Genomic DNA, 109,773 nt, shown 5'->3' on the forward strand with positions numbered 1-109,773 from the left:
TGGAGCTGTTTTGTTGTTTCTGGATCTACGCTTTATGCTTAATGTAAATATTGCATAGAAGGGCAACTTTACGACTTCACTGCAGATGAAGCAAAGAAATCATTCCGAGCAATCAAACTGCGCAGCTCGCACTCAAATCCCACCGCAAACACAACAACATAACTCCAATAGCGCCAAACGGCCCTATGACTAAATTTGCTGCTGCTGCTGCTCCTGTTACGCCGCGATGTCTGGATGATTAGGTTTCGGTCTTTGTTTTATGCCACAGCTGCTCAATCTCGGGCAGTTGGTTGTATTTCCTTGGGGTGATATAACTCTTGCACTCCATTAATAAGGTAGCCACCAGCGCTCACATCAATCTGGCTGCGGAGACAGAGGGCCGTTGCTCGCGAAGGCGTCACGCGCTCAACGGCCAATGAGCTGAATGAAATCAGCACCTTGTTGTAAATCACGGGTGACAGCGAGCTACTTGTGTTTCCTCTCAAGTAAGAAATTGGAAATCAGTCCGGGTTTTCTTAATAGGAGGTGCTGATGTGTTGTTGGGGGCAAAAGCTAAAATGCACCTGTGGGAGTGGCGGTGTCTCAGCAAAGCAGAGCTGCACTGATCAAGGGATGTTTCACAAATCAATAGAAATAATGAGAAATAAAAAACACACACACCTTGAGTAAGTTTTCCCTGTGTGTCTTTGTAAAGGTGTGACAGTGCAGGTGGGGGGAAGCAACAATTCACTCGCTTATATTGATGAGAATGAAACGAGGCTGGGCTTCAGTTCCTGTGGTTGCAACCTTTTCATGACGTCGAGACAGTTGTTTTGGTCCCCTCTGCCCAATCGGAGGCTCCTCTCACACATCTACCGGAGCCGAAATGGATCTATTCATGCAGCAGCTCTGTCCTCCCGTAAGGACCGTGACGCCCTTTGTCGGGGGCTCTGTGGCGCCTGGTCGCTGCTTTAAAAAGCAGCACTGACATGGAAACCCCATTACAGCTGCAGAACGATTTCTTCCCAGAGCAGCAGCTCCAGCACTGTAAGTACCAGCACTACTGCGGACGCGAGGATCGCCTCGGCAAGCAGCACGACCAATGCTGCACCTGCAATAATTGCACCTGTGATGCGAGAAAAAGCCTCGTCTTTCGCGGGACGTCGCCGGCCACTGTGGGAACTTTAAGGGCACCTTCGGAAACGTCTTCGAGGCAAGGCTGCCAGTACAGTGTCTGCGAGTTCACACCTTCTAGTCATGGTAGTTCATCCAGACATCATCATCATCATCATCCTCACCATCAGCAGCAGCAGCAGCATTGCCGCGATAGGCAGCGGGGCAGCCTGGGCAGCAGCCACAAAGACAGTAACTCCTACAATGAAATAGCCATGAGCAGCTGCAGATACAACGGCGGCGTAATGCGGCCGCTGAGCAACTTGAGCTCGTCCCGCAGAAACATACACGAGTTTGATTCCGAGTCCCAGCCTTTGCAGCCCATCTCCGCCGCAGATGCGTCGGACACTTTAGTATCCAAGCCGGAGAATAATTCAAGCACCCTGATGCCTTACGCATCGGGAGACGGAGGGGGAGGCTGCAGCCACAGCGGGGCCAAATCGGGTAAAAAGAAGAACCAGAACATTGGGGAGAAGCTGGGGCACAGGAGGGCCTTGTTTGAGAAAAGGAAACGGCTCAGCGACTATGCTTTAATCTTTGGGATGTTTGGGATCGTTGTTATGGTTATAGAGACTGAACTCTCATGGGGAGCGTATGGAAAGGTGCGTATAGCCCACTCAAAGTCCGTGCCTCGCAGTCCCATGTAGGCTAGAGTTGATTTAGGGGACATGTGACTCACGAAACAAGTGTTTTTAACGTTAAACAACTTGTGGTAGGATAAAGTGTTCTCAGGCAGGTCCCAGGCACGCAGGCCAAAAGGCCCACAGCTGTCCAGCCATGAAGGGGACCCCCCACCACCATCACCTCCAAAAAAATGAATGGGAGAAGAAGCTGCAATGTTAGAATTTGTTGCACTGTGTCCTAAAAAGCTAAATCGTGCCGTTTTTACTTACTTATTTATTTATTTTGGCACATTAGTAGGAGTTACTCCAGCATGTAAGACAAGATCTTCTGTCATGTTGTTGTGTCTTCTTTGACTTTACTGTCCTTGCTCTTTTGCAGGAATCCCTATATTCATTAGCTCTAAAATGCCTGATAAGCCTTTCTACAATCATTCTCCTGGGGCTGATTATCATCTACCATGCAAGGGAGATACAGGTAATGCTGATGCACTCTGTTGTTTTTTTTTGTTTTTTGTTTTAATCAAAGCATGTTTTATCAGTTTTATGTCTAATCTGCTGTATTTCTGCACACTTTCCCCCTTCTTTTACACTGTTACAGGTTGATTTTAAAGTCATTGCTGCTCATTTAGTGTCAGATTTAAGTATTTTGTGCATTTAATGCATGAACATTGTGAAACATGTGAAATGTGTGTTTGTTTCTTTGCCATCTTTTTTTTTTCTTTCAAAGAATCAAAGACTTTCTGCAGCCCTGTGAGTGTGTAAATGATGGAAGAGGTTGTTGCACTGGTGCTGTTGTAGGCCTAATCATCAGCTATTGAAGCCGCATTAACAGTTCATTATAGATATTGGGAAGATTAAGGAACTCCTCGCAGGGTTGAGTGGATGAATGATTATTAGCCTGAGATACTCCAACATGACAGTTTTATGACCATGCCTCGGAGCATTGTTGCATTACTGTGCTTCAGTACTCATGTCTTTGCCACAAATTTTCACTTCCTGCAGCATGGGCCTCCGTTGCATGCCAGACGGCTTCCATGTGCCTGATGTGTTTCTGTCTCTTTCTTTTTAAATTCACCTAAATGGGAAAAGCTTCACCTTAAAAGAAACACCACCCAAGCATTTTCTCAAATACTAAACAACGCCATGTTTAATCATGTTAATGGAGTTTCTTACCTTTGCACAAGAGGGTGATTTTAAAAATGCCTTCAGCTGAACTGTAAAAGCTGATCCAGCTGTTTTCATCTGACCTTATTTCTTCACTTTGTTGCCAGTCTATAGTCTCAAACTCAAGACGTAGCCTCATTTTGTTTATGAAATAGTGCATTACACTTTGATAAAACATCACTTCTTACCTCTTGCATCTGGCAAACAGAATCTTCATCAGCTTTGTTGGTATATTTAGCAGCTACAAACCCCAGGAGAGGATCAGTCATTAAAATAGCCCAACAGTAAAATGTGTCACTGCCTTGAGATCTCTCATTGTAAACCTTTCTTCATAAGAGATGGTAGAAAGGCATCATTATCATATTTCACCGTACAACAGAAGCTGTTTCATTTCCCCTGCAGATGGTTCCCAGGATCTGTGTATAAATTAGAAAGAAAATCATACGTTGGTATGAAAGTATCAAACCCATTTTTTTCTTCTTCTTCCTCTTTTTTTTGGCCATTGGATATTTCTGCTAAAATACAGAGCAAATAAATAAATCCATAAACAGAGCTTTTTTTCACCATTTGCTTATGCAGCTGCCGGCCGGTGTAACAATTTAGTTTTGATGTAAAGAGACATTCTTTGTACACAGCATGTTTCTATTTAGGTAGAGGTATCAAATTAGTCCTGCATCAGCCACGCGGTTATTGTTCCCATTCACAGGAAACCAGTTTGCTGAGACGCTGAGACTACTTTTATGTATATATATCCTTGCTGCAATGTTACAGCAACACATCTGTATATTATAAACATGGATTCAAGAAGTTGAAATCTCTTTTCTCTGCTTAAAATGACTCTGAGGAACCGCTGTTTCCTGAGCGCAAGTGATTATTTTAGCTCTAAAGCAAGGATTTCTTTCCATTCCTTTAATTGTCAGCAGATGCATATTTAACACACAGGCAGGCTGCTCAGACATCTTTGATCAAGTCCCCTCTGACAGTCACGTCAATATCCACAACATTTTTCACCCCACATAGCTCTCTTTTTGCTATAAAAGACATTTCCTCCTTTGTTGACCTAGAAAACTTTATTAAGGCAGTTGTTTCTTCACAGCTGATTATTGCAATTCGCCACATATTCACGCTGACTGAAGTAGAAGCTGGAACACTTTGATGAGTCAGAAAACATTATCAAGTCACCGCAGTCTTACTCACTAGACCTGCTCTGTAAATATACAAGTTGATTAGAAGGTCTGTCCTCTAATTCATCACATTCCCTTTGGGAGTAACCAGTCCCTGGAACTGACTTTGTCTCACTATTTAAATCCAGTTCACACTGTTATACTTCAACATCCACCACAACAGCTGCTCCCATCCCTCCTTGCCTGAGGCTCTTTTGTGTCAATTGTTGCTGTTTTTTGTGCCAGTTGTGGCTTTTTTGGTTCCTGCAGATTGACATATGTGCCTTCAAAAACGTACACATGCACATGTGTAGACGGCTGAATTAATTCTGAATCTGCCTTGCTGATGGTAAACGCAAGTACACACAAGCACACAGAACAGAGAGAGACCGGAGAGAGCTGATAAAATGTGTTTTTCTTTCTGATTTTCTCTGTCCGTGTGCTGCCTGCTACTCAATACACTTGTGAAAAAAACAAACTGATTGTTTTCTTTCGGTTTATTTTTTGTTTAAGGAAGATAAACTGAAACAGACTCCAGATTGAATCCTTAAACATTTAAATATCAGGACTAAATGAAGGTGTAATGCCCCAAATTGAAAATCCTGATTGAAGGTTGACTTTTTTATTAGCAGTGAGGTGCTACGTCGGGTGCATTAGGAACGACATAAACTTGTCCAATGCAAATTTTACCATTGCCAATATTTTGATAGATGATTAAATTGGGGTGATACAACAGTTAGCACATTCACTTCACTTCAAGAAGGTTTGAGATTGAACCTGGTCACCTGCAGGCACTGTGCTGAGTGCAAATGTCCAAAGGCATGCATGTTAGGTTAACTGGTGATTCTAAACTGGTTTGGGTGTAGATATTAGTCATGTGATGCACTGGTGATATGTTCAGTGTGTATGTCCAGTTTCACCTGGACTTTAGTGTCTTTGCAGTTAGGATTGATGGAGATGGATGGATTTAAATGCGCATTTTTCTACGTGACATCATGTTACTTCAGATTTTATATCATTAAGTCTTCACTATATCTCTAAATAATCTGGTGTCGTTTATTGGTGCTGAATTAGCCTTTTTTCCATTATTAAATGCAGAGATTTTGTACAATGCTTGCAAACACTGACAGTGATGTAATACAAACAAAAACCAGCAAATTGTCACACCAGACGAGCTGAAACAAGAGAATTTTTTGGGGGGGAGGGGGGTTCTTGATTTTTAATTTGGCATTTAATTTTTAACTTGATTATCTGCTTAACTGGCAGTTTTGGAAAGTCTTTTGAGAAAAGCTTCTCCAAAGTCAGAAACATTACTTTAACAGGTGGAAGAATACGACTACTGACTGGTAAATTTTCAGTGATTCGTAAATTCACACAGGGAAATCTGGCAGTGGCAAAGAGGTTATCAGATGCTATACAAGTATTAACAACAAAGTACAAAATCATATAAAGTCAATCATTTTAAAAGCTCAGCTGAAAGTAAAGCTACTGAAAGTGTTTCTTATGTATCTATAAATGTGATTAGGAAGTTTACCTAAAATATCAGAAGTAGAAGCTTTCGCTGCAAAGAAATGAACAACGTAACATCTAAAAACTCGTGTTTTATCAAATAGTCTAAACCTAAAGAGGAATCAGTTGCCAACTAACTTTCTGATAGTTGAATCATTCTGTCTTTGACCATGTTTTGTTTACCTCACATAAAGGCTGCCAAGTAGTAAGTGTAGCAAAGCAAAAAGTACAGTATTTTCCCATGAATGAAGTCAATGTAAATGTGCACTACAATGCAAAAGCCAACGACAATCGCTTCATATTTTCTTTCCAAGGAACAAGATGTGTAATTTTTTAAAGTGCTCTTGAACAATAGCTCTCCAGGATGGAGGTGTTTTAAAGATTTTCTTTGGACATTGCCCATTTTCAGAGGAATATTTTTACCTACTGCATGAATCATTCAAGTATTAAAAAACACCTAACTCAAGGATCAGCCGGTGTTGTGTCTACACATAACACACAACTTAGCAAAGAATGAATATTGAATTGAGTTGTTAGACACTTTGTTGCTAGCAGCCTGTCACAAAAGCTCATCCTTTGTTCCCGTTTCTTTAGCTGAACCAGTTTGGCAGACTTAAAATAGGATTTTTGTAACAAAAGGTGATTCCTAAAGAGCTATTAATCGAAAACTTGGCATAACTCAGCATGCTGTGGAGCGTGTCTTTAAAATTTTGAGGAAACAGGGCAGTGGAGGACAAAACAAGAAGTGGCAGGTCTAAAAAAAACTCTCTACAGCTCTGGAAGTTGTGTCCTTGACAAATTGGAAAAAAATCCAACAAAGACCTGACGCAGGACCTGAAAGATGCATCTGACACTCCAGTTTACTCGTGTACAGTTCACTGAAGACTCATCAGAAATAGTCTCAGTGGCAACAGGTCTGATGCAAAGAGTGTCTACAGCCTTTTGTAAACACAGTGGAGGCTCTGCCATGTCAGCATCCAAAGCAGCGCTTTAACAAGAAGCCTGGAAACTATTCTTGAAGACAAAAGTAATTATGAGAAAGCTTGTCTAAAAGAGTTCAAGCTCTATTTCTATATTTGTTTAGACAATTTCTGCATCTATTTCCCATTTTCCTAACAAAATGTAAAGAAATGAGGGGTGGCTACTCCAAATATTTGACATTAGAGCCTGAGTTCAGAAACTAATCGCTTTAAATGATAGATTTCCCATGTAGAGCTTCACCAACCCAAATATTTTTATTTTCTATCTGCAAATGACGTCCCCTGGAGAAAAAGTTTGAAAACCACCGCGCCCACCAAAACACAAACACACCCATCGACTGAATCCTTATTTAGCATTACTGCATCAGCACTCTGTCAGCTGTTGTGTTATTCGGTTTTATGCAATGTTCTTAGGTTTAACACGCCCTCCCCATCCACATCCCCGCGCTTCATTTTTACGCCTCTACGAGAGCCTAATGTGTTTGCAATGTTGCAATATGAATTGCTGTTTCTAAAGTGCACTTTGCCATGTGGGAAATGTTGTTCCTGCAGTGAAGTAGATTATGCATGCACATCCATGTGTACTCACAGATGCCTGTCAGATGTAGAGGCATAAGTCAGGGTGATGAAATGGTTTCCCCACCACTTCTAGCCCCTTAAAACTGATTTACTTGTCAAGCTCGGTAAAGTCTGCGCTCTCTGATTTCCACAACACAGAGTTTGTTCTGCACAGAGTGACTGAAAACTCAAAAAAAGGTCACTCTGAGCAGGCAGGAGAGAGGTCGGACACAGGCTGTCATTTGTTTAGGGATACAACTGCTGTGCTGCATTGGCAGTGAGGAGTGACCTACTGAGCTGAGTGTGCTTAAAAAAAAAGAAAAAGATTTGTCCTTAGTTTTTGTTTTGTTTTTAGTGTCCACAAGGAAAATTATATGTATTCCTCCCTCTACACACCAGCTTTGATAAAGAGCCGGAAGCATGAATCTCATTATACGTCTCCTTAATATTTCCAGATGAGTAATTTTTAGACTTCTTAGTTAGGCAATGCAGCTGTGTTGTGGAAGTTAACACAGCTGCATTGAGTGTGTAGCTCTTTCCTAACTTTGACTTGTCCTTGTCAGAGTCTGATATGAGCTGCAAGCTGCTGAGGTGGTTGATGAGTTCTCTCTGTTTTTCTAAGCGAACACAAACTGACATTTTGCAAGTTTCCCTCTTCTTCTCACATCAAAGTGTTGTGTTAAGGCCACTGCTGTGTCACTCTACCTTGTGATGACAGTTCTGCTGAGTTCTCTTAAACTAATGCAAAATGCTTTGGGGGCTGGGTTGGTTTTTTTTTTGTCTTTGATGTGTACTTTTGCGATAAGGGTCTGCGCTGATGTTTCACAGTCGCGCAATATTACATTTTTCGGTTCAGCGGAAAAGATAAAACAACAACGCGTCACCCAAACTGTGCCAGCAAAATTCTGCCAAAGCCAAACTTGGCTGTGCTCTGCAGATTGCCCCTGAGTGCTGCGTATGTGTCAGAGATATGGTGTAACTGCAGGAGACACTCTAAATTTCTCACAGTGAAATCTGTCCTCTACCTGAGACTCCAGACTGGAGTCAGATAACCACCACTGGCTGGTGACCTCAATGTTTTCACTGAACGTACCGCCTTTCAAGGGCACAGATACCAAACCACCCATAGAGTTGAGGATCCTGAAGATTATTTATGAAATTGCTCTTTTTGTGCGTGTGTGTGACTCCAAACATGCAGCTGAATGTAGATTATTAATGTGTGGCGACTTGGCTGCAGCCACAGCACTTTAAAGAAAGATTTATACGAGCTTTTACTTTGGCTCAGAAATGTTTCACTTTGCTCGAATGGAAAAATTGCACATGCAAATGTGAGACTTAATCTCGGAAGCGAAAGCAAACAGAATTTGCGAAAGCTTCAGATTTATTCTGCAAATTGGCCTCTTAGTGGCTCACTTTGATATCATAAATAAAGCATTGCATTAATGCCTAATTGGACTGAACCTCTCAACCTAATTCACTAATGAGATTGAGTGATTTCATTCTCAGTGACAAGATATATGTTCCCATCTCCACATTACACAGATTAAATATTGAGCTGCACTCCATTAGTTATATTGAGAGTAGTGAAACCAGTAACCAACCCAGCTAGCAGCGCAGGTGAGCTCCTCCGGGGCTGCACAGTGCAGACACAGGACATCGGCAGGCAGGGAATGAGCTCAAGACATATTCGGCTGTGCTGTCTCTCAGACTGACATGAAGAAGCCTTTTTGATGATGGGAAAGGGGCATGCACTCTGAGTGATTAGACTGTATTTTAAGTCCATCAGAAAACAAGATGAATGTCAAAGAGAAACCGCTGATGCTTTGATTTGGCCCGAGTTAGAAACAGGCTGGTGCCCTGTTCCCTGGGCTCTGTTGTACATTGCAGGGGATTAACGTCTGTGCTCTTGAACTGATTTTAGGTTTTTTTTTCCTAAGGTAAGGTGGGGATTTTGGAGAGAGCTGTTTTAGAATAAAGGCACACAGTTAAGGTTAGGACACATATATAGATACAAACAAACGTGTCTTTCAATATCCATGTGATGAATATAGATTGTAAGAATTTAAAGGCCTGTTTTTCATCTATTATTTTTGTGACTAAATTTTTAGCCATTTTATTATTAAAGGAACGACCATGAAACTTTATTATAGGCATTCATACTGAGCAGATAAGGATAAATCCTAATCTCTTGTGTGACCCCACACACAGTTCACATTCAAATAATATGTCTGGGCAACTATTGGATGGATTGCCACTGAATAAAGTGCACATGTTTGTCTTTCCCCCAGGATGTACTGAAATATATTTAGTGACTCCTTAGCTTTTAATCTAATGCCATTAAGGTCTTGTCTTCTTCTTTTTTTTTTTACCTGATCCTTTAGTTTATAACCTCACAGACTTAATGGCATTCCCGTCACTCTGAGCTGTACTGTGTGCTAATTAGAAATGTCACTGGCCACTATATTAGGTACCAGGTGCTAATGCCAGGTTAGATCCCCCTTTATATTTAGAACGTCTTTAATTCTTCATTGTACAGGTTCAACAAGGTGCTGGAATTATTCCTCAGAGATTTTAAAGCATAGTGACATGACAGCATCACACAGCTGCTGCTGATTTTTCAGCTCCACATTCCCATCTTTGTGCTTTATTAGATTGTGACTGTGTGGGTCATATGAGGCCACTGTCATATGCAAGAAACCATGATCAGGAGATGATTTGAGTTTTGTGATATGGAGCTTTATCCTGTAGGAAGCAGGCATCAGAAGATGGGTGCACGCACTATGGCCATTGAGGGATGGACATGGTCACCAAGATACTCAGGTAGACCGGCGCTGTTACTAAGGGGTCCAATGTGTGTCAAAAAAACATCCCTCAAGCCAGTACATGCTCGGCAACCTGAACTGCTGATACAAGGCAGCATGGATACACACTTTCAACTTGTTTATGCCAATTTCTGGCTCTACCATCACCAGACAACATTTTTTTAGGCTTCTGTTATCCATTTTTGGTGAGCCGAATTATAGCCTTAGTTTCCCAGCTGGAGTGGCACCCATTGTGATCTTCTGCTGCTGTAGCACATCTGCTTCAAGGTTTCACATGTTGTGCATTCAAAGATGCTCTTCTGCATCACTTGGTTGTAACAAGCAGTTGTTTGAGTTTTTGTTGCCTGTTCATCACCCATCTAGCACCGATAACAATGCCACATTCAGTGTCACATAGATCTTCTTGCAGTCCCATTCTGATGTTCGGTTTTGACTCTAGCAGGTCATCTTGACCCTGTCTATAAGCCTAAATGCACTGAGCTGCAGCCATGCAATTGGCTGATGAAATATTTGCATTAACGAGCATTTGAACAGATGTACCTAATAAAGTGGTTAACAAGTGTACGCTAAGTAACATACACGTGTAGCATTTGAGCAGATTAAACAAGTTGATTTTAGCAACTAGGTTGCTAATTGACACCTGATAAAGTTTCTGCCACTTTTACAAAAGATTAACCGTATTTAAATGTCATATTTCCACACAGTGAGCACGACAAAGAAAGTCTATGCACAAGATTTTTTTTGAAAAGAAAAATGATTTCTTCTATTCTAGCTGTGCCTCTGTTTCATCTTCAAATCTTAATGATCCACTGTGTACGAGGTTAAGATGCGGCGCTCTTACCGCTTGAAATAGATTCTTTTTACCTTCTTTATCTTAAAAATAAACTTTCAGGTATGTTTCTCAAGTCACAGGCCTTTATTTTATTCTCATGTTAGGTTGGACATATTTTTAATAATCATGTCTCTGTGGTTATAATTTTCATTTATGTAATTGTCTATATGTAAATAAAATAAAAAATGTAATAATAATTTAATGATCACCACAAGATTTACTTGTGGACTCATTTGTTTTTTTGAACCTCTATTAATTGTTTCATATTTTCATTCTTAACATTAAAAAATGTAACTATGATGTAACTGAAATTATTATATTTATAGCCTGTTTTTATAGTACTTAAACCATCTGTGCTGTAAATAATTAACCTTCTATTTCTCATCAGGGCTTTTGTTTTTCACACTGTTAACATAAGTTTTTTCTTTTTTTTAAAAAATAAACCTCACAGTTGAATATTTTTCATCCATAGATGCAGTTTCTTCCGCCTCTCTGTCATAACTGCTGGTTTTCCAGCGAGTATGAAATATTTCATGCTGTGCGGTTAAAGCCCCATGAGTATTGTATTTCAGGTCATCCATTACCATAATTGCTTTTACTCACCAAGTAGGCTTTCCTTATGCAAGCTCCTGCTAAATGTTTAATTACATTGTTTGGAGGTAACAAACTTTGTAACTGCTTTTGACACGACCGGTTTGTTGTTTAAAATGTAAAATAAAACGTCGCTTGTGCCGCGTACAAACAATAGATTTAGCCTCTTTCAGAGAGCTAATTCTGTAAGTAAGAGACCACAGTGTGAGTGGAGACACAGCTTGTGTTTCCATGTCTACATTACACTCAGCTGGAAAGCTGAACAGGACAAGCTGTGGTTAGAGTTACACACTTCTTTGTCAGATGTCAGTTTGTTAAAGGAGCTCAGTGTCGCTCATTTGATAGGAACAACCACAGCTGAAAATTTAATTCACGTGTTTTCTGTGTTTGGGGGAGGGCGGGGGACTTTGATTGTAGCTTCTGAATAAATACAAATGAGCTGCAGAGGCTACGTGGGGTTGTTGTACCATTTATTCACGGACTTGTTGCTGTTGTTGTTGGCTGGTGTTGTACTGTGCCGGCTTGTTGACAGCTGATATTTCCTGCACATTTCTTGGCTCAGAAGCTATAATAAGCGTGCAGTGTGCCGTTTCTGCATTAAAGCAGCTGAAGCTGTAGTCTCGGAGTCCCTTTGAAGCTGTCGAACTGTAGCATGTGGAGCACTCGTACACGTCTGTAGCGCAGTCTTATTGATTTCTGCGCGCTGGCTTTGTCCTTGAGATGAACGCTTTGAATGGGGAGCTTTATTTAAGATGTGAGAAACATGACTATTTCAGCGATTCCATTTTAGGTAACATGTCACAGCTAAAATTACAATCTAGGTCAGTGATCCCATTAGCCTTTCAGGAGTGGGACAGTTTTCTTTTTGCTTCTATAATGAGAAATTCCAAATTAAATGGAGAGTAGCTGGCAAACTGCCGAGTCATGATGTATGCCTCCAGAGTGTCCGGAAAATTATGACCATATGATTTGTCATAAAGTTTAAGACAGACTGATTTGCAAATCATATAAGCCCTATATAAATGATTAAAAGTGCGAGGGCAAGGTAATAGATGCTAAAAGAGAGGCATATAATTGTTTTTGAAAAATACACCCACATTTTTAATGCTAGCTACACATTTTAAAAAGGTTAGGATCAGGTTTTCCTCTGTTTCTAACAACACACTCTTTAAATGTTTGGGGATCGAGGAGACCAGCTGCTGCAGTTTTGTAAATCAAATGCTTCTTGCTGCTTCTTGTTGTCTTTTTTTTTTTGCCTATTAATCCAATGTTTTCAATAGGCGACAGGTCTGACAGACAGGCCAGTTTTTCACCCTGACTCTCTTGCAACAGAGCCGTGCTGTGTACTCTGCGCAGAATGGGCTCTGGCATTGTCTTACACAAATAAATAAGGCCTTTCCTGACAGCAAGACAACAAGTCGAACGGTCCCTCTCCTCTTTAGCCTGGTTAGAGCAGCGCGCGTGAATTCAAGCATGAATTTAAAATTTGATACATAAGAACACAGACAGCTTTCCACTTCACCTCAGTCCATCTTACACGAGCAGAGGATGCAGCAGCATTTCTGTAACCTGTTTTTTTCTTTGCCAGTCAGTTTTGTTTTTCAGTGTTGTCCTTTGTGTGTAGGGATTTCTTCAGATACAATGTTTACTAATATTATGTGCTGCAAATGATGAATTATTCTAAAAATGGTCATCTAATTTTCTTTAAAATCTTTTTACTCCTATTCAGTTCAATTCAGTTTTATTTATATATTGCCAAATCACAACAACGGTCACCTCAAGGCACTTTATAGGTAAAGACCCTACAATAATACAGAGAACCCCCCTATGAGCAAGCACTTGGCAACAGTGGGAAGGAAAAACTTCCTTTTTATAGCAAGAAACTTCCAGCAGAATCAGGCTCAGGGAGGGGCGGCCATCTGGCGTGACCAGTTCGGGGGATGGGGACAGGACAAAAGACATGCTGTGGAGCCAGGCATCAATAATAACTAATGATTAAATGCAGAGTGATGTATAAACACATTAACAGCACGTTAAAAGAGGTGAGTGATGAAGATACACTTAATGCATCATGGGAATCCACCAGCAGCCCAGACCTATTGTAGCATAACTAAGGTATCACTCAGGGTCACCTGATTCATCCCTAACTATATGCTTCATCAGTAATTAAAGTTATAAGGCTAATCTTAGAATAAGAGAGGGTTTCTGTCTCCTGAATCCAAACTGGGAGCTGGTTCCACAGAACCGGGCCCTCAAAGCTGAAAGCTCTGCCTCCCGTTCTACTTTTATCCTGTAAGTGAGCCAGTGGTCTGAGAGTAAGGAGCTTTATTGGGATGATACATTAATATGAGGTGTTTAAGATAAAATGGGGCCTGATTATTCAAGACCATGTATGGGAAGAGAAGGACTTTAAATTCAATTCCAGATTTAACTGGGAGCCAAGCCAAGCGAGAACTCAAAAGGGTTTTTTGATGGCTCCACCTCTCGAGTTATATCACTGACACGTTTAAGATGACCTGACTGCTTGTGAGATGTTGCCCCTGCAACATGTGCATTTATGAACAATAGAAACTCAACGACATAGTTGCAGACCACATAAAGTTACAGAGCGGCATCACCGAGTGCCTCTGAATGGCACAGAGAGAAAAACTCGCTAACGCTCTGCCGACTCAGTAACTGCAGTGTTTCAGCTGTTCTCTCGCATTAAGATCAGCACAAAACCTCTGCAGCGAGCATCATGACTTTTTTTTAACTATACATTTTCTGTGACTTACGACATAACCTGAAACTAATCCTTCCATTAAATATCTGGGTTATTTTTTGATTTTCATTTCTTACCATTGAGTAAGCAAACAAATACTTCAGTATTATATAACACATTAATAGGACAAATTGTGAAGATGTTCCTCTTACTTTAATAATTCTTGTACATTTCTGAGCTGAAAGATGAACAGAACTGTGCAGGATGTTGTTTCAGAGGGCTGTAAGCAAAATCATTGTACTGTATATCATAGTTAAGCCTGAGAAGTCAGTGGACACCCCATAATTTATTACCGAGTACATTAGGGAGGTTTCGGACGGCACGTAATAGTGCAGTTTTCCTTTTCTTTTTTCCCCCTTCATAAAGGCGTCTGCTCTCATGGCAAAAAAAAAGCTGCCAGGAAACCTCGATTGGATTTGCTGACAACAATGTTTTGTGAAAAATCTACTGCCACTTGTGACAGCTTGTACAGGCGCAGGACCTTGATGTGATTGAGTGGATAGAGCGGGCGCATTAGAGAAGGGATACCAGTGCGAGGTGTCAGAGAGAGGAATACAGTTTGGAGCGCTTTTTATCTACAAGCCTCACAATACAAAGCAACAGGTATAAAATTGAGATCGCCTGTTTACAACCTTTAGCGTGAGAAGTGGAGACCGTGAAGGAGCTGATATTGGTAGTTGTGTGAGGACACGAGTTGAAGATAGCTGTAGAAAGTGATAAAGAGGAGTGAAGGGACATCAGCAGGAATGACCATGTGAGAAAGCTCCTGCGTATATATGACAGAGGACGGGGTGGAGAAGAGCGATGGGAGGTGTTGAAATCCACTCACACTGAAGTCCCCAGTGAGACAGCCAGCCTTCTGGTCAGGGTGGCCAGGCGATCAGCACCTAATGCTATGTGGAGGTGGCAGATGTTCTCATTAGTATACTGCTTAGAAGTTGAAAATGCTTACTGCACACCGCTAATGTATTGCCTGATGTAATAATATTTTATTTTAATGCATTTTAATGAAGAAGTCAAAATTTTCAGTCATCTTCAGAACAATTTATTCTACAGGCACTAAGATGCTTTACACTAAGGATTGTCATTTATTCCAGAAATTTCAATAATTTATTGTATGCAGAAGCTGTTTTATACAGCATTGATGAGTCTGCCGTTTCCTGGCTTTCTTTTTCTTTTTACATTATTTAGTTTTCACGTCAAAGTAGCTTTAAAAAGTCCATACTGCCCTGACAATCTTTAAATGTCTCGGTTTTGTTGAAAAGGTAAAACTTTAAAGAAAACTGGTTTACAATCATAAGTGAACATCTGAAGTCTTTGGACTATTTTGTTTTTTAAATTTGATGCTGAAATAACCGTTTACTGTACCAACAGTTAAGTTGTCCGCTGCCACAGTGGATTTTAAATCAAGCAATTGAGATGTGGGTGAAGTGCAGACTTTCAGATTTAAATCGATGGCTGTAACAAAGGTATTGCATTAACTGTTTAAGAACTGCAGTCGTTTTTATAAGTAGTCCCATTTTCAGCTGCTTTCAGATCAAAGAAAATAAACACACAAATCCTCTCTGAACCCAAGCTCATTTAAGATGGACTGGGGTGGAAACTAACTCTGCTGTGGTCAGAACAACCAAAGGTTTCCACATTTTCAAAAGCGTCTTTAATGCTGAATGGCATACGCAGGTTTTAGAGGAACATATTGCCATCCAGAAGTCTTTCTCAGAGGTTTCCAGTGTTTTACACACATCGCAACAGTGAGTCTGTGTTGAAGTCAAACAGCTGAGCAGCTGCGACCCCACATCAAGCAAAAATGGGGAAACGTTTGACTTTCAAAGCTTTAGTTCTCAAATGCTTTAAGATTGTTGTTAAAAAGGGGGGGTGATGCAACACAGTGGTAAACATGACCCGGCCCCAGTCTTATTTTGTTACAAAGACCTTTGGCATTAAAGGAAATGGGAAAAATAGCAACAAACGTTCCTTAAGGCATTAAAACTTACACACCTGGTGTGGTGCGCTCACAAACACAGATATGACATTAAAGCCATGATGAGGTCATTAGATGTTGTATATATCTGTAAATATCTGAAAGCTTGTAACATCCTCCCCTTGTCATGAAATCTTTTCCGTTTTCTTTGGCTACACTTCCTTCAAATGTTCTGAGCACAGTTTCTTTTTAAAAAAAAATGTAATTTAATGGCTTGAGGCGATTTGCTGTTTACTCTTTAATGGGCTTAATGATTTCCTGTAGTGTGCTGTGTCAACATGATGAAAATTTCAGCTGTTTCCTTTTGTTTGATTGCTTTTTCTACCCTTCATCACTCTCATGGTGCCCTTTCCTTGCAGCTATTTATGGTGGACAATGCAGCTGATGACTGGAGGATAGCCATGACATACGAGCGCATCTTCTTCATCTGCCTGGAGATCCTGGTGTGCGCCATACACCCCATCCCAGGCAACTACACCTTCACCTGGACGGCACGCTTGGCCTACTCCTACGTGGCATCCAAGACGGATGCAGATGTGGACATCATCCTGTCCATCCCCATGTTCCTGCGCCTGTACCTCATCGCTCGCGTCATGCTGCTGCACAGCAAGCTCTTCACCGATGCCTCGTCCCGCAGCATCGGTGCACTCAACAAGATTAACTTTAACACGCGATTTGTGATGAAGACTCTCATGACCATCTGCCCCGGCACTGTGCTGCTGGTCTTCACCATCTCGCTATGGATAATCGCTGCATGGACAGTGAGAGCCTGCGAGAGGTGCCTGGATCAGTTTTCTCATGCTATGCCGCGCTGCTCAGCATGAAACATAGATAAGGCTTAAAAATAGATAGAATACTCACTCTCTGTCTGAGCATCAAGATAGAAGGATTAACACAAGCTGTAAGAAAAGATTATGAAACTGCAGAGTCCTGAAACGTTGGATTTTAGGCATTACAGTCGCTAAAACCTCTTTTTTTAAAAAAAGAAATAAGTAGCAGTTTGTTCAGGTGCATGAAGGTGTGTCAGTCTGATACATTTATTATTCATTACAGGTACCATGATAACCAGGACATAACCAGCAACTTTCTTGGAGCCATGTGGTTGATCTCAATCACGTTTCTTACCATTGGTTATGGGGATATGGTCCCACATACGTACTGTGGGAAAGGAGTCTGCCTCCTGACTGGCATTATGGTGAGATTATGATGCTTGTTTTGTTTTTTTATCAGCTTGTGAAACTATTGAAAGACTCTTATTAATTATGTAAAAGCAGCCGATCTGCTGCTAATTTATCGTGACTGAAAAATATTGACAAGTAAAGGAACGCTGTATATTTTCTCTGGCTCCCAGGGCGCTGGCTGCACTGCCTTGGTGGTGGCTGTGGTGGCAAAGAAACTGGAATTAACCAAAGCTGAAAAACATGTTCACAATTTTATGATGGACACCCAGCTAACAAAAAGAGTAAGTGAAAGCGCTGCAAGGTGTCATAGATGCTTTATTTCATTACAGTCTTAAGCAATTTTGTTTTTGCACCCTAAGGTGAAAAACACAGCTGCGAACGTTCTCAGGGAGACGTGGCTCATCTACAAGAACACTAAACTGGTGAGGAAGATGGACCACGCCAGAGTCAGGAAGCACCAGAGAAAATTTCTCCAAGCCATTCACCAGTAGGTGCCGTGCTCTTAACCCTGACCTCGCCACTTTTCTTCAGCAATTTCATTCACCAGAGCAACACAAACCTGAAATCTGAATTGTTTGACACCTGTAGCAAAGCTTTGTGCTCATAGATTTGGAGGATCTTGTATTTTTATAACCATGCTTTGACTTGACTGATTTCACAACTTCCTCTGCTGATGTTTGAATGTTATATATGTATATATACACAATGACTCATTGGAGATTCCTGTAAAGCATTTACCCGTTTTTTAAAAGGCATAAACTAGCATCATGAAAAAGAAACTCTGTGTAAAGTTCATTTTACCTCAAAATATGCAGGTTTTACAGAATTCACAGGAGTATGATATCGATTTCTCCACCTTTTGCTGTCAGGTTGACTCTTGTGTGTCTTCTTCGCTGTGAGTCAGATGTCAGGCTGACCTCAGGGCTGACACATTTCGGTTTCTACTCCTCTAGCGCTTGCTCAGACATTCACCTGTCAGCTAGTGTTTTAGTGGGTCCCCAAGGACCCCCAAAGTGCTATCTCACTCCAAAACAGTATTGATTTTAACCTCACCTCACTGTTGTTTTCCTTCAGCTTACAGTGCTTACCAGCACAGCCACACTGAGGCTTCTTTCATTAACTGGCAATCACCTCGGCGCTTTATTAGAATAAATAATAGCAAATACGCTGGTATATTGTTCATACTCAAGTAAAAATGTCCTCTGTTTGTATGTTTGTTTTGCTTTCTGTGGTTTTATTCACACACACATATATATATATATGGTGTACTGTGTGCAACTTTGCTTTGCTCGTGAATCTTTTGGACACACATTTAAGTTTTAACGGCATTCGGATGTTTATTGGGAAGGTAGGGAAACACAAATATACACAAACTGTCTGCTGCTGCTGCAACCCGCATCCAGACTTGCAGTTTAATAGCTTTCTCTCATTGTTGCTGCTTTTCGAGTCATTATGCCCTTGCTGTTGGGTTCAGGTGATTCGCGGCATTGATGACGGCTTCTCATGTCCACCTCCTGTTCTCTTGGACAGCCTAATAATGGAAATGGCTCAGAGCTAAAGTGCAATCTATAAAGAACCAGATTCAGTTGGGAAAAGTCACGTTGCTCTGTGTGCTTAGAACGACCACTCAGCGTGGTATCAACATCTCCTGGTCACATTCTTTGTGTTAGAGAGATTCGGTCTCGGTTATGAGGCAGAGTGTTCACGGGGTTCGTGTGGGAGAGTTTTAAGTAGGGCCTGTAGCCTAATCGCAGGGTGTGACAGACAAACTCTGGCGTGCAATTAATATAGAATAGGAAGTGGATTAACAAGTGGAGGCTTTTAATAGGCCTACAGCAATCTTTGACTTCCTCTACTGGTCAAAGTTGTAAGACAGTGAGAAAACTTTGCTCACACATCCTTATTAGTTGAGGGGGGTAAAAGCTGTTGTTAAACAGACACTTCTGGTTTGCCGGCATTAACAGGAAGATTGCTTTTATTCACTGTCTTTCTGATAGGACCAGAAAAGGCTAAATTAGATTCAGAGAACAAAAACAGCTGCAACCACCAGAAACGGTCCACGCAGGGTAAAATGACAAACTGGTTTCAAGATGAGGGAAGTCAGGAGAAGCGGTGGCTGCTCTTCACAGGTGACAGTGTAGCGATGAGGGTTTCAGCAGCCAGACGTGAGCAAACACAGTTTGCCATCTGACTATGTTTATCTGATATTGTAATAATTCATTTGTCTACTTCATGTTTCCTTTTTGTTCCTGTTTTGTTTTTGTTTTTCCTGTTTGTGTCGACACAATGCAATAGAGCTCGAAAGTAAGTCTTCGCCTCTCATGTAGATACAGACCTGTTGTGTGCATGCTAACGAGAGCTTGTCCTTGAACCCAATAACTACCAAAAAAAAAAAAAATTACACTCCCTCATTTGATAAGTGAAATTCATCCCTCAAAAATCTTTGCTTCACACAACCCAGTCACACCTGCTAAAAGTGTGTTTTTCTTAGTTGGCATGTCAGTTTGACGAAACACACAGCATCACATTTTTCTTTGTCTGATTTAAATCACCGGTACAGGCACCTTGTTAGTGAACAGATATGCGCTGCACATTGTATACACACCCACAGATGCAGTTTAAGTGAATTTCAATTATCAATGATGGAGGGTGTTTTTCTTTCCATTTCTGCATGGATGTGATGAGACTTTTGATCTTTAATCAGAAAGCAACTGATTAAACTCCAATCGACTGTGCTTTCACCTACCGAAGGATGACGACCAGAGTGGCATTAGCCTGCAGACGTGTACGTTCTGTGATACCCCAAAAAGTCATGCGATACGCCCAAGCGGCCACGCTCTCACAGATCAGGGCTCAGGGTCATCTTTCGGCAAGTGGAACCATTGTTACGCCTGTTACGACATTTGCAGCTACATTTCCTCCATTTCCCTGTTGGATGACACAGTAGCAGAGATGCCAGTCCATTGTTGTTGTCATGGCTGGTAAACAGCATAATAGCAACGACATGCAGCTGCCATGCAAGAAGAGTTTGGAGACACAACAACACTGAGGTCCTTTGGATGACTCGTGCTAGAGGCACGGTATGACACAAGTGCTAGCCAAATGTCTTGCAGAATGTTTTAGGCCATAACGGCTGTGAAATCAAATGTCTCCCTTTGGGGAGGAAGTCTTTTTCCATGCGCAAGGCTGAAGGAGGAACCATAGTGGGGACAAAAAAAAAAAAAAAAAAGCAGGACAGTGAGCGCTTGTTAGCTCAGAGATCAGCGAATTGAACAAAGAGGGAAGTGACCTAAGAGGAAGGTCAGGGTAAAGCCTTGAAGAAATCCCGTTTGTGCTCGAGAGGCTGCAACTGTGACCAACAGTGTGAATGGTCAGCAGGGACAAGGGCGACGGGGGGGGTAAAAAAAGAAGACGTCAGACCCATCCACCATTACTTTGAAGAATAATTTGCATTTCTTTTCACCATGAGTTTAATGGAGGTCATGACAAATAACGCAACTTGAGAGGGTAAAAAATGTGGAGCAGCACTAACTGAGATTGAAACGCTTAGCATAGCCGTTTTCCCCCGATGAACACCAACCGCATATAAAGTGCCCGTTCACAAAGGGAAGTGCCCATGAGCAGTGACTGATTGTGGAAAACATACTTTGAATATAAAATAGAAGGTCAGCAGGCTTTCTCGCCCTCACCTCAACCTGCCCTCTGACAGCTATTGGTCTTCCAATTGTGAAATGTATATTTCTAACAGGTCTCATGTCAACTACAAAACCATGTAACCCCGAACACCTATTATCTTCTGTAATTTAGAGCAGACCACTGCTCTTTTCTTTATTTGTTTCATTATAACTAGAAGAATATAAGAGTGATGTTTTGAAATTTGTTCTGCATTTGTCTGAGAGTCTTCTTTGTATGAAGCATAATGGGGCTAAGGTGGCAGGACATTTTTGCCCTATGCTTGAAGTTTTCTTTAGTGGCTTCTGTGGCACTCTCTGTTGGTCTTCGCTGCACATTTGGGAGTTTCTCGATGAAATATCAGTCTCCCTCGAAGACTCTTGAATTTCTTCGTCTTTAGCAATCTTAAAATTTGACCCTCAATCATCACCTAAGAATCAGACTGTATTAATGGTGTATTATTATTTTTAAGCGATTCAGGAGGAAGGAAAAAAACCCTCTTTAATATGTTGATGCCACGTGGCTAATACTCTACAATAGTGCACATTTTGCTGTTTTTAAGTCCCCTGAGAAGAAGAGTTTAAAATGGTGCTTCAGTAGCATAATTAAACAGGAGCTGTAAATTATTTAAGCACATTTTATAAAGTAGGCAATTTTCAGTCTTTGCAGGTAGGATTTTTGGGTGATAGAAAAATTAGCGTTTTGCATGGTTTTTTAGCCCACAAGAGAGTTTCTGGAAAAATCTTTTCATTTCCTGCCCGCAATTAACAATTAAAACGATTCTTTAAGTTGTCACTTAAAAAAAAAGAGAGAAGAAAAAATAAGAAAGAAAAAAAAAAGTTGTCACCATGACACGATTTTCTCTGTTCTAATGGGAATATTGGAAAGTCTCAAAAGGGAAGCAGGCTCATAGCTGCTGTTTAAAGGTTAAACTTTACCCTCTGTGTTAATACAAAACAGTGTGTGATGTTTTTGGCTCTCTGAGTGACTAAATGGGAATAGTAAAGAGAAAAAAGTTAACCAGAAGGGAACTTTACAGGAACAACAGCTGACCTTTTTACCCTTGCTGTTGATGTTTTCTAATCTCATATGTCAAGAAGACATACAGTAGGACTTGATAAATGCTGTTTACACTGTACCCAGATATGACCCCCCACCCCCATTCCCTTGTGGTGTGTATTGGTTGAGTAGGACGCAGAGCTGATTTCATTCACCCCCCGTGGCAGCTCCCTCTCCTCCCCCCCACCCTTTCTTTCTCTGTGGTCTCCTTTCCACTTGCATGCAGCTCAACCAAGCAGACTGCCCCTCCAAACCCTGCATTCTCTACACATATCCCATGCATGTCCTGGGAGTGTTCTTCATGTGTATGCCTTGTGTGTGCACAAATTTACAACAAGAACAAAAAAGAAAAGAAAAAGAAAAAACATATCGACACTAATAGCGTTAATTTATTGGGTTCTGAATGGTCTTGTGTTCAGATTGAGAAGTGTTAAAATGGAGCAACGCAAGCTGAATGACCAAGCAAACTCACTAGTGGACCTTGCTAAGGTAAGCTAGACTAACAGTACACTGCTGCCTTTGTAGGTTTCCTCCCTCTGTGTGGCTGAATCCGATGCATGCTAGCTGACTGGCTGAATTAGTTGTGTTTTCTAATATAAATCAAAGTCTACAGGTGTCAAATAAACAGACAGGCTTTACAATCTGTGTGTTGATTGCGGTTGACTGCGCTCACCTGGAATTCAATTTGCTTGGGGTATGAAATAATAACGCATCTTCATTTTGCAGTGTAAATCACTGTCCCCGGGACAAAAAAATTACTGAATGGGAGTAATGAGAAACCCGGCACAGTTTTTCCCTCTATGTATTCTCTGATGTTTGTCTCCAGATGCACTAAACAGAAGTCGACAAACCTTAGGGAAAGACCAGGCAGTGCGCCAGCCTGACACAGCAGAAACAGTAACCTGGAAAGGGAGACACACTGTGATCTGATGATTCAGCCAGAAATAAAGGCAGAGAAAAAGAGGAGAGAAAAGCAGAGCACTCTGACATTCAAAAGTACACCACAGTCAAACTGGATTCAGGCCAGCATGTCATGAAAGGTATTAGTTAATATTGCCTAATCACCTCATGCTGTAAAACAGCACGGAAACCTGCGACGTGACATTGAGTAAGGTGGCTTATGGCCAGTGTTGTATGAGTCTGCAACCATAGGAGGGCAGTGTGGCTTCAGTCTTTTCACGCTCTCGGTGGAAAGACGGAGCTAAATAGAGCTGAACATATCTTTTTGGAAGATGCATTGCCACTGCAGTGCACAGTGAAATTCCTCAGATCATAACGTATCCCCTTATTTCATTATCTCCTCCAGAGTCACTTATACAGACCCTGTTTATTCATCCAGCGTGACATAAACGATGTGACATTGGCTGAATGCAGTTTCCTTCCACAGGATTTTTTTTTCTTTTTCATTTTTTCCAGTACATATCCTTAAATTACAAAAGTGCTCACTCAAGTGGCTTTAACAACCATCTCTGCCACTCTGCTCGCGCTTCTTCCCTCGTCTTGTACAGAAATTGGTTTATAATGTCAATTTGCGGTTTTACATTACAGCCCAAGTGGATGTCTATTAACCACCTGTATTCTTGCTCCATCACATATATTCCTCAATGATCTACTAATGGTTTTCTTGCTCTCTATCATCCATTCCACCTTATTTGAGCATGTTCTCCTTTCATTTCACGGTTTGAAACTTGGAGGCCTGTGCCTGGATGCAATCATTTCTTAATTACACTAAGAGGAAAAAGACCTTTATTGGATTGATTTGATATTAATAGCACAACCCTAACAACAGTTGTCAGGTTAAGTAGTGTCATGGCTTCCTTAGTCCTCACTGATTCATATAAACAAGCTATCCCATCATCCCCGCCTCAAATCAGAAGAGGACAAGGTAAGTGATGGATGACATCGCCTCTAAGCTGCCAGGGGTTATTAGTCCTGCACTGAATAGTACCTCAGAGACCACCTTCCAGCAGCCTCACCACCACTTCTCATCTGGAATGTGACATGAATTTCTTAGGCTGTTGCTGACTATTTTGGAAGCCCAAACCGTTTTAGAGAAGAGTAGTTATACGGTAGTTATATAATTTTCATGGAGGTTTTTTTGTTTGTTTGTTTGTTTGTGTGTTTGTTTGTTTTTCTTTTCTTGTTGTTGTTTTTTAATAGCCTGTTATGAGATGGCTGATGCATCAGAAGAGCATTATGTGAAGTCAGCAGGCACCTTTCCTGTCTCCTCAAGGTCACAAACTAATGTACTCTGGTCTGCATGAAAACATAAAGCTCCTGTAAACTGTCCAAATAAAATTCACCCTTCTAGATCAGTTTACGGTAGATACTGTGCTCCCAATAATGTTCCTCTGACCTTATTTTGAAGGATGGTGAAGGTTTCTCTGGGTGAGACACAAGCCATTGCAGACAAGATGGATAAAATGGCAGTATCATAAAGCAGTTTGTAAAATCTGAACTGTTGATTCAGCTCAAGAAGCCTGCGCAGGAACATCTTACCGTGCAGTATTACGACAGCGTGCAGCCTGACACATAAACTGAAGCATTGGTGCAATCACCATCCTGTCATATAATGCAGGTTCTGTACAGGCTGATCTCGTGTGTGGCGTAAGGTGTATACACTCACTGGACACTTTATTAGATGCACCTTGCTAATACCAGGGTGGACCCTTTTTTGCCTTCATAACTGCATTAAGTCTTCGGGATACAGATTCAGCAAGAAGTTGGAAACATTCTCCTGAGAGATTTTGATCCATATTGACATGACAGCATCACACAGTTGCAAATGTGTTGGCTGCACATAATGGAAATCTCACATCCCACTACATCCCAAAGGTGCTCTATTGGATTAGGTTGTGATGACTGTGGAGGGCGTTTGAGTACAATTTTGATGATTTGAGGAGCATGACATGGTGCACTATCCTGCTGAAAGCAGCCATTAGCAGATGGGCACACTGTGGCCATAAAGGGCATAAAGAGATGGACAAGATCCGCAGCAATATTCAGTTAGGCTGTGGCATTTAAATATTCATTTGGTACTAAGTGGCCAAAGTGTATCAAGAAAATATCCTCCACACCATTACAAGTAAATTGTAGCTCCGTTTCCTGTTCTTAGCTGACAGAAGTGGCACCCAGTGTGGTCTTCTGCTGTAGCTCATCAATATGTTGTTCATTCAGAGATGCTCTTCTGCATACCTTAGCTGTAACGAGGAGTTGTTTGACTTCCTGTTGCCATCCTATCAACTCAAAGCAGTCTGGCTGATTAGAAGTTTGCATTAACAAGCAGTGGAGCAGGTGTACCTAACAAAGTGGCTGTTGAGTGTATCCGAGTCATTACTGCACTCAGTCATGAACATTTTTTGTTGTCATTTAAGAGAAACATGAAATCCTAAAATACTTTGAATGTGATGGTGAGTTTTTTCTTCCTTCTATCTTGGTTTAGCAAGCAAATATTGTGCAATACAGTGAAAAAAGCCTGTAACATCTGAAACTGTGAGCTTTATAGATCTGACTCAGACTGTGGAAGCATCATATTAGCTGAACTTTTATTGCACTTTTACACAGCATAGCGCCATTGATGTTTATTCACGATTTCTGACATTGAAATTGCAGGCAGAATGTGAGTATTGTTTTCAGACAGACGTACAAATAGATATACATCAGTTTATTATTTTAAAGTCATTCTTTACTTTGACTTTGATGTGTTTGAACAGTGAATCTTTAGCACTCGTAGCCTCTTGTAACCAGTTTTCTTTCTTCTCTTTTCAGAACTATCAGTGCATCTTGATGTGATGAAAATGCATTTTCCCTATTTTTTTTAATGTATAATAAATTTTCTGGTGGTCCATCAAAAGTAACGTCGGTTTGAAAATGTTAACAATAAGCTTGTTTTATCTCTCCTATTCCAGACTCAGAACATCATGTATGACATGGTATCAGACCTGAATGAGAGAGGGGAGGACATGGAGAAAAGGATTGCCCTGCTGGAGACGAAGCTGGAGACTCTACTGAGTAACTTGCAAGCTTTGCCCGGACTCATCAGCCAGGTCATCAGCCAGCAGCACAGGGACTTCCTGGAGGTGCAGCTCCAGCCTTATGACAAACACAGCCCTGAGCGCTCACAGTCAGTGTCCCGGCGGAGGTCGTCCTCCACGGCACCGCCCACCTCCTCCGAGAGCAGCTAGAGTCCAGGGGGAACGCCTCCACTGGAGACTTTTGCCATCATATGGCCAAGTTGCATTTATCGTAAAGCCTTATGGTTTCAATAAGTATTATCCAAATTCTGATGACAGAATCCAAGATACTGGGGACAATACATTTTAATGGATAACTTCATGCTGTTATTTATTTTTTTATTACCTCAAAAGATGTTGTTATCCTTGCTCTGGTGACATAAAAATAATGGCGCTTCCCTCAGTAACAACTAAAAGGCCTATCGATGGGGCTGTGATAAGAACTCTTCTCCATCTCTATGCAGAGGTAGCCAGTTTTAGGTAGCAGAGTTACCAAGTGTGAAACTATTGCACTAAAATAGTGCTTCTCACAGACTTTGTGCTTCTGCTGGCTTGATTCAGTCTCTGTGTTCCTCAAAGGAAACCGAGAAACCACTGAGAAATCAGTCAGGGAGCATGGCAGTGATATTGAGGAAAAATGCTGCGGTTTACGGACTGGAGTGAGCTGACAGCAGAAGCCAGATGAAAATCGCTCCTACACACTGTCACTCAGAGATAACTTTAAAAGCTTGAAATGAGGAAAACAACATATATCTTTTAGGTTAGAAACAGCATCAACTATAATGGTTTTCCTTTGCAGAGTGCCCCTGTAGAATGACTATTTTTTGGGGCCACGTTGCAAATAATTTAATCCTCTAGTAAAAATGAATGCATCAGAACCTGTACTTGCACTTACTTTTTAATCAATGCACTTCAATGCTGACTAAGATATGATATAAAGATACGTTGCTCATTAAAAGAAGAACATTTTAAATGTTTGGGCATGGGTTTATTATTGTCAATTATCGAGTTGTGGCTAGTGTTAATGATTCAAATCGAAGCCCTATTTCTGTTTCTCACAAAGAAGCATCATCTTAGACCTGCAAAAGTCTTTAGAAACTTACTGAGTGATCATACATTTACTAATTAACCCCCAGTCTCGCTGTGTCTCACCTCCTGTCCTTTTTTTTTCTTTTACCTGTGCTCTTTATGCTTGCTGCCATCAAATGCTGAACAACAAAACCATAACCATATCTACCTTTTAAAAAGTAAATGCCTATTTTTATATACTTTAATGAGGAGAAGCACACCTCTTAAAACTAAACAAACAACAACGTGGGATCGATTAAGAGGCAGATTCAGCATAACTAGCACACGGTAAGGATATCTCGGACTGGAGTTAAGATACATAAAACTGTCTGTGAGACTTTTTCCTGAACATAATTAACAAACAGTGTGATTTAAAAACTGTGGTATTCTTCACACTTCATCTATCGTTTACAGCATACGCTTTGGATGATACTGCGGGATGAGCTGGAAGAGCAGGGCTGGTAAATGTGATTGGCATTTACTACACTTGGAAATGTTACGGTCCACAATTGATTTAACATATATTCTGATTTTATTCATATATCCACTTTGGTCATTAATGCACAGTAGCTACATATGAACTGTGAGATCTCCTGATGTGTCCAACATACCCTTTTATGCATTATTACTCAGTATACGACCATAATGGTTGTGTATTTTTAAAACAGCCGTTCCAAGGTTCACAGAGCATTGCATGGGTCAGAGGAGATCCATCACAGGTCTTGTTCAACCAGCTCACTCATTAACCAATAAATCAATCAGAGAGTTGACAAAACACAGATGTTCCGTCCACAAACTTTAGCAGCATAGAAACCAATGACAGACTATACTGTATGCGACTTAAACGATAAAGAATTAAACAATAAAAATATACAATTTCACCGGTCTCCATCCTTTTTGTGTGCATTTAAATGTGGGTTTGTATCTTATGTGCTTTTGTAGAAAGATGTTACACAGTTCAGTGCAATAACCAGTGTTGTAGACAATGTGCTCATCAGTATGTACGCTCCAGGTAAAGTGCACCACAGACTTTGTAGATCTTCTAAAGAAATAGGCTCGCTATGACATACATTAGGTTATTTGATATAGCCAGAGTTGCCATTGTGTTGGCAAAAGTAAAGGCATAGTCCTTAAGTATATAACAAAGTTATAAGATTTTTCTTATTTAGAAGCAGAAAGGTAGAATTGATTATTTCTTAAAAGTTAGCATGCAACAATTTTACAATTATACACCAGAAATCCAGTTACAGTATTTAAACGTCTACCTGAATAAATGTAATTATTATTAAACAAATGTGATATTATATTAATCTTACCGAAGCATCAGTTTGCAATACTTTGACTTTATATGCAGTTATACACTCACTGGATGCTTTTTTGGTACACCTTTTCAACAGCTCATAAATAAGACAAAAACCCATGTGTTAAATATGATACACATCACATGGCAGGTAGATACGGTCAAGACAACCTGCTGAAGTTCACACGGAGGATCAGAATTGGGAAGAAAGGTGATTCAAGTGACTTTGAACATGGCGTGGTTATTGGTGCTAGACGGGCTGATGGGTGACATGAAATACGATACATGAAATATAAACAAATTTCCATAATATCTGTTGTTATTTATGAGTCCTTCCAATTCAGTTTAAAAATAATCATATTTTATTGTCAAAGCAAGTCCTGGATTACTCGTTCATGCTCTGCCTGACTCTACTTAGATCTGCCGTGTTTGTGCCAACCAATGACAGTCATTGGTGCCAGCAGAGACGTTAAAGAGTGCCCTCTGGTGGACAAACTATGCAACATGAAAACTGATAACATTACCACTCATAACATAACTCATAATATCAGCAGTGCCGATATATCGGTCGGTCTTCAGTATGATCACAGTGTGTCCATCTTCTGATGGCTGTTTTCAGGAGGATTACACATGATGTCTGAAGGAAATTGCCGTCCCGGGTTTCCTCCGTGGCGTGAGCGATAAGCAGAGTTCTGTCCTTTCCTTCTAAGATTCCTAATTATTTAAAGTAACACTCAGGTATGCCATTCAGCTGGGTTAGTTACAGCGCCGGGAGCAGCTTGGGAGAACAAGGAAACACAGACTGCTTCAGGTTGTCTTCCCAAATCGACTCAAAGGTTTATTTAGTACATAACAGCTTATATAGAGGAAAAAAAGGTTCGTGTGTCAGCTTTCCCAGTTCAAACCGGTACAGACTAAATAAGGAAACGTCTTCCTGCCTTCTGAGCAAAGTATCCCTTGTGTAGTTTATCAGTTCAGCTATAATTTATGATCATCCCAGCAAAATACACTCCTAGACATAAAATACAGAGTTCTTTCATTAGTGAATTCTGAAACAAACCACCTAGCCTTTAACGAGCCTTTTTCTAAGAGATAAGGAAGGGAGGATGGGAGTAAGGAAGTGGTCTCGTCTCTGTGGTGTTTTCGACCTTGGGGTACCAGCCTGTGAGTCTTACACATTAATTCTTGGGTCACAGAGAAAGAGAAAAACAACTATTAGATGGGCCTTATTGAGTAACAGTTTTCACTACAAAGCAATATCCTGTAAATGCTACCATGGTATCAAAATATCACAACAATGTCACAAAGTCCAGATCATCTCATACTGACTGATAATGAGTTGACTGTACTCAAATGGTCTGATCTCAATCCAATAGAGCACCTTTGGGATGTGGCAATGGGGGATTCTCATAAAGGGTTGTGCAGCTGCAAAATCTGCAGCAATTGTGTGATCATTTCAACATAGACCAAAATCTCTGAGGAATGTTTCCGGCGTTTCGTTGAATCTGTGTCACGAAGAATTAAGGCTATTCAAAAGGCAAAGGGTATTCTAACCTCATATCACTAAGGTGTACTCAGTGAAGTGGCCCACGAGCTTATTTTTTCATCAAAATTTTCTTCTATAGAGGTGTTTTTTATTCATAACCTAATTTAGGAGACGATAATTTAGTTCATGTGTAGTTAAATAGTTTTGTTTTATACTGAAAAGCACTTCTAATATTTAACTTGTGGATTATTTCAATAAAAGAGCAAAATAAATAAAAGCGCACTATCCAACCTGAGTAAATGTACTCATGCAGTATTTTAGGTACAACTTTTGTATGACGATATAAGACAACAGTGGTACATTCTCAGCTAGACACTGATTAAATCTGATGTTTTACAGCGTAAAACAGTTATTTAAATCAATTTAGAGCGACGATGTCTCCTCACAACTCAGAAACATCCGAAACTTGAGAAAAGTACAAGCCAATGCTCATCTGCACAGGCACACAGGCCTCATTAATTCTTAATAAAATATTGTGTTTAATAGCTTTGTTGTACGTTTTGACGTAAAGATTTTTTTTTCCTCGAAGAGCTAACTGGGATTTATCAAGCAAGTTAACTAAACGTTTTTTTTCCTGATATCCAGTGAAGTAGAACAACCTTTCCAAATGAATAATGGAATTTTCCATTATCCATAGCCGTACTATAGCAGTACTTGTGTTTATACATTTTATTTGAAATTTTAGTTGTACTAAATTCCACCTTCCTGATTCGCAAATGAAGCATTTGCACTTATGGAAGCTCATGCTGTGTTGGCGTTTCTCTTTTTTGTTCAGTGAGCAACCTGTGAGTGAACGCGGGCTGTCATTGGTCAACGCACCGGGTATCACGCCCCGCCTCTGTCCGGGTTCTCGCGAGATTTCCCTGGAAACACCGCGTTCGTGTGGTGTGCATGCTAAAGTACCCCAATAACTTTGCCAACTTCCATGTAAAACCTTTTCAGTTTCAATCGGTAACGTGAATTTTACACGGGGAACACCGTCACCATGAGTATACTCGCCAAAATAGCAGAAATTGAAAATGAGGTAAGATGGAAACAGCGGGCGGGCTAACCCGCTGACTGTCACGTTTAAGCTAGCCACAAGCTGTTAGCGTTAGCAAAAATATTACAGCCGGGCTTTGTTTTGCTCTTAATATTTCTAACTCACATTTTTTCTTTTGGCCACAAAGTGCATATAAAGTTGCTTTACCCAGTCAGTGAACTTGTGAATCCATTACTAATCATATAAGACAGTGTAACGGACGTGCTAGTGCAGGTTGATGGTGGTAACAAGTAACAAGTTCGCCTTTAAATAATGTGTACACGTTAACTGTTCAATACAAGTTAACTTAAAACGACAGTGTTGTCTTTTAATTCACACGTATCCATATATTATGATCTTTGTATGGTGTGCCGTCTGTTGTTGTATTGAGAAAGCCTCAAATTTGAACATAAGAGTTCGTACCAGCAGGGGTACTTGCTTTAAATTACACTGAATGTTTTTGTTTAAGTTTTTAGTTTAGTTTAAACTTAACTTTAGCTTAACATTCAGCAATTGTTTCATTTCAGCTCAAAACATTCAGCTATCGGCATTCACGCTGCAGTTTCTTCAGAAAATGCCTTTTCTAGTTTTTAATGGAAACCTTACTGTATTATCAGAGGCAGTAAAAGGAAACTCTCCAGGTTGCAGTGCAAAGACTACTTGTTTCACTGTCTTCTTTAAGGGTTGCCACAGCAGATCATTGCTTTCATCGGTCTTCTCTGTGGTCGTCCTCTTATCTCCCTGCCTGGCAGATCCATCTTGAACATCCTTTCCTTTGTTAGCCATTTCTCTCACTTTACCAGCCATAATTCCTACATTTAAAATCTTGCCTTCTATTTTACTGCCTCCAAACATGCCTTCCCCTACTATTCTTTCTCAGTCTTTGGCCATTAGCAGCCACCCTGCTGGTCAGTTGTACCGGTAGCAGTTCTTGTAAGTCACTAGTAACATTTCTAGCTAACGTGTTTGATTTGGCAAAGACTTTACACCGGACGCCCTCCCTGTCACAACCTACCCATTTATCTTTAACTTGAGACCAGCACTAGGTGTACATTTTAATGTGCAGAGAAACACAGTTGTGTTGATCTTGGCCAGGACTTTTCTGCCTATTAAAAATGCTTCCTCCCACATTAAATGCTTTAAACTGTATTATTTATCAAATGGACAGAAAAACTAGGATTATTAAATAAAATGAATGAGTATCTGTTAATTTAGGGTTAAAAAAAACTCTTTGCCTTAACTATGATCATTCAAGTATGTAAGTTTGAGTTAAAGTTGCATGTCAAATGTAAGAAACTCTTGCATTTAAGTTGGCATAAAGTAAAAACTGTACAACATGAGAGAATGGGACCAGGTTTACAGTGTTGTTACTGTGTTGTTACTGCACTGACATTACAGTAAATCCAGATGGGCAAAATTAAACTTTGAATTGTAAAGGATAAGTCTATTCTGTTTTAAGTTTCACCATGACTGTACCTGAGTGCAGTCAGTAAAAACTGCTTACTTAATGTTTTTTAGAAAGTTCTCATGCAGACTGGTATTATTGTTCACTGTAGATGGCCAGGACGCAGAAGAACAAGGCCACAGCTCACCACTTGGGTCTGCTCAAAGCACGTCTTGCCAAACTCAGAAGGGAACTCATCACACCTAAAGGAGGCAGCGGTGGTGGGACAGGAGAAGGTGAGATCAGGATACTTGTGTCCTAATGATGTTACCAAAATTTTGTTTTAAATATTTCTTTATTTTTGCCCGGCAAAGAATGCTAATGCATATTTGATTTTTTTTCATGTGTTTCCTCCAACTTTTAGGTTTTGATGTAGCGAAAACCGGTGACGCTCGTGTCGGCTTTGTCGGCTTTCCTTCTGTAGGAAAGTCTACACTGCTAAGTAACCTTGCAGGTGTATACTCTGAGGTTGCTGCCTACGAGTTCACCACTCTAACAACAGTACCTGGAGTCATTCGGTATAAAGGTGCTAAAATTCAGGTACAAGAGTTTCTGCTTTCTTCAAAATCTGGAATATTGTTCATGCTGTGATAAGGTTTAAGTTATTTGCTTATATTTTTCTTTTTCTGACTTCGTCCTTTTTAGCTCCTGGATCTCCCAGGAATCATTGAGGGCGCCAAAGATGGAAAGGGCAGAGGCCGACAGGTCATCGCAGGTAATGATTTGATTACAGTGGAATCTGCTTGGAGGGAAATACAATGGCAGTTAGAGCAGGGCAATATGACCAAAAATATTTATCACGATATACATTTGAAAATTTGCGATAACGATATAACTGACGATATAATTGACACTAGACAAAATACTTTACAACTCCACAACTTTATTAGTGCAAAAAAAACCATCAATGTATTTTCACTTAAACAAGCAGCTGTTTTTTATGTGCATTAAAGTTCTATAAAAATTTAACAGTGCAAATGCAAATTCCTTGCTGACAGTTAAACCAAAAGGCATTTCCAGTGGAAATTGGCCGACATATCCTCAGCATAACCATGTATAATATCCACTAAACTTAAGAGGTTATACACACACAATACCGTAATATTATGCTGAAGCACAGTACGTATCACTCAGCGAGGCGCCTGCCTACGATAGCCGTAATGCTCCGACAATCCATCAAGCGCTGTGGGTTTGTAGCTTAGCAAAGTCATACTAAAACATTTGACAGATTTTCAAGCGCCGTGTACGACATAAAATCGTTTCGAGGTCAGTAAACACAACCATTGGCTTCATCGGGTGAGGGCCTCCAGCTCGCACTGGAACGGTTCGCAGCCGAGTGTGAAGCAGCGGGAATGAGGATCAGCACCTCCAGATCTGAGGCCATGGTTCTCAGCCGGAAAAGGGTGGAGTGCCCACTCCGGGTCGGGGATGAGTTCCTGCCCCAAGTGGAGGAGTTCAAGTATCTCGGGGTCTTGTTCGCGAGTGATGGGAGAAGGGAGCCGGAGATCGACAGACGGATTGGGGCTGCAGTAATGCGGACGCTGCACCGGTCCGTCGTGGTGAAGAGGGAGCTGAGTGTAAAAGCGAAGCTCTCAATTTACCGGTCGGTCTACGTCCCTACCCTCACCTATGGCCACGAGCTGTGGGTAGTGACCGAAAGAACGAGATCGCGGATACAAGCGGCAGAAATGAGCTTCCTCCGAAGGGTGGCTGGCCTCTCCCTTAGAGATAGGGTGAGAAGTTCGGCCATCCGGGAGGGGCTCAGAGTAGAGCAGCTGCTGCTCCACATCGAAAGGAGCCAGCTGAGGTGGTTCGGGCATCTGACAAGGATGCCCCCTGGGCGCCTCCTGGGTGAGGTGTTCCAGGCATGTCCCACCGGGAGGAGGCCCCGGGGCAGACCCAGGACACGCTGGAGAGATTATATCTCTCGGCTGGCCTGGGAACGCCTTGGTATTCCCCCGGATAAGCTGGAGGAGGTGGCTGGGGAGAGGGAGGTCTGGGCCTCTTTGCTTAGGCTGCTGCCCCCGCGACCCGGCCCCGGACAAAGCGGATGAAGATGGATGGGTCAGTAAACACAACCAGAATTCATACATAAGGCACACAGGATTATAAGGGGCACTGTCGATTTTCAGAAAAATCAAAGGATTGATTTTAGGGGTGCCGCATTTTCCAAAAAACATGGTAATAACGACGGCCCACTAGCATGCTCTACCAAAAATAGTGCTTTGTTGTGTATCTGACAGACGAAAGCTAAACCAGTTCCACACCACTGAAGTTGCAGCATTTTTACAAACCAATTCTGGTTCATCCGTTTCATTCAACGATCCGCTTTCGCCCTTCTCATTCTCCGTCGCCGCCATGCTTTTTCCGCCATGTGCGTATGAAAACAAAGGCACTGCACATGCGCGTTTTACCCATATTCTATCGCGAGATTTCATTTTCTTATCGTTGCCCAACATTATACCGGTATTACTGTGAACGGTATGATATGGCCCAGCCCTAATGGCAGCACTACTAATAGTGCTACTAGAATTTAGCTTTCTCCTGTATATATTTATAGACAAATTAAATCATAAGATGTTGTATTTGTAGATGCGAGAACACTAAAATCAATGATTTTCAGTGAGACAATGTTTCACGTCTTTATCTAAAGTTTGCTTAAAACACAACTGCTGATGCTCTACAGATTGACTGTGGCCTTTGGCCTGGAGCTGATGTCATGCCCAGGCTTAACCTGGCGTTTCAACCCTTAACTGCAACACCCTCCATCTGGCGTGTCAGCAGCGATGGCCAAATCACTGCCCACCACCTCCACGCTTCCAACCCTACACCTCCCTTTTATACCAGAGCCCATAAGAGGCTCTTTCTGCTGCTTCCACCATCCTGCATACAGCTGTCTTCCGCTCATTTTCTGAAACTCTGAGTGTAGTGAGTGCCATCTACAGTGACTGTACTGGGAACCTTCCACACCCCACTTCTAGAGGAAACAGACATACTTGCCACCCTTTCACTCTACACTCTTGAATAAAGTCTTGGTGTTTTAAGCTCTTCCTTTCATGAGCCTCTTCATTACTGTTACATTTTTCTCTGGCATCAAAAAGTGCAAGCCTGCTCAAAGATTTCTTTTGACCATTATGGCCAGGCAGTGAACCTCAGCTTTATCCACTCACTGGACAATTTATTAGTTACGCTTTCATTGTACCAGGTTGTGGTACTTCCATTAGAACTGCTTTCATTCTATGTGGCACAGATTCAACAAGGTGCTGGAAACATTCCTCAGATATTTACATGATAACGTGACACAGTTGCTGCAGATTTATCAGCTGCTGACAACTTAATGTCATGTTTACAAAATCTGTTTTAAGATGCTTTGTGACATGGTGTGCTATCCTGCTGCAACAATACCTAGGTAGGCTGTGACATTTTAAATAGTGCTCAGTGGTCTATGTAGATTTTACAGGTCATGGTAGTCTTAAGTGCTTGAAAAGAAGGTAACCAGATTTCTTTAGGTTTGTGAAAACATTTCTTGCACCTCATATGAGCTATCGAGGTCACCTGAGGCAAGGTGAGAGTGGGTGTGGAAATGCTCGGGAAAGTTTCTCAAATTTGCATTGTAGGTTGCTGATAACTCGTGTCACACCCACCACCTCTGTTTAGTGACAGACATTCACAGTGGATGTAGATGGACTTCTTTACTCGTCTCTCAAACCGTCTGTGTTCGTGGTCCAAAATGTGAACACTGGCATCCTCAAAAAATGTGCTTTCTCCTTTAAGTTCATTTGTTTTGTTCTGTTGAGCTTTCCCTCCTGTATTGTGCCATGTGTTTATGGAGTGGTCATTTGGTTTCCATAAAAAGCACTCCTCACAGCACTCTCTGGATATTTTCCCTTTTTCAGACAATTCTGTTGATCCTGAAAGCTTTTTCCGAAATGCAGACCAGCTCGTCCTGCATCAAAAACCAAAGTCACTTAAATCCCCATTCTGAAGCTCAAGTTAGAACTTCAGCAAGTCGTCTTGACCCATATGACCTACCTGGCTATATGTCTAAATATTGCCTTGTGATTGGTTGATTTCATATTTGCATTAACGAGCAGCTGAACAGGTGTACTTCAACTGGGATTTCTTTTTACACATTTCTGACTGATGTTATTGTTTCTTTTTCCGCTCTCTCACAGTGGCTCGAACCTGCAATCTGATTCTGATAGTGCTCGATGTGTTGAAGCCTCTTCTTCATAAGAAGCTAATAGAACATGAGCTGGAAGGCTTTGGCATTCGGCTTAACAAGCAACCACCAAACATTGGTTTCAAGAAAAAGGACAAAGGAGGCATCAACTTTACCGCTACGGTACGTCTCATATAATAAACACACTAAATGAAACTTCGCACTTACAGTTTTCACTTTAGAATTAAAAACTCAAGTGAACAATTACACTGATACTTAAAACATCATTTACTTGTCATTAAAGTTAAAGCCTCTACATTCAAGTGTAATGTGTTCTCCAAGCTAAGTTTTTAAAATCTCACAGTCCCAGACATTTTGATGTTTTGTCCTTTATTTGTGTTTATCCTCCTGTCCGGCATTTGTGTCTATCTGTACTTTCGAGAACAGTTTAACCCTCTTGCTACAGCTTACCTGCGCTAATGTTAGCCTAACAGTAGTTCTGTAGCTCATCATGAGGTAGCAGAATGTCAGCTATCCCATTTTCTCTAATCAAACAAACATGGGTGGTATTTAATTTTCCCTTTTTCGTTTATGTCCAGAGCTGAATGTTTTTCATATTTTGCAGTTTATTGTAACACCTTGGAGAGCAGCCACTTTTATTAATTCAGCAGAGCATTTAGATGCAGAAATGGGTAGTGATGCCACATGGATTAGAACATATGGATTTTTATTGTATTGCTGACTCTAATATGTAATAATTGATTAATACAGATCTTTAAATTGTGACTTTTTTAATGACTATTTTCTTGCTTTTTTGTGTTACTTTAAGTCATCCATCCACATGCACTCTCTCTTTCTCTCTCCAGTGTGCACAGAGTGAGCTTGACGCTGAAACAGTTAAGAGTATCTTGGCAGAGTACAAGATCCACAACGCCGACATCACTCTGCGCAGTGACTCCACAGCTGATGACCTCATCGATGTGGTGGAGGGAAATCGGTGAGCTGCTGAAGTGTCACAATGGGCCTTTCTTAGTCATTCTCAGTGGGTGTGGCCTGCCGGTCTGAAATCCTATTTAACACTCCCATCATTCCCACTACAGATGGATTTAAATATGCTGTTTATGTGCTAGGCAGCATCTGGGAGAACTCCTGTTTTAATCGTACTTAGATGACTCAAAGGTTTTTATCTTAATATAAGAAGTCAACAAATATGGGATCAGAGATATGTGGAGTTGAGCATGATCCCTCCTCTGAAAAAAGCAACTAGGAGAAAGACCACAATACAATAAAATAAAAACTACAATTTCTGCAAGGAAACAAATTTATCAAACACTATGTCTATAGAATATTTTTTAAATAATGTCTAAATCCTGTACACCCCCATGTGGATCTTAAGACTGGCCAATCAAAGTCTGAAGTCCGGACTTATTGTCAGCTTTATTGTAAGGGATTTGGCCAAAAAATGCATTACATGTTTAGGATTTACAGCATTTCTTAATGCTGTAAATCCTAAACAATCCTGAAAAGTAATTGGAAAAACATAATTTTAAATACAAGGACTTTTTTTTGTAATTCTTGCAGTGAGTGCTTGAAGTCACCCTTGGACATCACAAGATGTTGTTTCCTCCCATGAGATGCTCCACTAGGCTTTTACCACAGCTGCCTTCAGCTGCTGCTTGTTTGTGGGTCTCTCTGCCCTCACTTTTGTATTTAATAACTGAAAAGCTGCTCTACTGATTTGAGATCAGGTGACTTGGCCACTGAAGAATGTCTCATTTCTTTCCCTTGAGAAACTCGTCATTGCTTTTGCAGTATGCTTTGGGTCATCATCCATTTGCACTGCAAAGCTCTGTCTGATCAGTTTTGCAGCATTTGGCTGAACCTGAGCAGAGAAGGGTTTTTTGTGAAAATCCCTTGAATTAATGATGAAATTCTGGCTTTCATTCACATTTAATTGAGTTAAAATCCACTGTGATGTTTCATAAGGGCAAAATATTTTTAAAAATTCTCATAATTCAGAAGCCTATGGGCCTATTAACTGTAATTGCATAAAGCACTAGGTGGGGCCCCCTCCTTGCCTGTATACTTACAGTATTTATTTGAAGAGAGGTGTCTTAACAAAAGGAAATGTAGCACTACATATTTTAAACATGATTAAAATTACTTAATATACATCTAAAAAAAATAAAGTCAAATGTTCCTGTGAAAAGTAAACACTTTTTCCTTCAAAAAATTACTGAACTTTGGGAGGAAAATGGACACAGTGGAAACTGTAACCACCTGTTATACAATTGAATGAAATATACATTATTTATTCCATCCAGCCATTCTCTTCCATTTATCCAATTCAGGGTAGCAGAGGGTTCGAGGCTATCACAGCTACCATAGAGAGGTGGGGTACACCCTGGATAAAACACCAGTCTGTGGCAGGACTAACGCGGAGAAACAGACAACGATTCACACCGACACAGACAGCCAATTTGCAATCACCAATTAACTTAAACCCACTAACTGCATGTCTTTGGACTGGAAGGAAGTACAGCGAGAACCCAGGCGTGTAAACTCCACATCAGGCAGTAGTGCTTAAACAGTATATAGATCGATAAAATAAGATATGTCAAAAGAAATAAGGCAGAAAGTAATTTGAAGTTAAAAAATAAATACAATAAATTAAGATAAGTTTACATTTAAATGAAAATATTAAGCTTTATATGAAAAACAAAATATCTCAAAATCAACAAGCAGAATAAAGGAATTAAATGTCTTACTAAATGTAGTAGAAACAGTAGAGCATGTCAGTGACTCAGAGTATACTAGAGTGTATAGTTGACAATGCAGTTCAGTTTTATTTATGTAGCACCAAATCATCACAATGGTCTCAAGACACTTAATATTTTAAGCTAAAGACAACATTATAGACAAACCCCAGTGATTCAGCGATTTCCTTATGAACACAAACTTGGCATCAGTAGGAAGAAAAACTCATTTTCAACAGGAAGAGGCTTCTGGCAGAACGCGGCTCAGGGTGGAGCAGCCATCTGCTGTGAGGGGAAAGGGAAAAGCACAGAGATGGCAAAGCACAAACTGTGACAGAGTGCAAAAAAAGGACTTACTCTAGTCGCATGTAAGTGCAAGAGGAGTGAAAGAGGCAAATGCATTATGGGAGGTCGTGCATTATTCTGAGCCAACAGCAGCAACACCGAGGGATAGTTCAAGGTCACCTGATCTTACTTTTACTGCAAGCTCTATGAATTTATAATGATATTCATTAGGAGTTATTCTGCCAAAAGTAATTGATTTGTAAATCTTCTGTTTGAGACCGCGTGCACCCTGTGCTAGGCAAATGGCATTAGTTGTAATATCTAACATTTGCGTATCAGCTGACATGTTAGTTAACAAGTAAATGTAGTAGAAGGCTTCATGCTGCACCAAAATATAGACTCATTTATTCACCATTTTATTTCTTGGATTATTTAGTATAACTGAGTATGTAGTGGTTTCACTTACAGACTCTGTCCCTGTCCCAACAGCGTCTACATCCCATGCATTTATGTGCTCAACAAAATCGACCAGATCTCCATTGAAGAGCTCGACATCATCTACAAAGTGCCCCACACTGTGCCCATCTCAGCCCACCACCGCTGGAACTTTGATGACCTGCTGGAGAGGATGTGGGACTACTTAAGGCTTGTGCGCATGTAAGAATTTCCATCAATACAACCTGCAAAAGATTCTGTGAATGCGGCGAAAGTCAGTTATAGATTTAAAGCAAGTCTTTGGAAAATTGAAGTGTTTGTGTGTTCAAACTGGAAAAAGTTACTGAGATGATACGTTTACTTACAGCTACACCAAACCCAAAGGCCAGCTTCCTGATTACACGTCTCCTGTTGTGCTCCCCAATGACCGAACTTCAGTGGAGGATTTCTGCATGAAGATTCACAAAAACCTCATCAAAGAATTTAAGTAGTGAGTATAGTTGCCTTAGCTAAAATGCTAATATTTTAAAAATATTTTTGTCATCTGAGGTTATATGTAAGTGATTTTAGAGTGTGGTGTTGATCAGATTATTCTTAATGTGTTTTTATGCGTCAAAACCTTAAAACTAAAACTGGGTGGACATTCTTTTTCTCATGACTCTATCACCTCCCTTAATGGCAACATTTACCAGACTAAATGTTGCCATCACTGGAACGTTTGATTTTTAGACATGTGACCGCGTGTTGCACCACCATCTCTAAATGGCCCTGGCAAGATAACATCGTCAATCATTCATTATGTTAGTGCTGCTGAGCATTAGCCATCCTCAAGGGAACGGACGGGTAAAACTGTGACACATGGAAGCTTTTGCTCCTTAAGGATGTCACATACCCAGTAGGTTCCTTTATAATAGAGCTGTAGCAAAGAATGATTTGTCGGGCTACTTTATAATGGCCTGATATCTTTTCTTTTCACACTCTTGAACGAATCATCAGTCAACCAGGATCAAACTCTTTTCTTTTTTTTTCTTTTCTTAACTCTTTCTTTCAGTGCACTTGTTTGGGGCTCCTCTGTAAAGCACAACCCTCAAAAGGTGGGCAAGGACCATGTGATGGAGGATGAAGATGTTATCCAGCTGGTGAAAAAGTAAAAAAAAAAAAAGGATTCTTAATGCTCACTGCATGACCCATGTTATCACAAAGTGTTCTGTACAGCTGCTCAATAAACTACCGGACATGTCTGTCATTACAGCATCTGTTGTTTTTGCTTTCATTGATTTAAAACAATGGCAGGTTAAAGTGTCATATTTAAAGTAACACACAGTACTTAACACCATGAATAGTTCATATTGAATATTGGTTAAGGCTTCCATTGACTCCTAAAAGAACTGTACAATAAAATCACAGTGGAATCTCAATGTGTCTGTTATTTTATGCTTTTTATTATTCTGTGCTTTTATTCAGATAATAGATTTATTACTTTATCAAAAAGTGTAACCAGGAGTGTTCTGTGTTGTGCTAAATTTGGTTTTTTAGGAAAAATCCGACAGAAATGTTGCAGATGCGTACCCGCAGCCAGCATTATGGCTAACATTTAACTGTGGCTTAGAGGGGGGAGGGGGGGAAAGAGATTTATATGACATTGATGATGGGGATAGTTATTCAAACTGGTGGCCCACCCACTCCCCCGCTCTCTGGTGGGGACGGCCACTCAGGTTAATAAGTTCATTCACTCAGATGCAGTCTGAGGGTTGTTGGGATGTTCACAAGTAGCCAAACTCCACAGAGCAAAATAAAGCTGCTTTTTATTGGCACTGGGTGCACTCTTGGAAGTTGGTGTTATTTAATGTCCGTATGTTACAACAAGACCACTCGGAGTGCGAGTACCAGAAGCTAATGAATGAATGCGATGGATGACACCAAGCATGTAAACTGTGGTATAATATGGCTGGATTAGAAATTTGAAGAGTGAAATCAAGCAGTCCAAACATGAAAGATACTCATGTTTTGTTTTTTAATTATCAAGCGTGTGTGCAAAACCCATGCAAAGATGTTGCCAAGCTAAATAGGAGACCCTTACAGTATATTTAATATGTATACATCAAATGCAGGCATTTTATCATATATTGGATATAGTATTGCAAAAAAATGCATGCTTTTATCTTCATTTACTAAATTAATATGATATGGAACCGCAAAGAAAAATGATTCCAGTTTGCCAGCGAGAGAAATCCACTGCATGTTTCCACAAAATCTTTCTCTGCTCATAGGTAAAAAGCCACTTATTTGTTAGAAGTGTCATCAACATTGTGCTTTTTTCTAAAATAAATTGGTTACAGTGTCTAATTCGGGATCATCCTTAACACTTTAGATTTGCACAGATGTGTTTAGGAAAAAAAACAGATGTGAAAGTGAGACAGCATGACCGACAGTATAACGGTTCATGGAGTGTATTTGATATCTTTTGACTCCAGTTCTTTTAGCCCAAAAGCCACTTTTTAGTAAAAGCTGCAGTGGTTGAAGGTGAAGCCTGCCTGTCCAGCAGAAGCAGCAGCAGCAGGATCAACCCTTCCCAGACACCGCCTCTTCCCCACCCCCTTTTACCCTGTAAATTATAGCAGCACTTTAGCTAATGAAAGAGTTGAACACTGGGCACTAATAAAAGCCATTAAGTGAATAAAGCACTTCCCCCTCTAACAAAATTAAAGAATCTACCCATTTGGAGAGAGAGGACTCTGTATTAATATTTATGAAATGCGGAACCGGCGCCCCCCCATTCAGACTCCCCAACCTACATCCAATCCCAGCCTGACCAAGTCCTCCTTGCCAGTGCACCTATCCCAAGAGAACATCCCCAACCCCTCCTAGCTTGAAGGAGGGGCAGGAGTTGGGGACTTGAAGGGTGCTGAGGACGCAGTCAGGACAGTCTGTCTCCAGTAGAGCAAGCTGGAAGACCCCAAGACACAGCTCAGAGCACCCAGCGGTCTTCACCACCCCTCAACCACCTGCGCCTTACGCTTGCTTTGAGGCTAGCGAATGGAAAGGTGAGTTTCTTGGAAAGACAATGTGTAGAGGAGACTTTCCAACGAAAGCAGCTGGAAAGTTGTCCGTTAAACACAGAGTAGGTTGAGACCAACTGTTTTCAGTGATACTGTGCTGGTCAGGTTTGAAGAACAGTTGCTTTAGGTTTTGTTGCTTTAGCTCAGAAAGCACTTTTTTCAAATACTTCTCTTAGTATTTTAAGCCGTGTTGGTTTCCAGAAGAAGACAGGAAAATAGAAGGTAAGTAAGCGTAATCATGTATCACAATCATCATCTGTGCATAAAACCCATTAAACCATCCCATCAGCTGCGCTGCATCCCTTTCAAACATCCTCATTGTTCTGAAAAACAAAAGTCTGTTTCATCACCGCCGCCCACCATCTTCACCCAAAGTACTCCAATTTTCGTGCCATTTGGTCACTTCCAAAGGCAGCTTTTTTCCTGTTTGGTGCATTAATATGCATTATGGTGTAATTTCATCACACAAAGTGGTTTCACTTGCTGAGCCCTGTAAGTTGATTATTGTGCCGTGCCTTTTCATTGTAGTAAAATGTCCTCAGGGAGCTAGAAAGAGACACAAGGGAAGGTAACAAGATTGTCAAACCTTTTGGAAAAGAAGCTCTCTTAGCCTGATGGTATCACAACACAGGAACACTTAACATAGTTAAGACTAAAATGTTAGGAGTGGTTTTTCTTTGCTCTTAGTAGATGGCAGATGCACCCCAGATGGACTACAGAGAAGTAGCTATACCTCTAATTCTTAATTCAATAGTGTCCAGGGAGCATGGTTTGTTTTTAGTCAATAACTACTAAAATTTCAGGGACTTGGACTCTATGAGATCTTGCGACTCTAATAAGATCACAGATGAATTACCCAAACTCTGTTTCCATTGATCACTTTGGGAATGCCCAATGAGGAAACAAATTTAATCAAGCCAACATTTTTCAGGCCTGCTGCAGGTCCTTTCTTAAAAATGTTTGAGATTTGAGTTTTAAAAGAGTGAAAAGTGATCAAATGGTGACTTTTTTCCTCTGTTAGAGTTGGACGTGAAGGGCGAGAGGGTGGGGTTTGACGCAGTTCGTGCGCAGGAAGGGTGTAGCCCTTTTTTCCCGCAGTGACCATGACCTGTGAGTAATCTTTCGCTTTTTTTTAATTCTGCAGCTCTTCCTAGCTACAAGTCTCTTCATCTTTTTTTGATCGTAGACCAACCAGTAGCATTTCTTTTCTTTCTTTCTTTCTTTCTTTCTTTTTTTTAAACATCCCCATGAGATCAGATCACTTCTCTCACACTTTTTGGATTTTTCTGAAATTTTGCATTGCCGACAGCTCCGACTGCAGGACCGTCCTTCAGCAAAACCCATAAAATATTCTAACAATGCTGTGTCTTTTTTCAGGAAAAAAATAAAACCTGCTACTTAACATTTGCACAAAAACCTGGTCGATACGGCACGTTGCTTGGTCAATTTGTGCAGAGTTGCATCTGTGCAATATCTGTTGGACTTTTTTTTTGTCGTTGCTCATGACTCCATTGTGCTTGATCTAACCATGCAGTGCATCTTCTGTCCATGGTTGTGCCAAGCACCTTGGAGTCTTGTGTGCACTGTCTGCCTCAGCTATCTGGATATCTATTTCAATGTCTCTGCATTTTTCCAAATATTCATGTATAAATGAAATGATCACAAAAAATAGGGCAGTAAATAAGACTGGACGACAGCGGTGGTGTGTGGTAGAAAAACACAAAGAAGATCAATAACCACAGGGTCAATTTTAATAATATTACAAGTGTTTAGTTTATATTTTAATAAAATCTCATGATGCAGTAAGATGTGGGGCTATGGCTCATTAATACCATCTAAATATTCTGTGTATTTTTACTGGTTATGTTGAATAAAGTGGAAAACTTAACAGTGAAAGCAAGCAATCGGGTTCATAGCATTCATATAAAAAAAAGTGTTTTGTTTTTTTTATCTATAAGTTGGATAGCAAAAAATATGGGAGGTTTGTGGAAATGATCAGTTACAATAAGTGCTCAGTGATTTTGAGCATGTCCAGTGATTTCAGCCTGGTAGAGGTCATATATTAAAACAATGTGTCGTTTGTAAGGACTGCAGACTCATCACAGATCTGTAAATCAAATGACGAGACTCTTAGAAACGCCTGAAACTTACAAGCCAATATGTCTCAGCCCGAGTTTATGTTCTTGAAATGATCATCAAATATATTACTCCATTTTCTCCGCAGAGGTCGGCTATTTCTTTTAAAATTCAGTCTGTGTCATCCAATCCCAACTAATGCATCAAACCAATAAATCTGAAATATGAAAACCAGACTCCTCCTTTCTTTACGACTCTTATTTTAATCAATCAACTCATTATGGATGTGGTGCCATGCCATTTGTTATTCCTCAGCTGTAGCTGCTATTTTAAATACAGTAATTGTGTAAGTGTTACTAATACATTCTACTCAAATGTCTCACAGAGAAAGTTTGCAGTGACAGAATCATCCATCCATCCACTTTGTTAACCACTTACCCAATGCGAGGGGGCTCAAGCCATTAAGAGAGGGGTCGGGTAAATTCTGGGTACGTGGTCAGTCTATAATAGAGTTAACAAATGCACAGGGACACAGAAACATACGCACTCACAGTCACGACAACTTCAGAATAAAGAATGAACATGCTCTGAGAAAACTGATGGAGGCAGCAGAAGAACATGAAATATCGACACAAAGACAGCCACAGTCAACAAGCAGCTTTGGACGTCTGTCAGGCGACCTAAACACTACAGTCTGCAGTCAGCATGGCAGTGCAAAGTGAAAAATAATAAGACCTCACCATCTGCCGTTCAAAACAATGATTACGTAGCCCTAAATTCTGCTGTGAAGCATAAAAAACACTTTAAGGTATAATATTCGATAAACCTCTCAAACTAAAACTAGTTAGGACTGGATAAGCAGGTTCAGTAAGGTTAATTCACTAGATACACACATCACAGCAGACAGTTTTTATTTTTCAAACTAGACTTGACAAGAATATTGTTAAATGAGAACAACTATTCCCATTCCCATGTGAAACTACTCTTAGCTTGAGCTATTCAATCTTCAGATCTCTATCTATGAATTTAAACGGGCAGATTTGTGTTTGCAGGTCCTCAGTCTTCAGTGCTTGTGTTGAAGGCGGCTAGGCTTCTTTCTGGTCTGCGAGGATGTTTCACGTTTCTTTCAAGTGGCGGGTTCAGCTAATCGCATGTACCTGGTATTTAACCCTGGGAAGCTGTCATCTTGGAGGTAGTCCTGAGGGTTGTTTGCCAACTTAAAGTAAAGACTACACAATGTCCGGTGTGCAATACAATGAGGAGTTCTTGTACATATAAAAGACCAAACATCCACCCCAGAGATGCAAAGAAGAAACACCTCATCAGAATAAGAGCCAGTGGTACGTCTGCACTTAAAGGAGAGGGGACGCTCTTGTGAGAATCCGAATGTTCCCAAAGACAGATGGTTTGAGAAAGGAGTAAAGGACATCAACAGCCAAAGTGAAAGATCATCACTGAAGAGAACTGGTGTCCTGCAACGCCAGCAATCAGCCACCTATAATGCAATCCAGAGATCCCAAGTGTTTCAACCTCTGTAATCCTTCTTTGTGTGTCCCTCTTTCGCCTCTTTTCCCTCCCCTCATTGCATTCATAAGTGGTCACGGCAGACGGCTGCCCCTCCACGATTCTGGCGCTACTGGAGATTACTTCCTGTTGAAAAAAGGAGGTTATTTTTCCTTTCCACTGTTGCAAAGTCTTTATTCATAAGGGGTCCTCTGATTGTTGGAGTGTTCTCCCTATTATTGTAGGGTCTTTAATCTAAACTATAAAGGACATTGAGGCAACTGTTGTTGGGATCTGCCCCTACAAAGGGTTAAAGATTGTTTGACCTCTACCTGTCAAATCAGACTGCTATAGTGCAATGTGGGGAGCAGAATTACTTAATAAGTGACATAATAGCTTATTTGGAGTGCCAGTAGATCTTTCTCTGAGTAGACTGATCAGTCACCTATAAAAGCAGCAGCTGACCTGTGCTGCTGCTTTCTGTGGATTAAGTCAGTCGAATTAAAGGTTGCAAGATGTTTTGCAAAAACATCTGTTGTGCCCACTAAGGTCTCTCTCCCTGAGAAATACAGCAACTGGACATTAGCTAGCAGAGAACTTTTTTGCGACAAACTGTGCAGAAACCATGTTTGCTGTTATTTAGTAAGCAACTTTGAAAAGTTGCATTTCAAATTTCCTGCCACTTGAAAAAAAGACTACTCTGTTTAAGTTGACTCCTCTCTTCTTCCGTACAGCGACTGCACCTTTTATTTACATCTGCACCATGAACACATCACAAATATATATTTGGAAAAAAAAAGCATCCCAAATGCAGCTATGGTTTAAATTTGGAAATCATTGGTAATTTTCAGAAATTATCTAAGAAACCACTGACTTTTAGGTTAAGGTCACTGGGACTTTTAACGGATGGACCCAAGATATCAATTGGAAAATGCTACGTCACATTGTCCAATTATCACCTTCAAACTTCAGCCACATGAACTCATTCAATACTATTATACATAAACCTATCAGATTTAAGTGCTCATTAATTGCACCTGGGACTCATCAGTTTTAGTACTGAAGAAGCTTCTTGGATGAGAGGTAAAAGGTCTTCATGAATGGTAAATGGTAAATGGCCTGTATTTATATAGCGCCTTACTAGTCCCTAAGGACCCCAAAGCGCTTTACATATCCAGTCATCCACCCATTCACACACACATTCACACACTGGTGATGGCAAGCTACATTGTAGCCACAGCCACCCTGGGGCGCACTGACAGAGGCGATGAACCTAAATGAACCTTCATGAACCTAAAAAGATGTGGAGGTAACTTCAAGTCAAGCACTTAAGACAAAACTGGCAGGTATCTTTTATAAACGACATGCAGCTATTTTAACACGTATAAATATTTGATGGTAAAGTAGTACACTGTGCTGATTATCTGCAAAGAATCAATAGTCAGCATAGATATAGCAGTGAGTGTTATCCAGAGCAGACAAATTAAACAGTGTGTGTGCAGTAAAGCTTATATGTGCAGAGTGTCACAGACCGTCTGACCAGACAGCCTATTGGATTTACAGATTATCCCATTAGACTGGACGATGGTGGCCCTTCAGTACAAACACTATGCTAATCAATCATGGCCCCGAGCAGCACAAGTCAAAGCCAAATGCTTTCTGCATCAAAAGTTGAACCCACAATGATACACATAAAGGACTGTTTATTTCATCAGATTAATGTTTCTTCCATTTCAGAAATTAATTTTAAATCACGTGGATTACAAGTGCACCTGTTCATAAGCCACACTTTCCCCCTCTTTCTTTTCCTAAAAGTTTAACAATGGAGAGAGAGAAAAAAAGTTACCTGCAAAACAAAAATAAGATGTGAAAACTGGTTTTAAATACTGCAGGTGGCACAGAGGTGTCTTCAGTTATCAGATCATTCAAATGTCTCACACACACACACACACACACACTAAACATTAGCAAGTATGACATACTGTTTAATTGGGTTATAATGAGAGTCAATTTGCACAGTCAACCCATGAAGAGTATCTCATCTTACACTGCCATTGTTAAAAACACAAACAGCAGGAAAACACTTCACAACAGAATATAATTACACACACTTTTGATACACTGGGAGCATACGCGTATCCACACATGGGACCTCCCTCACACAAGTGGAAACCACCATATAGAATTAGCCAATTCACTCAAATGTACCATTTGAGTGAATCACATCTCGCAGCACAAGCTTGCGCTACAAGATGTTAGGGTTTTTTTACAACATTATTTCACGATTCTTGTGCCAGTCTGTAAACAGTGAACTGTGTTAGGCGATGTTATATATTCTGTGGCATGTGCTGCTATTTGTACATTCATAGCACCCCCTGCATGCAAGGGTGACATGGAAAGATGAATTCAAAGGAGTTTCAGTAGGACACACGAGAACAAAACGGTAGCATCAAAATTTAGGAGAAAGACGTGAATCTCATTGCACCCATTGACAAAAAAACAAAAACAAAATAAAAATCCAGTCCTCCAGATGTGACTTTTTGAGTATACAAGATCTACAGCAACACAGAAATATCCAGACCTCCAGGAGTGCAAACTGTGTTGATGAACCCAACAGTAACAAAATAAATTCTGAACTGAAATTGGACCACCTCTTAAAAACACAAAAAAAAACCAAAAAAAAAAAAACTATCACATTAAATGCAAATGGCTTGGGATGTGGCACAAATACCTAAAACTTTACACCACTGTATCTGAGGATTTATATGGTTGTTATAAGACACTATGCCCCTAATGCTGAAGGACTGGTTCATCTTCAGAAGGCTGGATGCTTTAAACACTTGCAGGAACACAGTGAGACGGACCGTCTGATACCTCAACAGGGTGGATAGTAAACTAATGTCGATAGCAAACAAAAAGCTTTATTTTTTATTTTTAAATTCAGTAATTGTATCATTTTTTGGCCAAACTCATAATTTAACTTGTCATCTGTCATGCTTCAAACAAATCAAAATCACTTGCTTTAAATTCCCAGCAGGGGGCCTCAGTTCTTCTCTTAATCCATAATTTGACCAAGCGTTAACTTCTTAGTAAAAACAAGGCAGGTGTAGTTGCAGTTCTATGTCATACTCATTTCCGCCACAACTTGTTGAAATCACACTAAAGACGCTAATACAGTAGTGAGCAAGCTGGCGGTTTGAATAGAGTTTAAAGTCAAGCTTTGTCTAAAAACATAAGACAAGCCATTAAATACTAAAATGAGTAAAACTGTGTGTTTGGCAAAAACATGTCTATGGTTAGGAAATTTGGCTCAATTGTATAATTGCAGGAAAACATCAGGTGGCATTGACTGGCTGAAGAAGAAAAATGCCAAAACCAGCAGTCTGAACGACAACTTGCATTGCAACACTTTCTCCAGTGACAACAATGCCGTCACTAATGTAGTCCATCGTTCTTGTGACATCTCCTCTATAAACAGCATAAACATGTCTATGGATGGACACGTGCCGCTATTTTAGATCGCACCTTTCATTTTCAGTTCTTCTAATCTACCCCTAAGTTTGGGGTTGGAGGGTTATTGTTCCTGACTTGAGTGCAAGTGAAAACACACCAAGAAAACCTCTGCTCTCTACGAAATCTCCATCTCAAGCGTAGATCTGTCCAGAACCACCTGTATGGGCATTTTCTCCAGTGAGGCGCTCCTGGCTTGACGGCCTGTTTGTGTCACTGGATTTAATGACACTCGTGTAGTCTTGAATTCCCACTTCTAAGTTTTTGGCCCGCAGGGCAGCAGTGTGCAGTTTATCCAGAAATTCGGGCATACCTAGACAGGTTTTAAGAGGGAGAACATTCTCAAAATCAGGCTGGAAAAGGCATAACATGATGGAACACTCTCTCTGAAAACTAAATTTTACATTGCTACATTTCTGTCCAGACTTCTACAAAATGTAGTATTATTCAATTAAATATGAATACATGTGGTTAAATATGATGTAAAATATGGTCAAAATCTTGCCTTATGTCCGTTAGTTATGGTGTTGATTAACAACATCATGACAAATTGCACTGCCACAGTGTAGTCAACTTTTTAAATATTGTTTTAAACCGCGTTTGCCTCCAAACTTGTTAGAGCATCCCCCACCCCGTCTGCTCCTTCCACTGAGACTTTTAAAACTAGACTGAAAACTTATATTTATTCACTGGAATTTGAGTCAGTTTCCTTTATTCCATTCCTTTATCCTCTTTCTGTTTTGTGCTTTGTACAGCTCTTTGATCAACATTAGTCATTTTGAAATATTCTTTTTTGAATAAATTTCAGTTAATCCTTACGTGATTAGCGTATGACTTTTTCAGTACTCACCGCTCGACACCATCCAGCTCACACAATAGCGGGGGAAGACGGTCTGAGGGTCATCACTGTAGGTCAGCAGATAATCAAATCCATTCTGTGAGGAGATAAGAAAAACTATGCTGAGCAACTTCAAAAAAAGGACACAGTTGTTTAAAATTAAATAATCTGTGCAGCATGACATTCATCACTAACCTCATCAAAGGACTTGTGTGGGCGAATGACCATCTTTGACTGGTATGAATGAACTCTCACATATTCCTGTGTCTCTGGTACTCTGGGATGCTGTACGGCTCTGCACAGCCAGATTATCAATGCACAAGATAAGATACAGCATTTAGTCTGATTATATAAATACACCCCAAAATAAACAAATTAACAAACATCTCTTTAAGTCTGACCTGGAGACCAAGATCATCAGGTTGTTGTTGAAATCAACATCATAGCGGCGCACATATACATAGTCCCTCGAATACATGGGATACTGTGAAGGACATCAAACAAGATCAAATAACAACTGAGTGTGCGAAATGCAACCTAACCTTACTTGGTTGGCAGTTGCTCTTGATCAAAAGGTAAATGAAGGTTATTCATACTTTGACTGATAACAAAAAAAGTGTCACGGGTGAATGCAGGGTAGGCTGAACAAATAGCAATCTACAAACTCACAGGAAAGTGTGTAGCCCAATGCACAACTTCAGAGCCAGTATTGGCATGTCGGTCCACCACTTCAAGCTTGATAACGAGAGAATCCCACTTCTTCCTGTACTCTATGTCCAACTGGGGGGAAGGGAAAGGCAGAGTGTTATTGCTGTTAAAGCATTCCTGTGATGTGTAATGCGATTCCAAAAAAATAAAATCCCATAACCCCGAAAAACCCACTCCAATTAATATTAATCTATAACCCAACTTGATGTGTCGATTTTAAAAGGTTGTCTGAGTAAACAGTGGTTCAGAAGGTCAGACTTCAAGAGTAAAGAGATTGCTGCACACCTAAATCCCCAATAATGGATTAGGAGTGTAGCCTAATCGTACGTCCTAATCATTTCCTCATGTATGTCAGCACTGAAATAGAATAGGTGATCAGCTTCACGCAGTTTCCTCAACGACTTAAACTTTTGAGGTAGTCAAAATTGCACATAATTAGACTGAACTTAAATATACCTGTACATTGAAGAATTGTCTTGGTGTGACATCATCATAAGAGCCCAATACTGCAAATAAAAGATAACAAATCAGACCAGCTCAAAGTACCTTCAATTAACTGCTTAAAATGCAAGAAAAATCTGCAGAATCCTTTAGAGCTACAAATATTTCTCCCTCTATGACAAAACTGGACAAATATGTGAGACACTGTTAAACATGTGTGTGACTAGCTGACCTCGATATTCGTAGAGGTGACTGTTGGGAATAGGTCGCTTCCACACTCTGAAGTCCTTCTTTTCCACCACAATTTCCCAGCCAGATTCCTGTTGCCCAGTTGCAGTCTCCGAAGACACACTTAGTCGTTTTGCTGCCTCCAGCGCCTGCAGCTCCAGTCCACACCTTCACAAAGATGCAAATAACAAGCTTAGATTACTTACAGGTTATATTCAGGTCATAATGAAATGCTTAACTGTACATACAAATGTAAGAACAAATTTAACTGCACTGTTTACTCAAATTTTGAATCAAGACAGGAATATCAATGCTGCTTTGTTGAGAGTGTCAACAGAGTAAGAGGCATGTTTACATCTATTCCTTTTTTTTTTTGCAAAAATATATGCCTTTATAAAATGTTGTCCCACCTCTGAATTTCCTCATCTTGGATTTTCTCATTCTCCCACATGAAGACACCAGCCAGGGCAGCCACAAATTTCCCAGTAGGGGCGTGCTTGCTCTGTAATCTGCGCCATATGTTGCCAACCAGGGTCCACTTGGTGCGCTCCGAGTACAGGTTGGAGTAAAGCTCTCCAACCTGGCATGCACGCCGGAGTCTCTGGCCGGTCACAAAGCCGCAATGGTCCGCAAATATGGACAGCAAACCCTTCCTCTTGGGACCAGAGGCCGCGGAGTCGCTAGCACCCACACCTGCCCTCTGCAGCCAGGACAGCAGCAGGCCCACGTTCCTGCCTAGCAACGGGAGCCTCTCAAGCTTTCCCCTTCCCTCCTCGACAGTGCGTCGAAATGACCAGCTGCTCTGAAGCCTCACTGTATTTATACCGATCTCACAGATCGGACGGCGGGGCACCGAGTGAAACATGACAGCTGTGTCCGTGACACAAGTTCACAAAGACAACGTGAATTCCAGAAGTAGCAGAGTGCAGCAGCAAGGGTTAGCTAGCAAACTTTGTTTCCAAAGCTAATGCGCTGCGAGCTACCACCGCGCATTCCCTCTCTACCTACGCAGATAATGATGCACAACTATAGAAAGAAAAATTCATAACTTACTCTAGTAGTGCCACTAGCTGCGGAGTTGTCTGCAAACACGCGACATGTAACGTTAGCCTTAGCTAACCTTATCTCTCTTCACTAGCTTCTAAATTAGCGGAAGTTACCAGCACAAACTAAAATGCACAGAAACCCCCCCGCTCCTGCCTCTGAATATAATATCTAATAACTCCACTGTAAACTGAACTGTTATATTGTAGCTATCTGTCCTGAAACAGCCTCACGTTTTCACTCAATACATTTGACCTCCTCTTCCTACTCTCTACCTTATGCACGCGCTTTTTAAGCCCGCCCACAATTCGCTATACGCCCTGTGATTGGATGTTTCTTGCTTAATGTCACTTCTTATTGGACAGGGCCACACTCCGTTTGATTTTGAGTCGTTTAATCACCAGCATGTCTGGTTGTCCAGCTTCGTGTGTCTACTAAAGCCCATCCACCTCAGTTGCAGCGCTTAAGCGATGATCTGGGTTAAAGGTGAAGAGAAGGTAAACTGCAGCTGGAGTCCAGGATAAGTGTTTACGGAAAGTAAAAATCATGCATAATAGAAAGGGGAATGCTGGTACTTCGTGCCATGGAGCGTCTGAAGAAGAGGAAGTCAAGTCGCCCTCCAGCGGCACAAAAGTCGTAGTAAGAGTGGTGACTCTAACCATGACCATAAATTACGCGCAAAACGCTATCGGAGCGGTGATACTTGATTGCTAAAATATGGTCCGTGGCCACATGGAGGTCCTGGAGATGCTTCAAGTGAGGAGTAAAGTCATTTTAACTTCAAACAGGGGAGTCAGATAAATCGAGGAACGTACTCCTCGTCATTAACTTTTAATAAATGTACACATTAATTTGCAAAAGTCTTAAGACACCCATCATTTCTTTATATTATGCTAGGAAAAAAATTGAATAGGTGAAAGAAATTAAAAATAATGTGCAGTCATACATGAAAATACAATATAGAAAGGGAAAAAAGTTTAATTCTAACGAGCTTGAAAGTCAATATTTGATACAACCACTTTTATTCTTTCTTTGCTTTTGTTTGCTATGTTGTCTGTTATCTACAGACACAGAAATGGTTCATCCTTTCAGTTAGATATTTTGAATGATTTCTAAGTGGCCTAAAATACAAACAAACTGTTAAGTATGGAAGCCCGTTTCCGCCACTAAAAAAAAAAAAGTATCCATAACTCGAAATTTCGAGCTGTCTTTCTCGAAATTTTGACTTATTAGTAGTTCTAAAATGTTGACTTACTTTTCTCAAAATTTTGAGTTAATAACTCGAAATTTCGAATTAGCGCTGCCAATCAGTAATCTAAGTGAATGATGTAATTTCCTTGTTATGTAGTTCTAAAAAGCTTGATAATATATTAAGTAATTCAAAGTATTCAGAATACGTTACTCTCATTGCGTAATGTAATGGAAAACATTACAAAATACATTTTGGGGCATGTATTATGTAATCTGTAGTGGAATACATTTTGAAAGTAACCTTCCCAACACTGCACAAAGCAGAAGATGAAGCATTGCCAAATATGTTTCCAAACAACTTCCTTCCAAGCCAAATACTAGAAAATGTGATGGAGCATAGCTTCCCTTTGGCTTCACCTGCACAAGTGCCAAGGTAGGTCTCCCTGACAGAATTTATCTTGTAAGGCAAAGGGGGGCCTAGCAAAAAAAGTTTAGGAACCCCTGTGCTAATGCATCCTGTTGTGTTCAATGTGTTCTACACATGTTCAACAGCCACCAAAATCTAACACTACTGCAAGGCATTTTAACATTTTCTGCATTCAATGCTCTGTCTAAAGGGTTGAAGTTCAAATGTAAAGTTCAAATTCAAAGATACGCTGCAGATACTCACCAAACATTGAGCTGAAATATCAAGCCATCAGTGCTCAGAGCCGTTGTACATGTCCACTCAATCGCTCACTTTGGCCCCAAGAAGCACAGACCCCAGGGTCTCAAACACCGTTGCTAGAATACATGCCTGACGCAAAGTGAGTCCACGGCTGTGCCAAATGAGTTAGTAACATCATTGGCAAAGAGGGAAAAGGCTAAGATGAAGGCAATGATGAAGCCAACAAGGAATAAATGTCTGACAAAATAGGTTTTTATATAAATTGTTTCAAAACAGCAGCTAGTAAAATAAAGAGGTACAGAGATGTAAATAAATAATTAGCTTTATTTTTAGGCCCATTTGTCTTTTTGTGGGATTCAGCAGTGCAAACTTCTGGAAGTTAGTTGCTGATTGTTAGTTGTTGTAGGTGAAACCTTTTTTAAAGTGAACTCACTTGTTGTTGCACTCAGACACTTAGCAAAGAAACTATCAGATTATGTGGTGTGTATATATATATATATATATATATATATATATATATATATATATATATATATATATATATATATATATATATTAGATCCGGGGCCATCAACACGTACGCCCTGCCTGTGATCAGGTACCCTGCTGGGGGTAATAGGCTGGCCAAAGGAGGAGATAGAAGCCACTGACATAGGTAAGCTCCTTACCATGCATGGAGGGTTTCACCCCAAGTCCAGCACCCTGAGGCTGTACGCTAAGCGGAAGGAAGGGGGCCGGGGACTGGTGAGTGTCGGCACCACAGTCCAGGATGAGACAAGGAACATCCAAGAATACATTGGGAAGATGGCCCCAACTGACCGAGTGCTCAGTGAATACCTCAGACAGCAGAAACCCAAGAAAGAGGAGGGAGACGAGGAACCATCATGGAAGGACAGGGCCCTGCACGGTATGTACCACCGGCAGATAGAGGAGGTGGCTGATATCCAGAAATCCTACCAGTGGCTGGACAAAGCTGGACTGAAAGACAGCACAGAGGCACTAATCATGGCAGCACAAGAACAAGCTCTGAGTACAAGATCCATAGAGGCTGGGGTCTATCACACCAGGCAAGACCCCAGGTGCAGGCTGTGTAAAGATGCCCCAGAGACAATCCAGCACATAACAGCAGGGTGCAAGATGCTAGCAGGCAAGGCATACATGGAACGCCATAACCAAGTGGCCGGCATAGTGTACAGGAACATCTGTGCCGAGTATAACCTGGAAGTCCCGAGGTCAAAATGGGAGATGCCCCCAAGGGTGGTGGAGAATGACCGAGCTAAGATCCTGTGGGACTTCCAGATACAGACGCACAAAATGGTGGTGGCTAACCAACTGGACATAGTGGTGGTAGACAAACAGAAGAAGACGGCCATAGTGATCGATGTAGCGGTTCCGAATGACAGCAATATCAGGAAGAAGGAACACGAGAAGCTGGAGAAATACCAAGGGCTCAGAGAAGAGCTCGAGAGGATGTGGAGGGTGAAGGTAACAGTGGTCCCCGTGGTAATCGGAGCACTAGGCGCGGTGACTCCCAAGCTAGGCGAGTGGCTCCAGCAGATCCCGGGAACAACATCGGAGATCTCTGTCCAGAAGAGCGCAGTCCTGGGAACAGCTAAGATACTGCGCAGGACCCTCAAGCTCCCAGGCCTCTGGTAGAGGACCCGAGCTTGAAGGATAAAACCGCCCGCAGGGGCGTGCTGGGTGTTTTATATATATGACAGTTGTTTATTGCAGGTACCGTCAACTTAAGTTCACGTTATTTTTCTGGACGAACTATTTCTCAGGCAAACTGCAAAAGAAATTTCCCTCGTAACTTCCCGGTACTGGTAATTTTTCTTATACGGATGAGGCCTTGTTTCTGTACCATTATTTAATTCCAGAGGTTTTTAAGATTGTTTGTTTTTTTTCACTTTTTGACTAAAAGCCTATATGACATTTTTTTATTTCACCATTCATTAACTGCAAGGTTTAAATATGTTAAAATTTTCTTCAAACAAACAGTATTTTTAAAGTTGTTGATGTCTGAGCCAATTGTCCTCTTTTTTGGAAATCAAAATATGATCACCCTAGGAGACGCACAAAGAGAAGGTTGGTTGTTGACTAGGGGTGGGTTTTTATAATCGATTCATGGATTAAAATCGATTCATTAAAATCCTGAATCGATTTTTTAATATAAATTTATTTTGCCCAAAATGCCAGAATCTCAGGTGACATCTCACAAAATTTCAAGAACCACCAAACAGTTAAGACAGTAAATGAGAGCAGGAACACGGATTCTGCACATAGACTTAAACACACAGCGCGACCTGCGGATCAGAATCAGTTAGATGTCACCTTTCTCACGGTCGGGGCTGAAAGCCGACAGCTCGCCGATTCTGATCTGTCGGCGGGTCCGCGCTTTGTGTTCACGCCCTTTATGAGCCGATTCTAAAGCTGTTAGTTTGAACTCTCTCCAAACAATATTGACCGAACCAGCAGCAAAAGAAGATCCAAACGCCTCACATAAACATCGTCATGAATTCACTCTGACTTTTACTGTTTTGCTTCCACCGCGATGCACAGCTCTCTCTCTCTCTCTCTCTCTGTACTTCAAGAACAGTTTCCCTTTCTTCATTATTTGCTTGCTTGTTACGCACAAGTCTACTGTTGCTTACAGCGCTGTCGGCCGCTGTTTTTTTCCCTTTTACATTCTTCCGAAAAGAAAACCTCATTTCTGCTGTTCAATACTGAACAAATTTAAACTTTTTAAAATTATTCAAAATGCAAAACGCTTAACCGTGTCTCTAATAAAACCGCTGTAACGTCAGAGGTGATGTTCATATGTTGATTAATGGTTTTCTTTCGTTTTTGATGTACTGCAGAATATTTTTACAAAATCCCAGGCCAGGAAAATCACCTTCATGTTTTTCTGTGTTTTATCTTCAGCTACTTTGACACAAAAGCATCTGCTGACTGTCAAAATTTCCCAGATTTAAATTGAATCGAATCGAATTAAATCGAATCGTGGATCGAATCGATTCGGGACCTTGTGAATCGGAATTGAATCGATTCTAGAAATCAGTGACGATACCCAGCCCTATTGTTGACATAGGACATTTTGTGTTGCAGTACCAGTGATGCCAGCAGAGGGAGTATTGAGGCTGTGCTAGAAGGGAACATCATGTAACATCATGTAAGACTGTAGAAGAAGAGTAGATGGTTTGTTGTTTTTGTTTTTTTTTTCAAACATTTTTTTTTCCAAACTTTATTTGAAATTATAAAACGAACAGTCAGTCATTCCAGTTCAGTTTGTACAGTAGACATACAGGGCAAATAAGAGTAACAATATACAGTACAATGAAATAAGAAGGATAAATAAATAAAGGGGGAAAAAAAGGGGGAATGTGACAGACTTCATAACAACTTTGTACTTGAAAGTTGTGACAGCTCATTCGTTAAACATTTCTGAATGAATTTCAATCAATGATAAACTTTTTTTATTGGAAGTTAATTTAAGAGAGTTTAAGTAATATTCAATTTCAATCAAAAACAAATTAAATGATGGGGTTGAGTTTTGAAATTTACATTTATGTATATGGAATTTCCCTAATAAGATATAAAGATTGACAATGGCACTTTTTTTTCCTTTAGTTTCAAAATAAGTGATAATGTTCTTCCCTTCAATTTTGATTTCGTATGTTGTTTTGCACAGTATATAATTTTCAAGCTCTCTCCAAAATGTAGCACTATGTGAACAGCCATAAAACAAATGAGTAACACTTTCAAGTTGAGTTTTACAGAAGAAGAGTAGCTGTACAAAGCTGTGCCTGTAACGTGTGACACAAGGTTCAATAAAAAGGAAGTGACTATATTCCTCATGTGTGAAGCTACAAAAATAACTATAATTAGGATATGTTTCAATGAACAGGTAAAAAAACAAAACTTGTATATGTGGATGGAGTTTTCGATAGTTTTCCCAATTTGTCTTCTCGTTACAATCTCCCTGTTACCCATTTGTTTCGCTATTTTCAAATTCGACATTTTGTTGCCAAGTGTTTCCCAAATTTCCCCTCTTTACCTCCAGAACAGCAGTGGGAAACTACGTTATCATTTATTCCTCATCACAGAGGAACCATTTCGAAACTCTATGATGCTATTCTATCTTTTAGTAACCACTCTAATGTTAAGCTTAAGTGTACATGGGAAAGGGAACTAGGAATTCGAATACATGAGGAGTCTTGGGAACAGGCTATAGCGAGGATACGATCTTCCACCTCCTGTGCTCGTCTTGGACTTATTCAATTTAAGGTCATACACAGGGTGCATTTCTCTAAGTCTAGACTTCCTGAATTGTATCCAGAAGTGGAAAATAAATGTGATAAATGCCATCGTTCTCCTTGTCACCTTAGCCACATGTTTTTTCTGTGTCCTGAGCTACAAGGTTTCTGGACAGGGTATTTTGCTATTATGTCAACTGTTCTTGGGGTAACTCTTCATCCTTGTCCTCTGATTGCTGTATTTGGGATTCCTGTTCGCTCACTTACACTTGATTCCACACAAAAGGATATTATAGCGTTCACATCCCTATTAGCGAGACGTCTAATATTGTTGCATTGGAAGTCTGTTAAGTATCCTACTATTTCCCGGTGGCTTAAAGATGTCATGTTTTTTTTTTTAAAACTTGAAAAAAGTAAATATATGTTGAGAGGTTGCACAGCCAAATTTTTTCACAAGTGGCAACCCTTTATCTCTTATTTTGGTAGTCTAGAGGAATTGCCTGTTTAAATGTACTTCTGTTACTGTTATATTCCTCTAACATGTTTGATGGTTGTGTTGATCTGGGGGGGGGGTCTTTGTTTTAGAATGCGTTTTTTGTTCTTTTTTAGTTGGTTTTTATATACTTATATACTATATATATATATATATATATATATATATATATATATATATATATATATATATATATATATATATATATATAAGTATATTTACTTAGGAAAATGAAGAAAGGTTAATTGTATTTCGGTAGCTGCAAGTACTGTTGTTTTCTTTTTTCAATAAAAATATTTTCAAAAAAAGAAAAAAAAAACATGTATCACTCCAAATATAAATGGACCTAACGGTATGTAAAATACGAATTGGTAGAACAGTAATGGCCATTACGGCCACTGTATTCAGGATGCTAGGGTAACATGGCAACTTCTACAAACCTCTGCCTCATGGTATATACCATGGCGGGCCCATTTCTCAAGCTCTTTTTAAATAACCATAACTCCATTGTGCTAAAGACAAAATTAGAAGGGTTTCAGAAAAAAGCCAAGACAAGCTTTACAGAAATATTCAATATATTATGGTTGCACAAGACATTCACAAGGTACTGCAGAAACTGCGCCATCAAGTGGACACAGAGCAGAGCACAAATTAGTCAAATTACAAAACAGCAGATTTTAAAGTAAACATACATCTTTGTATCACTGGAAAAAAATCATATGACTTCATTTGTGATGCAACTGCTTTGAATTGTTTTATTGATATGATTTAATTTAGTGTCTAGGCAGAAGTGAGGCAGTCGATCAGAGAGCTGAATTTCCCCTTATTTATATCAAATAGATAAAATATACCAATAAAAATATCACAATGGTAAATAAATGCAAGGCATACTATCAGCATGGAAATGAGCAACTACCTGTGCACGTCTGTGTTTTTAAACATTTTGTGAGCTAAAGTATGTTTCCAGTTTAGTTAGACATCTATAACTTCACCATGTCTAAACAGTACATTTATCAGGTCTGCTATCATCTGCTTCTGGATCTTTTAGGACCACAGATCATTCATTCTTCTCCTAAAACTGCTAAAATGATTGTTTACAAATTGACCAACTTAACTGGACCTAGGGTTTTTTGATTCACCTAACTGTGGTGAGACAAGTTAAATCTATAATGGAACCTCTTTATGCACTGATAATAAAAAATCTCTTATAAAAAATGATACCAGTCACAGTAAATTCTGGCCCATTAAAGGATACAGTAAGCATTGCTTTGTGTTTCCACACACCACTAAAATCATATTTTATCAGTACCTGTGCACAAGTAAGACAAAAAAACCCCATACCAGAGTCAAAGTTTTTGGTATATGTGTACCAAGAAGGGGAAACTCTCCTATTCCAATTTCACAGATTTACTGAAGTGAATAAGCAAATGAGCACATGGATACCAGTATCATCAGGCAGTGCATGACAGCGCTGGTATGCACTTTCCAGTTTTTCACCTTAGAAATATTTTGGGGTTTTTTGTTTTTGTCTTTGTTTGGTTTTTTTGCCAGGATTTACTCCCAACTTTCAGGGGATTTTTTTTTATTTTTATTTTTTTTTTTAGAAAATCTCATTTCCACGAGGAGCTACTCTTCATACTGGTACTGAATACCAGAATGGGATTTTATTTAAAATAATGGTAATAATAATGTGCAGCAGGTGGCACTGTTAGTTTTCACTTATAATAATAATAATAACAAGTATACATTTTATTTATAGGCACCTTTTAAGGCACTTACAAGCAATTAAAAGCCAAAATCACAGTGTGCATAAAATAACAGAATTAAACTTGAACAATGCATAATCAAATAAAAGGTATTAATAACGTTTCTATGGAAGGATTTAGACTGTTTTCATGAGTTACTCTTAGCACTAGGGAGCTGTGCAAATTCGTGCAGAACAAATAGAATAATAATAATATACATCAGGTGGCGCTGTTGCACCACGCATATCTGTTCGTGCAGACATGGTTTATGTGAATTATTTTTTTATAGTTAAAGATCAAGCTGTAAATTGGGTGCACCACACAATTCTGGTAGTCTGAATTTTACAGACTCTGTAGTATCTCAGAGAAAGGTTAATATCGTGTCTCCCTTCGTGGAGCCCACCATCAGTGACAGCAAAACAGGTCAGGGTACTAAAATAAAAGACTTTACCACAGCATGTCTTTTTCCTCAAAAAATGCTGATGAAGAGGGTGAGGCAGATTAAATATACTGCATGCTCAGTTCATCACATTCTTTAAAATCTTGTGTGTTTGTGTTTGTTGCTCATTAAAGCTGTGAAGGACTTTTGTGTCTTAACCCTTATGGCAGTGGTTACCATACCTTTTTTTGCTAGGCCCCCCTTTGTTCTACAAGAAAATCCCCCCCCCCCCCCCACACACACACACACAAAGACATTCTCCAACCACACACCCATATTTTGTTTTCAAACTCCATTGCTGTTTATTTCACACACATTTAATAAACAATTACACAATTAAAAGTAAACTGCAATAAATTACAGGCAGCAGTAAAATAAACTACGGTAGCAATTTTTTTATGCCTTGTCCACACCTATTTTAGAAAATGCAGGTTCCACACCTACGTCCACACCTTCACACCTTTCGTCCACACATAAACGGCGTTTCCAATCACAGAAAATGGAGATTTTTTAAAACTCCTGTCAGGTTGGAGATTTTCGAAAACTCCATTTTTATGTTTACTTGTGGACGAGGAATACGGAGTTCGTCACGCAACGTCAAAGGTATGCGCCTTTCATGTCACGCTGTGTGCCTATTTGTTGTTTACATGGGATGAATTTCTACAATGGCGGATAGAGACAAAATAATGGTACTGTTAGTCTTGCTAGCTTCAGGTTTTACACGCTTACATACACACACAGTTACTGTTCCTCCATTTAGAAAGGCAGAGGCGTCATGGTGTAATTATTTTACGTGTAGTTGTTTTTTTCCTGTGTAATAATCAGTGTTGGTCAAGTTACTTGAAAAAAGTAATCAGTAACTAATTATTGATTACTTCCCCAAAAAAGTAATCCGGTTACTTTACTGATTACCTATTTTCAAAAGTAATTAATTACTTAGTTACTTAGTTAGTTTTTAAAAACACAATTTACAACCTGAGTAGGTGATAAAGCGATAGATCTTTCAGCCCAATTCTACTTTTTCTGCATAATCCATCATACAAAATGTAATCAAATGGAAAAGTATTTTTTTAAACTTGTTTTATCAGTTTTAATCTTTTAACTTTATGCATCAAGCAAACATTTAATTATATGCACCAGTCTCTGACTTGAAGAAATTAGTTTAACATTTAAACCTATTTTCTGCACATTCCAGCACATAAAATAAAATATTTTTTGTGTTTACACTCAGTCTTTCAAATAGATGCAAGTAAAACACAGCAGAAAATAAATAAAGTCAAAGACTAGCTGTCCTTTTGCTCTATTTTCACCTGTAAAGCAGGAGTGGCGTAGGCGGAGGTTTACCCTGGTGCAGGTGTGCCGCAGCGGTCAGTGGAAGAATCCGTCGTTGCGCACTCGGTGCTTGTTTAGGTTTTTTTTCCGCTGTAAAAAGAAGTTTTCTTCCCACGCACAACGGACACTAATGTTTTTGTCACTTTTTATGGAATCAAACTCAAAGGTCAGTACTTCCACGCTTTAAACGCTGCACGCTCATACTCTTTCCGCACTCGCACATATCCATTGTTGATCTGCACACAGCTGTTGTCACGAACGTTGCACTGGCTTACGTCACTGTCATGAGACATTCTCGCAAAAAAAATCACGGTTTTAGTAACGCAGTAACGCAGCGTTCCTACGGGAAAGTAACGGTAATCTAATTACGGTTTTTGCAATAGTAATCCCTTACTTTACTCGTTACTTGAAAAAAATAATCAGATTACAGTAACGCGTTACTGCCCATCTCTGGTAATAATATTCAATATTGCTATCAATCCATTTTTCAAAAAATGCCTCTCTGTGCAAAATGGGCTAAAAAATATAAACAACTGTGGGATACTGTTTGTCCGTGATTTGGACAGGGGGAACAAATTGTGGCAGGATCAGCCTGATGTTATTTGTATCCCACTGTAACGTTACTGTATAAAGAGCTAACATCTTCAAAATGTCAGGAGTATTTAGTCATTAGAAGAAGTGTTTGTAAACTAAAATCAAGAAAGTTGGATACTGTTTGTTTGTGATTTGGAGAGGCCAGGGGAAGCTAATTCTGCCGGGGATACCTACCTTGCCACTTTTGCAGGTGAAGCCAAAGGGAAGATTTGCTTCATCATATTTTCTAGTATTTGGCTTGGAGGGAAGTCGGTTTGGAAACATAGTTGACGGTGCTTCAGCTTCTGCTTTGCGTTTGTGTGGAAGCACAGTCATAAACCTTTCAATTATGCAAGCAGTGTCCAAGCATTTTTTTTTTGTTTTTTTTTAATTCATACAGCCCCCCCCCCCCCCCCCCCACACACACACACACACACACACACACACACACACTTTGGGAACCTCTGCCTCGTGGTATATGCCATGGCGGGCCCATTCCTCAAGCTCTTTTTAAATAACCATAACTCCATTGTGCTAAAGACAAAATTAGAAGGGTTTCAGAAAAAAGCCAAGACAAGCTTTACAGAGATATTCGATATATCATGGTTGCACAAGACATTCACAAGGTACTGCTGTCTGAAGTCAGACAGAAAGAATCAGCTCTAACTAGATTTTGTGTGCTTCACATAACCTTAGTCCTTTTTGCAAGGAATAAAATTCAAATTGTTCCTGAAGGAGGAGACTTTTTTTAAAAAAAAATTTGCAGCTAAAATTACAACAAAAAGTCAATTAGGCTTGTACAAATCTTGGTCAATAAAGTGATAAGTCTGGGCAAAAAGAGGAAAAAAATATTAATGTAATGGGATGTTGTTTTATCCCATTAGGTGTCTCTCTGTGATTTTGATATTTGATCAGTGAACAGCCTTATTGTCGGGATGCTGGGACAGTCATTTTGGGGTTTTGAAATATGTACTCCCAAGTATTGCTAATCGTAATGGGTTAGGGTTACTTATCATTACTGATGGTGATTTAGACCTCACAAATTAACTGTAACCAGAAACAGTCATTCTGAACTCATTCTGACTCCCTTGAGTCAAAGCAATAAACAAACTCTAAATATTCTGACACTGACAGTTCTGACATTTTTGTGTCTGCAGCCTTTGGCTAATGGAGGAAACGATGAACATTTTCTGAGTTTTGAAATTATTTCTCCCATATTGCTGCAATGATGCCGTCAGGTGCACTAACAAAACAAAGATCCAACAACAGAAGACTTTTATTTTGGAATGTCCAAGTTTGGATGTGCTGACCAGGAGCACAGTGGTGTTAGTGGTGCCATAAAATAATCACATTTAAAAAGAAAACAGAACTAATAAAGGAAGAAAGACAGGATGAGTTGCACACTTCATTCTTCACTCCAACCAATTTAATGATCCAAAGTTCATTTACTTCTTATGTTTATTGCTAATTTTGTCATATACTGGCTGTTTTATGTGTTCATTCAGCTCTTAACATTAACACTACCAAACAATGAAATTGTGAAAGTGAAACTTTTGAACCACATGGTCTGAACAGATTGTGAAAACAAGAATCTAAAGGAGGTTATGCAAGCATGGTCCCTTTATTATTTACATGCTGACTGATGATGCTGGTATTCATTTGTAGTTTATCACCTCCTTTCATCTGTGACACTAAACACAGAAGAATTCCTGTTACTAGCTTTAAGTATGAAACCTCCACAATCCCTGATATGAATTATGTTCAGGTTTTTATGATCGATTTGGGTACTGAGACAAAAGGTGACTGCACTGGTGCATGAAAGAACAAAGCAAGGCCTTCTCTATCCCGTAAAAGATCAGAGTTTACTACAAGTACAAGTGCATAAAGAGATTCCTGTGCTGAATTTAACTTTTTGGGTTTGTTTTTTTTACACAGTTAAATATCACATTTATCAGTGCATCAACAGCCTTAGCCCTAAAAAACTGGATCAACTTGAAAACAACCCTTTCAGTGCATTTTTAGCCCAGGGAAAAGGCATGCCTGGTCCTAAAATATTCAAGCAAGGCAATAGAAGAAGATAACAGTAGACTCTATCAATTTTGAGTTTATATATGCTGCATTTTTGAATAACATCTTAATAAACTCGAAAACATCCTTTAGCTTATAAAATGACAGATCTAAATCATCACTGCTAAACTGTTCAAATACATTATTAAGGCCCTGCATGCTCTTTTCATCACAATCATGAAAGCTGCCCAGAGGCTTTAGTATCATAAGACCAGCCAAGATGTTTTTGAAGAACCTCGTGCTCCACAAAATAAAAATTAAAAAAATCTCATAATCACACAATTATTTTTCTTACTGCTTTATGTAGAAGACTAATATTTAAATTCATAACACAAAACATGTGGAAGTGGTTATGTTGTTCCTACATCATCATAATAGTGTTGGTCCAGGATCCCTATTCCATTAGCATTATCCAAGCTAAAGCTTTTAAAAACTAGCAAACCAATATGAGCAACCTAAAGTCTAATAGCAAAATCCTAACTTGGAAATGTATTTAATGTGTAATGTATAAATTAATAAAGAAAACACTGAAAATCCTTCAAGGCCATCCGCGTTGATCGAAGATTGTTGACTTTTGCTTAACCGGGTGAAGAGACACTTTCTCTCAGTTGAACATGGAACACACGCACACATACGCATGTACACTGACACAGACCTGCACTCACACCCCCACCCCCTCCAAACACTTTAGAAGCTATGTCTTCTATGTTGTGAGATGTGATGATTCATGTGCTATGTACTGAAGTGGTTTTTTTTCTGTTCTCAAACTGATCTCCCTGTTGGAGCTCAGTCTTTTAAATTGGCTCTTTGCTAGGTTGTCTGGTATGTGTAGAAACAGCACTGGCTTATCCCTTGATTTAGGTGCTTTTTTAAATCCTTGAATGGTTCATAGATTATTGTTAATTTGCTTAAAAAACACAACAGTCATGCCAAACCATATGCAAAGAAGAAAGGTTGAAAGACCTTCAGAAAACCTGGTGACCCAAAGACTAGAGATGGCACGATACCACTTTTTTATGTCCGATACCGATACCGATATCATAAATTTGGATATCTGCCGATACCAATATGAATCCGATATAGTGTGTTTTTTAATCAATAAAACTGTTTTTTAATATCTTGCTGCATTTTGTATAAGTTCATACTCAAGTTTAAATAAACAACAACACTAAAGCTATTCTGTTATACCTGTATGTAAAAAATACACTGCACCCAAAATATTTCACAGTTCAGCAACACTGATCAATCTAATAAACTTAAACCTGCTCCATCCTCCCTATTCTGGTATTTTAAAGAGCGCTTAGCAGAAATATTAAGCAACCTAACTAATAGGGTTGCAAACTCCCAGCAAAAAAAAAAAAAAAAAAAAATAGGGAACCACCCCCCAACCTCCACCTCATGATGCTTAATCGACGTAATCAACTTTAATTTGATGCAGTGTGGAAAAAAATGCACAGAAATAAATTATTTTTCAAGAATAATTAAATAGATTCAACATCTTTCTTCAACAGAACTGCAGACTGCACAGATGGTATCTTCCCAAAGGAAAAAGTACTATAGCTTACTAGGGTATATTAGACTTAACAGTTACTATACACAGTAATGGACTTCTATATATTTTACATCAGATTAAAACTTTGGGTGTAAGATTCGGATAATTATTTATTAAAAGCTAGACATTTTAAATAAGAATAAGAAAGAAAAGTATGTCTTTGTGCCCCCTTTTCCCTGTTCATGCCCTATCCGCCCCCCTGGCTAAACTTTGCTAGATCCGCCCCTGCACAGTTACCAGCTGTCAGCTACGTAGAAAAAGATCTTGGTGTAGAAAGTAATATTAAATACATTCTAACAACAGCTTATCAAGCTTAAACGTGCTGCTGTTGTTCAGCTGCTGGTTTCCTCTTTCTGGCGCAAAGTGGGCCAAAAACAAAGAAGAGAGACGGACTCGCCACAGAAAAGCCGAACAGCTGATCATTAATCAGTTTCACGATTGAAGTAGCAGCAAGAAGAGGCAGTCGCTCCATATATTGGTTGTTAAGCTGACCGTGGGAATGCTTTACAAACATTCAGAGATGAACTTACACACGTGCTTTACTTCTCTCTGGGATAACTTCCTCGGAGATGAAATGCTGGTTTGGTAGTGAGGCTACAAATACACACAGCCGCTCTATCACGTGAGCACACTGCTCCGACGTGCTGCGGTTATGAGCCGAGTTACGCCGTGTCGCAAGTTTTGTGAGGTGCTTTTTTGATATTTAATGGATCGGATTACATTTTTTTATTTCTCTCCGATATCCGATACAGTAATTTATGTCAGTATCGGACCGATACCGATACAGTAATTTATGTCAGTATCGGACCGATACCGATACGTAATATCGGATCGGTCCATCTCTACTAAAGACCACTTTAAAAACTCTATGAATGTCTTGTGAGGTAAATGTGGGGTGAAGTTAAACTTTTGCACAGTACTGCATACCTATTAAAATTTGCAACACATCAGTAGCACTTTCAGGATGACTGGGCATAGAAAGAGGTGATGTTGAGTCTTTCTCCAGATCCAAAGAGTTATCCACTCTGTGAAAGACTGGCAAATAGATCAACATTTTATGCAAACACTTTGTTAACATCCTCATCTTTGGCACATTGTTGTTATAAGTTTCAGCAAATCAAAAGCCACTGCCTGTGTGGTTATCTGAATAGCATTACTCGTAAGTAGTTGTGAAATCTTTTCTGAGTACAAAGGTTAGGAAACCAAAGGACACACGCAGGCAATACAGACAGCTTGTCCCTGTTTTAAGGTGTGGCTCACTGCACAATGGTGCTAGTTTCCATGTTTTGTTTTATCACTCCAGTACATCTTTGATTCTGGGAAAGACAGAAGTATGCTTCAAAGCTCCACTATCATGTCTCTAAAGATCTGTATTACATACTTGGGTACAGGTGGTAATGCTGGTTGAATTTCTCTCTTTATAACAGGGGTGAAAGCACCCTTTATTGAATTTAAAATTGGCCCTTCTTTCCTTGTGAACGTGCGCATTATCTTCCCCGGTATCCTATTGTTACTATTCTTATATTCATTTCCCTTCAAAGAGAGCCAAATACACGACAATGAAACCCAGGATCAAAACGCTCAAGCAAGGATAAAGAAACAAGCAAAAACAATAACAAGGAGTGTGGTGATTTATGTTGTGAGCACACCCCCACTCCCATCGGTCACCTGAATCACCAGAATCCAAATTCACAACCCAGGGAGGTATTAGGAATCCACATGAGCCTAGAAAACCCAAGTGACTACAACTGACAGTGAAGACCAAGCCACAGTGGGCACCAGCACCACCACTCCACAACAGACCACCCCATCCCAGAGGGCTGGGTGCGGGGACCAGGCACCCGTCCTGCAGAAGGACTCCAAGTTTGCATCACGCGGCCCAACATCTAGGACCACACCCACCAAGAGAAGACAACATAGCAGACGTAAATATGCAGCTCCTACATAAATTCCACAGCAGCAACCCCACCACAGCAAGCCTCCGCCCTGCCAGGTGCAGCATGCTGAGATATGCAACATTTTCAGCAAATAGGTCTTTGGTAATAAAATAAGATATAATATTGTGTTTGTAAACTGTGTTATGTTCCTTTTTATCTTTTCTTTTTATCGCTCCCCAAGTGGTGGTGATCTAGATCGCATTAACCTACTTAAAAGCATATATTTTTTAGAAATGTTATTACAAAACAAAGAGACACACAGGTAGTACAGACAGGTTGTCCCTGTTTTAAGGTGTGGTTCACGGCGAAATGATAGTGGTTTCCATGTTTAGTTTGTTTTATCACTTCATTGCATCTGCAATTCTTGGGAAGATAGAAGTATTGCCACTACAAGCTTCAAATCCCGACAGTTCTAGGTACGTGTCATGTCTCTAAGGTTATATATGATTTGCATGGGTACAGGTAGTGATAAAAACAACATGTGAGACTTTATCCCCTAAAGGGTCAGAATTTACTAATGCTGGTTGGTTCTTTCTTTACATCAGAGCCTGAAGAATTTCCTCTATTGAATTTGACCTGTCTATTGATGCTTTCACAAACACAAACCATAAATATTAATAGATTAGTTTTGAAATACAGATTTGACCATAGTTTTAGGGCAGGAACAATAAGTCTTTGGTTCTGAAACAACCAGAAGCCGATAATAGTAGATTTCATTAATTTACGGTTTAGATATGGTATTGTTATAAATAATGTGTAAATTATTTTAAAAACATCCGCAGGCTGATGAAATGTTTGGAAAAACAGGCCTAAATGTGCTGTTTCTTGTTTGATTTAATTTGTCGATAGTTATATTTACTGCTAATATTTGTGTCTTTGAAATTAACAGAGAAAATATTCAGCTTTTATCAGTAACACTAAGCGCACTGTTAATTAGCTCACTGTTATTCATCCTTTGTTTCTCCCTCCTCTTTGTAGGTTACTGAAGCCCACAGATGACTCTTCTGCATGATCAAAATGTGTGATGCTTCAGTAAATGCAGAAATTCCTCCAGTTGCCATAAGACACTGTATAAATGGTGAGGCCTGCCTTCTATCTTTACAGCAGACTCTTTCTTGCAAGCTTGTAGCATGTCCATTCAGATTGTTTGGTTTTTTGTTTGGCTTTTTTGTGCATCACACTGATGGTGTTCCCTGTCAAACTTAAAATAATTAATTAACCTGCATGTCAATGGGTTTTACGACTGTATTTTTTCTAAAGGTTTTAATACTCTTAAAGGTCTTCTTCCCCTCGCCTAACAAGTTTTCTGCTGAGGAGCTATGGGCTCATGTGCTTTGTGAACAGTTCTAACTTAAAGGTGAAAACATTTCTAAGAATTTGATCACTGGGAGCTACTCTTGCTACAAGGAAGCCTTGTAAATATACGGGCCCGGGGTTATTTATATATAATAATGTACTCCAGATGGCGCTGTTTAACCAAGCAGAGTGTAAGGTTTCAGTACAGGTTAATCTGAATTACCTGCCATTCATTAGATTTTCATTCAGTTATTCTATGTAGCCTAAGACCTTTGCAAGCAATAAACAAGGGTGATAAACGACTGTACTAATACAGCAGGTCTCTTTTTTTAGGCTCAGCTCGCTCACTTCTTTAAGGTCATGTGCTTGTTGCTCATGAAAGCAGTGGAGTTCAGTGTTATCAAAAGGCCAGGCTAAGTGTTTTTTTTTTTTCAGAACCTGTTGTTTAGCTTAACTTATCTCTAAGACAAAAAAAGAAGAATTCAACACAACCATTTGTTTCTATGCTGCTTTAGATATCAGACTTGCTACAATTTGCATATGTAGTCAAATAAAAGTGGTTATTTTATCCCATCGGGTGCTCCTCTGTGACTCTGAGTTTTGAGCAGTGAACAGAAAGTAGCCTGAAAATCTAACCCTAACCCTGTGTTATCATAATAATTTTTGAAAATTGTTCTCCCCAAGTCCTGCCAAAGAGGGTGGGGTTATAATTACTTGTCAGTACTAATAGTGGTTTAGACCACAGAAGTTTAACTATAACCTCAGGATGAGCAATTTTTAATCTGGTTTGTATACCATATTGATTTCCTTGAGTTGAAGCAATTAAACAAACTCTAAATATTCTGACATTGGCAGTTCCTCTATACGGCCACGGTCAGGTCACATTTCTGTGTCTGCAGCCTCTGGGAGTAAACAAGGCTTTCTGGGCTGAGGTGGGAGTTAGAGAAGGCGCAAATTATGTCGTTAGAGGTTATAGTAGGAATTCTTGAAACTTGTGTTTTGACGTCGCCTCTCCTATACCTTGCAGTAATGCTGCCTTCAAGCTCACCGACAGCAATCATAATTACTGGAGTCGTCGAAAATTTCCATGCGCCTCAAAGAAGTGACGTCACAGAGCCAGAGACAATAACGACGTTAACAAGGCCATCGTTTAATAAAATAATGCAATAATGTATATTTTATAAAATTACGCTATTTACTACATTGTTTACTGTAACGTGTGTAATCCAATCCCTACTCGTTGTCATACTAGTAGGCTATAGATTATTTGCCTATATTACTATAAACCTATCGCATCTCAGCGCACAATGCGTTTTGTCATGCTTTTTGAAAACAACTTCTGTCCAGGATATCACGTCTCTCTTGATAAACATAATAAAAGAAGAGCGACCAGAGAAAACTACTTTTGTTGACTGTGAATGTTGTTATTTCCGGACAATGCACTTCAATGAGCGGCAGGTCTTCTGTTATGCGGTTAACGTAAACACTGACTGTTTTCATGCACTGTTTCCAGGTGACAGCTTCTCTGAAATAGACGATTATGGTTTGTGTCTATGTATGCTATATGTGAGCATCTAAATGTGCAACATTTTTTGTGACGGAATCTAACAGTTTTTTTTTTATGTGTTTGTCGGTAGTCAGCTCACCAGACAGTAAGACAATGGCGCGAACTGCAAATTTATTAAATAAGATTTTACAATGAGGGGAGACGCTCCCAGTGGGCACACTCGAGCAAGCACGACCACGCACCCTCCACGTGAAAACAGGAAGTTACTCCCGCCCAGTTGGCGGGTGGGGCTTGTACAACAGATGCCACCCCCAGCTCTGTTCGCCGGTATAAGCGAGTTCCTCTGGAGTCTGTCAGGCATTCATTTAAACTGAGAAGTTTCTCGATTCCATAAGGCGGTTTTCTTCTCTCCATATTGACTCACTTTGTCGCAATTATCATTTTTCTTTAGTCGCGTTATTTAAAAAAAATTTTAAGGGCAGATTTTTTGAACGGGTTACATTTCATAATCCGTTTAAGTTTTTCTTTATCCCGCCCGCGCTGTCTTAACGTCTGTGTGCGCGCGCTAATTAGCTTAACGGCTAGTGAGCACTACTCTACGGGACTGATAACTGCAGTGTGTGGTAAGTTTTATATTTAACATTTTATACCTTTTTAATGAAAAGCTCAGTCGTTCATTTTACGAATTTTGTAATTAAGGCGTACGTCAAAGTGCGCGCTGATGCTAACCCCAGCCTTTGTATTATACATTCGATCCAGATGGTGGCTAGCGTATTTACTCGTTAGAAAAAAATACATTTAATATGGATTAAATACTTTACTTGACTTTGAATTGATTAAGACTGTTATGTGTGGGAGTCAGTTAGCCCATACAATGTTAAATTTGTATCAGTGTATAACGCCGATGTAATTGCTATTCTTAATGTTAATCCTAAGCGAATATAGGCAGCAAGAATTATATCTGGTTTGCACTTTTTATAGACCTTTAAACCGGGTCGACACACGCGACACAACGAACCGGTGCCGCATTGAGTTGTGTTCCCTAAACTGAGTCATATCCGGTTGCGTCCCCCTGTTACGGAAAATAAACACGTCAGACACTAGTAAAACGCTGTTTATGGACGCAGCCACTATTATGGTGGATTAAAACGCCAAATTTGAGATCGGTCCAAATGTTTTTTGTTTTTTAAGATTGGGCCAGCCGCTTCTGTAGCGCAGAGCGTGAAGCTGTAGGAACAGACGGCGCTCGTGTTGCGTGAATGAATGACGACACGTGTGCGAGTAGGGAAAGTTAAAATGTCTCCCACATAAAACGGCTCGATGTATCTCGAGCTTCCCATCATGATCGCTTAATCATCCACCGTACAGCAATTAACATTTTAAATGCGACTATCCTGACTCAAAATAAAGGACATTGGTGTAATATAGTTGCGGTCTTTCATGCGCCATTTACTAAAAATGGCCTCCGTTTTAAGGAAGGGCAGCAACCAGAGGTCCTTCTTCCGGTCCACAGTTACTGCCGGTTTTCTACTCGTATATCTTATTCGTGATGTAAAGGTTTATTCCTTATGTAAAAGCTTTGTTGCCTGTGTTTTCACGTTAGTGAAGGATGTCTTGTTTTTTTGTGTGTGTGTGTGTGTTGTCTTTTCAGGATGTACCCTTGCTCATCTGCAGTCACAGTGGCACAATGGCTGTCTTTTCTTTCTGCTTAATCTCTCGGCACCCAAAGGACAATAACAGATCCACCAAAATTTTAGGATAGCAATAGTTTTTCACTGTACCTCTAGTTTACTTTAATTGTTTTCTGGTTAGATCCAGATAAACCCATTACAAGTTTGCACTGCTGAATCCCACAAATTCTGTTAAGACAGGTGGGCCTAAAAATAAAGCTAATTATTTATTTACCTCTGTTTACCTCTTTATTTTACTAGCTGCTGTTTAGAAACAGATTTATATAAAACCCTATTTTGTCTGGCATTTATTCCTTTAAGATTGTGAATCAGTTCCTTTAAAACTTACAAAAAATGTTTTCAACAACTGCAACTGCAATAGTGCTGACCACTGCCATGGTAACCTATACACCTCTGACTGAGTATGTGTGGTTGCTGGTTGTTGGCTTTATCATTGCCTTCGTCTTAGCCTTTTCTGTCGGTGCCAATGATGTTGCTAACTCATTTGGTACAGCCGTGGGCTCTGGAGTGGTCACTTTGCGTCAGGCATGTATTCTAGCAACAGTGTTTGAGACTCTGGGGTCTGTGCTTCTTGGGGCCAAAGTGAGTGAAACTATTCGCAAGGGAATCATTGATGTGGGCATGTACAACGGCTCTGAACATGTCTTGATGGCTGGATCTATCAGCGCAATGGTTGGTGAGTATCTGCAGCTTATCTTTCATGTAATTTGAACTGTCGGTCAATGTGGACAGAGCATTGCTTGTAGAAATTAAAGATGTGAAAATGCATTGGAGTAGTGGTGAATCTGGTTGTAGAATATTTTTGGTACCCGTCTTGACTGTATAAAAGCTGAAATTATGACACCATGCAACTGATGTCATGAATGTATTCTGGTTAGGTTCTGCTGTGTGGCAGCTGGCTGCTTCCTTCCTTAAGCTCCCCATCTCTGGAACACATTGCATTGTTGGTGCTACTATCGGCTTCTCGCTGGTTGCCAAAGGGCAGCAGGGCGTCAAGTGGCTTGAACTCCTACGTATTGGTATGTAACCAGTCAACTGACATAGAAATTCCCTTTAATGGTTAGCTGAATTTCATCACAGGCATTTAAAGTATATTTTATTAATGGCGGTTAGGGCTGGGCGATATGACCCAAAATTCATATCTCGATATTTTTTAGCTGGATGGCGATATAAGATATATATCTCGATATATATTTTTTTAAAGCCATAAAGTAAGAACAAAAAGAGAGTTCTTAGTCAAAGCTGTGTCCCAGATGTCACACAGGCACTTTTATTAACATAGAGCAGATGTACATAAAATTTACTCAAAAATAAATTATGAGCATTTATTAAATAATAATGCTCCATAAATAAAAGAAAACAATGTTGTTTTTGTGCATAACAAAAAGCTCACAAATGTGCAGTCAAAATGTAAACTAAAAGACGAGCACTATAACAAGGACAGATTTCACAGCTGCTCTGTTCCCAACTTGTACTGCGTGACTGACAACCTGGAGTTTGAAATCCGCTTCGCAACCACGTCTCTTAACAGGTGCCATTTATGGTCCTTATACACAGTAGGGTAATATTACGTTGAAGCACAGTACGTATCACTCCGCGAGGCTCAGCCGTAATGCTCCGACAATCCATCAAGCGCTGCAGCTCCGTAGCTTACCAAAGTCGTACTAAAACATTTTTTTGACAGATTGCTGAGCGCCGTGTTCCACATAAAATCGGTGCGCGGCCATCAAGCACAACCAGAATTCATACATAAGGCGCGCTGTCAACTTTTGAGAAAATGAAAGGATTTTAGTCCGTGCAGCACCTCTGGGCTGCATGGCGTTAGCGTGGTTAGCTCGTTAGCGTGGTTAGCTAGCTAACACGTTGACGCCGTCCAGTCCCACGCACGGGGCGATGCGCAGTAACTCGTTAACGGATTTGCCGTGTCCATCTTGTCGCTTCCTGCAGGTGAAGCGATGGGGGAGGAGGGGGAGTTGTGTTCAGTGAAGGAGAGGCGAGGCCGAGTAACGTTGCGTAAAGACGAAAGTGGACGAAAGAGAGGCAAACTTGCGGCTCCGCAAGTATAATTATAACGTAACATAGACTATATCGATATAAAGGATATTGTCACATCTTATATCTCGTATAAAAATATATCGATATTTTTTAAAAACTCGATATATCGCCCAGCTCTAATGGCGGTGTGTGAAGACTCTTACAGTGTGATAATACCATCCCAAATCCAGGTCAGTAATCAAGTATGTTCATGAATGGCAGGTCCAGCATTTCAGCTAAATCCACATTCAGACATGGGAAGCATTCATTGTACAAATCAATAGTGATTTCCACCACTTTGTGTTGGACTTTGGGAGGAGGCAGTACAAATAAGGAGTGTTATTTGATAAGGTCGTATGATGACTTGGAGAACAATAGGCAGTTTTAAAGGGTTGTTCTAGAGTTCAGTTTGTTGCCTGTGGGGTGGGTGTCTTTCTTTCTTCTCCCTTTAGTTTTTAGTTTCTATGAATCATGCTCATGTAACTCTATTTAAATAAACACATTCTTTATTAAAAATAAGCTGTATAGTAGGAGTTAAATGAATTTAGGTTTTTTTTTTTTCTACTGTTCTTTGACAAATTCTCTCATTACTTTTCCACTGCTTTGTAATGCTCCCATTTGTGTTTGGATTTATTTATTTATCTATTTATTTATTTGTGCAGTTGCTTCCTGGTTCCTGAGTCCCCTGTTGTCTGGAATAATGTCAGCCGTTGTCTTCTATTTTGTGCGCAGGTTCATTTTACAGAAAGTAAGTCTCCTTTTATCAAAATTGTGGATATGCTCGGTTAATGTAACATTAGAAGAGTGAAGTTGTGGTTTAAGGCTGTTTCAACACTGTACTGGTCCACCCCCAAAATGCAATTGGGAAAATGTTTATTACATGGCAGGAAATAAGCTACCGTGCTTTGAAGCAGTTCCTTATAGGAACACATGGTTCAGATTTCCACTGTGCTTGTTGTGCCTTGAAATGTAACCTGACAGCAAGATGAGGCAACTTGGATTTCTGAACATTCTATTTTCTTCCTGTAGGAAGACCCAGTACCCAATGGCTTGAAGGCCCTGCCTGTCTTCTATGCGATAACAATGGCAATCAACTTGTTCTCCATCATGTTCACTGGTGCTCCGGGTGAGTATCATTGTTTCATTTTGCTCTGCATGCCTGCCCACAGCCACAGCTTAAAATAAGCTGCTCCCTCAGACAGCCGGATGCCCACACATATTCCAGCCTGAACCAGACTGTTTACCATTTTCACAGAAGCCGTGTTTATTTTAACATGTTTTTTTGAAGCTCTCTTGCTTTGTGGTTCTATGTGGGTCATAGCTGGCATGAAGTTTTAGAGTGGAGCACAACAGGGAGATGGAAATAAGATTTCATTTAACTCCTGACATCACTTCAGGCATGCAGGAGGAAAAGAGAAGTAAAGAGTGTGCTGTCAAAGTTGTCTGCTGCTAGTAGTTGTATTATTGCTCTGAATCTGTGTGGCAATGCTCTTAATATTTGCTGGTTTTTGGTTTACCAGAAACTCTTTTATTAAATGAGCCATTTTCGCTCCTTTTGTTTTCTTCTCTCTGCAGGGCCTAACAGTTCCAGATCTTAGCTGGCCTGGGCCATTTAAATGACGGCTACAGGCCAGAGTTTGACCAGATCTGGTGAGCTGATGTGTGAATGCACATCAGCACACTAAGAAGAGAGCACTTGCACTTCCCACATAGACAGTAAATCTCTGGTTAGTCAGGCACAACAGTACAGTCATATCAAGTTCACCACACGTGAAATTGCCATCTGCAATTTTATTTTTAAATATATTCACAAGACAAACTAGCATTCATATACTCACATGTTGTACACAAAGACAGAGGTCATAATACAAACTTTGGCTCATTGTAAAAGTAAAGTAGACTAGGTTTTACTCTACTCTCCTCAGTTGTTTGTCATTGGCCCAGTAACACAAATTCATCACTGCATTTATAATTAAAAAAACAAACAAATAAAAACATTTAGGTTTTCAGACCTATAGTCTAGGCTTGGCTTTGGTTACTATACTGCTCTGGCACCCAGGACGACAGCAGTGCATTATTGCTGATGAATGCACCTTAATGCAGCAACAGTATCTCAGCTAACTGAGTCCAGTGTGTTTGGTTTCCTGTGACATTCCCTGATCTTTATGCTAGCTTAGTGGTGAAGTTGGATGCCAGACACCCCACAGCACATTCCTATGCTCAATATAAACACCAGTGCCAGAGACCTCAAGTCCGCATTTGGGCCAGAGAATTTAAGGGTCAGCTGACTGTCCTGTACAGATGAGGCTCAGTGTGACTTCATTCCTTCATAAATCATTCAGCTGCTGTCACTGCATTGCAGCCCTATACATTGTAAAAGGGAGACGCACCCTAAAAGCCAACTTCATGCCATTCAGTCATGAAGACAAATGAAGTTCAGGTAAAGTACTGTTAAGCCTTCAGAGCACAGATGCTGAACGCAATTCCCTGTTTATGACGTTTGCTGAATCTGCCCTAAATTTTGTCCTCGTTGCTGCACATCACTCAATTGTTCGCACCTGCTCTATACACAAGTCTAAACAGGACCGTGGCTTTTTTTTTATTATGTATTTAAAGTAGGGTTGCAAAGGGGCGGAAAATTTCCGGTAAATTTCCGAAAAGTTTCCGGTAAATTTCCATGGTAAGTTAAGCTTGGGAATTTTGGAAATATTCCATATTGGAAACTGTCCATGGAAATAATGGGAATTATGGAAATTAATGGGAATTTAGGAGAACTAACTGGGAATATATTATTTCCAAGCATAAATATAAACAGAAATCATAAGAAAACCTCCATGCAAAATGTTTTCAACAGATATTTAAACAGATTTATTTGTAAGTACAGTAGAATAGAACACGTTTCAATAACTTGTTTCATGGATGAATAAAAACAGAAATGTTGAGTTCAATATTACCATCCCCTAACCCCGCTCATTCAAAAATGCCCCCTGTCCAAAAATCTCCACAAAGTCCCATTCAAAAGGTTAAATGAAAAATGCCACTTATCCTCCAAAACGCCCCATTAAACATGCAAATCTTCCTTCAAGCAATCCTCTTTTCTCATTTTTGCTCAGTCAATAGACTCTTCCTGGACCTCATCATCATCCAACAACATGTCCACTTCCTCAGCATCCAACTCTGAGTCTTCCTCTTCAGTGTCACTTTCCAGCTTTGTTGAGGATGGCTCTGTGTCAGGCTCAAAGAGCCGTAGGTTTGCCCGAATGCCGACCAGCTTTTCCACTCTCACATTTGTGAGCCTGTTGCGAACCTTTGTGTGGGTGTTCCCAAACAGTGACCAGTTGCGCTCGGAGGCGGCTGATGATGGTGGGATTTGGAGGAGGATGGAGGCTACAGGTGCAAGGGCCTCAGATTCACATAGTCCCTTCCACCAGGTGGCTGCAGATATGTGCTGGCATGACTGCCATATTCCATCCCCTTTCCAAAGGCCTTGCTTTGTTCGATACTTTGCCAAACTGCCTAGAACTTTGCCTTTATCGAGACCCAGGTGGTCAGACATGGCTGTAATGACCGCATAGGCACCGTTGATCTCTTCCCCGGAAAGTATGCCCTTGTCATATTTGGGGTCCAGCATGTATGCTGCTGCATGCACTGGCTTCATGCAGAACTCCCTCCGCTGTTCCAATGACTTGACCACAGCCGTTTCCTCTGCTTTCAGTAGTAGGGAAGTGGGCAGAATTGTCTGGATTTCTTCTTTGAGTTCTGCAAAAAGGCACTGGACATCTGACAAGATGGCACCATCCCCATCTATCTTCGCTATTGCTGCTGCAATAGGTTTGAGGATTTTCTGACTGCTAGATACTCTTTCCCAGAACACATCATCCAAGATGACCTTCTTGATGTCACTGTCGATGCCTACAGACTGGGATATGGCCATCTCTTGCAGAGACTCCTTTCCCTCCAGAAGGCTGTCAAACATGATAACAACACCACCCCATCGCGTTATGCTGGGAAGCTTCAGTGTAGTACTCTTGTTCTTTTCCTTTTGCTTTGACAGAAATGTAGCGGAAGTTACTTGTTTGCCTTTAACATATTTCAGAACTTGCTTCACTCTCTTATTCAGAGTGTCCATTGTTTTTAGTGCCATTATGTCTTTTAGGAGAAGGTTTAGTGTATGGGCTGCACAGCCAATAGTAGTTATATGAGGGTAGGTCTCCTCCACATGTGCCCAGGCAACCTTCATGTTGGCTGCATTGTCAGTGACCAGTGCAAAAACCTTATCTGGTCCAAGGTCATTGATGATCACTTTTAGCTCATCTGCAATGTATTGGCCTGTGTGTCTGTTTTCCTTTGTGTCTACACTCTTGTAGAACACAGGCTGAGGAGTGGTGATTATGTAGTTAATAATTCCTTGTCCCCTGATATTGGACCATCCATCAGAGATGACTGAAATACAGTCAGCTTGGTCAATGGTCTGTTTCACCTTTGCTTGAACTCGACTGAACTCTTCATCCAGTAGATGAGTAGACAATGCATGTCTGGTTGGGGGAATGTATGCTGGTCGGAGAACATTCAAAAATCTCTTCCAGTACACATTGGATGTCAGCATCAGGGGTGAGCCAGTTGCATAGATTGCACGAGCGAAACACTCATCTGCGTTTTTCTGGCTAGTGTCATCCATAAAATCAAAGAATCCTCTGATGCCAGAGGGACCAGGAGCTGATGAGTGGGTATCTGACTCTGATACAGCTGAAACAGATTCATTTTCCCCTTGAGTGGAACTCCTGGCTGCTGCATGTGTTGGGCCTTGAGGAATTTTTTTGCACTTTGCAATGTGCTGCTGCATTTTTGTGGCATTCTTCACGTACGTCTTATCACAATACTTACACATATATACAGATTTCCCTTGTACATTAGCTGGTGTAAAATGTCTCCACACATCAGATAGCGCATGTGGCATTTTTCTGTAAAATAAAACAAGAGCTTGTAAAAATGCTAATGCAATGCAAGAGATCGTAATAATACAATTGCAATATGATAATAAACAGATATAAATAGTAAGGCTAGCTAAACAACTGGAATGATCTTCAAAACAAAACAACCAAATGAGGAAGCTAGCATCTTCTTTATGTTATACTAGCTATGGCTTATTTAGCATCTAACAGATGCTAGCATTTTATTTAGCATCTTATCAGATGCTAGCATTTTATTTAGCATCTTATCAGATTGCTATCTACCAGATTAATACATTTTATGTGATATTCACAATTTAAACATTTAATGAATATATTTTCCCATAATATCATCAAAACTTACCTCACTTGTTAAGTCCACAGGCTCAAATGTGTGCCTTTAATACTCTTTGTCCTTCAGGCTCAAAAGTGTGGTCCATGTGTACATGTGATGGAGGCATGCACAGTGCCAGTAGGTGGTCTCAATAGCCATGCAGCAAGCTTGTGCTCTGTACATGTGATTAAGGAATGGCATGGATATTCAAGTGTATTTGAATTGCATTTGTTTGTTTTTGTCAATATTATGCTAAAATATACTTTCCTCAACTATATTTAAGTTCCCTAAGAAGAGCCAACCTTCAATTTTGAAAATTCCCACTTTATTCCCATAAATTCCCGTTAATTCCCGTTTATTCCCATAAATTCCCGTTAATTCCCATGGAAAGATTCCATCTTTGAAAATTCCGGGAATTTTGCAACCCTAATTTAAAGTGTCAGAGTGACAGGATATCTGGACCCCTCATACCAGCCTCAATTGATAAACTTCCATTTTTTGTAGCAGGGCACAAATTTTCTGCCTCGATAACCCACTGAAAAACAGTCACTGGATTTAGTTACCATGGGGGCACTAAACAATTGGCATCACAGCACGGATGACTTGTTTCAACCTGAGCCATGATCCTGAAACAACTTTTAAGCGATTGCTATAGTCAACTCTTGTGTAACAGATTTTAATTCATTATGAGGAGTTACAAATGTCATTAGTCCTTAGTGCCCTAAGGACAGATAACCAAAAGGGTTCTTGCCAAGTGACTCAAACTCCACCTTTAACTGTCATTGTAATTGAGGTTGGTGGTGTACTACATGTACAGTACTGGGAGGGGGGGGGAAACAAACCTTGTTGTTGTGTAATGCAGGCCATGGAATATAGGTTTCTGCAAGTGTTTTGGAACACAGCTGTGGTTAAATTTCATTTACTGTCCAGTTTCAGTCATCCCACTGCATGCTTGTGGTATAAAGTCACTTCTTTCTGTAAGAGTGTTAATCAGACTACAAAATGCAGCCCAGCTTTTTAATCTATACTACTTTTTTCCTTCACAAAAAATAAATAATAATTACCATCTGGGTGGATAATTTCCCTCTTTATTCTGTAGTTTTAAAATCCTGTGTGATATCAGATGAGTTCCTGTTTAATAATGCATGGCAGTACCACGTGTGTTTGGATGTCTCTAGTAGTGAGTCAGTGTACTCAGTCGTAGACAAGACTTAACTGTTAAGAGTCACCGTCCACTTTTTCCTTATGCCTCTCCTGTCCCAAAGGGAGTGAGCTTCCATTGCGTAACTAAATAAACATGAGTTAGGTGCTCCGCAGTCTCATGCTGCAGCGTGACTCAGTGCACTGTGTGGACTGTGCCCTCAAACACAGTAACTGAGACACTTATCACCTCCCCATGGCCCTCATTTCCTTTTCTTCTCTTACACTTCCTAAACAATCCATATCTTAGTGGAAGTGTGGCGTTTATGGCCAAGGTCATGTCCAGACATTCAAACAAGGTGGTAGATTTTTATTTTTTATTTATTTTTATCCACAATTTGTTTTTGTCCCCATGAAACTGCTGACTTTGTGTATGACATGGATAACTGCTTCTCCAGGGAAATGTAAATGGTAACTTTCTGCCAGCATGCATTGCGCTACATCTTTGTGCTGCACCAGGTTTGCTGCAGTGTTGGCAAGAGGGTGCCTTCATTTTTTTTTTTACAGTAAAGTGCCCTAGTACAAGCCCCCCCCCCCTTCTTTTTGCTTTTCTTTTATGCTACCCAAGTTATGTCTCCTTTTGAGGAACTCATTGTTTCTGTGTAATTGTTAGCTGGGCACTTTGGGGTCTTGGTGACATTGGTGTTGCATAACTGTTCATGTCTGGGGGTACACATGCTTTCCATTTTTAACTACGTGGCACAATGAAGCTATGCAGTCACTGAAGTTGTTGCAGAGTACTTGAGTACTTTCAAACATAAGTGCCATTAATGAATGAAAATGAAACTTCATTGCCCTCATAGGACCTTTTCTAGAGGGGCTTATATTTTTACATATTTATAAAACTGCTGTCCTATATTATATTTTAATGTTGGTGTATTACTTTGTATGGTCTACTAGAAAAGGTAGCTCCTGCTGCCTAGTTGTTTTGTTTTTGTTTTTTTAAATATGCCTTTCTCTTATTTGCTTTTGTTTATATCTGCGTGGCACTTGGCGATCCTCCAGTGCTGGGATTTGACATGATACCTTGGTGGGGCATCCTGCTCATCTCATTGGCCTGTGGTCTGCTGACCTCCATTGTGGTTTGGTTTATTGTCTGCCCTCGCCTAAAGAAGAAGATTGAACGTAAGTCCCATTTTTGCCAATCTGACTCACTGTTCAACTCCATGTGACTCAGTTTCCTTACTTAAGCCATTGGACAAATCATGACTGGAGCGTTGCACTGCAACTCCGCCTATCGAGTGTGGGATTATATTAATCCAGCAAATGGAGTTCAGGGATATATTTTTCACAATGGATTCGCTCTAATGAAAATGATGTGAAAATATTGTCTTTGCTTTAATCCAGGATTATAGAATTAAAAACCAGAGTAAACTCTGATGCATTTGCATCCGAATAGTGTGATTTGGTGTTAAGACATAACCATTCGTTTTAACCTCCATGAATGTATTTTTGGCTCACTCTGTTATCTACAATGCAGTTCTTCTCTTTAATGACTCATAGGTTTAGTCTCTCCTGGCATAAGTTATCTTTTCGGGTTGATTACAGAAAAGCTGTGTCTGATGCAACCTATGACTTAGGTTCACAAATATTGCCTTTTATTACTTAATAGAGCTCTAAATGGTTCGTTAATGACATATTTGGGGAAAAATGTGTCTCCTAAAATGAGTAATAACTTTTTTTGAAGAGAGGGTTTGCTCTCTTTAAAAAAAAAAAAAAAAAAAAAGTGTTTGACAGATCCTTTATTCGTCACTTCTCTCTTGGAGCAGCAGGTTTATCTGACAAGGCATAAACTGCCTTGATTCAGTAGACAGGCTGACTAATTGGGTCATAAGGATTCACTAATTGGTCTTTACCACCTCAACTAAAAATAAGCCCGCACTGACTTTGTGTTGACGTGGCATTGGCAGTGCATTGGGAGGTGTGTTTGAGGGGGACCTATTGCTTCAGATCCAGCCATGACCAGTTTGGATGATGCAATCTCACCAGGACACACTTAGATTTATTGAACAAAAAATAATGGCACTGAGTATCTAGTTCACTTTAAAGCTACAAAAAATGTCATGTGAGCCTCGGACATTTAGTTTATTGTCTCTCTTAAAACAAGATAATAGTGGTAATATGAATATGTCCTTTGTAATCCTGTTAATCTGATCCTGTGAACACTGGAGTCCACCCTTGGACACAGATCTTTATATTTACAGTACAAAGGGTTTTCTGACTTTAAGGTTATGCAACACTTGGACTCCCTACAGCTGAAGTTGAAGGAAAAACAGATGCTGGGTTAGGATGTCTCTGCTATGCTAAGTATATGTTTGGATGCGATCCAAATAATTCTCAATCCAACTCTTGCCCTAATAGGAGATATCAAGTCCAGTCCCACTGAAAGCCCTCTGATGGAAAAGAAGGAGCTTAAAGAAGCCCACTGTCCAATCCTGAAGCAGGCATCTACCACACCAGCTGCCAGTTACAACTCTGCTGACCCTCTTCCTGGCCCTGAGGAGCGCAGGGTGGCCTTTGACATCGGAGATTCAGATGAAGCCGACAGTAATAAGGAACACAGGGTGGCCTTTGACATCGGAGATTCTGATGACACAGACTACAGCAATTCAAACGATGGTAAATATGCCAAAATACAATGTTTTAAAAATCTTTGTCATCTTAAAATGACAGTTGCTATAGATATTTCATAATAATTTTATGATTAACTTGCAGATGATTTTATGACATTTCTTTTTTTCTGCAGCCCCTGCACAGGTTCAATCAAACAGTCAGGTCCATTTTAGTAACCAAGCCCAAAGCAACGGTGCCTCCACAAATGCTCAAAATCAGGTTCAATTCAAAAATCATGTTCAGTTCAACAACAGACCTCCACAGCCACCAAGTAACGGTTATAGCCAGTACCACACAGTCCACACAGACTCAGCCCTCTACAAAGACCTACTGCACAAGCTCCACCTGGCCAAAATGAGCGACTGCATGGGAGAAGGAGGCGACAGACCTATCCGGCGCAACAATAGCTACACCGCCTACACCATGACCATCATTGGCATGCATGACAAGCATAAAGAAGGGGACTTCCGTGCTTGTGAGGATGGCAACAAGGCTCCAGGATCAGGCAGTCAGGAGAGAAAGCGACTGCGTATGGATAGCTACACCAGCTACTGCAATGCTGTGGCAGAGCACACAACTCCTGAAGGTCTGGTAGAGGGTGATGTGAGGCTAGACATGGAGATCAAGGATACAGGTAGCAGCCAGAGTTCCCTGGATGATGAAAGGCCTGAAAAAGACAAACCAGAAGTCTCAGTCTTGTTCCAGTTCCTTCAAATTCTTACTGCTTGCTTTGGATCCTTTGCCCATGGAGGAAATGATGTTAGGTATGGTTAATGATATCATATCAGACAAGTGTGTGGTGACCTGTTTCTTTGCCAGATTGTTAATAACAACAAAAAAAATTTCTCCACTCTGCAGTAATGCCATTGGACCTTTGGTAGCTCTGTGGTTGGTTTACGAAACAAGCAGCGTGTTCTCAAATGCACATACACCCATTTGGTTACTGCTGTATGGTGGCGTGGGTATCTGCGCTGGACTCTGGGTATGGGGTCGCCGGGTGATTCAGACAATGGGGAAAGACCTCACCCCCATCACCCCCTCAAGGTAAAGACTCAGACAGTTCATAAGTTGTTTCCACCCAGAACCACATCCTCCCCAGACATTACTGCTCCTTACATTAGAGCTGCTCAGACACATCCACATGAGTTTTTTTCTTTCTCCTCCTGCAGTGGTTTTAGCATCGAACTGGCCTCAGCCTTGACTGTCGTGGTTGCTTCTAACATTGGCCTGCCTGTCTCCACCACCCACTGCAAGGTAAGCTGGTCAAACACTGTGGTCTGGGAACTCAAACGAGAGATGACGGAAGAGACTGTTTCATAAGAGGGAGGCTTGAGTAAACAGTCTAGTAGAAGTTCCACATGTGGAGCAAGTTTCTCCTCAATAAAATGTCAGGCATATGCATGCACAACGATCATTTGACTGTTATTTATCTGAAATAGGTGGGCTCTGTGGTGGCAGTAGGTTGGCTGCGCTCAAAGAAGGCAGTAGACTGGCGTCTGTTCAGGAACATCTTCATGGCGTGGTTTGTGACGGTTCCCATCTCTGGTCTGATCAGTGCTGCTATCATGGCTATCTTCGTCCACGTCATCCTGTGAGCATTCAGCTGCACCCCAAGCAGGGGGAGGAGAAAAAAACGCTCCGACGTGCACCCGGAGAGAAAGGAGTGAAGTTTGAAGGCCAAAATATATCGCTTACCTCTGGCCAACAACTTTATAAGAAAAAGGAAAAAAAAAAAAAGTTAGAAAGGGTTCGGTGACATGTGCCTGTGGTTCTTGGCTGCATCATTTTCAGACTATAAATTGCTATCTGTTCCATTTGGGTCACATAACTTGTAGTTACGACCTTTTTCATTTCTTTTGGCTTTCTTTTTCATATCTCATCATTCTGTAAAGAGTTAATCTTAAATCAACTGTTTGTAATAATTCATGTTCTTTTTACTTTGCGGTTATGTATGATTATTATGTACAGCCATTTTATTTTATACATTAGGCAGGAATGAACAACTGAAAATGCAGTATTAGCCTATTACAGATGTAACACTCGAGTCTTCACACATGCTGGAGACTGATTCAAGAAAAATAAGAAGGCAGTATTTGGGTGAAAGTGTTTCGCTGTTTTAGAGTAGAGTTTACAGCCGGTTTTCTTTCAGCTGACAAATTGGGACCCTTTTTGTTGTTAAGAGATAAATGTTTTTCACCTGTTTGAGCATGTTTTTCTACCGTGCTGGATGACTACAGCTGAACATTATGAGGAATACTACGTAATTGTCATAAGCCATCACACTAGTAAGAAATGGCACAACCCAAATTGGTAGTTGGTGACTTATTGCTCTGCGTCTCCAGGTTGGGACTTTCTGTTCTTGATCAGTGTGGAAATAACAGATCTGTTGAGAAATGTCATTTCTGAACATCAGCTAGCGCAACAACGTGTTCCCAAACATTACCTTAAGTCTGTTAAAACTTGATTGAATCGTCCCTAATGGTTTAAGCGCTCTAGGTCGGCTTCAGCCTTGTTTTTGTAGTCCACATTAAGATACATATTCAGTTTGCCTGGGCAACTAGGTTTTCCTGCCCTTCCTCTGGATGATACATGATGAGGATCAGGAACCTGAAAACTGGAAGTTTATTGTGTGCCCAGTGTGTGATTGACTGCAGTAATGAATGCATTTCACAACCTAGATGCTGTAGCTGCCTTAATTGTTTTATTTTCCATTAGGTACCAAAGAGTTTTTGTTTTTAAGGCATATCAAGATGTACTACTCCACATTTGTGGAAGGAAAAATGGAAATAAAAATTGAAAAACAGAATACTTGTTGAACTTGTCTTTGTTGATGATCTACAATGAAGGGGACATTACTGCAATGTGTATAAATACAAACACAGTATACAGCTACTGATATCTGTACAGATTATTTTATTTTTAATAAATTTCCCCTCTTGTGAACATCTCTGGAAGGCCTTCAACACCTTAAAATATACCCCCCTCCAACTGATTTTTAACAGTATTTTGACAATTGGTAACAAAACAAATATCTGCTCCCTATTTTCTGAGATTAGGTGCTTCCGGTGCATGCAGCAAGATGTCAGAGATATACCAGACTGTGGTAATGGCAGTCATTTACTTTGCTGCCAGAGATGCTAGTAGGATCAACAAACTAATCGAAAAGTTGGCCAGAATCCGGGGGCGTTTGAGTCGCTGAGGGACAGAAGGTTTGAACAAACTGCAGTCTGTCATAGACAACCCATTGCACCTGCTCCATTCTGCACTACAGAGGCAGCAGGGTTCATTCTTCTTATCCAACCCCACTTCTGTAGATAATGCTTGAGGAAATCATTCCTGCCAGTCTCTGCACAAAATAAACAAACCTGTCCAACAGCTGTCCTGTGACAGGTGAGCACACCTCTTAAATTGATAGTGTGCATGTTGTTTATTAATGCCGTTGGCATTCTAGAATTCTTTTGCACATACTTTTTTTTTTTTTTTAAACTAATTTTTCTACTCATTGTGTCACTTTATATCACATTTTGCACTTCCTCACATCATAAGGCCTTCAGTATGGGCCTGTAGTACCTTTAACTCTATCAATCACCTGTTTCATGTCTTGTTTTCAAACACATTTCGAACAACATTAACAGCATTTCTAATTCCAGATGTTCTCTTTTACCTTGATAAGCTGTTGGGAGGCCTACAGTAAACTGACCATGTTCAACCCCAAAAATGTAAGGGCCTGGGCCCGTATCCCTAAAGAATCTTTGTGCAAAAAGTGGCTCCTAGCGGCCAAATTCTAAGAAAATTCTCAGAGTCATGACGTTTTCTTAGAATTTCCCCTAAAAGTGACACGACAATCCCAGTTAATATAAAAGCTATTCCTCAAGATTCCTAGCGCTTAAAAGGGCTCCTAAGGCGAGATCTGCTAAGAGCAGGGAAGAGGACTTTTAGTGGCTTAGGAGTTCCCCTAAGCAGCTGCACAAAATGGCCAACAGAAGAGGCAGGAGAGATGTCCTACAAACACTGGATGACAGGGAATTATTGAGATGCTACAGATTGGATCGTACAGGAATCATGTTTGTGGTGGATCTCCTTAGAGATGCAATTACTTCACCAACTCGACGCCACAACGCTATTACACCAGAGACGAAAGTAATCACAACCCTGAGGCAACCGGGAAAATGCAACAATGCAGCAGTGATGACTTGGGTCTGCAATCACAGACATTGCTAAAAGCTGAGCCATGTTACCCTCGTTAAGACCACACTGGACTTGTAACGTTGTGATTTCTACTTCATTAAGGACAGCCTCTTGAGATAGGCCATCTCGTTTTCAACGGGGTCCATATGGGAGTGAAAGTACAAAATATGCCAGCTAGGATATTAATATGAGCAAATAAGACACGAATCATTATTTGAACAGGGTGTAATGAGTTTAAGTTTTCACATATTTTAGATTCTAATGGCTATAACCCCTACAGCTTACTATTCATTTTCCAGATATTTTCTTGAATGTGAAATATTATTTACAATTACAGTCAGCATAAGATTAGAGTGTATAATATGTTTATTGATTTGAGGGTACATCCTTTGCTCATTATCACCAAAAGCTCATTTCCATCAAACTTGTAGGATCAACCAATCACGGCTTTTGAAATGATGACTCATACCTAGCAACGGGGTCAACCACACCTCCTCACTAAGATAGGATTTTCCATCCATTCCTTGCTCAGAGTTCACTGAAAATGTTCTGGAATCACTTCTAAGCTAAAACTCCTGGCAAGGAATTTTTAGGTTAAGTTAGGAGCTCTCTGAGAGGATTCTCAGAATCTTTAGGGATACGGGCCCTGGACCATCTGGATGATCCAGTCCTCCTTCGCCTCAGTGATGATCAGATTGCTGCATGTATTCTTAATTTTATCACTCACACATCAAGTCACAGGACATTTTGGCGTGAGCTGTAGTCCTTATTCTCACTGAACTTGGAAAAAACAAAAACTGAATCTAAATACTGAAAAGCTACAAGGCAACACCCATTTCATTTTAAAAGGTTATATTTATTTATCCGCAGCTACTCTTGTACATTGTTCTTTATTTATGATCACATACAATGTGTCCTTTTATTATGTGCTTGGCTCTCTGAATTCTGACACATGTTAAGTACACTGTGTTGATTAAGGAGTCAAATTTCAGCCTGAAGGTAAAATGACGCATCTTCTGAGCTGCAATCTTGAAAGGCACTTTGTGTTGCAAAACAGGAAACAAGGAGACGGACAGGTTATACAGACAGGTAGGATGGGTCCCTTTTTCTTTTTCTTTTTTAAATTTACTGTAAGCTCGGGGTAGTTTGCACACTGCATGATGAGCCAGTGCTGGTATCCACGTGCTGCTGTGCCCTCTCACTCCAGTGCATCTGCGACACAGGAACAGACAGAAGAGATTCCTTTACGCCAGCTTTACACTGCAAACACTGCAATTTAGTAGTTTTCCAGGCCTCTCGACATGAGGATACCAATCATGAGGCCTGCTCTCCCCTCTACTACACTCAGTCTTTTCAGACCAGTGGCTGGAGAGATCACCCTTATTAGAGAACCTTACACCTAAATAACTGGATCAATTTTAAAACAGTCCTTTTAGCACACTTTCAGGACAGGGACAATGCATCCTTGGTCCTAAAATATCCACAAGTATAAATCAAGCACAATAAGCAGATGTCTGGGGACAGACGTCTCCGAGTGGCCCGGATTCTTGTCCCAGATTTATCACATACAAGGAGGACTCTGTTCAAACAAACAATCCTAGCATCTTATTTTTGAGGTCGAGCAGTAAACCCGTCTCTGTTGTGACTCACATACCTCTTCAGACACTTTGTAAACTGTTAAAAAAAGAGTTTCCCCAAACTGCCAGGCTGTAAACTTGTAATTGCACTTGAGGCATTTTTAACTGTTGTTACACAAACATCTATGGAGGGTTGGGTTTTTTTTTTTATGTGACACTGTTTAAATCCAGCTGAGACTGGCTCTGTCTGGCTTTGTTTTTGCACTCGCCACTCTATTGCACAACCTGCAATTTAAATTTAAAGTTGCACACAGGCAGTTTACCACATCTTGCCTCAGCAGGTACTTTTGAATCAAAAGAAGAAAAAAAAAAGTTGATCATAGTCTTTGAGTCAGGCTCAATTTACTGCATGATAAACATTAAACAGCTCAGGATACTTTCACTGTTTTGTGTGATTCATTAATGCATCTGTGGAACATTTTACACACTGTTACCTTGCTCCTTGGTTGAATCCTGAGTGTTTTCATCTACAGAGGAGAAAAAGCAGGATTGGAGGTTGACTGAAGGTAGTCGGGGTGTTTAATTCAAACAAATTTTCAGTCTTTTGATTTTGATCTTACCCAAACTGGTCACAGCCTCAGTTACAACCTCATGGTGTTCTAGGAAAATATTCAAATAAAAACACTTCCTGTTTTTATTTACCTCTAAACAAGCTTTAAATACATTTTAAAAAGACACTAAAAGCACACAAATTGTCTTGGCTTTGTGGAAAAGTCACAAGCTACTCATTAGCTCCAGGCTCAAAGTGTATTTGTGCAAACTGTTGTGGTGTAATAAAGATTTACAACACTTACCCTGCCTTTGTGGCCCTGTCAACATTAATAAAAGCAGACTTTAACACTAGTGTAAGGACAGGAGCTTAAATTACACTGCCTAAAAAAAAATATGTCACAGACTCACCATCTGCGTCCTCAGAGGACTCAGACTCTGCCTCTGTGTGAAAGGGGACAGGGATTGAATTATGTGTTGCATGTCAGTGTGCTTTGAGCTGGAGGTCTGCCCTCTGCTTTGCTGCCACCCGCAGGCTCACGATTGAACTGTAAATCCTCTCTTACCTCCTTGACCTGCAGCATCAGAATTTCCACCACCTTCTGCTGGAGGAGGATTTCACAGTTAAGTACTGCTTGTTGACCCTTCAGGTAAAGAAGAATCACCTGCTTGATGTGCTTTTTGTTGTTTTTTTGGGGGTTTTTTTTTTTACACACCTGCGTTGGCATCCTGAGAGTCCACGCGCTCCTCCACTGATGGAAACATGTTAACAGGTGATGAAGGCGTTTAACTTAGCAGTCAGTTCAGGTGTTCGTCGTGTAATTAACTGGAGCTTACCAGAGTGATCCTGAGCGGCCTCTGAGAATGAAAGACAGCATTACCACCTGGAACTGGATCACTCATTAAAAGGTTTAAGTTAAATATTTTTAGTCTGCCCTCACCGAGGTAGCGGGAATCTCCACTCTGATCTTCAGTAGCTTGATGGAAAAAGGCGAAAAATGAGTAATCACAGTGGGAATAAATCTTTCCTCATTTATTCATCAACGCCAACTTTTTGTATTAAACTTACCATTCATGTGAGCTTCCTGGTTTTTCTGAGCAGCCTCAAACTCCATCTGATCTTAAGACATGAAGTGATCAAAATTACAAAAGTAAGAGCCGAGAAACATCACACAGAAACGTATTAACAGTTAACTAAGACAAGGGCAAGCCAGTCTGGGTTATTTTGTGGAACATACTACATGATCATAATTACTTTTAAGCCACTTTTAATGACCAAGTGTCAACTGTGAACACAGAGGTGCTCTATGGATACTGTACCTATTTTCTGCAGCTCAGCTAGCCCATCTGCATGAAAAGACAAGAAAGGTTTGCAGCAATGCATCTGCTACCAACATCATCTTTACTGGTTATCATTATCATTATTCTTATTCTTATTATGAATCCCTCACCATACTTTGCAGCTTTTTCTTCTTTCTCTGCAGACTCCAGAGATGCTGAGAGCACTAGAAGCCATCACAACATTTCATATATCTGCTCTCTTAATAAACATCAGCAACTTAAGGTTTCTGAAGAGCCACACTCACACATACAAGTATGAAATCTAAGAAAAACATGATAACACAAAACTGCATCTTAACGCTTTATTCCTCTTACCCGTGTGAAATGCTGCCACAGCAAGGAAAACAAACAGCGGCACTGGAAATCTCATCTTGTTTTTTGCTCTGGTTGTGAAAGATTTTTAGGGGGGCTTGTCACTCCAAATATCGTATATGGGGTTGTTGCCACTTTGCAGTCTTTTATATCTTCAGTGCCATCACATGTTGCGCTTGGACAGGCGGCTCTGGTACCATTGTCCCTCCCTACCTGAGGGGACAGCTGGGTGGCACATCTTAGCACAGACGTATCCTTATTCCGTCCGTCAATGCCACCCATTGTTGGCCCTTCAGTCACACGGACCTTTATTTGGGATGTTCGAGGGGGAAAAATATAGGGACTCCGTGTATCCGAACTGACAACAATGTTCGTTTCCCTTTTCACAAATGGAAATGATTTCATCGAGAATACTTGGCTTACAAATGATGGGTCACAATGTAGCCCGGCAAGACAATCCCTCAATTAATCTCACACAGATCAAAGCGATCCCAATCTCATGATTACAATGCAAACTGATGTAGCTTTTAAACATTTAATCCTTAATCTGTCATAAAAAATGACCTGCTCTTCACAACCTCGAGATCAGAGGAAAAGCTGAATTTTAAATGATGAATTTTAAAGATTTCTAAGAGCAAAAATAAGTTGGAAGATATACACAATTATAATTACTTATTTAAACCCTGCATTTAACTGAAAATAGCAAATAAGACAAAGCCAATTTTAAAATATACTATTAATATTAGCTAAAATGTGCAAATGGGATTGGGTGTGAAAAAACTAATCTGAATCTTTGTAAGTAAAGATGGGAAGGGGTTGCTTCTTTAAGTGGATCAAAAAGCAACAATAATTATATTTATAAATAATAACGGGAGAAAAGATTAAGCAAATACAGAGAATGATGCTTATCATATCAGAGGAAATCAAGGGAGACACAGTTTATGCTGACAGGTGGGATGGCGCTCTTTTTGTTTACCCGTTGTAGCTCGCACTCTGCATGTGCTGCTGTGCTCACTCACTGCAGTTAATGAAACGGGGACAGGCAGGAGAGATCGCTTTACACGAGCGTCACGTTGGAAATGCACCACACCTCTAATAGTTTTTATATGACTCACTTGTTTACGGGCGGTTAGGACATATGATTGTAGTGGCGGATGAAAGCAAAGTGCAGCCTAATCTATTCCCTGAAAAAGGGGAAGAATTTACTGCTCCTTTTACACCAGCAACCCAACAAAGTTCCTTTATTTACTCTGAGTTTCTAATAACAGATAAAGATGACCTTTATTAGTGCATGAACAGTGTTTGACCTAAATAAGCTAGTCATTTTTAAAATGAAATAAACACTTGCTGGTGCCAGATGAGCTTGTCTGAGTATTTTAGAAACAGCTGATCTGCTGGGAATTTCCCGCGTAACCATCTCTAGGGTTTACGGAGAATGGTCCGAAAAAGAGAAAATACCCAGTGAGGGTCAGAGCTCTGAGTGAAAATGCCTTGTTTATGGCAGAGATCAGAAGAGAAAGACTGCTTCAAGATGATAGGAAGGAAACACCAATTCAAATAACGACTTGTTAAAACCAAGGTGTGCAGAAGAGCATTTTTGAATGCAGCTCACATTATACCTTAGCAATAGTAAAGTTCTGCCTGGTCTGATGAGTCTCGATTTCTACTCTGACATTCAGATAGCAGGGTCAGAATTTAACAAGAAAGCATGGATCCATCTCGTATTAATAGGTCAGGCTGCTGCTGGTAACATGGAAGATATTTTGTTCACACTTTTAAGGTCACTTAGGAAAATCTGAGGAAAGTTTCTGAATCTGAATTAAAGCAGTTCTGAATATAAAAGGGAGTCCAACTCAGTACAAGCAAGATCTAGCTAATAAAGTGGCATGACATGTTGACTTTGTACTTTTTTCAACTTAAATTGAAATGATAGCCAACTCATTGCCACATGTTTTTATCATCAATATTCAGAGCACCCCAACTTTCTATTTACAAACAGATTTATTGAGAAATACTACAAACATAATTTAATTAGACTTTTATTTTGAAGCTGAAGGCAAACACACACACAAAAACAGTACCAGTCGCACTGATCACTTTACCATCATTGGAAACACTTTAGAGAAGTACAGTTTCAGTTTGAGAGTTTTCAGCACTGTTGAAATAAAGGTAGAAAATTCTTTTAATCAGTTAAAGTGCATAATACTAATAATATTTCAACTACTTTAAAAAAATATAGAGAAAATGCCTCTAAAGGTTCTTAGGAAACAATTAGCAAACTACATTTTCTTTGTCCCAAAGTAGTTAAAGAACATGAAAGCGCCGTAGGCAGATACAGTATTTCTAAACAACATGACATCCTACAAATCACAGGTACAAAATCATTAAAAACACACAGGAAGAACCAAATCATCTCTTAAACTGCAACTAAAATTTAATAAACACATACGCCAATTACCCTGCTTAAGGCACAATCATAGTTTAGATTAATTCTTACACACGTTATCTAGTGTGTAATGGGTTTAAGACTTTTCGATTGTAGTCACTGTGGGACTAACAATGAGTCACAACTGACATCAATGCGATTTACTACAAAGAAAGTGTCTTGGTGGCACATTTGTTGCTGACAGCTGCCAGTACCCAATAAAAAACATACAGTAGACTGCTGAGGAGGTAGAAACACTGGAAATCCATCCGGGGACATACAAACAGATCAGCAAAGGGACATCAGCATGTTAGTAAACACCACGTGCAAGAATTTGGCTAAAGGGAAATGACAAGCTGACTTCTTTCTCTGTACAGTACACAGAACAGGAGCAACACACTAAAGAAAATGACAGAGAAACACTTGTGTGTCTGGCCTGCAGTGCAGCATGGTTCACAGTGATTGCACAATTCAGCACAGTGCAGTTTTGTTTTAACATTTAATGTGATTTGTGTTGTGTTGCTGGTGATGCCTGTGGCTTGTGATGCAGTTGATCTTTCTCCCTTTCTCTGCCCACCCCCCCATCAGTGATGAGAACAGTGTACTGCCCAAGTTAACTTCTGTGATCTGGGAAAGCATCGCATTAAAAAACAAGAACAAGAAAGAAAAAAGAAAGAAAGTAGTCAAAGCAGCCAGAAAGCATCTGAAGAAGTATTTTTAAAAGGAAAATTAAACAATTTAGAGATTTTTTTATTTCATATTTTGTTTACGGAAGTTATTTTCTATAATTTTGTTCTGCTTTTCTTTTCTTTGAGTATTTTCCTTTTAGTAATTTTAGCATGTGTGGAGTTTGTATTTTCAGTTTTAGCATCCCCTGTGGGTTAGAGATCACACTGCAGGTAGTAGTAGTATAGTAGCTTACACCTACTTCTGTGTAATAGTGTGTTTGTATGTTAGGTTAACCTCCTAGGACCTGGCGTCCACATATGTGGACATCACATTTTGGGTTATTTAGACCAAAATACTCAATTTTGCTCTACAAGGGTCTGATATCCACTCACGAGGACATTATACTGCTACTGTTCTATCAAAACGTTTAAACAAATATCCTCATATGTGGCTCTGACTTTTCTTAGAAACAATAATTAGGTTAAAAAAAACCCTGGTAATTCTTTGGTTTTTACATTCATCAGGTCCCAATCAGCCCAAATATCAAAGAGAAATTAAAAATGCATGCCGTGGAAGAGTTCGGGTCTTAGGAGGTTAAGTGGCAATTCTAAATTGGTCATAGGTTTGTATATAAGCTGGCTCCCTGCATCCCTGAACTGGATATAAGTGATTAAGACCATGAATTTATTCACATTACCTAATGACAGAGTGCTTCACTTGTTTTCTGTGGCTATGCTAGCACCATATAGGGACAGGGATAGTTAAGTAGGAGGTCGGGGGTTCGAATCCATTGAACGGCTACCCTGAGGTACCCCTGAGCAAGGTACCATCCCTACACACTGCTCCCCACACACACTGCTTCACTGAGTGAATGGGTTAAATGCAGGGAGGAATTTCAATAAAGTATACATAACATAATTGTAACAGTTTCCTGGATTTTGCATTTCAAGGGCCACGGGTCAAACTCGAACCTGGACCGCTGCTCTCCAGCCATGTTGCATGTAGTTACCAGTCTGTGGTTGCTGAGCAGTTCAGTGGAGCACACTGAACTAAAGAGGCAAACCCCTAGATTTTGCTTTTTTTGTCCTTCTACCTGCCCCACAGAGCTACCGTTCTTCCTTTTTTGTAAACTAATTTGAAAACCAAATGAGAACTCTATGACCGCCTGTAAATAGAACATCTTTGTTATACCATACCAACCAACAATTATCTGAAGTAGTTACATCATCCATGTGCAATAAGTGATTAAAATAATGATAGAATTGTGATGTAGGTAAACTGCTGGCTTCTTTAACTCCATGTTTATTGTCAGATTTTGTTAGACAATGTTACCTGCAACTAAAGATTATATTCAATATTTTAGAAAATTATTTCAAAATTACTTAAGAAATTGGTCTGTGGGTTCATAACAAGCATGTTAGACTGTAACACCACATTTGCAGGATTATCCAAATCATAAGCAGGAAAATGTTACTTTCCAGAGTCTGGAACCGCCAGTGTCCTTAGATGCATGTGGAATTTTAAACATATTAGTCCAGTACTGAAATAACTTTTTTTCTTCAATAGATCATAATGCTTTCAGTGGTTTGGTCTCCCAGTACATGTCTGACTTCTTCAGTGTGTATAACCCAGTCAGAACTCTCAGGTCACCAGTGGTGGATCTTTTAACTGAATTAGATCCAAGAGTGCTGGGGGTGCTTCCAACCTCAGCACAGCATTCACAGCTGCCTGCTGACCTGAGGTCAACTACAACTGTGTCTATACTCAAAACCTTTTTACTCTCACAGACTTACACTTAATGACTGTGTGTCAACTTGTATTTTATTTCTTTGTAAAGTTTGTTTTGTTGGGTTTTTTTGCCTTAAGGCATTGTAGACTTGCACTGCTTTTTATTTTTTATCTTAAAACGCATTGAATTGTGTAATAAAATGACCTTTATAAATGAAATTGCCATTGCCAATATTAATCAATTGCTACTGGTATCTCGCTATAAATGAAGGACTCTCTGTATGTATGTGTGCTTCATCTATCTTGTCCACTGTTTATCCATTGGTAGGTGTATGTCTGGGGTTTGGAGCAACTGCAGTGCCAAACTTTACTGTGTCTGAATCTTTTTTGGGGATCCCATGCATAAAATATAGCCAAAATATAAACATTAATTTAAAAAAAGACTGGCATAATCAAATGCCCCATTTGTCCACACACACAGGTATAAAAGTTTTCAATAACGTAAGACAAATATTTCCCAAACTAGAAAAGCTGAAACCACTGATCAACTAAAGTTGTGGCTCTAGTGTCACCATGCTCCCACAGATCAGCATTTCCTCTGGCGACTACGATGTTATCCAACATATAAAATTGGGCTCGATTGATCTTATTTTATTGCTTCTGATTCTACTCTCAAGTAGTTCTCACTTTTCAGAGTTCTCCTCTCAGGCGCGTGTGCAGGTCTTCCTGGTCGATCTTGCTTTTTTGTTCGTGCCAGTGGTGGTGTGCCAGCAGGGCCACGTTCCTGGCAGCGATGGCGCTCATCTCCATGGCACTTGCTGCCCACTCCACAGCATTGAGGTAGTACAGCCGGTTGTGCAGGATAAAAGGAGGGGTCTTGCGATGCGGTGGATGGTACGCGGGGTATGCCAGCCATTTGGTCTCAGACACCGAATCATAGGAGAGGAACATGTTCTCCAGCTGCTCCTGGGACAGCGGCTTTTTGGAGAACACCTTCCAGACATTAGTTTGGCTAGCAGGGGGGCGCTTGTAACCTTTGGGGATGTGCACAGGATCCAGAGAGCTCAGGCTGTTGATGATGGAACCGTTTGAGTCTGTGGTGAGGACATCAGACACGGTGAACTCTGAGGCAGCTTCTGTGGTCCCCAGGTAAGACACGTTGAGCAAGCCGTGGACAAGAGTGGCGACCGTCTGGTGGTAGTGCCCGGGGTAGTGAGAAGGGATTGGAGGGGAAAAGCCTGAAAATGTGATGTCAGATTTCCCCCGGTGAAGAGGCGTTGCTACTATCACAATATCATAAAGGGAATGTGTAGCTCCTGATTGGTCAACATAGCTAATCTCGTATAAACTGACAGGGGTGCCTGAAAGTGGGACATGAAGGGATATCAGGATGAAATATGAAGAATCAAGAAAGAGAAAAAGGCCGGATCTATATGACAGGAAGGAATGTTAATAGTACCTCTCTTGGATGGTCGAACTTTCACTGAAATGGAAGTGACTCTAGCAGGGATGAGCTCACTTTTGCTGTTGTAAAGAAGTCCAGAGCAAACTTTCTTATTGCCTCCATCCACTGCCCACAGGCCTGAATCTGCCCCTGCTAACGACACCGCTCCTAAAAACAAGACATGCCCACTCCATTTCATCAACCAACAACCAAAAAAAACAGTGAGATCTGTGCTAAATCACACGTTTTGTAACATACCCACAAAGCCATTGATGCGGACACTCTGCCCATAGTTGACGCGAGTGATCGGTGCAACAATGTCATTGATGAAGACCTGAGAAAATCCTTCTCCCATCATGGCTTCCTCCAGGGTCTGATTCATCAGAGTGAGGAAACTATCACCTCCCATGGCATGCAACAGCCTCTCTACGGTGGAGAATGAGTAGCCAAACTGCTGGTACTGGTAGATTCTGTTCAGAAAAGGATTTAAAGATAATTAGGGCAACCTAACAGCAGTGAAATTTAGAAGCCACCAAGAAGAAAACAGCATCCTCACCTCATAAATTTATCCAGAACAGTCTCCACCCACATCTGCATTCGAAGAAAGTTCAACCCGTATCGCCAGAGCATGCGGAAGAAATTTACTATGAACCAGTCGCTCTCTTTGAACAGGATGTGCTTTCCATCAAAGATCGCCATTTTTGAGGGGACGTCTTTTCTCTGAGGAATACCTGTGAAAACATAAAACATTAAGCTACAATTTACGCACTTCTTATCTTTAATCCAGGCAGTTTAGGGGATGTTAAATTTACCTAATTTATCAACAAAGTGCTTCATATGTAGGTTCAGAGGATGGATCACTGAGCCTCCCGTTTCGTATTCATAATCTCCGATCTTCACCGTCGCAAGTCGCCCGCCAACACTGCCGTCTTCGAACACGTCGATCTTGACCCCAGGTCCAAACTCTTGCCTCAGGTAATATGCTGTCGCTGCGCCGCCAATTCCTGCTCCAACCACAGCTTTAAAAGAGAAGTGACAGGAACGTGAGCTAACATGAATTAACCTGCACATCTTTCAGATTGAGGGCTCGAGCACAATCAGAAAGTTTATTCTTCCTCCCGTTCTACCAGCGATGGAAGAGATGAGAAGTACAACAGCTAAAAAGAGTGGAGATAATCCACGTTCTGACTGTCTGTAGTGGAAAAAGTGTCATAACAAATGTAGGCTGAGTATACAATGTAAGTAATAATAACTTTAAGTAAGTATAACAGCATAACTAAGTCATACTTCAGGGTCACCTGATTCAGGCCTAACTACAAGCTTTACCAAAAAAAAAAAAGAAAAAAAAAAAAGAGAAGTTTGAAGCCTCGTCTCAAATATAGACAAGGAGAGAGTGACAGATAAGGGTGCAATGTATTTAACAAGAAAGTGCACGTAGACTAACACTAGTGCAGTGAATCATTATGCTGTCATCATTAAGAGTCACCTTTCAGTCTCACTCTGTTCTTCCCAAAACTGGAAGATATAAAAAAAATAAATAAAAAAAAAGATCTTTGCAATATTTATTTTGTTCCATCAATGTATAGTAAAACATATAATGATTAGTCTTCTGTTGATTAGAATGCAATGTTAAAAAACAAAAACAAGTCAACAAGTTTAAAATACAGGGAGTGCAGAATTATTAGGCAAATGAGTATTTTGTCCACATCATCCTCTTCATGCATGTTGTCTTACTCCAACCTGTATAGGCTCGAAAGCCTACTACCAATTAAGCATATTAGGTGATGTGCATCTCTGTAATGAGAAGGGGTGTGGTCTAATGACATCAACACCCTATATCAGGTGTGCATAATTATTAGGCAACGTCCTTTCCTTTGACAAAATGGGTCAAAAGAAGGACTTGACAGGCTCAGAAAAGTCAAAAATAGTGAGATATCTTGCAGAGGGATGCAGCAGTCTCAAAATTGCAAAGCTTCTGAAGCGTGATCATCGAACAATCAAGCGTTTCATTCAAAATAGTCAACAGGGTCGCAAGAAGCGTGTGGAAAAACCAAGGCGCAAAATAACTGCCCATGAACTGAGAAAAGTCAAGCGTGCAGCTGCCAAGATGCCACTTGCCACCAGTTTGGCCATATTTCAGAGCTGCAACATCACTGGAGTGCCCAAAAGCACAAGGTGTGCAATACTCAGAGACATGGCCAAGGTAAGAAAGGCTGAAAGACGACCACCACTGAACAAGACACACAAGCTGAAACGTCAAGACTGGGCCAAGAAATATCTCAAGACTGGTTTTTCTAAGGTTTTATAGACTGATGAAATGAGAGTGAGTCTTGATGGGCCAGATGGATGGGCCCGTGGCTGGATTGGTAAAGGGCAGAGAGCTCCAGTCCGACTCAGACGCCAGCAAGGTGGAGGTGGAGTACTGGTTTGGGCTGGTATCATCAAAGATGAGCTTGTGGGGCCTTTTCGGGTTGAGGATGGAGTCAAGCTCAACTCCCAGTCCTACTGCCAGTTTCTGGAAGACACCTTCCTCAAGCAGTGGTACAGGAAGAAGTCTGCATCCTTCATGAAAAACATGATTTTCATGCAGGACAATGCTCCATCACACGCGTCCAAGTACTCCACAGCGTGGCTGGCAAGAAAGGGTATAAAAGAAGAAAAACTAATGACATGGCCTCCTTGTTCACCTGATCTGAACCCCATTGAGAACCTGTGGTCCATCATCAAATGTGAGATTTACAAGGAGGGAAAACAGTACACCTCTCTGAACAGTGTCTGGGAGGCTGTGGTTGCTGCTGCACGCAATGTTGATGGTGAACAGATCAAAACACTGACAGAATCCATGGATGGCAGGCTTTTGAGTGTCCTTGCAAAGAAAGGTGGCTATATTGGTCGCTGATTTGTTTTTGTTTTGTTTTTGAATGTCAGAAATGTATATTTGTGAATGTGGAGATGTTATATTGGTTTCACTGGTAAAAATAAATAATTGAAATGGGTATATATTTGTTTTTTGTTAAGTTGCCTAATAATTATGCACAGTAATAGTCCCCTGCACACACAGATATCCCCCTAAAATAGCTAAAACTAAAACAAACTAAAAACTACTTCCAAAAACATTCAGCTTTGATATTAATGAGTTTTTTGGGTTCATTGAGAACATGGTTGTTGTTGTTCAATAATAAAATTATTCCTCAAAAATACAACTTGCCTAATAATTCTGCACTCCCTGTATATGGAGGAGCCTTGTAGTTAAATCTAATCCTTGAATATTTGACTTATAAATAAATATAACCTCACTGTGGCATACAGTGTATTGTAGATCAATGCATTTTTTGATTAGTAATTACAGAGAAAAAGGCAGTTTTATTATAACTTTTTATTAACACATTCACATCCTGCTATGAACTTCTGGGAACTCTCAAGTCGTTCTGATCCACCAATGACACGACTCTCCATTCAACAACTCTGAACAAAAGCACAAATACCCTTTATTTTCATGAAAAGGTCATTTTCAGCCTGAAAATATTAACAGATTTTCGCACATATCATCATCACTCATCAGGGAGTGAAACATGACCATGCCATGAAATTAAATTTACTTTAGATTTAGATTAGATTTACTTTTTAAAATTTTATTCGAAAACAGAGTGCACTGGTTTTCTTTGGTGGTTTAGCCTGTTATAAGCAATCCTCATTATTTAAAACCCAAGTTAGTTTGTCCAGTTTCTTTAGAGAAATTGGAAGTGGGGGACTATGCATTAAGCTGGCTGTTGTTTGTGAACAGCAGATGAAATATGTTTGTTAAGCCCCTTAAATCAAAGATCATATCCTGACTGTTTGATAAAAAAAACCAAAAAAACAAAAACGAAACATTGTGCTGGTATACAGGGGCAAAACTATTGTTCAGTTAGTCGTGGAACTAACTGATGATGAAACAACCAACAAACCTGCCACAAAGATAAGTTTAAGAGGGCTGACAGAATGAAAGTACTTCTCTGTCCTCTAAAGAAGCTGAAGAGTGACAGACAGCACGAGTCCATGTTTTATTTTTATTTATTTTTGCCTTACCTATCTTCTTAGGCTGTTCCTGCAGCTCTGGGGCTGAGGCTAGACTTCTCCTTCCTGTGTGCCAAAGCCCCAGGAATAGCAGCGCTCTCAGTGACAGGGTTTGTAGTCTCATTGTGGGTATCTACAGCTCTGCACTAAGAAGCATCTGCAAAAGGAGGGCGAAAACGTGAGATACTTAAAGTGCCTATCAGCCTTGGTCAAAGGTTGCATTCAGGGCCTCAAAAATAGAACAGCGAAGGAAATAATGGCACAGCTTTTTACACAAGTGAAACTAGCATTAACACACTCACCCGACTTAACGTTTTAAACCTAAAAGACAAATTACTAAGGGGTATAGGGCGCTTTCGAGGACTTACAATTTCAGAAGTCAATGGTGGGGAACTACTGTTGGTCCAAAAATAGCCTTCAGGGTGTCAAGCTTCAAAGCAAGTGTAAAACCTCGTTTTAAAGCTCACTTAAACTTTTGTCAGACTGCTTAAATACAAGACTGAGCTATTCACAGAGGCCCCTGTAAAACCCACGAGAAAACTAACTAAGCTAGTTTAACAGTTGAATCACGTCTGCCCACCCTGAACGTCGCTAATTATTGAGACACACTTCTGGGCACGGTTGCTTTGAATGTCACAATAAAAGCATAGGAAATTCGTAAAAGCGATTAATGAGAAATGTGTGCGCAGAAATTTCGAAACATTTTAAAGCTGCCTATTGTAGGATTTATCTTGTCTGTAATAATGACTAATAGCTAACATAATTGTTATCTATATAGTTTTCTCTGTTTTTTAGCGTCCTTGCGCTACACTTATTTTGTTTTATTTTGAAAGATATATGAACAGGAAATGGGCTCAATGTCCTTTTTAAGGAGCTCAGCGGAAGTAGTAATTTACTTAATCACGGCAAAATAAATATAGATAAAGACGAGTTAGTTAAAAAGAATTGTTTTGTTTATTTAAACGTGTTGACACTTTTCAACCCCGTTCCCTAATTCTGAAGTAACAAAACGTATTTTTTCAAGTACGGAAGAAAATCGGAAGTGACGCAATTACTTCTCCTCTTGAACCATGCTTGAAATGGAGGTGACCTTACTTATTACCAAATTGTAAAGTAAAGAAAGTTGGGGACCCCGCGGGCAGGTGAGTCCGGTCTGGGTTTAATAAACTTGTGGTGAATATCTAAGCGGACCTTGAAGGTGTCTCCAGAGTGAGCAGAAATGGCAGAGGCTCATCAGGCACGCGTGCAGAATGTGATCGAAGACATGGTCCAAAGCCTGGAGAAGGACCACATCCGTAAAATGCAGGTAGGGTATCTGCGGGTTCTCGGTGGTGTATGCAGGTTCGAGTCCGGGTGGTAACAGGTTGTTTGTTCTCGCTGCAGGGGCGCATGTTCAGGTGCAGCGCAGAGTGCTGCGATCGCTCCACAGACAGCATGGCTCAGGTGCATCAGTGCATCGAGACGTGTCACACTCCCCTGGCCAAAGCTCAGGGCCTGGTCACTTCAGAGCTGGAGAAGTTTCAGGTAAATCACCGTGCAAACACCTGTCATCACTTTGTCTGTGCCAGATAACTAAGATTGAACAAGTTAGAAAGGCAAGGCTGAGATGGCTTGGACATGTGCAAAGGCGGGATAGTGGGCTTACTGGACCAAGGATGTTAAAGATGGAGCTGGCAGGCGGGGAGGGACATGGATGTAATGAGGGAGGACATCCAGAGAGTTGTGAAAGGGAGGATGCAAGGGATAAGGAGAGATGGAAGCATGTGATCCAACATGTAACCTATATTCTGACATATGGTATAAACATAAAATTAATATAAGTGAATATTTAACTTAAAGAATAGATGTAGTAAATGATATCCTAGGCAAAAATAAGTGGGCATGTTTTTTATATTTTTGCAGTTTCCCTATTTATTCTCCAAGTGTTACAAATCAAATGCCTGTTACAGGGTACTTGGCATAGTACTGAGCATAAATAATGTATAGACTTGTGGTTAGTGGGTTTTGGAGTCTAGGCAAAAAAAAAAACTACACCTTTACATTGGTGGTAAAGAAGATGGCTTACTATTTTGATATTCCTAACTGAAACTGTGGTGCCGTTTGTCTTTTCATTTGAGTCTTTTTGATATTGGTCTTTAGGTAATAGGAAATAAAGCAAACCATGTTGGATCTCCAGTTTGGAACCCTTAATTGACCCCTTTGCTTAGACTTAAGCATCATTACAAGTAAATGTAACTGATTTTAAAATAAAGTACAGCAGTTTAAAATGTCATGTCTCTCAAGCTATACTTGCACACCCTTTCAAAGCACTAGTCAGATAAGCTGTTAAAGTCCGGTGGGTTTAGGGCTCGCCTGAATCCAATATTACTTTTTGCTCTCCTTTAAGTCTCTCAGTTGCCAACTCTTCATTTTTAGTGTGGCTGAAGTTCTTCATGACTCTGGTTGTTGTAATGTTTGGATCATGTGACCCATCACTAGTAATATTGAACTAGATAAGAATATACCTAATATTTAAAAAGTACATCTACAGCTGGTTAGATTTGCAGTAGACATCTGTAAAATAAATAAATGAATAACATTTTGAAAAATCTAAAGTCCAATCCTTCCTGGCCCACCTTCAGGACCGTCTAACTAGATGTACGATGACCTGCAACGATAAAGCAAAGGATCTCTTTGACTCCGGCGCGAAGGAGCCAGCTGTTCGATCGCTGATGGACCGCTGCGTGGGCAGTTGTGTGGATGACCACGTTAACCTGATCCCCAGCATGACCCGACGACTAAAAGAGAACTTGGACTCTATACGGCAGTGAGGGGCGGGATAAATGACTGCAGTCCATCCTGGGGAAAGCTCGGGTGCATTGAGTTTATTCATCTAAGGAGTGAAGGGCTGGAGGTGCAGAGGGAGAGTTCAAAGACTGTGATTATTAATGCTGATGTGTAGAGATTTCAACTTTGAAATGAAAGTTTCTGGCCTGTTAGATCCAACTTTACCTGCAGCGAGAAAGAAATCCAGTAATGCACAAGGAGTCTTAAGGTGTGCATTTGTTAAACACGGTTAATGTATTTAATGCACATCTGTGTGTTGCATTTCAACATGTAAAGAAAACCAACCTGTGTAATCCACGTGAAGGATTTTTTTGTATTCTCGATGAAACTCCTTAAAATCACGATCCCTTATTTTTTTTTCTCGTTTCACATTTAATTGTGAATTTATATATCTGAATAAACAGAACCCAAACCTTCTTTGGATGCATTACCCCAGCAACACTGAAAAAAGTGATAGCAAATAACACTTTTGCATATGTTTTAATGACAACAGTGGAGTATACTCTTATATACACACATGGTGGTACAACAAAGGCAACACTGTCAGCTTTTCAGCCTGAGTAAATGATATAAAAGGAGCAATAAACACACTGCAGACCTGATGTAAACCACACAGATAATTTTACTACTTGAAATCTAATATGTTTAAATTGCACACGTCTAATTATGCAGCCTATCTGGTAGAATGGAAATGAACTCATTTTTGTACAAATGACCGGAAAATGCACAGCGAGTCAAACCCGAGAAGTAGTCAGCAGGGCCCTGTTTCAGGAAGCCGGTTTAGTGGAAAAACTGAGTAAGTATACCCTGAGTTAACGAAAACTCTGGGTTTTCGGTTTCACAAAGCGAGTTCAGCTGCAGCCTGAGTGAGTCACTATGACGACACACTCCGTGAAGCTAACCTGCCCCCTAGCAGGTTTACTACAACTAACCCTGACTGTCTCCGCCCCTTTGTCGGAAACCTGACAGTAGGAAGTGTCGGACATGGCGTGCCACTTCCTTGAAGAGCCAGTAGATCGTGAAGCCCAAATTCTCCGCAGAGCTCTCCGCCGGGAGAGAGTGATCAGAGCGCGTTTGGACATTTTATCATTTCCTGATGATTTTCTGTGCGAACGTTACCGTTTCTCAGCACAATCTATAAGTTATTTGGATAACATCCTCAGGCCATATATTACGCATGTGACACATCGCGGACATGCTCTCAGTTCATTGCATATTATTTGTATTGCACTTCGGTTTTTTGCAAACGGGAGCTTTCTGTATAATATTGGTGACGCTGAGCACGTTTCCAAGGCTACCGTCTGTCGGGCAGTCAGGAATGTTACAGTTGCACTGAAACGTCTCCTGTACTCGTCTGTGGTGTTCCCCGGTCACAGACCCACAAGATTTATCAAAGAGGGATGCCACAAAATTGCAGGTATCAGGATGACCAAAACTTAATGTATGATGTGGTGATACTTGGACTACTACTTAAATTGCACATTTATTTTCAGGGTTCCCAGGCGTGATTGGCTGTACAGATGGCACTCACATTCCAATCATTGCTCCTTCAGTAAATGAAGGAGACTATGTGAACAGGAAGTCTTTCCACAGCATTAATGTACAGGTACATAGTTCCCTGTAGCATGTCAAACTAACAAATTATTTCATTATAGTAATGGATGCTAATTTGTGTTCTCTGCACTGTGAAGATCATATGTGATGCTGCCAACATTATCACAAATGTGGAAGCCAAGTGGCCAGGCTCTGTCCATGACTCACAAATATTCCGTGAATGTACACTGAGCACAAAATTTGGACATGGTGAGTTGAGAATACTTTAAAATATATAAAGACCAATTGCTTCAGGGACATTTGAACTGAAGTGTATCCTTCTGTCTTAGGAGAGTTCACTGGCTACTTGCTTGGTGATAGGGGGTATCCATGTTTACCCTATTTGCTTACCCCTTACCCTGACCCTGAACCGGGCCCACAGCAGCGATATAATCTGGCTAATTGCAGGACAAGAGCCAGAATTGAAATGACTATCGGAATGCTTAAGGCCCGGTTCCAGTGCCTGCAAAGACTCAGGGTCACCCCAGAAAGGGCATGTGACATTATTGTGGCATGTGTGATTCTTCACAACATTGCCACAATTAGAGGAGAACACTGTCCTTCTGAACCAAACAGCAGTGATCCAAACCATGAACATCCTGACCCTCCCACGGACATACAAGATGGGAGCGCAGTCAGAGACACCATATGTCACAATCATTTCCTTTGACCCATCACCTCAACATGTTGAAAGAAGAATAAACAGATTTTTTGTTCAACTGGCTTTATTGGTCGCCTGTATTTCCTGTACACAAAGTATTAAAAGATGTAAACCTCATAAAGTGTCTCTGTTGCTTCCTCCTCTGTAACAGCTGTCAATGTTTCTTCATTATTTTCCTGTAGTAAAGAAATAGACAACATTGCTGTTCTACTGTAAACTCATATAATCTGTGGAGTATTACTCACAACTGCATGTTGGTCTGGCTCAACAGGAGGCTGCACCAGATGCAGTACACCATCACCATCAACTGATAGAATATGAGGTTTATACAGGTCACTTATAACTTACAAGGGACCAAATGGCAACAAACATACAAAGCACCTTACACTTCATTGTCATTATGCTCTCAAAGACAACCAAGGCTGAGGGAAGGCAAAATCAGTCGGAAAATAACTTCACTACAAAATAATCCATTATGGTAAAGAGTTTATCAAATGAATGTGTCGCACTGCAAAGGTGACTGTGAAGAAAGGATGTATGCACATCATGTATTATTTTGAATTTACCCCTTATGTAGGCACTTGTGTCTTGCGGGGTTATTGACTCAGAGGATGTCCCCGCAGAGATGCCTTCGGCCACAGGGCGCCCACTGTTTTGGCTGAGGGCCAACTGCTCAGCCTCTGTGAGTGGTGGTGGTGGAGGACCCCCACCTGTTTTTCGGGCCTCCGCTTTTTTTCTGTTGGCTATAACGGGCCACATTTGAGCATACAGAGTAAGCAAATATGTACTTGTAATGTGCTCAGATAATTTCAATAAGTGCTTACAGAAAGAAAATTAATGTAGCCTCTAACTGCAATTGATTTACATGGGACAAACAGACCAAGCACTATGGCTCATAATACAATTACACCTTACCTGTTTGGACTATATTTTTATATTTCATTTTTACTTGCTGCCAGGCACGTTTGGGGCCTGTTGGGTTGCACCTGCGCTCACATCACATCACAAAATAAAATGTATAAAATAACAAATAAAATAACATA

At 40.3% G+C, this 109,773-nt stretch overlaps 6 protein-coding genes and 1 long non-coding RNA gene across 10 annotated transcripts; 4 read left to right on the forward strand and 3 right to left on the reverse strand.

Moving 5' to 3' along the window:
* Window positions 1–860: 860 nt before the first annotated feature.
* kcnn2 (potassium calcium-activated channel subfamily N member 2) lies at window positions 861–27,969 on the forward strand. Of its 4 annotated transcripts, XM_085413800.1 has the most exons (9): window positions 861–1,754; window positions 2,155–2,250; window positions 16,496–16,914; window positions 17,190–17,331; window positions 17,488–17,598; window positions 17,677–17,804; window positions 19,613–19,621; window positions 22,468–22,537; window positions 25,957–27,969. In XM_085413800.1, the coding sequence occupies exons 1-9, from the start codon at window positions 969–971 to the stop codon at window positions 26,230–26,232; spliced, it is 2,037 nt and encodes a 678-aa protein (XP_085269926.1). In that variant the 5' UTR covers window positions 861–968; the 3' UTR covers window positions 26,233–27,969. The 4 variants fall into 4 exon arrangements, 3 of the variants coding, with proteins under 3 accessions (XP_085269926.1, XP_085269924.1, XP_085269925.1); XR_014912710.1 differs by lacking the exon at window positions 19,613–19,621 and having other exon boundaries at window positions 17,677–17,813; window positions 25,957–26,008; XM_085413798.1 differs by lacking the exons at window positions 19,613–19,621; window positions 22,468–22,537 and having other exon boundaries at window positions 25,957–26,132.
* A 2,841-nt stretch (window positions 27,970–30,810) lies between these two features.
* Window positions 30,811–41,496, forward strand: drg1 (developmentally regulated GTP binding protein 1). Its single transcript, XM_085413801.1, has 9 exons — window positions 30,811–30,999; window positions 32,553–32,676; window positions 32,805–32,980; window positions 33,086–33,155; window positions 36,616–36,785; window positions 37,469–37,599; window positions 40,133–40,300; window positions 40,446–40,568; window positions 41,130–41,496. Exons 1-9 carry the CDS (start codon window positions 30,961–30,963, stop codon window positions 41,227–41,229), a joined length of 1,101 nt encoding a protein of 366 aa, XP_085269927.1. The 5' UTR covers window positions 30,811–30,960; the 3' UTR covers window positions 41,230–41,496.
* Window positions 41,497–48,402: 6,906 nt separating this feature from the next.
* stard7 (StAR related lipid transfer domain containing 7) lies at window positions 48,403–53,778 on the reverse strand. The gene is made up of 8 exons (XM_085413802.1): window positions 52,852–53,778; window positions 52,446–52,609; window positions 52,229–52,278; window positions 51,734–51,844; window positions 51,466–51,548; window positions 51,260–51,359; window positions 51,077–51,161; window positions 48,403–50,539 (listed from the first exon to the last, which is right to left on the reverse strand). Exons 1-8 carry the CDS (start codon window positions 53,304–53,306, stop codon window positions 50,361–50,363), a joined length of 1,227 nt encoding a protein of 408 aa, XP_085269928.1. The 5' UTR covers window positions 53,307–53,778; the 3' UTR covers window positions 48,403–50,360.
* A 19,083-nt stretch (window positions 53,779–72,861) lies between these two features.
* Window positions 72,862–88,167, forward strand: slc20a1b (solute carrier family 20 member 1b). The gene is made up of 11 exons (XM_085413803.1): window positions 72,862–73,163; window positions 74,192–74,907; window positions 75,110–75,250; window positions 76,928–77,013; window positions 77,295–77,391; window positions 83,754–83,873; window positions 85,110–85,367; window positions 85,495–86,125; window positions 86,220–86,405; window positions 86,531–86,615; window positions 86,801–88,167. The coding sequence occupies exons 2-11, from the start codon at window positions 74,565–74,567 to the stop codon at window positions 86,954–86,956; spliced, it is 2,103 nt and encodes a 700-aa protein (XP_085269929.1). The 5' UTR covers window positions 72,862–73,163; window positions 74,192–74,564; the 3' UTR covers window positions 86,957–88,167.
* A 1,512-nt stretch (window positions 88,168–89,679) lies between these two features.
* Window positions 89,680–92,151, reverse strand: LOC146665993 (uncharacterized). The gene is made up of 5 exons (XR_014912419.1): window positions 92,087–92,151; window positions 91,981–91,995; window positions 91,747–91,785; window positions 91,621–91,653; window positions 89,680–90,761 (listed from the first exon to the last, which is right to left on the reverse strand). It is a non-coding gene; the product is annotated as an uncharacterized LOC146665993 (long non-coding RNA).
* A 5,452-nt stretch (window positions 92,152–97,603) lies between these two features.
* On the reverse strand, window positions 97,604–104,259 carry pcyox1 (prenylcysteine oxidase 1). Its single transcript, XM_085413804.1, has 7 exons — window positions 104,019–104,259; window positions 103,663–103,807; window positions 100,407–100,613; window positions 100,151–100,325; window positions 99,853–100,064; window positions 99,610–99,762; window positions 97,604–99,511 (listed from the first exon to the last, which is right to left on the reverse strand). Exons 2-7 carry the CDS (start codon window positions 103,772–103,774, stop codon window positions 98,841–98,843), a joined length of 1,530 nt encoding a protein of 509 aa, XP_085269930.1. The 5' UTR covers window positions 103,775–103,807; window positions 104,019–104,259; the 3' UTR covers window positions 97,604–98,840.
* A 328-nt stretch (window positions 104,260–104,587) lies between these two features.
* Window positions 104,588–106,893, forward strand: timcc (TIM double twin CX3C motif chaperone). Its single transcript, XM_085413808.1, has 3 exons — window positions 104,588–104,956; window positions 105,034–105,174; window positions 106,272–106,893. Exons 1-3 carry the CDS (start codon window positions 104,870–104,872, stop codon window positions 106,458–106,460), a joined length of 417 nt encoding a protein of 138 aa, XP_085269934.1. The 5' UTR covers window positions 104,588–104,869; the 3' UTR covers window positions 106,461–106,893.
* Window positions 106,894–109,773: the final 2,880 nt, after the last annotated feature.

The sequence above is a fragment of the Rhamphochromis longiceps genome, linkage group LG7, assembly GCF_057381845.1.
Source record: "Rhamphochromis longiceps isolate RC_006_pf linkage group LG7, R_longiceps_female_GT1.1, whole genome shotgun sequence".
Classification (NCBI taxonomy): Eukaryota; Metazoa; Chordata; class Actinopteri; order Cichliformes; family Cichlidae; genus Rhamphochromis; species Rhamphochromis longiceps.

Excerpts from the sequence above, each read along its gene's own strand:
- kcnn2 (XM_085413800.1), top strand. The coding sequence starts at position 969 with ATGGAAACCCCATTACAGCTGCAGAACGATTTCTTCCCAGAGCAGCAG. Across the intron at positions 2,251-16,495 it reads ACCATGCAAGGGAGATACAG|CTATTTATGGTGGACAATGC; the intron begins GTAATGCTGATG and ends CTTTCCTTGCAG. Across the intron at positions 17,332-17,487 it reads GCCTCCTGACTGGCATTATG|GGCGCTGGCTGCACTGCCTT; the intron begins GTGAGATTATGA and ends TCTGGCTCCCAG.
- pcyox1 (XM_085413804.1), bottom strand. The coding sequence starts at position 103,774 with ATGAGACTACAAACCCTGTCACTGAGAGCGCTGCTATTCCTGGGGCTT. Across the intron at positions 100,065-100,150 it reads GTTCTGGATAAATTTATGAG|AATCTACCAGTACCAGCAGT; the intron begins GTGAGGATGCTG and ends TTTTCTGAACAG. Across the intron at positions 99,763-99,852 it reads CCGCATCAATGGCTTTGTGG|GAGCGGTGTCGTTAGCAGGG; the intron begins GTATGTTACAAA and ends TCTTGTTTTTAG.
- timcc (XM_085413808.1), top strand. The coding sequence starts at position 104,870 with ATGGCAGAGGCTCATCAGGCACGCGTGCAGAATGTGATCGAAGACATG. Across the intron at positions 104,957-105,033 it reads ACCACATCCGTAAAATGCAG|GGGCGCATGTTCAGGTGCAG; the intron begins GTAGGGTATCTG and ends TTCTCGCTGCAG. Across the intron at positions 105,175-106,271 it reads CAGAGCTGGAGAAGTTTCAG|GACCGTCTAACTAGATGTAC; the intron begins GTAAATCACCGT and ends GCCCACCTTCAG.
- stard7 (XM_085413802.1), bottom strand. The coding sequence starts at position 53,306 with ATGTTTCACTCGGTGCCCCGCCGTCCGATCTGTGAGATCGGTATAAAT. Across the intron at positions 51,845-52,228 it reads GACAATTCTTCAATGTACAG|TTGGACATAGAGTACAGGAA; the intron begins GTATATTTAAGT and ends CCTTCCCCCCAG. Across the intron at positions 50,540-51,076 it reads GAGCTGGATGGTGTCGAGCG|GTATGCCCGAATTTCTGGAT; the intron begins GTGAGTACTGAA and ends AAACCTGTCTAG.
- drg1 (XM_085413801.1), top strand. The coding sequence starts at position 30,961 with ATGAGTATACTCGCCAAAATAGCAGAAATTGAAAATGAG. Across the intron at positions 36,786-37,468 it reads GCATCAACTTTACCGCTACG|TGTGCACAGAGTGAGCTTGA; the intron begins GTACGTCTCATA and ends TTCTCTCTCCAG. Across the intron at positions 40,301-40,445 it reads TACTTAAGGCTTGTGCGCAT|CTACACCAAACCCAAAGGCC; the intron begins GTAAGAATTTCC and ends GTTTACTTACAG.
- slc20a1b (XM_085413803.1), top strand. The coding sequence starts at position 74,565 with ATGTTTTCAACAACTGCAACTGCAATAGTGCTGACCACTGCCATGGTA. Across the intron at positions 86,126-86,219 it reads CATGGAGGAAATGATGTTAG|TAATGCCATTGGACCTTTGG; the intron begins GTATGGTTAATG and ends TCCACTCTGCAG. Across the intron at positions 86,616-86,800 it reads TCTCCACCACCCACTGCAAG|GTGGGCTCTGTGGTGGCAGT; the intron begins GTAAGCTGGTCA and ends TATCTGAAATAG.